The sequence below is a fragment of the Pholis gunnellus genome (genome assembly GCF_910591455.1).
Source record: "Pholis gunnellus genome assembly, chromosome: 9".
Lineage (NCBI taxonomy): Eukaryota > Metazoa > Chordata > Actinopteri > Perciformes > Pholidae > Pholis > Pholis gunnellus.
Window position 1 is genome coordinate 26,092,352 of NC_136535.1, and position 140,115 is coordinate 26,232,466.

General features: G+C 40.3%; 7 protein-coding genes across 10 annotated transcripts; 2 read left to right on the top strand and 5 right to left on the bottom strand.

The window, feature by feature from the left end:
- Positions 1–644: 644 nt before the first annotated feature.
- LOC306701381 (coatomer subunit delta-like) lies at positions 645–8,809 on the bottom strand. Of its 2 annotated transcripts, XR_013767236.1 has the most exons (11): positions 8,651–8,809; positions 6,763–7,026; positions 5,692–5,871; positions 5,360–5,565; positions 5,105–5,266; positions 4,233–4,398; positions 3,994–4,141; positions 2,916–3,024; positions 2,501–2,705; positions 1,596–1,969; positions 645–1,518 (listed from the first exon to the last, which is right to left on the bottom strand). XR_013767236.1 is itself a non-coding variant. In XM_079166679.1 (10 exons), the coding sequence occupies exons 1-10, from the start codon at positions 8,651–8,653 to the stop codon at positions 1,880–1,882; spliced, it is 1,533 nt and encodes a 510-aa protein (XP_079022805.1). In that variant the 5' UTR covers positions 8,654–8,809; the 3' UTR covers positions 645–1,879. The 2 variants fall into 2 exon arrangements, 1 of the variants encoding a protein (XP_079022805.1); XM_079166679.1 differs by having other exon boundaries at positions 645–1,969.
- Positions 8,810–11,053: 2,244 nt separating this feature from the next.
- LOC306700594 (porphobilinogen deaminase-like) lies at positions 11,054–21,533 on the top strand (the record flags this gene model as incomplete). Of its 2 annotated transcripts, none has more annotated exons than XM_079165655.1 (14): positions 11,054–11,195; positions 13,331–13,384; positions 14,123–14,195; positions 15,027–15,076; positions 15,298–15,353; positions 16,559–16,636; positions 17,081–17,158; positions 17,244–17,319; positions 17,960–18,073; positions 18,162–18,200; positions 18,291–18,410; positions 18,591–18,644; positions 19,320–19,406; positions 19,954–21,533. In XM_079165655.1, the coding sequence occupies 14 exons, from the start codon at positions 11,172–11,174 to the stop codon at positions 20,125–20,127; spliced, it is 1,077 nt and encodes a 358-aa protein (XP_079021781.1). In that variant the 3' UTR covers positions 20,128–21,533. The 2 variants fall into 2 exon arrangements, with proteins under 2 accessions (XP_079021781.1, XP_079021780.1); XM_079165654.1 differs by lacking the exon at positions 11,054–11,195 and adding an exon at positions 13,186–13,215.
- A 9,643-nt stretch (positions 21,534–31,176) lies between these two features.
- On the bottom strand, positions 31,177–58,670 carry ubash3bb (ubiquitin associated and SH3 domain containing Bb). The gene is made up of 13 exons (XM_079166742.1): positions 58,468–58,670; positions 39,072–39,125; positions 38,010–38,196; positions 36,726–36,924; positions 36,201–36,370; positions 35,915–36,123; positions 35,646–35,790; positions 34,320–34,638; positions 34,096–34,188; positions 33,855–33,999; positions 33,538–33,644; positions 33,305–33,414; positions 31,177–32,953 (listed from the first exon to the last, which is right to left on the bottom strand). The coding sequence occupies exons 1-13, from the start codon at positions 58,593–58,595 to the stop codon at positions 32,816–32,818; spliced, it is 2,004 nt and encodes a 667-aa protein (XP_079022868.1). The 5' UTR covers positions 58,596–58,670; the 3' UTR covers positions 31,177–32,815.
- A 634-nt stretch (positions 58,671–59,304) lies between these two features.
- On the bottom strand, positions 59,305–72,085 carry gkup (glucuronokinase with putative uridyl pyrophosphorylase). Its single transcript, XM_079166647.1, has 23 exons — positions 71,943–72,085; positions 69,604–69,710; positions 69,464–69,508; positions 68,694–68,847; positions 68,539–68,610; positions 68,314–68,402; positions 66,592–66,748; positions 65,753–65,830; positions 65,351–65,442; positions 65,061–65,166; positions 64,901–64,980; positions 64,751–64,819; positions 63,948–64,008; positions 63,829–63,845; positions 63,688–63,745; positions 62,984–63,076; positions 62,842–62,902; positions 62,642–62,755; positions 61,910–61,967; positions 61,752–61,820; positions 61,609–61,672; positions 60,830–60,901; positions 59,305–59,901 (listed from the first exon to the last, which is right to left on the bottom strand). Exons 1-23 carry the CDS (start codon positions 71,997–71,999, stop codon positions 59,818–59,820), a joined length of 1,857 nt encoding a protein of 618 aa, XP_079022773.1. The 5' UTR covers positions 72,000–72,085; the 3' UTR covers positions 59,305–59,817.
- A 432-nt stretch (positions 72,086–72,517) lies between these two features.
- usf1 (upstream transcription factor 1) lies at positions 72,518–81,080 on the bottom strand. Of its 2 annotated transcripts, none has more exons than XM_079165692.1 (11): positions 81,058–81,080; positions 80,079–80,123; positions 79,922–79,971; positions 79,119–79,231; positions 76,759–76,866; positions 76,126–76,282; positions 75,037–75,124; positions 74,853–74,911; positions 74,663–74,757; positions 74,310–74,438; positions 72,518–73,286 (listed from the first exon to the last, which is right to left on the bottom strand). In XM_079165692.1, exons 2-11 carry the CDS (start codon positions 80,084–80,086, stop codon positions 73,197–73,199), a joined length of 897 nt encoding a protein of 298 aa, XP_079021818.1. In that variant the 5' UTR covers positions 80,087–80,123; positions 81,058–81,080; the 3' UTR covers positions 72,518–73,196. The 2 variants fall into 2 exon arrangements, with proteins under 2 accessions (XP_079021818.1, XP_079021819.1); XM_079165693.1 differs by lacking the exon at positions 81,058–81,080 and adding an exon at positions 80,859–81,018.
- Positions 81,081–99,649: 18,569 nt separating this feature from the next.
- Positions 99,650–103,077, bottom strand: LOC306701410 (uncharacterized protein). Its single transcript, XM_079166707.1, has 5 exons — positions 102,981–103,077; positions 102,518–102,567; positions 101,504–101,573; positions 101,131–101,360; positions 99,650–99,849 (listed from the first exon to the last, which is right to left on the bottom strand). The coding sequence occupies exons 2-5, from the start codon at positions 102,552–102,554 to the stop codon at positions 99,728–99,730; spliced, it is 459 nt and encodes a 152-aa protein (XP_079022833.1). The 5' UTR covers positions 102,555–102,567; positions 102,981–103,077; the 3' UTR covers positions 99,650–99,727.
- Positions 103,078–112,366: 9,289 nt separating this feature from the next.
- LOC306701598 (alpha-2-macroglobulin-like) lies at positions 112,367–137,684 on the top strand (the record flags this gene model as incomplete). The annotated part of the gene is made up of 36 exons (XM_079166954.1): positions 112,367–112,446; positions 112,586–112,766; positions 113,163–113,319; positions 115,197–115,249; positions 115,780–115,800; positions 116,603–116,768; positions 116,852–116,936; positions 117,025–117,172; positions 117,628–117,745; positions 117,848–117,957; positions 118,039–118,206; positions 120,343–120,570; positions 121,036–121,099; positions 121,209–121,354; positions 121,851–122,000; positions 122,756–122,899; positions 122,996–123,089; positions 123,208–123,367; positions 124,354–124,579; positions 125,189–125,315; positions 125,404–125,525; positions 125,606–125,657; positions 126,391–126,474; positions 127,394–127,570; positions 127,775–127,850; positions 128,311–128,470; positions 129,540–129,614; positions 130,397–130,559; positions 130,646–130,833; positions 132,896–133,108; positions 133,782–133,894; positions 134,015–134,105; positions 134,803–134,871; positions 134,965–135,070; positions 135,175–135,216; positions 137,680–137,684. 36 exons carry the CDS (start codon positions 112,367–112,369, stop codon positions 137,682–137,684), a joined length of 4,362 nt encoding a protein of 1,453 aa, XP_079023080.1.
- Positions 137,685–140,115: the final 2,431 nt, after the last annotated feature.

Genomic DNA, 140,115 nt, shown 5'->3' on the forward strand with positions numbered 1-140,115 from the left:
TATTCTGTAGCGTTATGTACATTTATATTTTATTACTCCTTTATTTATATTGTAGAGCCTTAACTTGTGATTTTACTGGATAATCTAAACCTTTATTTGCTGTTAAACCTTCAGGTTGAACCGCTCACAGGTCTTTGGTAGATGTGACTGCAGGCACGAGGTCACAAGGATTTAGGATTTAAGAGGGTCACTAAAGGGTGGGAAACAGTTACTGAAGATCAGACGCGAGTCATGAAGCATGTAGAGAACGACCTGTGGCTCCATGTTTAGTCTGGCTTCAGTGACCCTCACAGTTAAAGCCAACGCACGAGGTCACCGAGCTTAAAGCTTTGCTTAGTCAGCAGATTTAACTCGAGTTCACACAGGAAGTTATTTTATAGTAAAAAAAATATATGGAGTTTGTATCCTCTATGTGAACCAGTCTCAGTGAAGTCCTGATCCTCTATGTGAACCAGCCGCTGGAGGGAAGGGAGGCACGGGAGAACCAGAACCAGGACTGAGAGGGGCAGACTGTCAGACCTGAAGAGACTCTGGTGCTCAGAGACACTACAGCTTTAGACCACAGGGGGCGACAGAGTCACCAGGAAATGAAAGGATGCTTCTAGTAACTTTAACAACATAAAAAACAAAAGTCAGACTTTTCAATAATACATTTTATTCCATTAAAGATTCATTTTTTTCTAATTGTACACTGGAATGTTAAGATTCCCCTTCAGTAATTTTGTTAAAAATGCTCAATCTAGTCATTTTCAACCCCACATCCACACACACAACCATTGGCTAAATTGAAATTTGGGGAGTACAAATGAAGGAAAAAAAAAAAGAAAAAGAACATGAAAACAAACTTTATATCTTGAATAATGTTGATGTTCTATGAGGGTGTAAGTAAAGGATGACTTGGGGGGGGGGGGGGCCTCTCTGCTTAACTTGGATCTGACAGGAAACAGGTCGTTAGTCTCTGATCTCAGATCTGTGTGTGTGTGTGTGTGTGTGTGTGTGTGTGTGTGTGTGTGTGTGTGTGTGTGTGTGTGTGTGTTTCCACCATCGCACCAAAAACACGTCCACTCTGATCTCAGATGTTAGAAATGCCTCGTGGGATGTCAGATTAAAGGCGTGGACGCTGTTCGAGGTGGAACACGGCGTCTCTTTGTAAACAGTGAGGAGCGGCAAAGACGGACATTCAACAGATGCTCAAATGTGTTTTACTGCAGCTGAGAAGTCCTCACAGTTACTGTCAAATATCAATATCCAGATTAGTGGGAAATTATACAGTAAAAATAGAAATGATAACCGCAGACAGCACACACACACAGGTTTGCAAATAATCATATTTTCCATAGTTTAACGATTAAAGAGCGACAGGCGTACAAGGATCCAGACGTTATGGAAAAACAAGGAAAGAAAAGCAAAGAACCCCCGTTAACCGAAGAACCGTCGCCTCCTGGGCGAGGAAGGATGCTCAGCTCGGTCCCTCTGTCCTCCCTCTCTACCTCCTACCTCCTCCCTCCTACCTCCTACCTCCTACCCCCCCCCCCCCCCCCCCCCCCCCCCCCCCCCCCCCCCCCCCCCCCCCCCCCCCCCCCCCCCCCCCCCACACACAGTCATCCTCTACACAGTTCTACATCAGTGTTGTGTGTTTCCTGTTGATTTAACTCTCTATATATAGAAGCTCCTCTCTCATACAAACATATAAATACACCAGCGCTGCTCTGCCCCCCCCGCAGGGAGAGGTCGGCGTCGTCCTGTCGATGGACTCAGTCTCTGATCGTTTACAGGAACGCAATCTGCAATCTTTCTCTGTCGCATACATTTGGACTTTTTTTTGTTGTTGGTGATTTTTTTTTGTAGTAGTTTTCTTTGATTTATTTATTTATTTTTTTTACAGGATTTCATATTTGTCGACAACAAAGGAGATTTCTGAGGAGAATCTAACGGGGCCGTCGCCGTCTACGTAAGTCGCCTTGGCAACCTGAGAGAAAAGAGAGAAGAGGAAATGAACATCACGTTTATCATCAAGAGTTCTGATTCATATTTCCTCTCTCATGCTGCGGCGGAGCTGCTACAACGCTAGCATAGCCTAGCATTAGCATTTATCTATCAAAGCTCATTCAGAAAACAGGACTTTTTGAAGTTGTTTGCTTTGTTGTCTTGCGTACAGACCTGACAAAACATGAATTCACACTTCTTACAAGTCATTATGTTGTTATTGCAGCTTCCTTATTATTTGTTTATTGCAAAGAAATCCCAGCACAGTTGTTCATGTTGTGTTCATACAGCTGTAGTAAACCCGTCTTAAGTAAGATAATATCTAATATCTGCCGATATAACTCAAATTCTTACTACTTGTTGTAAGAATGGACTAAATGCACCACAAAGACAATCAGCAGTGTTCATTTTTAAAATACAGCCGTTTCAGAACCAAAGTAAAGAAAATAAGATCTTCAGCTCCAGTTGTCCACGAGGACTCACAGAGACCTCGTCCTCTCAGTAAAAGCCTCACCTGGATGTCGCAGTAGTTGCGCTTGGACACAAAGGACACGTTGATGGGGAAGAAGTCGTTGGGCTGTCCGGCGATGCTGAACTCCAGGCTGCCCGTCTTGTTGTTGACGTCGATGACGGGTAAACACCACTCCAGGATGTTTCGCCTGCCGTCGTGTTTGTACTCTCCGTCCAGATCTCCGATCAGCGGAGCTCCCACACCGGACCTGCAGAGCAACGGGAAGACGCATATGAGCGCACATTTTAAACATACAGTTAACCCTCTGAACCCCAAGAAGGAGAGGAGAGGCTGGAAGTATACGATGTAAACAGTCCAAGGAAATATGACCCTAAACATTAAGTTTGGATTCATAAAGCCAGGAAGTGATGGTTTGACCATCAGAAGTTACAAGAGGATGCTGTCGTGATGTACTTACGGTACAGGGATGCTGATGACCACGTCGTTGAGCTCGAGGCTCTCCTCCTGCAGCTCGTATTCAATGTTCACATCACAGCCAGTACCACTCTCTGAAGGCCAGCAGTTTACTGAGGAAAACAACATACGATCGATCACACACACACAAACACTGACTAAATGGAAATAAACTAAATAAAGCAGAGAATGACCAGGGAGTCATGTGACCCGGAATAATTACAGTTTAACCATCATAGTGATCGTTACCGGCCCATTTTAAGTAGAAATATGAGCTTTGGAGATCGCCATTAATGCTTTCTAGTCGCTAGTCTGAGAGTGAAACGTGAACAACAAATCTGTTTAAATCGTCAGGAGGAGAGCTAGTAACGTTAGCGACTCGCAGCAACGTTAGCGACTCGCAGCAACGTTAGCTGTTAGCGACCCGCAGCAACGTTAGCGACTCGCAGCAACGTTAGCTGTTAGCGACTCGCAGCAACGTTAGCGACTCGCAGCAACGTTAGCGACCCGCAGCAACGTTAGCGACCCGCAGCAACGTTAGCGACTTGCAGCAACGTTAGCTGTTAGCGACTCGCAGCAACGTTAGCGACTTGCAGCAACGCTAGTGACTCGCAGCAACGTTAGCGACTCGCAGCAACGTTAGCGACGCTGACAGCTGTTAGTTACTGTACAGCGCTACGGAGGTTCCATTCAGTTACATTGTGGTGCGTTCAAGGTCCAATCAGTAAAAATTGAGTATTGTGTGAATGTAAATTATAATATCATGTCATGTGTTCAAATGTAATCTTGTAAAATGTAGTTTTGGGGAGAAACTTGTTGTTTTAAAGCAGATAAACAGATCAAATAGACTTTAGAGATGAACTATGAGCTGTTTAACTTCATAAAACTAGATTCAATGATAAATCAATAAAAATACAACATTTTATTTCCTAATCATTTGAATTGTGTGTTTTTATGCAAAGTACCACTATAGATGACTTAAAACCAGAGGAATGATATCGTGGATAATACATATTATTGTTGTTATTATTAGACATATCCTGGTTAAACGTGGTGGTTTTGGGACGTGTGGAGACTCTTACTGGTTAGCGGTATGAGGGCCTCGTCTGTGGTCTGTAGTCTCCACTTCAGAACACCGACGTCGTTGTTGAGGGGGAAGGACTTCTCCGGGTTCTTCAGGCCGATCACGGAGTCGGCTGTGAACAGCTTCTTGTCCACGTTGGGATGTGTCTGAGAGGAGAAGAAGAAGAAACACAAGAATCACTAAACCCGTCGTTACATCATCTACCAGAGGAGGTCTGGTGACGTGTGGGAGACCCACTTGCAGTTGCAGTCCTTTGTTGTCGTTGTTGTTGATGATGAGGCGGATGCGTCCGTTCTTGTCGTCGGAGACTCGGAGCGTCACCATCCCCAGAACCTCCATGTTCTGTAGGCCGCCGTCACGGCCGCAGGTCAGCGAGATCTTCTCCTCCACGCGAAGATGTACGCTGGAGAACAAACAAACACATCACATCAGGATTCAACCCTCTGAACCCAGAAAAAGAACAGAAGAAACTAAGAAAAAGCACCAAAACAGCGATATTTTATCAAAAACATTTTATTCTACACGTCTCATTATAAATGTCTCCTCTAATAAAGAGTTCACTTTAACCCGATTATGTAAAAACATTAAACTGTGAAACTATGAAGTCATGATTGATTCAGGGAGAGAGGAAAGAGGAGAGATCAGGTTTAGTGAAATAAAGATATTCTCACACTGAAGAGTTGATGTCCGACAACTTTCATACCAAAAACGTATTGAAGTGTATAGTAGGCTATTGGTGCATCTCTAATTATAATGTATTACAACTATGGGAATTATAATTCACTTACAAAAAACAGGATTTGTAATGTGTTATTAAGCATTATGAATATTCATGAGTGTCTATAACTATTCATTAAAACAGTCCTGCTCATGGTTATTAACTTTGAATTATTCATGTTCAGGGCGCATCGCGAGTCATAAATGTGGGTGTGGCTTATTGAACATTAACCCTCGATGACACAAAAAGTTTCTCTTCGTAGGTTTGTTCTCCTCGTTACTGAAACGAATGAGTATCTGAGCCGAGTACTCGGTTTCATCATCAGTATATCATCTGATCCTCATACGAAGGAATAAACAACATCCATGTTGAAGCATAGAGGGGTCTGTACCTCTCCACGTTGGCTGGTGGCGGCAGAGCTTTGGACACATCGGAGCCTCTCTTCCCGGTGCTGGGCATGATGGTCTCACCCTCAGACTTCAGCTTGTCCACGAAGTTGTCCACCTCTTTCCCTTTAGCGCCCAGTTTCAGAGCTTTACTGGATCCACTTGGTCTGCAAAAGAAAGACGATAATAAGAGCGTCGCCTCCTAAAACACTCCCACCCAAAGCTACAAAGGAATTCACACACACGCAGGAGATCTGTACCTGACTGCAGCCGAAGTGATCTTGGGCTTCTCTGGCTCGACGATGGAGTCTGTGATGATGGAGCTCGAGGAGACGCTGGTCATGCCGGCGCTGCCGAAGCCGCCGAACGCCGGCACCTTCTTCCCGGAGCGCTCGGCGTCCCTCCTGGCCTGCTGCAGCTCCTTGGCCTTCCTCCTCATCTCCGCCTTGGCCTCTCTCTCCTGGGTCTGTGGGGCAACAACGAAATGCATCATTTGCATGTTGGGAAGCTTTTTACAACAGTTCATGGGATGAAAGATATCTGTGAGATACACTTCTGCTCATCTGGAGATTCATTTATAGCGTGCGCTCACCTCTCTGACGGCCCTGAACACCTTCTCCTCGTGGGAGTCCATCTCTGTGAAGGTGCGGATCTGAGCCAGGTTCACGTTCTCTCTGTAGCCGAGAGCCACGATCTCATCGAAGGCGAAGATCAGGTCGAAGCAGTGCTCCGAGATCTCGCTCTCCTCCAGCACACGACAGTACTCCGGGATCTGGAGCACGGAAATATCAAGACCACTGAAGCAGAGCGAGTAATCGGTACATCACGCAGGGAATAAGTCCCAGAAAAGATCATTTCTACGGGACAGAAGAGGCTGAAGGTTTGACTCTGCTGAGAGGTTGTTGAAGCATCGGCTTCTTTTTGATGAACTTTATCAACAGTTTGTTTTCTAAACTTCTTTGTGGCAGAAACGCAGCCTTTTGATGAGACGTTTAAAGTTTTACATTTTTCAAACAACAGGATCGATACAGATGTTAAGCTCAGAGTAATTATAAGAACATGAGGACTCATTCTGATCCATCAATTAATTATAAAATATTTTAAAAAGCCAAAGAGGTGAAATAAGGAGACAGCAGCGCGGCTCCGTTACATGAAGAAAATCATTTAACTTTGAAGAAAGCTGAATACAGGATGTGGTCGTACGGTCGTCTCTGATGCTAACTTGACAAATAACAATAAATATTTGTATACAACATATATAAAAACATGACAGATAAATAATGTTCTTAACTCAACAGAACATCACTTTCAGGTATGAAATATAACAGTGAGACAGATCTTTGTGTGAACATCTGAATTTAAGGACTCATGAATGCTCAATTATCATCATCACTGTTCGTACAGCAGCAGCAGACGGTCATCCGCTGGGTTCCTCTGAAGCCTGAGATGTATTTACTGTCTGTCCTCCACCACTGAGACAAAGACCGTTAACACCGCGACACGCTGCAGACGAGAATAACTCAAAGAACTGTGCTGACCGGTGCCAACACGTGTACAGATGGGGAATCATTCAACCAACCCATTTCTTCACGCCACCATGTGACCGGCTATCTTCACGTCACACTTAACGAACAGACACAAACAGAGAGTCCGGCTTCCTCACCACGCGGGAGAAGAGTCGCAGCGTCTCCAGGTCCTCCAGGATGTTGCTGTTCTTGGTGGTGATGAGGACCATGTAGAGCTTCTCCAGCGGCTGGTACACGTAGCGAACGCTGTCCGTTTCCACGAAGGTGTGCTGCTTGCCCGTGTTCATCAGTTTGGGGAACGCGGCCAGAAGACCCTCGACACGCGTCCGGGTCATTTCCACAAACTGCCGCGATACGATGGCCTTGCCGGCCTTGGTGCACACCGCCGCTGCCAACAGCACCTGCAGGTGAGGAGGAAACTCGCCTGTTAAAGTGCTTACAAAGCTATGACTAGGTAGCATATTACACACATACACCAGTTGTTTTGAGCATGCAAATGTTACCAAATGGCAAAAAGTAAGTGACACTGCTAAAGGAAGTTAATGCACACATTACTGACAGTTTCCTCTTTTACTTCCTCTTTCAGGAAGCAGAATTCCCTCTGAAGTCTGCGTCTTTTTAGGGAGAGCAAGTCTTGCCAAGTTAAATCAGCATATTTAATATTGTCTGAGGAGAAAACGTTAAAGCAGATTCAACAAAGAAATACCCGGTCAGCTAGCGGTACAACTTGTTCTGTTGGTTCATGCTGCTTAAGGCGACCTGCTATGTTGAGTCCTGGTGGAAGAACACTAAGAGTACGTTAGCCGTCTGCCAACTAGCTAAATGACCTGAAATATGATCTAAATAATCGCTGCCACAGATAACATGTATGCTGAATCTGACATTGGTGAGAGGCGATTCAGAAGATATAATTACATCACGTCTGTGTGTGTGTGTGTGTGTGTGTGTGTGCTGAGAAACCAAACCAAAATCACCACAAATGTTAACGAGTGTTTGGTGAAGCGTTCTCATCGAGTGTGGACAGGTACGACACGTTTACATTTAGATAACCTGCACACAATGGTGTTTACTTTAACATGAGTGTGAATGAATGAATGAACTGTAATCACTCCACGTTGACGTATGGCTGAAGTTACAAATTAAAGAGATGGTCGATGGATCTGAACTTAATGATGACATTCATGAATATTATAAATTAGTTAATTAAAGGCAAGATTGTGAAAAATCACTTTTTCCTAAACTACCAGCAGAGGTTTCTCGTCTTATTGGTGATGAGTTTGTTCCAAAACTTTTGACTGATTATTAATCCAGAAACAGAGATATTCAGATTTTGGCCTTTAAAATGTCCCAAACTAAAATCTGTTATAAAAGCAGTTGCAGACACATTTTCTGTTGATCGACTCAACAATAAATCCCAGAGTGTCTTCAGGTTGTCAGACTGTTGATGTGAACATTTTTAGACCAACTTGTTTGGTCTGTTCTTGTGGGTTTAAGGTCGACAAAATAACTTCCTGGTTGGAGGCAAACGTTGTTGACATTCCTGAATACACGTTGTAGCAGCCGGTTGAATTTAATTATAACAAAAATGTATATTTCGGTGAGGTTTTGTTAAAACAACGGTAACAGACAATATGACAGCAGCTAACGTTAGCTCGGATTCGGCTAGTGACAGGAGCTAATGCTAACGTGTCAAGCTAAGTTAACGTCACCAATGTCTGCACACACAAAGCCGCCTACTCACCTGATATGTTTAACTCTGTGTAAAGACACAACGATTCACTCACTTGATTTAAGTAACTCGATGTAATGTCAGCGCTGTCAGCTCACTGAAAAGCTACGTGTTGGTTTCCCTGTTAGTTCGCTCTTGGGAGAAACAAGCTAGCCCATAGCTAGCTGCCAGGTTAGCTTAAAAGCTAGCCGACAGCTATCTTAGTAGGCTAACCTGGTTAGCCAGTGTTATGATAATTGCTAGGCCTCGATAAAAGCCACGGAATATCTTGATATTTGTGGGACTGTGTCACTCACCATTTTCGGTCTCTCTCTCTACGGTACGACGATCTTCCGTCTCTCGTGTTTTATCGATTTCGGGTGATTTTTCTTGTGTGTGATTGTTAGCCAGCTAGCTAGCGTCAAATAATATGGCAGCAGAGAGCAGAGCCACGTCTCCACCGGAAGAAGAGCAGCGGTAGACCCGCCCACCGTGGAAACCAGTGACGTGTGCACCAAAAACGTTGGGCCGATTGCGTAAATAAAGTTATTCTTCTTCTTCTTCTTTGAGGTTTATTGGCGGTTGGCAAACAATTAATTGGTGCATTACCGCCACCAAGTTATTGTTTGGTATGGAGTGTGAATCAGGATGTCTAGTACTTACAGTTTAGTAAAATAATAAAATAATAAAATAATAAAATAATAAAATAATAAAATAATAAAATAATAAAATAATGAAATAATAAAATATCAAAATAAAAAATAACAAAATAATAAAATAATAAAATATTTGAAATAAATCAATACAAATAATAGGTTTTCTTTAATGTATCAAACGTGTTAAAACTGATTGTGAGTGTTTTTTTTTAAATTATTTACGACACTAATAATCGTATCTGGTATTAATTAAACAGCACTTTGGTTGAGATAAACTTAAACCCTAAAGATATATTTTGAACATTTACACACTTCAACCAACGCTCATTCATAATTAATGGCAAACCAGTGAGAGATCACATGTATGCTTGAAGCAATAAGTAATAATGAGCTTTATGTTCGTCATCATTTAGGAATATATATCTTTTTATAGTAATTTCACTGATCACACAACACAAACTATCACTTTTATTTTATTTTTTTAAAACATCTAAACTTATCCTTAGTTTAACTTGTTTTCTGAGTAATTAATTTGTGTAAATAAACCTTAACGATCAACTATTGATCTGTTTGGTTACCGTTATCAAGATTACATATCAGTGCTACGACTTGTTTGTTTTAACTTAATTGACGGTTTGATTGGCAACATTCATAAATAAATAATCAGCAGACCTGATTGGTGCCCTGAGCTGAAACTTAGTAATAAAACCTTTGTTTAAATGTGTGCTTATCTTCTGCATATCCTCCCAAGCAAAGTTCTATAAATGTAATTATGCAAAAATGGGAAAAGGTGAGAAAGCATAAATGTAATTATCTTTAAGGATCATGATTGTACGTTTATTGCACTGTGTTTATTGTTATGCACCAATCACTGAGCCAAATATCTTGTATGTGCAGACCTACTATAAATAATAACGGCAATAAACCGTTTCCGACCACACTTTGCCCTTTCCAACACTCCATGTAAACACATTATTCACAGTGTTGCAGTAACTTTCTTTGGTCACCAGATGTCATTATTTACAGTGTGTATGAAGAGTTGAGCTCCACACAGTCGGCTCTGTTTATTCTGTGTGAACACCAGGTTTTAACTCCAAATATCCCAAAAAAACTCAACGTGTGAGAGACTGCCGTTTTCCCTTTGGGTGATATTTTCTCATGAAGCAGTGGATGGGTGTGGTACTTTGTTGACAGAAGTCCAAAGTTTATATAGTTTTTTATTGATTTTACACCAGCTTTTAAAGTCATTCCTCTAATGGACTGCATGTTCTTAGTCTTCAGGAAATTGTTCCACTTTGTCTCGAATGAAGATTTCAGGACTTCATTATATCCAATTTTAAAAAAACATCACACATTAAAACCACATTTTTTAATTCATCCTCCCTACATGGTAGGTTGACCATTTCTGCTTCTTTTGTTTTTAATGGCGTGAAACAGCTTTCGGGTGCATTACCACCACCCACTAATCTGGAGTGTTGACTAAGGATCTATCCACAACAATTTAATAAAATAATAAATAAAAAAATACATGACATTTTCCAATTATATTCATTAGTCTTGTACCGTTGATACTTTCCTACATTTGTCACTAGAATTTGTCTTTATTACTTCTATATATTTTCCTCTCCAATCTTTCGTAACCCATTTTTCAAAACTTGTTTTCCTCTTGTTGAATCAAACCTCTGACAGAATAAAACATGGCCCACAGTTTGTTCATCACACAATTCACACTATTCCAATAACAGAACTCTTAAGACCAGTATGAACATTCATTATAATCCTCTTTTCCATTTCATCCACAAGATCTTTAATTCCCAATTAAGGGTTTATTAAAAAAAAATAAAAAATACATCTTCCTTTACTTAAATTCGTGCTGCGCTATATATATATATATATATATATATATATATATATATATATATATATATATATATATATATATGTGTTTGATTGGTCCCTTAAATCCCTACTTTTATTAGGTTAGGCCTACTACCAAAGAGAGGAAGCTGAAAGACTGAACCAGGAAGTGACCGCCAGCGCAGTCTGATGACGTCACATGTTCATTCATAGAGGAGCTCCGTGAGAGCAGCGCCCTGACTACTCAAGGATTGCCTGTTTTTTTTAATGGTCTGTGGGTCAAAGCAATTCGTACACCATCGGTGGAGTGATCCGGATCACAGACATGTCGGGGGAATCAAGTTCTGCGGTAGGTGTTTTAACCTAAAAGTCTTTTTACCACACCACACGCATGAAGCACCTTGAGTGAGAGCGCCCATTTCCGCATTGCCCGTCATTTGGAGCGCCGTGATTGGTCAGTCCATCGCAGTTGGCTGTCAAACGTTGACAGATGAAGCTAGAAAAAGAAGTTAACCGGATTACGTAGTTTACCTGATCGGTTAATAAAGTACGACGGTAAACTATTAATCCCGTATTTTAGCTGATTCTATAGCACAATCCCAGTTTTACGACATGGACAGCAGCGTCACAGTAACTACCGGCAACAACCGTTGGTATTCAGTTACAGGCCCCGCCCCCTTTACGAGACTGGCGGTGGATCCTGAGTTTATGAAGTCTAATAGGAGACGTGACCGTCGATTATGACAGATTATTTCACCTAAACACAGCTTGAAGCCAGTTTGTTTTTCACAAGCTACACATCTTCTAAACACTAGGCCATAAAAACGGTATTTTCAAACAGACAAATCCGGAGGAAATTGACTTTATTCGAGACCTTTCTGTCTCAACAACGTACTCTCGCGAAATCTGGCAACTAACGTTCGCAAACACCCTAACTAACATTTTTTTGTTCTAAATATATTTGTTAGCCTTTTAAATATCAAAGGTTATATCTTCAAATAGAAGATATAAATGACTACAAAATATAACCTATTCTGCGTGTATCCGCCCGCACAACGTTGGCAGGTACTGTGATTAATACTATGAATGTTCAGTTGGGCCCAATGAAACACCTGAAGAGTCCACTTCAGTCGGGATGTGTTGTAGACAACAGGTGATGCAGCAGGTGAGGCACACGGTCTGCTGAGTTTATCTAAAACAGAAAGAGAGATAGAGAGATATATAGTGTATTATTACCACCAATCACTGAATTTAAACACGAATATCTGCAGACAACAATTAACACAATGTACATGATTCTAACTTAAATAACTCATGTAAATATAAATGTACTAAGAGTAAGTAAACTCACGTGTAACTCAGGGTTCTGCTGCAGGTAAAGACTTCACACCTGAACTCAATCTCTTATATAAAGGCTCTGATCCAGCTAGGCCCCGCCCACTTCCTGCTCTGACTCCAGACTCTTCATTTTGGATGAATCTGCTGATTATTTAACCAATTACCAAAACTTCAAATTATTCATTTTTCTTTCCACAAGAAAAGCAACAAATCTTCACATTTAAAAGAAATCATGAAATGTTTCTTCTTTTTACATCAAAGACTTCATCTTTAATTGATTATTAAACCGATCGTTTCAACATTTTAAAACTTCTTCATACGTTTTGTTTGTACGATGATTCATAAAACAACGAGTAACTACAGCTGTCGAACTAATAGTGATGTAAGAAGTTCAATATTTCATCTGAGGCGTGTAGGAGAAGTGTATATATATATATATAAGTATAAACAATATATCTAATTGTATAAGTAGTCACATCTATGTTAAACATACAAAACGCATATAAATGAACGAACTAAGTTGTGAAATAATATTTATTTAATTGGAGTTCATATTTAATTTAAGCAAGACGCCGTTTTTATATCTTTTATATCATAAAGACGCTTTTTATTTAATGTTCACCAATCCAACCACATTTAAAAGAGTTTTATTTTATTTTAGTTTCCACACAGTTGAATTTCTTCTTTGATTTCTTTTTTTTGAAGTTTGTATTTATCAGAAAACTCTTTGACCACACCTCAAACACAGGACGCCCCTCCCTGTGTTCATAACGGACTCCATGAAATGGTACACTTATCTTCTGCAACCAGAGATGACTTAGGGTGGAGGTCCTGGAGGAGGAGGAGGGGGGGGAGGAGGAGGAGGAGGAGGAGGAGGAGGAGGAGGAGGAGGAGGAGGGGGGGGGGGGGGGGGGTCCGGTAAAAAGACCACTGTTCAGTATGTTGAGGCTTTATGACCTCAGCGGACACGCTCGTCTCCACACGCTCAGTGAGGACACACGATGATGGAGGGACCGTACAAGTACACGAGGGTGAGAGGAGACAAGAGTCCGTGTGTTTGAGGCTCATTCACGGACGTCAGGGTGAACGTTTCCATCACAGTTTAAACTCTTCTGGGCTAAATTTTCTCCTTTCGTGTTCTTGCAGGACGGTAGCGGCGCGGTGAGTCGGGTCATCCGGGTCGGAACCCGCAAGAGTCAGGTACAGTACCGCGTCCTGAGTGTGCATGATGTCACGTTAACATAAATATCATCCAAACGTTTTCATCAATTAAGAAACAAATACAAAACTCTCTCTCAGTTCAACTTCTCCAGAACTACAGTAACTAAAGTACTATTTGATGGTGTTTTATTTTATTGTCATTACAGATTTAAATTTTAAATAATAATATTTCTTACTGTTTTTCTTCTATATATTTGCACTTTCATCTGTTTCTAATTCAAGAATTCGTTCCTTTATTGCCATTCTATCTGTTTTATATAACTTATATAACTAATATATGTATATATATATATATATATATATATATGTATATGTGGTATTTTCCTTTTTTGAACTTCTTGAACCTGTTTTATATGATCTTATTTCCACATCTTACTTACTTATAATTCTTATTCTGTAAATCTTTTAATCTGGAAAGCACTTTGTGCTTAATCCTAGAAAAGTGCTCTATAATAATATATAATAATAATAATATATAATAATATATAACAATGTCTAAAGATGAATTGTGTGCTGCAGCGTTGCTCCTTGCAGCAGTTACAGATGTCTGCAGAGATAACAGCTCTGACTCCACAGTGTCTTTATTTAAAGATAAGTGTTCCTCCTCCTCCTAAAGGTCTAAAGCTCTCAAGGTCTCAAGGTCTAAAGGTCTAAATGTCTAAAGGTCTAAAGGTCTAAAGGTCTGAAGGTCTGAAGGTCTGAGCTTCTCTTCCTCAGCTGGCTCGTATCCAGACGGACAGCGTGGTCGACAAGCTGAAGAAGCTGAACCCCGACATCAGCCTGGAAATAGGTGAGGATCACTTTCTAATAACCATCCCATAATCACACGGCACTCTTTCAGCCCCGATATTGATACCTGTGCTCTGAGTAACGGCCGACACAGAGTGTTGACACGGAGTACTGACACGGAGTACTGACACGGAGTACTGACACGGAGTACTGACACGGAGTACTGACACGGAGTACTGACACAGAGTACTGACACAGAGTACTGACACAGAGTACTGACACAGATTGTCAAACTGTTTTTAAAGGTGCTCTATAAATACAGTTATTATTATACATATGAATGTACTGAATTAATAAAATAATAACTTCTACACCAACAACTTGCTGAACTGATGTTTTCATGTATTCTGCAGGATTAACAGGATTACACTTCTGCGTTCTGAATCTCAAACCTTTTCTTTCTACTTATGAAGTACCTTCTGCAGCGTTCAGCATGCGTTCAATCGGGGCATTGGCACCTTGACCTTTGACCCTCTTGCTCATATATCTGCTGCGCAAAGGATTGTGGGTCAGATAGGAGACAGTAGAACTTCCTGGTGTGTTTGCATACTATATTGTGACATACGGGTCTGGTAGTATTATGGGTGTTGACTGAGTGGGCGTGTTCAAACTGTCCTTGATTGACATCTACACCTGTTAGGGTGGAACAGGTTACACCTTTATCATTGTTAGCCCATAACAGCTGGTGCCCCCCCCCCCCCCCCCCCCCCCCACACATTATTATTATTCCAAATATTAATAATATTATAATATATATATTGTTTTAGTAACCTGTGTCTTTAATATCGCTGGTTAATCGTGTCGTTTAACGTTTGTAACTTCTCTCTTTCAGTCGGGATGTCAACGATCGGAGACAAAATCCTGGACACGGCTTTATCGAAGGTGATTATTATTATTATCATCACTATTTACATTAGCTACAGGACATCGCAGACTGGTTACACACTCCTATTGCTCTCCAGAATATTAGTGTATCATTTCAGATTTAATGCTTAAATACATTTAAATGGAAGATACAATGTAAATCTGCTGCTTTTAAATGTCTTATTTTCATTGTAACGGATAACGTATAAAAATCACGTTTTCTCTTCTTTTAAACACAGATTGGAGAGAAGAGTTTGTTCACCAAAGAGTTGGAGAACGCTCTGGAGAGGAATGAGTGAGTGTTCCCGCCGTCGTTTCTCCAACCGTGTGACTGACCGGCTCACTCTGTGAAGACTTTAGCATCGTAGCTGTCAAACACCGAGGGATGAATTCAACCCTTGTTGAACCTCAGCTCCTATAATAAAGTGTGGAGACAAAATACAGTCACGCAATAACGTTCCGTCCGGTCGACAGGTCGACTGTTTTTATTAACGACAAGACTAGTTACCGAAGTAATATCGATACTTTCACAAAATCTTTATTAGCATAACGCTAGCTTCATGCTAATGGTATCAGGCTAAGTTGAAGTTGATCTGTAGTCGTTAAGTAGTAGTAGTAATAATAGTAGTAGTAGTAATAATAGTAGTAGTAGTAGTAATAATAATAGTAGTAATAGTAGTAGTAGTTAAGTAGTAATAATAGTAGTAGTAGTAGTAGTACTAGTAGTAGTAGTAATAATAGTAGTAGTAGTAATAATAATAGTAGTAATAGTAGTTGTAGTAGTAGTAATAGTAGTAGTAGTTAAGTAGTAATAATAGTAGTAGTAGTAGTAGTAGTAGTACTAGTAGTAGTAATAATAATAGTAATAGTAGTAATAATAATAGTAGTAGTAATAATAGTAGTTGTAGTAGTAGTAATGGTAGTAGTAGTTAAGTAGTAATAATAGTAGTAGTAATAGTAGTAATAGTAGTAGTAGTTAAGTAGTAGTAATAGTAGTTAAGCACTACTTAGCAGGTGTTCATTATCAGGAATTAATGGGCACCCTGCAGCCAATCAGAATCGAGTATTCACCCAGACCATGATATAAAAGATTTTACTTTGTGAGAGTGGAAAATAATATTAATATAAAATGTATGACAGTTTTTGAAGCAGAAATGTTTTTGTCCTCTTAGGACATCAGAGCAACTTTTATTTTTATTTTTTTTTAAAGGGAGACAAAAGAGTTACAAAAAACATGCGAGCTTTGAATAAAACCCAGTGATGAGTCTGTTAGAGGATCATTTCATGTCTTCATAAGAGCTTCCTCTGTGTGCCGCTCATGAAACCCTTTGATTCACAGCCTCAGAAGTAGCAGCTGGCTCCACAATGTTAAACATGCACAGCACTGAATGACTGTGTTATAAACATGAGACATGGAGGCAGCAAGTACTGAGTACTGAGTACTGTGTACTGTGTACTGAATACTGTGTACTGAGTACTGTGTTCCTCTGCGTCCCACAGGGTCGATCTGGTCGTCCACTCTCTGAAGGACCTTCCCACCACGCTGCCTTCAGGATTCACCATCGGGGCCGTGCTGAAGTAGGTGCTACTCTCACAACCAGTGTGTCTGTATGAACTCACCCTGTATCATGTAGTAGTGTACTTTAATAACTGTACGTTAGTGGAGCTGGAACACTTCCAATTTGAGTCAGAACAAGTCAGATATTACTTAAAAGTCCTTTCTGCCGGTGATCATAGTATCTAAGATAAGATAGAAGTTTATTATTCTTGTGTTTCATTAAAGATTACAGAAGAATAAGAAACAATAGAATACAAATACAAATATATATGAACAATAGAATCACAAGTATTAAGTGTATAAGAAGTAACACTGACAACAGTGTAAAATAGAATATAGTTAATAAAAAATCAACTAAAGCAGAAAAAGTGAGATTCAAAATATAAAGTGAAATGTGAAAATATAAAGTTGTGGTTTTCATTAGACCAGCTAAAACCAGTCCTTTGCTTCCTGTCTGCCTCTAGGAGAGAGAACCCCCATGATGCAGCGGTTTTACACCCCAAACATGAGGGGAAAACTCTGGAGACTCTGCCAGAAAACAGGTACAGCCCAACTAGTCCTGTTTTGTGTTTCCCCCTCATTTAAAAAAGTATTGATAACATCATGTCTTCCCTTTTATTTGTGTAGCGTGATTGGCACCAGTTCACTTCGCCGCGCTGCTCAGCTGAAGAAGAGATTCCCCCACCTGGTGTTCAAAGATATCGTATCCTTTCAGGAACCAATCTTGATGTTAAACATACAAAAAAACAGGCAATAAGCCAAAGCTTCATGTGTTAAAGCTGCATTCTCTCTAGTGTCCACCAGGGGGCGACTCCTCTGGTTGTATAGAAGTCTATGAGAAAATGACTCTACTTCTCTCTTGATTTATTACCTCAGTAAACATTGTAAACATGAGTTTATGGTCTCAATCTCTAGTTTCAAGTCTTCTTCAATACAGCATGATGTTCATTTAGTAAATGATGGTCCATTTAGAGTCAAACAGACCATAAAGCAGGGGATGCTTTAGGGGCGGGGCTACACAGTGATTGACAGGTCTCTACCAGAGACGTATACGGCGTCTCTACGTCACTCCTCAGTCCAGATATGGTCACTTCCTGTTGAAGCATCAATGGAGGGGCTAACAAGCTGGGAGCTTATATCCCGGACCTGTACGAACCTGTAGATATCTTTTTTTTGGATACCTGTTGATATCTAAAAGAAAAAGACTATTTGGGATTCTAGATTTAGCTGAAATCTATTGGAAAGATGCAGAATATCAATTATTTATATTTCACTGCTCAACAAACTGTACGTGCGAGCGAACCAGGATGGATATTTTGTTTTTCCTGAGCTGTCGTCTCTAGCGAGGGAACCTGAACACGCGTCTGAAGAAGCTGGACGAGAAGGACGACTTCGCCGCCATCATCCTGGCCGCTGCCGGCCTCCGGAGGATGGGCTGGGACAACCGGATCAGCCAGGTAAAACATCACCACCACCACCACCCGAAGTCCTCAAATCTGTGACGTCTTGTCTTCTAACAGTCAAACCGGTTGTTTCCACCTCTAGATCCTCGGGCCTGAAGACTGCATGTACGCCGTTGGACAGGTAAGAATGGACAAATAAGATGAAGAGGAGGCTAATCGACAATAACACAACACACTGTATTTATATTTAAATGTGTGTGTGTTCTGTCAGGGGGCTCTGGCGGTGGAGGTTCGGTCCAGAGATGCCGACATCCTGGAGATGGTGTCTGTCCTCCACGACCCAGAAACAGTGCTGCGCTGCATAGCTGAGAGAGCTTTCCTCAGACACCTGGTACACACACACACACACACACACACACACACACACACACACACACACACACACACACACACACACACACACACACACACACACACACACACACACACACACACCTGGTACAAACAAACACACTCTTTCACTTATTGTGTGCACATGTAAATCCTCATGTATTGAATTGATCGTTTGCAGGAGGGCGGGTGCAGCGTACCGGTGGCCGTACACACCGAATTGAAGAACTCCCAGGTAGCTGCAAACACACACACACACACACACACACACACATACACACACGTAATACATTTTGCATGCATACACTTGACCATTTGCTAAGCTCCGCCCCTATCTAGTTATTGCTGCTGCGAGATGTCTCAGGAACACCTGGTGGGAACAAACGTCCACCTGGCGTCGAGATCAAAGATTAGATTTGCTAATTAAATATGACAATGTCACACAAATGTCTTAATAGTATAAAATGATGATAACCTCTGGTTCTTTAAAGTGAAGTCAAAGCTTCATGTGTTAAAGCTGCATTCTCTCTAATGTCCACCAGGGGGCGACTCCTCTGGTTGTATAGAAGTCTATGAGAAAATGACTCTACTTCTCTCTTGATTTATTACCTCAGTAAACATTGTAAACATGAGTTTATGGTCTCAATCTCTAGTTTCAAGTCTTCTTCAATACAGCATGATGTTCATTTAGTAAATGATGGTCCATTTAGAGTCAAACAGACCATAAAGCAGGGGATGCTTTAGGGGCGGGGCTACACGGTGATTGACAGGTCTCTACCAGAGACGTATACGGCGTCTCTACGTCGCTCCTCCTCTGTCCAGCTTCAGTCCAGATAGTGTAGCTGTTGGACAGGCTGTTAATTTGTTCTAACATAATCCCGGTTTGACTGACGGTCATTTGTTGTTCCAGCTCTACCTGACGGGGGCGGTGTTCAGCCTGGACGGGTCCGACAGTCTGAAGGAAACCATGCAGACGAGCGTCGCTGCTGATGGCAAGGTGACGGCTGAGTGAGCAGTGTGTCGGTCACATTAATGACCATTGCCATTCATTTATTTAATTTATTCATTTTTTCTTTCTTTTAATTTTTTTTCCAAGACAAAAGACATTAGATTAACGGAACAACAACAGGACAACAAGAGCGTTGAATACAGGCTACTTATATTAGGCCATATTTCTGATGCACACACAAATATTTCTTGTTTTAAATAAATGTATTAAAAATCCACAAATGTATGTAATTAATAGAAAGAAAAAGTCATCACTCTGAAGGCACTCCCTAAAGTACTAACAAATCAGAGCAAAAACCATCACACTGGCACTTGAAATTTCTATCAAAAAGATATTTGATAGTTTGTTGCTTTTATTAATTTTGTTTCATTGTGGGCTTGATCCCCTTTAAAAAAACCTGTTTATTTGGGGTTTGATAGTCACCGGTGACCCCGGTGCTCCACAGGGAACCGTCACAGTGCCCCTACAGTTCCCACCCACCATCCTCTACTGTGATTACTTCATATTGACGTTGTGCGTTTTTGTGCACTCACAGAGCTCCGACGCGGTGGACGAGCGGGTCCAGCGGGTCGGCGTCACGGCCGATAAGATCTCGGGTGAAGCCCAGGACGGAGCCGAGCGGCTGGGGATCGACCTGGCCAACTTACTGCTGAGCAAAGGAGCCAAGGACATCCTGACGGTGGCCCGGCAGCTCAACGACGCCAGATAATCACCCGCCGGGTCCTCGAGGGCCGCCGGTCTCAGCCTTGTGTCCAGTAAAGCCTTTTTTTTTATGTTAGTTTTTGACGTTATGTGGAGAAGAAGAATGGCGATAGATAAATAGATTCTAAACACTACTTGGACCAAAGTTGTGTGCTGCCGTCATCAGTCTGATGCACTCGTGGACTTGGTTCCAGTCTGTTCTTCTTAGTACCTCATGGAACCAGCTCCATGTGGAGACCACTTTACTGGGAGAAACACTACGTGGCCTTCAGACATCCTCCAACACAGTCTCACGTCAACAGTTTGTTAAATAGTCACAAAATAAAATCTATTGGTTTTGTGTACAGGAACATGAAATGTCCTTTTTCTTCTTTTCATGTCCCTCAGAACGACTTTGTTTTTTGGGACATTACATTAAAAACAAAACCACCAACAGTTAGGTTGAGGCAACACAACCACCAACAGTTAGGTTGAGGCAACACAACCAACAACAGTTAGGTTGAGACAACACAACCACCAACAGTTAGGTTGAGGCAACAAAACCACCAACAGTTAGGTTGAGACAACACAACCACCAACAGTTAGGTTGAGGCAACACAACCACCAACAGTTAGGTTGAGACAACACAACCACCAACAGTTAGGTTGAGGCAACACAACCACCAACAGTTAGGTTGAGACAACACAACCACCAACAGTTAGGTTGAGACAACACAACCACCAACAGTTAGGTTGAGACAACACAACCACCAACAGTTAGGTTGAGACAACACAACCAACAACAGTTAGGTTGAGGCAACACAACCAACAACAGTTAGGTTGAGGCAACACAACCAACAACAGTTAGGTTGAGACAACACAACCACCAACAGTTAGGTTGAGGCAACACAACCACCAACAGTTAGGTTGAGGCAACACAACCAACAACAGTTAGGTTGAGACAACACAACCACCAACAGTTAGGTTGAGGCAACACAACCACCAACAGTTAGGTTGAGGCAACACAACCACCAACAGTTAGGTTGAGGCAACAAAACCAGTTATATAAATAATTACATTCAGGAAAACTGTCCCGAACAGTTTGGAAAACCACGACCATAAAACCACAGCGTGGTGTCAAACACCGGTCTTCTAGTTAAAGTCCTGTCTGTTGGATCCATCTCTCCTCTCGTCCTCTAATAATCATCTTTTTGGATATTATAAAGCACTTGCTCTGACTGTTGCTTAGTTAGTGGATGTATTTAATCACCAATAAGGATCCTAACTGACTTTCCATTGGCTTTATTTTTGTGCTGAGCGACACAAAAAAAAACAACAATCCCGAGTCCCTGTACACAAAACCAATAGATTGTATTTCACGACTGTGTTACTGGTCTGTGTCGTCAGCTCTTAAAGATCAATCTCTGGCTGATATCCTCATGGGGGGGGGGGGGGGGGGGGGTTCTTTCTGTCTTTCTTTTAAAGCATTTGAGCATAGTGTTCGCATAATAAACGGGATGCAGCTAAAATCCTGCATTTTAAATATTTCCTCCCATAACCAACGATGAAAACCCAGACCGAGACGTCTGATGGTACCAAAGATGAGTTTTGCGATCATGTGTGCACATGTCGTGGTTCTGAGCGGTGAAATGTAAATAAAAATGTTTATTCAGTCACGAGGTCTTGATCAGACCATAAAGCATAAATCTCAGATTGAGTCGTGTTTTATCTCGCTGGGCTCCTTCAAAATAAAAGTCCCTTCTCTACAAAGCTTTACTTCCTCATTTGGCTCGTGTTGAATGCAACAGTTTCAGCGGAGGTTTACTGTTTTTAAGAGTATGCTAGCTAACTCTCTTACAGAGAGAAGGAAAGTATTTCATATTTCCTACATGAAGAGAATCTAGGGGGAGCGTGTCCCAGCACGGGACTGGAGATGACATGTGGGATGTTTTGAAGTAGGGTCGTATGAGGTACTTCAGAACACTGTATATTCATCTCTTTACCTTTCTGACGGGGAACTGAAGCCGTTACCTATGATCTCTTCAAAGACACCAGACTCTATTGACAAAAACTAACTCTGCAGCAATTCCTGCATAGCTTTCAGTTTTCTGCTCAGATTTTAAACTCGCAGCAGCACGTTAAGCTCCAACTGTGAGCTTGTGATGTTTAGTTCAGTAGAATAATCGACTGTCTGAAAGGTAAAAGGCACCGCAGAGAACCTTCTCATCGGCTTTCATGAACTGAATTTAGGTTGAATTCTGTTCGAGATGTAAAGTATCAAACAAACATTTTAACTGGAAACATCACAGATTATTTCTTTTGTTTTACAGCTGTATTGTATGGAAGCCCATTCTTGCCAGCAAAAAAGAAAAAAAAGAAATCCACCCAAAAAAAGAACAAAGATTATGACGGGTTTTTTTTGTTTTTTTATTTTATTTAACCGGAAAAAAGAAAAAAAAAAAAAAAAAAGATCATGATGTTTTTTGTTTTTTATTTTATTTTATTTAACCGGAAAAAAGTAAAATAACAAAAAAAAAGGTCATAATCTTTTCTTTTTTGGGTGGATTTCTTTTTTTTTTTTTGCTGGCGGGAATGGGCTTCCATAGTATCGCCACACTCATCATTAAAGGCAATCAAAGTCTCATTCAACAAACAAAACAATAAAAACCGTATCTCGTAATTCTGACTTCTGTATCTCAATTATATCATCGTTTTCTTGTATTTTCTAGATAAAGACTTCTGTTATCTTATTTTGATTTAATATCATAATAACATTCATATCTCCTATTTGTGGCATCTTTATCTTTTAAGAATGAGATATGGATCTAGTACTTATGGTATAAATCTTATACCATAAGTCATAAGACCTTTCTTTTCATAATTATGTCGTAGATTCTTTTATACTTTTGAGATATGGATGTCCCAATTGTGAGATGCTAAAGTCATAATAAAAAAATGCATAAGTCATAATCATGTGACTATATACTTCAGTGGATGCAAATCTTTTGTTTTTATGAAATTAACAAAGAAATGAATGAAAAACATTTGCTGTAAGATGCTGTATTCATCACATTTTCAAACTTGTTGTCTTTGTTTTTATTAAAGTTTCATCTCATGAATGTTATTTCTGCCTTACATAACACAACGCCTGTTTTTTCTTCCTTCATTCTGTTCCACCATATTGTATTACTTTTATTTTATAGGTCTTTATTGTACATTATACTTAATTTAAACCTCCTGAGACAATGTGAGGCAGCGTTAGCCATATTTGTTTTTCAGCTTTAATGCCTGTATGAATTAACGTAGAATGTTTGATTCTTTTATCAAATTACTCATCAATCTGTCAACTTACAACTAAACTACTTAGTGAGGTTTAGACAAACTAGTTGGCTTTAGAGAAATGATCTTTGGAGATCTTCGGTTGGGTTAAATACCTCCAAAGTGAAATACCTACTGAAGTACGCAAGTTACGTGACAAATAAATCGGCTTCTCGTTTCACACGAGGAACGATCAGCGGTTTTTATTCATAAGATATTTCCAGGTGAAGGGAATATTACTGAACAGTTCAAGACCTACTTTAAAGCAAATTCAAAGGCTAACTCTGAGTCAACTTTTGAATTTTCAGTTCTTTCTAAATGTCTTACTTTCTTACTGAGGTAAATGTTCCGATAAGATTCAGGGGTACTGAAGCAATGGTGGGGCTTTTCCCACCTTTGTGCATTTTTATAATGTGCAACTAAACTAAACTTGATGGTGAACGGACAGTTGTGACCTGCAGATGGCACTAAAAAGGAAAGTTGCAGGGTGTCGCCAAAGTCAGTAGGATGCATCCTCTTGGGACCATGAATGTCATGAATGCAAACCTTCATGCCAACCAATTCAGTATTTGTTGAGAGATCTTCGTCACAGCCAAAAATAATGCAACACATTATTTTATTGTTCGACCAAATGACGAAATGGTTCAAGAGCTGGCGAGTTGCTAAGTCGATCTACTAAGATGGGACAAAACCAACTGCCGTCTCCTTGGGTCTAAACCGTAGAGCTCATCTTTATCGTGTCCCCTCATCCAGTCAAACTGCAGCCTCCCGTACTGGGTCTTCCCACAGGGATTCAAAGTGAAGAAGGTCTGTTGGGCGTTCAACGGGATCTCGCTGTGGAAGTGAAAGGACGAGGGGTCCATGGTGTCTTTCATATGAATCTTTTGCAGCACCCTATGGTGGTCTACTCCCTCGCCAGACCGCAGTGAGGGGATGCCGGACGTTGCAAGCCGTCCGGCATCGAAAGACTCGTCAGGAGACTCGACAGGAGGCTCTCTGGCGGCCGGTGCAGAAGCGAAACCTTGCAGAGGTCTGTGCAGGTTCTTCCTCCAATCAGACTTCAGCTCTACAGAAGTAGACTGGACGGTGGAGGGCGTAGAAGCAAGAGGATGATCAGTGATGGTGGAGCATTTTCCAAGGCGTGACGAGTTCTTGATGCCAACTCTGTACTTCCTGTAGAGCTCCAAGACTCTTCGATCAAGGGATAACGATGATTGGTTTCCGATGTCGATATATTTGGTGGAAGAGAGGAGGAAGTCTGTATCTCTGATCGGCGAGAACTCAGGAAGTCCAAGGTCTGGTTGGGTTTGAGGATCCTCTGGGGTTGGAAGGGAAGGCTTCGGGGGATGAGGAGTGAAGGTTTTGGGCTCTGTAGGTGGAGAAGAAGACTTCGGGGGACGAGGAGTTAACGTATTGGGCTCTCCAGGCGGAGAAGGAGACTTCGGGGGACGAGGAGTCAAGGTTATGGGCTCTCCAGACGGAGAAGGAGTCAAGGTTTTGGGCTCTCCAGACGGAGAAGGAGGCTTCGGGGGACGAGGAGTCAAGGTTTTGGGCTCTCCAGACGGAGAAGGAGTCAAGGTTTTGGGCTCTCCAGGCGAAGAAGGAGGCTTCGGGGGAAGAGGAGTCAAGGTTTTGGGCTCTCCAGACGGAGAAGGAGTCAAGGTTTTGGGCTCTCCAGACGGAGAAGGAGGCTTCGGGGGAGGAGGAGTCAAGGTTTTGGGCTCTGTAGGTAGTATGTATGAGGCTATCCTGGGTTCTGTGAGTGTGGAAAGGTACATGTAAGACAGTGAATGTACAATTTTAAGAGTAGTAATATAAATACGGTAAGAACCAATGGGCCTAAGGGAAGAACATTTGGGAATTTCTTTCCGAGACATCCCATCACCTGCTTGTACAAGTGTCCCAGATTGGATGCCTAAAGCTGTAGTGTCTCTGAGCACCAGGGTCCCTTTACAAAACCTCTCATTTTACTGCAGCAGGGTCTGACAGTCTGCCCCTCTCAGTCCTGGTTCTGGTTCTTCCCTCATACCGTACGACGGGTCTGGACTAAAACTCAGGTTTGTCTTATATCGCTTCTAACTTAATTAAGAACAATTCTGTTCCCACATGTGGTTCTTGCATGAGGCCCAATGTCTTCATACATTGAATGAATATATTTAGTGAGCTATGCAGTGTTGGTGACAGTAACCTTGCTTTGAGAGGACATCGTCTGCAGACACCGCAGGACTTCCCACTGGAGGCTGCGCTGAAGTCACAGAGAAAAGCAGAAAAAAGGTTCAAGTATTCAGAAGATATCTATCTCTGATGTTTGGTGTCTCATCTGCTCGTACCGGTGGTTATGACACCGGATGTTCCCCGTTCATCGAGATGTCGGAGTGGAGACGTGACGCCTTTACAAGGCTTCCATTCCACTTTATGCTGTCTCAGTTGTTTATTTTCATTTCCATGACAGGGCGGTCTAGAACAGGATGTATTGAAGGTTATTGTGAGGACTTGAATTGCGAACCAGTTTTAAAGGAGACACGTTACTTACATTAAGGTCTCTATTGTATTGTAGCAGATTTCTTCCCTCTGAGGCTCCTCGTTTATTTGTTCGTCACAAGATGTCTGCTGGTTCTGCAGACTGATCTTGTGCAGAACGTCGTAGGACTCCTTAAGGAGGGCAATTCTCTCCTCTTCATCCCTCTCATCGCTTGTCTTCTCCTCATCTTGAAAAAACCAAAAAAGTCCTGCCCTCAGGTCCTCCAGATCATTTGTTGTGTCCGTCTGGGGACTCTTTTTCTTTTTCAACAAGCTGCGGATCACAGAGTTTGGGACGTAGCCATCTGGAGCGATGGGCCAACTCTCCATGTTCACGTCGACGGTTTGAGATATGGTGTAATATTTATATATTATATATATATATATATATATATATATATATATCTTCAGCAGCTCCTGACGGCTTCACCCAAAACCTAGCTGGAACACGTCAAAGAAGATTATCACAATGAGAATAGCACTCTCATGTCTGTACAGTAAATGTGAAGCTACAGCCAGCAGATAGTTAGCTTAGCTTAGCATACAGATGGAAAGCCGATTCAACTTTTACAAAAACGGAAAAGCTAGGCGCAGTTTTGTTACATTTAGACAGAGACAGGAAGCTGTTTCCAGTCTTTGTGATATGCTAAGCTAACCGGTTGATTTACCAATCTGTACCACAGACTGTAAATAAGAAGTGGACGTAGTCGTCGTGACGTCACTCATTGGTCTGTGGACTGATGTTATGAAGCCTCAAGTTCGGCGATTTTGCCGTCGCCATGTTGTTTTTTGCAACCATTAAACAGGAAGTGACCATATTTGGACTGAGGAGGAGTAACGTAGAGACGCCGTATACGTCTCTGGTAGAGACGCCGCCCCTCAAGCGTACCCTGCTTTATGGTCTATTTGACTCGGCATTTTGCGTAGTTATTTTAACCCAAACGACATTTGAGTTAAAATCAGCTACTTGTTGTACACGTCGTCTCTCAACTACTAATCAGACTTTGACTTATAGAGAAGTTTACTGGATTTACCAAACAAACACAAACCTCTCATCTAACTATTGGAAAGAAAGCAAAAAGGCTTCCAAAGAAATGTAAAACCACTACCTGCCTCTTCTGCTCCACTTCCCTGTGAATATGAAACATTATCATCATCTATAATCCAGTAACTCACCAGGAGGACCTTCCTCTGCCTGCAGGGTTGTGTTTCCTGCTGAAAGAGGCAACAGTTCTGTGATCCATTCATATTTTAAATTTAAACATTTAAATTTGAATCTAAACTGATCTACAGAATGGAACTCACAGCAGGGTTACCGACCAAAAGGAGTTTGTACGCTCCAGGAAGTCGACTGCACAAAGAACTACAACGTGAAAGGAAATAAGTGAAATAAAACAAGTGTGACGCCTGAAATACAAAGTAAATATGACGAATGTGCCAAAAACTATTTGGAAATTATTTTCATTTAACGCGGTCGAGTCCATTGATCACAACATTCCGGTCTTCTGTTCTTTATTTAAAACTGTATTCTTGGTGTTTGTTGTAAATCGCACGCCTTCAACTACATGTTTGGACGTTAAATAATAAAGAAATAAGAAGAAGATTCATTGGTACACACATTTTAAACTGTTCACAAGTCATCAAGGATCACATGAAAAGCTCCTAAAATAAGTGAGTTTCTTCTGTTTGGTGACTGAAGGGAAACAGAAGATCCTCAGATTCATCTGAACACGACAGCAGGATTTCATTTGGAAGTTTAATACTTCATGAATCAGAGACTTTCATCTCATTTCTGACTCTCCAGATATTAAAATAAAGCAGCTCACTCTACCACATCTCTTCCTCAGAGACCCGAGCCGTCGTCATGACTGAAGTAAAGAGTCCTTCCTGCTCCAGCAGACGGGTCCACACAGCTGTAACTGATGAAGGTAATTATGGTTCTGTTGAGTCAGCAGTCATGCAGGGTCATAATCAGCGTTATTGATCACACCTGTGTTTCAACATGGCCGCTAATCACAGTTTATTGGCAGCACAAATCCTCAAAAGGACTTCAGTTTGGTTACAGACCATTTTATTATGATGGTTGTAATAAAAATCAGTCAAGTGATACAGTTGATGAAGAGACATTGACTCACTCAAAAGGTGCAGAATAAATCCACAGTGGAGACGGTCCAAGTGGTGAAAGCTTTGCTTGGATTCAGTTCAGATTTGCACAAATACAGATCTGCAGGAAGTCATCACCACTGGGTCCCTCCACAAACAGCCAATCAGATTCCTCCATTTGATTATGACGTTCTTTGACGTCGTTATGTTGGGTTTTGGTCGTTATGTTGGGTTTTGGGCGTAATGTTGGGTTTTGGTCGTTATCTTAGGTTTTGGGCGTTATCTTAGGTTTTGGTCGTTATGTTGGGTTTTGGTCGTTATCTTAGGTTTTGGTCGTTATGTTGGGTTTTGGTCGTTATCTTAGGTTTTGGTCGTCATCTTAGGTTTTGGTCGTTATCTTAGGTTTTGGGCGTTATATTAGGTTTTGGTCGTTATGTTGGGTTTTGGTCGTTATCTTAGGTTTTGGGCGTTATCTTAGGTTTTGGTCGTTATGTTGGGTTTTGGGCGTTATGTTGGGTTTTGGGCGTTATGTTGGGTTTTGGTCGTCATCTTAGGTTTTGGTCGTTATGTTGGGTTTTGGTCGTTATGTTGGGTTTTGGTCGTTATCTTAGGTTTTGGTCGTTATGTTGGGTTTTGGGCGTTATGTTGGGTTTTGGTCGTTATCTTAGGTTTTGGTCGTTATCTTAGGTTTTGGGCGTTATCTTAGGTTTTGGGCGTTATCTTAGGTTTTGGGCGTTATGTTGGGTTTTGGTCGTCATCTTAGGTTTTGGTCGTTATCTTAGGTTTTGGTCGTTATGTTGGGTTTTGGTCGTTATCTTAGGTTTTGGGCGTTATCTTAGGTTTTGGGCGTTATGTTGGGTTTTGGGCGTTATCTTAGGTTTTGGTCGTTATCTTGGGTTTTGGTCGTTATCTTAGGTTTTGGTCGTCATCTTAGGTTTTGGTCGTTATCTTAGGTTTTGGGCGTTATCTTAGGTTTTGGGTGTTATGTTGGGTTTTGGTCGTTATCTTAGGTTTTGGTCGTTATCTTGGGTTTTGGTCGTTATCTTAGGTTTTGGTCGTTATCTTGGGGTTTGGTCGTTATCTTAGGTTTTGGGCGTTATGTTGGGTTTTGGTCGTTATGTTGGGTTTTGGGCGTTATATTAGGTTTTGGTCGTTATGTTGGGTTTTGGTCGTTATCTTAGGTTTTGGTCGTTATCTTAGGTTTTGGTCGTTATGTTGGGTTTTGGGCGTTGTCTTTATTAAGAGTGTCAAGAGGTGACACAGAGGGTGGAGCTAAGTAGGACCTAAGGACATTTTAAGGCGACCAAAATGTTACATCAACTTCTCTTCACAGTGATTGATAAACAAACGTTCATTTTGTAGGTGACGTAAAACCAGATTATTGCTCTGATGATGTTCGTCATATTCACTGTTTACCTGCGTTTGCATCTGTCAATGTGTATTTGAATCAGAAGAAGCAGCTGCTGCTGCTGATTGGTGGAAACATCTCAGGAATGTTGTGAATGTTGTTTGACCGGATGATCTGCTGGTAAAATGTGCTTCACTGCAACTCTTCCAGAAAATAATGTCCTGCTTCTAATTTGTCAAACACAGTAATAAACTAAAGCAATGTTCATCTGGAAACACTCACAGAAGTAAACAAAAAGAAGGATGTAGAGTTTTATTGTATTTGTACTCTTTTACAGTTTTTGCAGCGTAGTTCAAACCAAACGGATAAATAGAAACCTTATGTTATTTATCACTGTGGAGAAAGAGGATGTTTTTATTTCAATCAGGACAAAAAACAAACGCACACCGTCATGTTGCTCTTTACCTCCTGAGTCCATTGAATATTCAACATGTGAACATATTGGAGCCGTTTTAACTCAATTCTTCACAAACACAACAGAAGATTCATTCACACATGAACACGTACATGAAGCCCAACAGACGCTCATCTTAAATTAAGAATCAACACAAACAGATTTAAAGTTAACGTCTGGACACATTGAATGAAACGTTGAGACGATAAATAAAGACGACGTGAACAACATGGATTCTTCCTCTGAGTCTGTTTGTTTTTTAATAAACTTGTGCCGCTCTGACATTTAATTCAGAAGAGAAAACTTTTCACACCTTCAACGTCAACCACGTTCTTTTCCTCGACCATACGGCGCCATTTCTATCTCAACGCAATCGCACAATAAAAACGTGTCAGATGAGCGTCCATAATAAATACCTTTAAATATCCATTTTGTGTCGTTACCCTCTTAATGAAACGCGAAACGGAAGCAGTAACAGTATACGCTCATGTTTCCCATTTTAATAAACTTAAAGTACTTTGAGTCCGTTGGCACCAGAGTCTCTTTAGTAAACCTCTCATGTTACTGCAGCAGGTCTGACAGTCTGCCCCTCTCAGTCCTGGTTCTGGTTCTCCCGGGCCTCCCTTCACCTCCAGTGGGTCCAGCCTCCTCCTCCCTCCGGAGCTCCGACTGCAGGTGAAGCCAGATCTGGGTCTGTCCACGGTGGACCAGGTCTCTGCTGGAGTCTGAGCTGAAGGAGGTTCTGGTGAACCTGCATGATTTCATCTGGTTTCACCAGAACCCGACCCGGTGGCTCCGATGACGAGCATCAAGTGATGCGGTCTTAAGAGGTCGTGGTCCTTTGTTCTGAAACTAAATCCTCTTTTGTAGGAACATGATGATGGAAAATCTTAAGGACGATTAAAACCTGACCTCAGAGAACGGAGTTAAAGTTTGAAACATACGTCTTTAAAAAACACCCGATGTCACAGACAGGACACATAAACACATAAACGTCTCCATAAAAGACTCCGACATGTTCAAGACAACGTTCAAAACATGCAACTTAAGTTTCTTCTTCTTCTTCTTCTTCTTCTTCTGCAGCTTGGAGTCAGTTCATCAGGAGACTTCACTTTGTTTCCAACACTCACTCAATAAAACTAAGCTGCACATCTGTATTTAATGCACCTGAGATAACGAGCACACCTTCTTGCATGCTTGTTAATATTTCTAACATCTGGAAGAAAGGTTTATAAATAAATAAAAAATACAACTGGAAGACTTTCTCTTAGTTTTTTTCTTTAAAACCTGATTATTTACAGCTACTCTGAACCTTTTGAACAACATTTAAACGAACAATGTGCTGGAAGCAGAATCAAGAAGCTGCTGTACGATTGTCCATATTGCAGTTTGTGCTGTTTTTTCTGTTTACGTCAAATGCAGAAGACAGAGACGTCATGAATTAATAACCACACGGTGACGGTAGCGTCTTGAAGACTTGACATGTGAGCGATCTGTGCAGGAGAGCAGCTCTGATGTGATGATGTCATCAGCACACAAACCATTTGGATCTTGTGGACTCAAATTATGCAAAACTTTCTGCAAAACAGTCACTTTTTCAAAGAATCCAAAAGTCCACGGCCAAGAAAACGACGGCTTTGTTATTAGATTCTTAATATTAGTCGCACAATAAAAACAACATTCAACTGTTAGGTGAATTTTAAGCAAACTTTTAAAATGTCGCAAAAAAAATAAATGTGAGTTTTGCGTGTTTCCGTAAACTGGTCGGGAGCGAATGAACTCAGCGACAGATACGTTGGTCAGAAGGAGGCGCTAGAGGCCACACGTGGCTGTGATCTGCCACAAAACAGAGTAGAAGAAGAAGTAGAGCCAATTAAAGGTTAACGAGGTCCAGGTGGAGAGTCCTCGTTAAAGGTCCAGAACGTCACAATAACGTCTCGCTTGTTCTGTGATTTAGTGCCATAATTACTGTACAATTACTGTAAAGTACTGTTAAGTACATAACAGTTGTATTAACGTCTGTATGAAGCAAACAACTGACTGTTAAATTAAATAAAGAAAGTTCAACTGAATAATATCTCAATATTTATTGTTGTAGTTTTCAAATTGAACTGGATGAATTATAAATAACACAGAATCTAATAATAAGGGCTTCATTTCAAAATAAATGACAGAAAGCTTTTTGTAAAAAGTGACTCTTAAACCGTCCTGCAGCTTTAAATCCAGTTCATTCAGGTGTGAAGTGATGTTATATTCTAAGATAAAGCAGTGAGCATGGACTTTACCTGTGGTCATTGAACCACTTTGTTTCTATTCTTCTGTTAACATGTTTATAAGTGAACTCTTGTGTCAGGATTCTGATCATATTCTTTATTATCTGTGAGTGGGAACGTTTGCTCTAAAGAGTTGTTCTTTGTCCCGTAGTGACGCTTTATTACCGCTTTAAATACTCGCCACGCTCTCTGAACATGTGAAGAATTAACCTGTAACAGTCCATTCTTGGTTAAAGACTCTGGTCTCTCTTTGGAGAACAGTGTGAAATAACTTCTCCTATTGTCCATGTTTCAAGCTGTTCAGAGGAAGACACGATATAAACACACATTTAGGAAGACGGCGTCATCAGAAACATCTGATCGACAATGTGAGTTCAATGTTCTACACGTCAGAATTCATTCTGCAAAGAGAAGTCTCTCGTTTCCGTTCAGCGTTTCTAATGTGAAACTTTATCAAAGAGCTTAAAGCCCGACGTGAACGCGGCTACGTGTGACGGTCTCATCCAGACTAACGTCGCCCGAAGCAGTTCCTCTAAACCCTCAGTTCACCAACCAACCAGCAGCCGGAGCTCCTCGTCTCCCGACAGGAAGCTTCCTCAGACCGTCACTCAAAGGGTCCAGTATTTTTTGGGGGGTCTCGCTGGTCTGAAACTGGTTCCAGCAGCCACAGTGTGTGATCAGGTCGAGCTCAGATCGCAACGTCATTCTTGCAGAAGCGTCTCCCTCCAGTCGAAGGAGTGGTTCGGTCCGTGTGTGAGGGGGAGGATGGGAGGGTCCACTAGCTGCCAGACCCCCGTGTCTCCCTGCTCCTCACAGGAGCAGAAGCCCAGGTAGGGGATCTGAGGACCAGGAGGAGGGATCAGGATTCAGTTTGACAGGAAAACGTTTCACTTTCTTTCTGCTATAGTTCCTTCATCAAACTGCTGTGAACCGTCCCTTTAAGGAACACTTCTGACTCTTATTATTACGATATATATTCACTCACCACACACCAAATCTAGAGCAGATTATTAGCTTAAAGCACATTTTATCTGGAGATACGAGTGGACATTTGAACGACTTGGCAACTTTCTTTAGTTGCACACCTAGCCTCAATGGGGGGGGGCTTAGGAAACCAGATGGAAGTGATGAGGGATGGATAGGAGAGTGGGATGTATAAAGATCCAGATGGATTTTAGAAGTGAACCGACCTTTCGGACCACTTGGATGAAGTCCTTGGCGCTCTGCGGGCCGCGGCCCTGCAGCTGCCTCGTGCAGGCCTCTAAGGACGACGCATGGGCTACGATCAGTACGTTGTTTCCTACGGAGGGACAGGAAAGGAGAGAGGAGAGAGGAGAGAGGAGAGAGGAGAGAGGAAGCAGCATCAGCAGTGGAACAATACAGTAAAACACAACAACCAGGAGCTCCGTGGAGCGTCTCTCACCAGAGTGTCTGCAGTGCGACAGGATGTCTTTGGTCACCTGGTAGCTCCGGCTCATGTAGCTCTCGTAGGGCTCGGACACCGTGAGCTTACTGACCGGGATCAGAGGTCTGCGTGCAGGAGAACACCACGTATTATTAATACTGGCTTATTTTACTACAAAGTGGAGGAACAGCTGCAGGACCAGAGGTTGTCTCCTGAGGTGAATGTTGGTACTTTATTGTGTATTTTGCGAGGACACCGTCACTAACTCCTGACGCCCCGAGACGACTGAGATTGGTTTTAAAAACAATACAAACACGCCCGAGTGTTTCAGTCACCTGTATGTCGTGTCCACACTGAAGTGGGCTGCAGCGAGGTCAGCAGGCGACATCCACGCCGGCAGCGAGCTCCCAGAAACCCACTTGGTCCACTCGAACAGCCCCGGTTCCACTCGCACCTTCAGCTTGCCGTCCTGCTGCAGACCTGTTTCACACAAACTCAAATCATCAGAGCTCATCGTAACAGTTTAATAAAATACATAAATAAATCTGATGTTTCCTGGAGGAGACTCTTTGATACCTTTCAGGATGTTCTGAGCGGTCTGAACACATCGCAGAGACGGAGAGCAGTACACGAAGTCGATGGTTGTGTTGCTCTCTAACAAGGCCTCACCTGAAAAAACACACACATTAAAACACACAACACACACACACACACACACACACACACACACACACACACACACACACAGTTCTCTTCACAGACAGAATGCTCTCCAGTCCTTCTGACTGCAGCAGACGTACCCACTAGTCGAGCCTGCGTGGATCCGAACACGGTGATGGGGGCGTCCATGTCGTAGTCCCTCTGCCCCCCCCACAGCGGCAAGCTGGGAGGCATGTTGAGGTTGGAGCGAACGTATCGACCTGCAGACGGACAGAAGCTGTGACGCGGTTCGTTCGAAGTAAAGTGAGAAGGAAATGTTTTTCGACTCTCACCTTTGCTGTCGGAGCAGAGGGAGAGCCAGTGTTTGCCGAAGACCACGTCCATCCTCTCACCGTGCCGACACACGAAGAGAGTCCGCTTGGGCTGCCGGGAGTGACCGCCGCTGATCCGCAGGACCTGCTGGACACAAAGAGACACAAAGAGAGTTCATTTCTATAATAATCATTTATTTGACAGATGACGATGACGAGGCTGGAAATGAGGAGAGAGAGAGAGAGAGACAGAGAGAGAGAGAGAGAGACAGAGAGAGAGAGAGAGAGAGAGAGAGACAGAGACAGAGAGAGAGAGAGAGACAGAGACAGAGACAGAGAGAGAGAGACAGAGAGAGAGAGAGAGAGAGAGAGAGAGAGACAGAGAGAGAGAGAGAGAGAGAGAGAGACAGAGAGAGAGAGAGAGAGAGAGACAGAGAGAGAGAGAGAGAGAGAGACAGAGACAGAGAGAGAGAGAGAGACAGAGACAGAGAGAGAGAGAGAAAGTCTCAAGGCTGGAATCAAACATGGGACGTTGTGTTGAGCTAATATAATAATATTAAAGTTACTGTGAGGAACTTCTATCTGGTCCTGAACCAGTCTCAGTGTAGTCCTGATCCTCTATATGAACCAGTCTCAGTGTAGTCCTGATCCTCTATCAGACCTCCATCAGTAAAGAGACCATCAGAGAGAAGATGGTCTGTTTCTATAGAGTTATTCTTGATGCTCGTCATCGGAGCCAGCAGAGACCGGTCCACCGTGGACAGACCCAGATCCAGAGCTCCGGAGGCAGGAGGAGAGCTCAGCTCCCGGCAGCAGCAGCGTCTCCTCCTCCTCCTCCTCTTCCTCCTCTTCCTCCTCCTCCAGGAGCAGAGCTTCTCCTCTCTGCTGGAGACCCAGGACGTATTACTGGACCCGCTGGAGGGAAGGGAGGCACGGGAGAACCAGGACCAGGACTGAGAGGAGCAGACTGTCAGACCTGCTGCAGTAACATGAGAGGTTTGGTGCTCAGAGACACTACAGCTTTAGTCCACAGGGGGCGACAGAGTCAACACAACATGAAAGTTCCACCTAGTTACTAGGTGGAACTTTCATGTTGTAGCTTTAAAAAACACAATTTTCAAAGACACAATATTACATGAATTTCATAACAACAACCTGCATCGGATGACAAATGAGACTGAGGGTGGGAGTGTCTCCAGGACTGGAGCTGTCGAGGCGTCGGCTGTCCAGCAGCCCGTCAAACATCCCCCTCTCCTTGCTGGTCTTGTCAGTGGGCCCACAGCTGAAGAAGGAATGGGAGCTGTGGTGGACGCAACGAGAACCAGATCATTAATTTGAAAAACTTTGGTTTGTAAGAGCAGATAAAAATATCCTTGTATGTGCAGAAACAAACTGTGAAATAAAGCGTTTGTGATCCCGCTCACCCGTGGAAGACCCAGGTGTCGGACTCGTCGCCGAGGCTGACGTAGTTCTCCGGCAGCAGGCCCGACAGCCCCGAGGCCAGCGAGGTCCCGTAGACCCAGCCCTCGCTGGTGCTGCTCTGGTCCACCGGGGACATGAAGACGAAGTCGCCGGGGACCAGCTCCAGCTCGTCCTCGTTCTGAGGCGCGTAGGGGTACATCACCCGCAGGGTCTGCAGACGCACGGAGATTTAATAAATGATAAGATCTCTGTGACTTTTAAACCATTGTTAGTGTGAATATCAGCCACCTCGTGGTTTGCAAAACGAATGTCCCGGGAGAACAGGACCGCCAGCCAATCACAGCCCAGCTTGACTTCGATGCCCTTGGCCAGTTTCTCCAGCGACGGGAGGTGATTGGTGGGGAAGTTGTAGGCCAGAGTTACGTGGAGCTGCTTCTTGTGAGGCTCCACGTGGACCTCTGGAGACGAGAGAGTGAGACAGGAAGTCACACCAACAAGAAAGGAGGGATGCTCCCAGAAACCCGGTTCTAAATGAGTAGTAACCCGGAGTATCGATGCGGTTCTGCTATCGGTACTTTAGAAGTTATGGATCTTTTCGATATTCTTGAAAATCTTTTCTGTCAGTTTCCAAAATACGCTTCTTTCATCTTCACGGAAAATAAAAGTGCTTTAATAACCCAACACGACCTCTATCCTGCCACTAGCCGGTCAACACACATTACACAGTGAATGCATTATGATGCCACACAGTGATAAAGAGAGAAGACATGCAGCACCCAGAGGCATTGTGGGTAAACGGTTCGTGGTTCCTACCCGCCTTCCTGGCCGCCTCTGTGGCGAAGTCGGCCGCAAACAGCTTGAGGACGTCGGCCACCTGCTCCTCCACGAAGAGGCCGATGAAGTTGGAGGACGTGTAGAGCTCCAGAGGCAGCGGGCTGGGGAACCGACCACGCCAGGACTGGACGGAGGCCTGGAGGGCCTCACACAGGGCTTCTACCTGGTGGTCTGCACACTGTGGAAACAAAACTACTTAGTTAGGTTAAGAAAACAAAACTACTTATTTAGGTTTAGACAACAACACTACTTATTTAGGTTTAGACAACAACACTACTTATTTAGGTTTAGACAACAACACTACTTATTTAGGTTTAGACAACAAAACTACTTATTTAGGTTTAGACAACAACACTACTTAGTTAGGTTTAGACAACAAAACTACTGAGTTAGGTTTAGACAACAACACTACTTAGTTAGGTTTAGACAACAACACTACTTATTTAGGTTTAGACAACAACACTACTTATTTAGGTTTAGACAACAACACTACTTATTTAGGTTTAGACAACAACACTACTTAGTTAGGTTTAGACAACAACACTACTTAGTTAGGTTTAGACAACAACACTACTTAGTTAGGTTTAGACAACAACACTACTTAGTTAGGTTTAGACAACAACACTACTTATTTAGGTTTAGACAACAACACTACTTATTTAGGTTTAGACAACAACACTACTTAGTTAGGTTTAGACAACAACACTACTTATTTAGGTTTAGACAACAACACTACTTAGTTAGGTTTAGACAACAACACTACTTAGTTAGGTTTAGACAACAGCACTACTTAGTTAGGTTTAGACAACAACACTACTTAGTTAGGTTTAGACAACAACACTACTTATTTAGGTTTAGACAACAACACTACTTATTTAGGTTTAGACAACAAAACTACTTATTTAGGTTTAGACAACAACACTACTTAGTTAGGTTTAGACAACAACACTACTTATTTAGGTTTAGACAACAACACTACTTATTTAGGTTTAGACAACAAAACTACTTATTTAGGTTTAGACAACAACACTACTTAGTTAGGTTTAGACAACAAAACTACTGAGTTAGGTTTAGACAACAACACTACTTAGTTAGGTTTAGACAACAACACTACTTAGTTAGGTTTAGACAACAAAACTACTTAGTTAGGTTTAGACAACAACACTACTGAGTTAGGTTTAGACAACAACACTACTGAGTTAGGTTGCAGCTCAGACGTCCTTCAACCGTAAACCATCATAGAGGTGAACGGCTCTAACTCACCATGAAGAACTGGCAGAGGGTGATGTGGGGGAAGATGTTGTGGGCTTTGTTCTTGCCACAAGTGACCCGGCTCTGCTGCCAGAAGTGTGAGAGCTGGTTCTGTAGAGGTCCGCTGGGTCGCAGGTAGAGGACGAACTCTCTGGGCAGAGGGTCGTCCAGGAACGGGTCGTCCACGTGGGAGAAGAGCCTGGAATCATGGACAGACCTGATTCACATCATGCCTTTCATTTCTCTATGTACAGATATCGTATTGTACAGATATATAAAGATAAGTACACGTTAGCTCGGCATCTCTAAAACAAATGTAAAAAACTTTTAAAACTTTTAAAAGGAAATTGTCATCACATTTAATAAAAGATGTTTAATTATATTCTTATAGTAAAAAAGAAAAAACAAGAAGCACACAAAAAAAGCAGAAAAAATGAACCAATCTGTAAACAACAATCCAAATAAATACATGAAAAACAATACAGACGAAAACCAATAAATATGTATATAATTCTTGATTTTTGGTTACTAGTAGGTTAGTGTTTATTTTATGTTCTTCTTGTTGTCATTTTATCTTTTGTTGTATTTTTCTTTAAATCATATTAGTTAGTAGTTTGTGTGTTTGTTGCTGTATCTCATGATGAAGGTCCGTTGTGTGAACCTGATGCTTCTTCACTTCTCCTGTCAGATTTCTACATTTACATTTTTTTAACTCTCTGGATTTTATAAAGTCTGATGTGTGTGCGAAAAATAAAATAATGACGTTGCACAGTTCTAATGAAATTCTGCCCAAATATAACCTTCACAGCCCTGAATGCAGATTATTTCAGCTGTAGAGCCAGTTCACCGATGTGGACACATTCTAGTCCAACAGCTGCTTTATTCATGGAATATTTCCTGAAACTCATAAACGCATTCATTATTTAAGGTGTTGTCACTGAGAGAGATGAGGCTGCTCAATAAATCATGAATTATCAACATGAAACGTAGACGTAGTGTTTACGAGCCTCCTACAGCAGGGGGCAGTATAACACACAGGTCCTTATACATGAATGTACCGTAAACACAACTCACCAGTCACATGCTGCTTGAACACTGCGACCTCCTGTTGACACCAGAGCCTTCAGTCTGTAACAGAGCACAACAGAATCCAGTTATGTCCTTTAAAAACACTCTTCCACAGTCTGAACTGTGAGCGAAGATTCTCATTGATCTTCTCTGGACAGAAGTTTGTTTCCAGCAGCAGATGGTAAATAAAAGAAGGACTGTTCATCCACAGAAACTCTGTCAACACTTTAGAGATACGAGACGAGGCATCTAAAGGAAAGACGGTTTCAAGTTAAAGGACAGAACTGAGTACAAACAATATCACCGGAGAAGGAAATCTGGTGAATTATTCATTTTATTCAGACTGAACATCTAAAGAGGAACTTAAGGACAGAAAAACATCACAATGTCAAATGGAAATGCATTTGTATCAGAGAAGACTGGTGGGATAGTCATTGTTTAAATAAATGTTTTGATTTGAAGAAAGCACAAAATATTCCTCACAACCCGTTAAAAAAGAGCAGCGTGGAGGTCTCTTTCAGCTCAGCTACACCTGGAGGCTGAAGGAGAAGGCACATCAGATTGTTCACATCAGAAACACAGAAATCTAATTAGCCGACACTCAGGAGGAGATAAGAGCTCGTACTCCGTCTCTGGGGAGGAAGCAGCTTCCTCAGCATCCTGTGGGATCGTGGGACGCATTAATGACTGCAGGCTCTCAGAGCATCAGGATGTGATTATTGTAGGTCGTTGAAGGTGGCTGCAGATATGTTTGGATTAAAAAAAATAAAAAATCTGCTTTAATTATGTATTTTATTGTTTTTCATTTGTTATTATTAAGACAAACGTTGTTGATGTGAACAAACCTTTTCAACCCCAAAATAGATTGATTGAAAAGCATGTTTTGTTCAAACAATCCCCCAAAATACACCGTTTATCACAGCCAGAAGCTGTAAAGACTTTCAACATTCTAATGGTCCTTGAACACATCATGGCTGAGGAACGCTTCTATCAGAAAGAAGCAGACAAATCGAAGATTAAAATTGTGATATTTCATCAAAAACATTTCATTCTACATGTCTCATTAAAAATTCCTCCCCAAATAAACCATTTACTTTAATCAGATTCTGTAAAAAACATTAAATTCTGAGTTCTTCAACGCAACTATGAAGCCATGATTGATTCTCCTGAGACCAACAGTCACGTGACAACAATTCTGTGAAACTTTGACTGAACTTCAGAGAGTAGAGGACGCTTTACTCGGCAGAGGTTGCCTTATTTTATTCTAAGTTGACGGTGGTGAATCACCTAGCAGGCAGAATAAAGTGTTGTTTTTTAACAGACCTGACTGCAGTGAATCTGTTAAACATACACATAGATCACATGCATCACATCAGCAGATATCTTTTAAAACATAATTGTATTGGAAGCTCAAAGTAAAACTGTTTTTTTCTAAAGCAGATTCACCACAGTGAGCTCAGTACGCTGCACTTCTGACCACAGCGGAGACGTCAGAGACGTCAGAGACGTCTCACTCGTGTGCTGGCGGCTGCTTTGCCGTGTCCCACAGGTGTAGACCTACATAGACCTACATACCATATAAATATGTGAGAGAGAGAGAGAACCAGAAAGAAGGACGAGAGAGAGCGAGAAGCTGAAGGAAGCTGGTAGAGGAAAGGCCAAAACCACTGAACCCAACAAACAGTAAATATTAACATAAAGAAACTAACATCTGGGTCACATTTAGAGTTAATGACCTTCTGATATCTGACTGAAAGGCTTTCACAACTATGAGAAAAGAACTGAGAAGGAGAAGTAGGTCCTGTGATGCACATGTCATTCATTTTGTCACTATATTAGTCAGTGTAGAGATTCTCTAAAATCCTATTTAAATATGTGTATATAACAAATATAGAGACAAAAATCCATAATGCTTAAAGGTTTATGGTATGTGTTTCAACCCTTAACAGTGTTATTACATGATGTAGATGCTCCCTAGAGCTACACAAACATCAATGAATTTCATCTATGAAATATACCGTTAGCTACAATGTTAGCATAGCCTAGCACCGATCGATCCAAACTCCATTCAGAAAACAAGCATTTTAAAAGTGATTTGCTCGTCGTCTTGCTAATAGACGTGACAAAGAATAAATTCAGACCTTTTATGAATCATCATCATTATGTCGTTATTTCAGCTTCATTTTGATCTGTTTAGCTTAAACTAGCTAGTTAGCTGCAGCTGATCTGTCTGGATTTTGGATGAGCACTCAGTTTATAAGATTTAGATGAAATGATGGAGTCAGAATGAGCCAATGCACCGTAGAGAAGAACATATTGTGACTTGAGGTAATCATTAGAATGTTTGTCATTGTAAATATGTAATGTCGTATCCCACATCCAGGAGGCACAAACGTTTTTCAGGTTGTCTGCACATCAAACCGTGATCACAGGAAACTCTTGCAGCTGACAGTGTGAAAATAGCTCCTATTGAAACCCGAAAGCACGGAGGCTTCACCAAACTGCAGAAATGTTAATCACTGCACAAGAGGCTGTCGGACAACTTTCAAAACGTTCACAAGAAAAACCTGAACAATCATCCAGGAAGTTACAGAAAAGCCTCAACGAGACTCTTCTGCTTCTGATTTCTGCAGCTCGAGTTCACGACAACACTTTCAGAAATATCAATATCAAGGCAGAAGGCATTGCTCAGTAAGATAAACACGAGTGAACAACACTTGACTGATTCTGAAGGACTTCTGGGAAGAAGCTCAATGAACAGATGAGTCACAACGAGATATTTGTGGCACGGCTCCCGTTAACGTCTGGTTTAAAGCAAAACACCGCATTCCACGGGAAAGACCCTCGCATGTGGTGGCAGCCGTGTCATAGCAGCATGAAAATCATCCAAAATAAAACAAAAATCACACATAGGGATGGCTGAAGAAGCAGAAATGTACAGTTTTGGATCAGCTAAGTCCAAAATCAAGAGCTTGAACAAGCAACTCCTGCTTGAAAAGCAAACAAATGTTGCTGAGCTGAAGTGAAATGAGCCAAAACTCAGCAAGAACTACTGTAATTAGTCTAAATCAGATTCTAAAGCTGCATAACTTGCCTCAATAAACAAATCAACAAAGGATCAATAGTGCAATACAACACATCTTCTGGTTCTTCACTCTGTGAATTGTTGCTGCTGATGATTTCCTTTAAGCTTTAGTAAAAAATGTGTAAAAATACAGAAAAACTACAAGGATGAGTCATTATACGTGGTTCTAATGTGATGGATTAAAGGGCTACTCAAGCAATTGGGTATTAAGGCAAATTAAAACAAGAATTATCAAAATCCTGACTTTTACTACTTAGTGGGGATCAAGCTTCAAAACTTTGAATCCTACAATTCCCATAATGCAACTCAACAGGGATGGGAATGAATGTTTCCTTTAGACGATCGCCAAAACTTCACCATTCATCTCAGCTAGAAGCACAAACGTTTGATTATTATCTTTCCAACGGTCCTTGAACACATCATGTGTGACAAGACTTCCATCAGAAAACGCAACCGAAAAAAAACTTAAAATTGTGAGATTCCACTGTTTTCCACTTTTTGTAAAAAACATTATCAAAGAAATTCAACTTTTTTCTTTCTTTTTAATGATTGATATCATCATAACTGTGTTATTCTCACTAAAGACATGTTCTAGTTCTCTCTACTTCTAGTCATGATGGTTCTGTTTCATAGAGGAGCAGGACCTTTATTTTGAAGTGAAAAACGAGACCACAGAGAGAAGAATGTGACGGGAGCAAAGAAACAACCTGAAACTGCTTTGAGTTCAGAGGGTTAAAGTTACCTTTTTCATTTTTGTACCTGTTTCTGAATCATGACTAAAAAAAACACAACAGCAAAAAAAAAAAGAAGATAAAACATGTGTATTTGGATTCAACCCACACTTCCTGTTTCTGCTTGTTGCCTGTCAGGGTTTCCATGGCTGTGGGTTGTTGTTTCATAAGGCGAGCTGAGTCAAACATGACGATTAGAGGCCAGCGGGGACGCCAGGACGATCCCATGTAAACACAGAGAGGAGCTGTTTTTAGGAACAAACTCATTTCAGTTTGAATCATGAAAGAAATGAAATGTGAGCCCCATCTGTTCAGAGAGCTGCCTCGCTAAAGCCTCAAAGGCCCGATACTCACCACTCCCTCAGCCTCCAAGATGACTTTCAACCTTCAGCACTGAGCTCATGATTGATGCAGCTGAGCTGAAGTCAACGGCTCGAAGCAGTTGCAGCATAAAATAAAGCTGTCAACAGAAAACATCTTTATCTCTTTTACTCTGGTTTGTCTCGTAAAGAGCCGACATATTTCAATAAGGCGTCTTTTGGAAAAGCCACCAGTGTCTTCTGCTACGTTTCTATTTCTACATTTCTAGTTTGTTAGAAGACTGATGGTCAAATCCAGTTTACAGCCACAAATTATGGACCAGAAACACCAGAAACTGACGAACATACAGGAAGCATCAAAGCAAATGTAGTTCTCTTTGAAGCTGTGTGTGTGTGTGTGAGATACAGCCCAATAGTCCTAAATATCGTTTCAAAAAGGTGGGCTACTCATAGAAATAGAATAAAAGTAGAGCGGACATTGAACTGGTTTCCGTGGTTATTTGATCAAAACAAAAGAAAATGGCAATTGGTGTCAGTTGCAATAGTTACAACACACGTCAGTGGGGCAGTAAAGTGTGTGTCGCAGCTCTCCGGGACAATTGGCTAGTTAGCTAAGTTGCTAGTTAGCTTGTCCTTCTCCGGAAGCAATGGGGAGTGAGGAGGAGGGACTTAGCGCTGCCACTGACCACCAGCATGCCATTCCGCTAATTCTTTGTAACCAGTGTAGCATTAAAGCATGGTGGCAAGCTAACTAGCCAGCTTTACACTAGTCAGCTAGCTAGCCTGCTAATTGCACAATGTTTGGATGCTATAGAGGCAATTTCTAAGCAAAAAAATTCAAAAACTCACCGGTTGTACATTATCATTTTGTTATAGTTTTGTACGGTTGCTCTTTCCAAACACGCCATCTGAATATGTCACAATAGAAATTGTGATGCCGTGTTTGGACATTTTGTGAACAAAAATATTAATCCACAAAAATAATTGGTTGATGAATAGATAATAAAAATAGTTTCATCCTTGTTTATCAAAATATTGGCTCCATGTATTTGTTAAATTCTGGTGTTTGCCGCTCCCTGAATCCCCACGATAGAACGCCTGCTCTACAGCTGTTTTTCACTGACAAAAACTCTTCGCCTGTGAGAATACAGAACAGTGTGGGTTGACTGAATAAAAGGACTTTGTAGGAAAACGTCCCTCAGTGATGATTTTTCCTCATCAGTAATGAAAAATATAGAAAAAAAAAACGTCAAACTAAATACAGGCTGTTGAGTGCTGTGCTGCTTGTCCTCAGCTTCACTCTGAGGTCACTTTTTGTCACCTAGATAACACATCCAGTCATTCCAATCGTCTTCAAAGCATTTTATTGTGAAAAATCCACCGTCTCTTTCTCGCCGACAGAGATGTGAAACCAAGTTTTCCAACCGTAGAGAGAGATCCTCTGTTAACTCGACTCTCAGAGAGAGACAGGAAGAGAAACAGACAAGGCAGCGAGCAACACGCCAACGCAACACAACACAACACTGCTCAGAACCTGCACATCATGCAGCGACGTGATAACCTCATAATTTTGCATGTTAAGAAAGTCTCAGTTGGTCATAGATTTGTTGTAGTATCATTTGTTTTTTGCGAGACATCGCTCAGTGAGCTACATCTCTCGTCTCGCACAATGTAAGTGTCCACCTCACCGCATTCTAATATATGGCTAATCTTTAAGTAAAGTAATGTGAGGATGGGGATTTTGGTATGTAATGCGATGTTTGAATGTATATAATGTGATTTCTGTGTCGGACCCCGAGTAAACTAGCTAAAAATAATATTATTAAAAATAATAAATGACATTCAGAGAAGCAGGATGTTCCCGTCACATTAACGTTAGGTTAGCCTACTTGTAGTTTTGCTAACGTGGTTTGCTAACCTTGTTAGCTAATACGATACATGAAACTCATCCACTTGTTACTTAACATTTATGGAAACATGTAACCTACAGTATGTCAAGAAATGTCACATTATCAATGAGCTACTTTGTCATTTGAGTTTTACAACAGTTCTCTAATAAACTTCTCATATTATTTGTGTTTTTAAACTAAATATACTGCTTAATATAATGGAAAGATCAATTCAATATCATGCCAACTGATAATAGTTGACAGTAATCCACACTGAATTATTGAGATAATTCATTAATAATCTAAATAATTCATATATTAAAAATACTCAACATTTTCTGGTATTTACTGCAAAGCTTTTCACACTCAACTGCTAGCTCTTCATCACGTCATATAAGTTGTATAAGTTGTAAAAAAAGAATCTATTGGTGAAACACTTTGACACTCAGTGGGTGATTTGTTAGGTTTTAACTGAGGGGGGAGGGGAACATTCATTATTTCCATTGATTATTCAATCAGACATCCTGCATCTATTATTTAGCAGAGCTTTATTTCTCTCATGACTCACCCCCTCCTATCAACTAAAGAACAACCTGGTGTTACCTTCACTTATTATTTCATGCCCACAACGTTAGTCATTCATTTTCCACACACACACTTAGTGGTTTAAAACCTCAAAATGTTCCAAATTCACCTGAAGAAATGACGGAATCAGAGATGTCTCATAAAGGCCTTAGGAATATAAAAGTCAAAAATATAGAATAGATTTCAATCATAGTACATTGTAATTAATAATGTCAGTCTCTTGTAGGACCGTACGGTGAAGCAGGTTGATGTCTCCTGCTTCATAGCAGCTGTCAGAGGGCTGCAGTTCATATGAAGGAACTAGTCAGCAGTTGTCGGGCCAGTTGTCTTTGCAGTGAGGATGGAAGATAATTCTCGAGGCTCTGATCCGTCCCTTCATTGTCTGACACCTGCTGAACCTTCATTAGTTTCGCCTGCTGCCATAGACTCACGCAACACATGTGGAAACCAGCTGCACTCACAACTCATAATGTTACAATTCAAATGTGGCTCGTGATGTAATTATCAGCTCATAATGTACACGACAAGTTGAGTCCTTTATTTAAAGCAACTGGACTTTGGTCTGTTTGGTGTAGAGGACAGATCAGTTCCAAGTTGTAGTGTTACTGTGAGGAACTTTTACCTGGTCCTGAACCAGTCTCAGTGTAGTCCTGGTCCTCTATCAGACCTCCATCAGTAAAGAGACCATCAGAGAGAAGATGGTCTGTTTCTATAGAGTTATTCTTGATGCTCGTCATCGGAGCCACCGGGTCGGATTCTGGTGAAACCAGATGAAATCATGCAGGTTCACCAGATCCTCCAGCAGAGACCGGTCCACCGCGGACAGACCCAGATCCGGCTTCACCTGCAGCCTTGGACCTGGCAGCAGCAACAGCGTCTCCTCCTCCTCCTCCTCCTCCTCCTCCTCCTCCTCCTCCTCCTCCTCCTCCTCCTCCAGGAGCAAAGCTTCAAAATCAACACTAAATAAAGTAACTTAAATATCCTGTGTGATTCTTACCATAATGGGTCTATACATTATTTACTTACGTTACTTTAATATTCACACGGACCACAAACGAGCCCCCCCGCCATGTAAGGAGGAAGCACACGCCGCCAACTCACGGGAAGCCTCGTTCAGCTGAGCTGAATCCTGTCACTGTGGGAAATCCCACGGCTTCATGCATCCTCACACTTCCTGTTTACAAAGAGCCACACACACACACAACGACCACACGCACGCACACACACACACACACATACTGTGGAGACTTGAGTACACAAACGGGCGTCTGAACACGTGAACAGAAACAGATTTGTGAAGCAAGTCACCTCAGTTCCAACAGAGATAAAAACCTACTGGTGCTCTGAGTCTCACTGTGTTTATGATGCAGTGATTCTAAAACATCACAAGGCTGCAAGAGTTTAATCACACACAGGTTTTGCCCTCTCTCACTATTTAATACAGTTATTTTTTATGCCTGAAGATCTATAAATGCCCAGCATTTAAGAGACAAGACTGACAAGTCCCAAGTGTTGTCTCAAGTCAAGACAGTCAGAGACCGACAAGTCTCAAGTCAAGACTAACAAGTTGGTCAAATTGGTTCAAACTAAGTGATTCTGGGGAAATAAGTGTTGACTTGCTGGGAATGAACAGCGTTTACGTTGGTTGATTCAGGAGATGAATTGATTCGTGGCCACTTTTTAAACAACATAATTATATTTTTTAGGGTTGGAGAAGGTATCGTGTCGAGCTAAAGTTGACTAACTTCTGAGGCTGCGTTCGCTCCAGATATCATTTGGTTGGTTGTTTGCTCCTAAAGCTGCTTCAGTGATTGTGTATTTTGTCCTGTATTTGTGTGTTTGTCCTCAGACTTTGTTTCTAAACTCAGACAGCATTGTGATGTGTGAGGCCGACGGGGATACAAACTTCCGTCACAATAATAGAACTAATAATCATTTTTTGTTGCTGTACATTGTTCCAGCCAGACAAAAGCACCCACATTCAAACACTTCAGCTCAGACCGGTTTCTTAAGACCAGCACCAACCCCATGAAGATATTTGTGGATTTAAGCTGCCGTTGGCTTAGATTTTGTGTCAATTTACCACAATTTGGACAATAAACTTAGTTTAATGGACTGCTGCCTTGTATAAAGTCTGTACTATTCACTCCACTAGACTTATACGACTATTGTTTTATAACTCAAACCAACAGCTCATTAACTACAGCTATCACTTTTAAACAATTTATTAATTAGCCGATTTATTTCATAATCCCGTATCTATTTAATATTGACCACTTTCTGGCTTAATCCAAAATAGACCCTAACCACGTCATGTTTATCAGTTTGAATTTGAACTGACACATTCTTAATGAAAACATTAACATTCTTATTTATTGCTGGGCTCTTCAAACCATAGTTTTTCTTCCTGATCGAGAAAGCTTGAACCACTTTTGTCCCCGCGGTGAAACGACTCGTCCTTCTCATTCAGGAAATGTTTGAAGAGCTAAAACTCTAATGTGCTGAGTAATAAAGAGGAGATTCGGGGGCTGAAAATGAACTCAGTGTTTAGAGCCTTTTGTTGGCGTTTGTCCTCCCAGCTCGTTAATACTAATTGGTCTTTTCTGGAGACAAAATATAGACTCAAGCCCACAGAGGGTCCAATTATACACACATATTCATGGATCAATTTAAAACTTGGCATCGTCCCACCAGACTCTTCTCTCTCTGGACCGACCATAGTCACATTTCTGTCACTGTGAGGTCTACTGCTTCACAAAATCAGTCAAAGAAATAGTCAGATTTGGAGCAACATGAGCATTCATTTGGAGTCATGTTTGTGTCCAGCTGATGAATTTGAGGCCAACATTCACTCTCCTTTTAACTCCATGTTGGGTCTCTACTAACTTCTGTGAAACATATCTGGTTCACAACGTTTCCTCATTCAACGGTTTGTACGATAGAAGAAGTTACTGCTCAGGAGTTTGTGCGTTTTCCTACAAAAAGTCCAGCAACACGTGTCAATATCTGCCTGTTACAGGCACAGTCTTTACAGGAAACAACTTAGTTAAGTTTAGGCAAGAAAACTACTTATTGAGGTTTAAGAAAAGATTGTGAAATACTTAGTTACGTTTAGAAAAAGATGGTGAAATACTAATTTATTTTTCTATTATTTATCACTTAATTTATTATATTTAAGTTGATAATTGCATTCTACTTTGTTGTCCTTGTTTTTATTTTTACATTCTTTTGTTTATTTGTATATTCTACGTATGTACGTTGAGAGTAATGTAAAAAACGGAGTCAAATCCCTTGTATGCGTACGCATACATGGCCAATAAAGCTGAATCGTGAAATTGCTGAATTGCTTTTGTCTGTTCTGTTGTAAATTGTGTTTTTTGTCAGACGATCATTTCTTTCCCCCTTTTCAATAATTTACATCTCACAAACCAAACCCCGATCATCTCTTTGACATAACGTCTCATTGTACGAGAGCAGAAGCATGACAGAGTGCTCGTATCAACTGGAGCGCTAAACACAATTATAGTCATTTAAACGCACATATGGAAGCTCAGGCGTGTCCTTTAAAATGCTAAATGTGTTCACTGAAAGACATTAAGGTCACGGCTGAACAGAAAATACAGAAGAGGCAACGAGGAGAGATCTACCGTCACAGACATGTGACTCAAACAAGATCCCACTCCGAGCTTCTCAAACGGTTGTAAAATTAAAACTCCATTTCAATCATAATACAAAATCCACAAGGTGGAATTTGACCTTTTTAAAAAAAAAATGTCATCATGTTGGTCATATCATGAAGTTTAGAGGTCAGACATGAAAAAGTCTTTATGATTATATCTATGATAATATCATATTATAAGTAAACACCTCGATCAGCCTGCTGCCCTCCAATCAATATACAATCATGAAATACTTAGTTAGGTTTAATTAACTTAGTTAGGTTTAATTAAAGATGATGAAATACTTAGTTAGGTTTAATTAAAGATGATGAAATACTTAGTTAGGTTTAGTAAAAGATGGTGAAATACTTAGTTAGGTTTAATTAACTTAGTTAGGTTTAATAAAGATGGTGAAATACTTAGTTAGGTTTAATTAAAGATGATGAAATACTTAGTTAGGTTTAATAAAGATGATGAAATACTTAGTTAGGTTTAATTAAAGATGATGAAATACTTAGTTAGGTTTAATTAAAGATGATGAAATACTTAGTTAGGTTTAATTAAAGATGGTGAAATACTTAGTTAGATTTAATTAAAGATGGTGAAATACTTAGTTAGGTTTAATTAAAGATGGTAAATATAAATCCATTCTTGTTTCATTAGGACCAGTCTCTGCTTCTAGATGTGGAATCAGATCTATTTCTTAAGCTTGTCCCTTTCCTCTTTAGACCAAAGTATTGATTTCTGAAGGACACGAGGAGAACTTAAAATCATCAATACCTTTTGTACATTACTGGATAACTGATTGGAGAGGATCACTTCTTCTCTGCAGTAATGTCTGCTGGTTGTACTCCCTCGACATATAAAGGTCTGACTGCATGAGCGCACGTCTTCATGGAAGGATGAGCTTCACATGCAGCTATAGATTAGATATCATGTGACGTAGAGGAGCTGAGCTTTATCTCCGTGTCAGGAAACGGATTCTTGTTGCGTTCTGTTTGTTCTGCAAGTCACGTTCTATCTGATAGGTAAAGATTCTTTATTTAAAGAGTGGAATATGCTATATTTTCATCTGTAGCTAACCTTGCTGTGATGCAAATTTGTATTTTTTTATTTTCATTTGAATTTCCATTTTTTTTTTATTACATTTTATTTCATTATTATTATTTAATGTTTTATTTATTTAATTTAATGTTTTAAATTTAACTTTCTTTTCCCCCCTATTATTATTATTTTTTGTGTACATATGTACATGTGTGTATATGTAGGAGTTCCGTTGTGTTAAAAATTTTGAAAATAACTCTGCACTGTCTGGTTCTATGAAACGCTCTGCGATATACATCCACATCCAATCGGGCCTCTAATTAAATGTCTCATCAAATCGTTGTGATCCGGTCGTGCAGCAGGAAGACGCTCCAACATGGAGGAGAACTCCTGCCGAGTCTCAGTGAGGTGGATGTGAGGGAGCTGGAGGACGCCGGCTGCTGGAGACGCTCCAGGAACCGTCATTTTGGCAAAAGTACTACGGCACAGATGGCTCGATCCCCACTGAACACACACACACACACACACACACACTGACAGGAGATGACACATAACACACCACACAAGTACAACATCCACATATGTGAATGAACACACACACACACACACACACAGTTCACATCAAAGTGGGCACGAGATTATCTGCAAAATCAAATCTACTTTAGTTCCTGATCCTTTAGACCCCGCAGGGCCCTAAAAAATAAAAACAGCAACTGTGTTCACAGATTAGTGGTGTGTGTTAAAGAGAGAGAGACAGAGAGAGAGAGAGAGACAGAGAGAGACAGAGAGAGAGAGACAGAGAGAGACAGAGAGAGAGAGAGAGAGAGACAGAGAGAGAGACAGACAGAGAGAGAGAGACAGACAGAGAGAGAGAGAGAGACAGACAGAGAGAGAGAGACAGAGACAGAGAGAGAGACAGACAGAGAGAGAGAGACAGACAGAGACAGAGAGAGAGACAGACAGAGAGAGAGAGACAGACAGAGACAGAGAGACAGACAGACAGAGAGAGACAGAGAGAGACAGATAGAGACCCTCCGACATTAACAGAAGAATCATTCCTCTTTTTCCAGCGTACAGCTAACGAGGTTTAGTTATAAGAGAAAAACTCTAAAACTGTCTTGTTTTGCACAAATATTGCAGAGTCAGCTGCTTGCTTTATGCATTTGAGCTGAAACAGTGAGACTTTTAAAATGAAATGTGCTGAAGAGCATAAAGAGTTTGTTTATGAGCGAAGGAGCAAGGCAGAGTCTGATAATGATGGTTTTAAGGGTGATGTTTTTAGAGGGAGTTGGACTGCGGCTGCAGAGAGCTGATGTTCGGAGTCAAGACGCAGAGACGAGTCAGAGTCAAAACAAAGACGAGTCAGAGTCAAAACAAAGACGAGTCAGAGTCGAGAAAACTGCTTTATAATATAACGTTTAATACTTTTCACAATATGGGACCTTTAAGCCGAATGAGAGTCCTACATGGCGGTCAGTTTCTGTGACAAACATGCAAACAGAGGCAGTGACTGCTGTCTACTCTCACAGAAAGTAAATGTTTGAATCTGGTTATTTATTTACCCGACGTGGGTTAATGTCAGACGTTCATGCTTAACCTTTAATGGCTGCTGGAGAGATGACCTCAGCACGAGGACAGCCACTACGGGCTTTTGCCGGACAAATGAGGATTTATTTGACGCCTCGTGTGCGACGCAGTGAGATTCTGCTATCACTGAGCACAGCAGACGATATTATGTGAAGATATTTGAAACAGAGATAGTTGTTGAGAATGAGCTGGAGGAGAACCAAAGGCTACTGGACTAAAGCATTCTGAACACTGATGTTCTATTACACATGACATCATGTAGACATTGAATTCATGCAACAGAAAAAAAGTGCTACGATGTTTGCTTCAGCAAGATATTTTACTTGTTATAGCGCCAAACAAAAGATTCTATATTTTGACGTGATAAACGACATTTTAGGACATCGACCCGTCAAACACAGAAGAGAATGGCTTCCATGTGGGATTCACGATGAGATGAGTTATGGGCTCGTTTTACGTTAATCTGAATATGAATGTCTGCATGTAAACGGGAATATTAGTAGAGTATTAATATTAATTGTCATTAGCAATGTAAACAGCTTAGTAGGAATATTGTCTTTTTCGGAATACGGGCAAAAAACGAAATATTTGGTGAATGTAAACGTCGTCAGTGTAGCATAACTAACCATTAGAAGCACGAGCAGCGACCCCTCACTGGCTTCCCACCCCAAAAACACGCCCATCCAGAATCAAGTGATGGGAAACGTACTCCACTGCACCTGTTTCTAGCTTTTTAACATTTCTACAACAGCCAAGTCTTGATGCAGCTGCACTGCAGATAATTACAAATGTAATTTTATTCCAAGGACTCACAAACTCAGAGGAATCCATCTAGAGGACAAACTTAGTCAGCACATAAACTACGTCTGAGCTGTTTTTGAATAACACATAATCTCTAAACTGTTTTACATCCTTATTATGTTGATAATCAAATGTCTGATGTGTGGCACCAAATTATTTAACATTTTACTGTGAGATGGTTTGAGTATATGCATTACATCATTACAATTTTGTAAGTAGATTGTCAATAAATAGCTTCTTTTGGTCAAGTAAACAGTCGTCGCCATGTTGAGAGCCGTGTTGAGTCAACAATTATGCTCTTACTTTCATATTGATCACTTTTATATATATATTTATATTGTTTCTGGTGAACATGTCGTGAGAGTATAAAGCCAAAGAAAAAGAAGCAGTGTGAGACTGATGGTGTTGTGTTCGGGGGGGTTTGCAGAAGTAGGACAGCTGTCAATCCTAACAGCCTCCAGGTCCACGTGAAGACCTGCTGCTGACTCAGCAACTGTAGGCCGACAGCTGTGAGGTGAGACTGGTACATGAAGACAACTTCACTAACATAACCAGCAAGTTAATATGTGTTTTAACCAACAACTCATTGAGTTTTCCTTCCACATGTATTTTTACACATATTTAAAGTGACAGTGATGAAGTTCTAACTGGTTGTGAACCTTAATGACGAGCATTAAGAATAACTATATAGAAATAGACCATCTTCTCTCTGATGGTCTATTTAGGATCAGGACTACACTGAGACTGGTTCATATAGAGGATCAGGACTAAACTGGTCTGGCTGCGGGACCCACCATCACCCCTTAATGACAAGCCGCGACCCAAATTTTCAACTTCTCAAATGTATTTAATGAAAAGATGGTGCAGTTTGAACCTGAGCTGAAAATGTCCTCTGCAGCCGTAGTGTAGGAGCTCTCTTGTGCAGAGAAATTGTTCCTGTAAGTCCCCGTCCCTCACATGTTTCACGTAAACGAGTAAAACAGCTTCATGCTTTCTTGTGCCAGAACCTCGCTGCACAAAACTCACTGAGGTTTTTGCCCTCTTTTGTCCTCAATGTAAGAAAATTCATATCTCATTTAGTCGGTGTCGTACTTGCGTTTCGCTCAATTAGCATATGAAAACAAACTTTGTGGGTGTTCTTCTATACTGTGAAATGGCGGGTGTATATTAGCATTACAAGGCAATAACGCCAAATACTGTTAAAGAGTGTGAATAACTCCACTGCATAAAATGTCCCCTTCAAAATAAAAGCACAGGATTATTTAATTTTTTTTGTTGAGAATCACTGATATATAGGATCAGGACTAAACTGAGACTGGTTCAGACTGGTTCCTCGCTGTCACTTTAAGGCACTGAAATAGTGAGATTTCAAGATAAATAACTACTGGAAATCATCAGCTTCAAACCCAAAGATGTTAGTAACCTACTAACCTCATCAATAGATATATATCACTCAAACATTCACGCTAACTGACTGATCCACTTTTACTCTGCTCACGTTGAATCTCTCCATCACTGCCTGAGGCCACCAGCTAATAGACACAAAGCCTCCGGTGGTCAAATAATGGATGAAATCATCCAGGAAGGAGACTCTGATAAAAACTGCATAAAACACAACAACACGCCTTTGATATAAAGGATGAAAATAACTATCAGAGGTTCTTCTTATAGAGGAGGTAGTTTGTAATGATAACTTGCTGCACTACCTTGAGTTTCTTCTATACGGTGAGATATCTAAGTGCAGACGACGAGACTTATAATCTGATAGCGCCGTCTGTTCGCCTGCTTTCTAAATGAACTGTGATATGATCAGCGAGCTGCAGTGGAAGTGAAGAACACTGATGCACCTCTCCTGTTTCAGGAAGCAGAACTAATGGCATTCATGTGACCTTGTTAAGAGGCTCCCTATTGATGGCAGACACATATATATATATATATATATATATATATATATATATATATATATATGTAATAATAGGTATGTCTTCTTCAAATAGTACCCCAGAAGAGCTGAGAGGGGGAAAACCTTCAGAATAAACTCACATTCATTTGCATTTCAGAGATGCTGGGCTGGGAAAAAAAAGAAAACAAGGGAACGACTCAATAATTCATGAGTTACCAACTCCACTGCTCTTTAGAGCTCCCATTTCGCAGACTTGAACCCACATATATATGTACACATTTTTTACTTTTCCTGCTTTAAAAATCAGCAAATATACAGCAGAGTTACACAGAAAAATGTCCCATGAAGACAGCTGTTAAGACGGGAGAGAAGACACTAAAACAGCAGGGAGAAAAGCGCGCATTAAATATGTCAAACATACATACGTGGTGCATTATAGTTCTCAATGTAACAGTATTCACTTTTATGATCGGAGCAACTGTGAAACAAAAACACAGGAAGTGAGTGGGCCTCCATTTTTATGGAACCTAAGAACTCAGCTGTACATCGACCGCAGATTAATGTCACAAGTTTTACTGACTCAGTAAAACTTGTGTTTCTAGTCTCTGATAATGTTACATTGTAAACAACCAATCAGTGTTTAAACCAACAGGAGGAGAGCTAGTAACGTTAGCAGCACCGCTAACGGCTAACCAACGGAGGTTCACTTCAGTTACATCATGATGCCTTCAGGCTCTGCTCAGTGAACATGAGTACTGGCTGAAGGTACATTATAACATTATCATGATGTGTTCACATGTAATCTGTAAAATGTAGTTTTGTTGATAAACTTCAATAAATCCAGTAGTTTGAAGGAGATGTTTTCACATGAATATAAAATAGATATTAGAGATGAATTATGAGCTGTTTGTGAACACTAGCTCTAAGCACATTATTATACATCAACAAACATAATAATGAAGAGATTTATTTATCAATAAAATACAATCTCTTTATTTCCTTATCATTTGAATTGTTTTTATGTAAATAAACACAATATATGAATACAACAAAGTAAAAATAAAAACATTTAGAATTTTAGATGGTTTAAAGTTACTTCAGAGCAGTCTGGATGCTATAACAACAAAGGGATCTGTATTTGATAATATGGATCAGTGATGATCAGTAATTAGTATCAGCGCAAAAAAATGTGATTGTGGATCTTTAAAAGTTATATTTGCTCCCTTTTTTCTTTTCTTTTGATCTGATCCGTGACATAAATCCATGACAGGATTCTAACCATCAGATTTAAGACCACATATCACAGAGTCCGCCTCTAGATCTCTAACACTTAAACACTGCATCGGTTCATCTGTGAAAAACACTGCAGTGCAGATTCAGTCCCAATTTTAGCTGCTTTAAAAGCGCTACAAGGCAGACTTTGTTCAGTGTTATGAAACATCTACTCTAGTGGGGGTTTAAGAGGAGAGGACTCAAACAGAGAACTTTAATTATTAAAAACCAAACTTCCATTCCACTATGAAGACACTGGGAGACTTTCAAAGAACTTTCACTTTCTCTAACTGATGACAAGACTGAGGGATAAAACCCTGGAGCTGCAGAAATTAACTTTAAAATGAAGTCAAACTTACAAAGTAGAAGTAAAAGGAGCGACCCCTCACTGGCTTCCCACCAACAAACATGGAGAATCCAGTCTACAGTAAATGTACAACATGTACCCGTCACTAGCTTTTAAACATTTCACCAGACATTAAGTTAGAATACTAACTTATGTTGAATATTTGTGATTAGTTTAAAAAAATAATGTGTCGTCAAGAGAAATATTCGGAGCGAGTCCTTTTTTTAATGATTCAAATAGCTGGATCTGGTATCGGACATTTAGATCTATGTATTTTCATTTTTATAAAGTTAGGAAAGCAATGTTTAGGTCAAGTCTGATTCATTGATTAAACGCTGAAATCAGATTCATACCCAAAGCTTTGGTATCATCAGTAAAAAGATATTACTGAATAAATTGCTCAATAAATTGTTACAGTTAAATGTCATTTATTTCACGCTTTCATTTTCCTTTTACTAATTTATTTTACATGTTAGGAAACAATCGAACCAAAAAACAATAACCTGACAAGAAATACTCCTTTAGCAGCAGAAACGGGACACCTGATGTTGGTCAGAAGATTTACTGGGTCAACCACTTTAGACAGAAAAAGAGTTAATCAGTGTCCGTATTGAGGCCGAGCACTCATGGCTGATATGAAAGAGGCTGTGGCTTCCCTGAGGGAGTGTGTTCTGGGCCATCGTCTGCTGTGTCTATTCAGCAAACCACAGCACACTTCCTCTAACACACACACACACACACACACACACACACTCATGACATCTGTTTGGGCGACAGAGGTGGAAAGACTTTAAGGTTAAATGTATAGTAGTGAGAGAAAATTGAAAGGTTCTGTGAGATTTCTCTCAGATTTCAGAAATATGGACAGAAATAGGTTTAAAGGTTTTAATAGTGTCTTAAAGCTGCATTCTCTCTAGTGTCCATCAGGGGGCGACTCCTCTGGTTGTATAGAAGTCTATGAGAAAATGACTCTACTTCTCTCTTGATTTATTACCTCAGTAAACATTGTAAACATGAGTTTATGGTCTCAATCTCTAGTTTCAAGTCTTCTTCAATACAGCATGATGTTCATTTAGTAAATGATGGTCCATTTAGAGTCAAACAGACCATAAAGCAGGGGATGCTGTGGTTGGTGAAATCCAGTATACAGTAATGTTTACTGGGAGAGACTGAGGCCGACGGGATGGATGTGAACTAACAGATCTGGGCCAAGTCATAGACAGTCTCTCCATTCATTAACAGCAGAGGACACAGGGTTAGCCGTATGACACACACACACACACACACACACACACACACACACACACACACACACACACACACACACACACACACAGTCAGAGTCATGACTTCATGACTCCTGACTACAGTTTTCTGAACATGACAGCTCCTCAAGAAAACGACTACAACACCACTTTAAATGACTTACATACTTACACATAAACATAAGAAAGAAAATAAATGGTTTAATCTTCATTAACGGTTCCAGTTTAAACCAAGTACAAAGAGTGAAAAAAGGGGGAAATGTTGTCTATTTTTAGCAAACTTTTCACTTGTTCTGTTAACTTTGCTAACTCGGTGTCGCAGAGCTTTGTTACAGTATTATACTGTTTTAATTGGGTTAAATTCTACTGTATTTGACTGTATTCTACTCTTTAGTTGTGTGTGGTTGTTTACAGTGAGTGGCTTCAGTTGAAACCAAGTACAAACAGTGAAAAAAGGTAAAACGTTGTTGGCTAACATTAAACTGGTTGTGTTAACTTCGGTAACTCCATCTCGTGCCACACATTTGAGCTCTGTTACAGTACTATCCTGTTTTTTATGTTTATTTTTTCTACTGTTTTTTACTTTATTCGACTGTATTCTACTCATTAATTGTGTGGTTGTTTACAGTGAGTGGCTCCAGTTTAATAAACCAAGCAAAACAGTGAAAAGTGTAAAACATTGTCAGCTATCTTTAGCTAACGTTACACTTGTTCAGTCAACTTCTGTAGCTAGCTGTGTGGAGCGATGCGTACGACCCCACAACAGAAACCGTTACTCAACGCTCACACACCGGCCATGTCCGCGTCATGGTCCCCGGATGACCTGCGCACATGCCTGTGAATCTCCACACACACACACACACACACACACATGCTCACACACACACACACATACTCACACACACGGCTACTTACGCCCTCGGTCTCGGGAAGCCCATGGATAACAGCACGTCCAGGTTGGAGCCCGATTTCACCGAACCCGACCGGTTCTGCCGGAGCCTCCGCGGGATGATTTTACTGTACAGGTCCTCTTTGGCAGCCATGGTCGACAGTCCGCGTCCGGCTAGTCCGAGAGCGTCGGCCGGGTCCGCATGAGTGGAGAGAGAGGGAGAGGTGAGGACGACTGAAGCCGAGCGGAGAGCAGCGCTTTGCGGCCAGAGAGGCAGGCAGAGTCCCGCTACTCCGCCCACCGGAGGAAGCAGCGAATCAGATCCGCTCACTGGATGTTTACAGCCGAGTACAGGACACTACATACGGGGGCTAAAGGGTCACAATGTGGGGCTTTATTTCAACAAGTCTGAACTATAGGTGTGTGTGTGTGTGTGTGCTTTTATTATTGACAAAATACATTATACTAAGAAATCAGGTTAAACATGTGCAGCACATGCAGAACGTTGGGTTGTAAAAAACATACACACAAATAATAATAAAAAAGATTAAAGGATAATTACTTTACAAAAATTAAACGATTAAAATAAACGTTATATATATATGTTTAATATATTATTAAAAATGTGTTTAATATATTAATACAAAATATGTATACAAATATAAATACATACCATTTTTTAATAATATATTTATGTATAGATACATAGATACAATCAGAGGTATTATGGGAAAAAGCTTGCGTAATTTTCCAATAGGGTTTTACTGTTTTGATGTTCAGTAAACTAAGAAAATACAAAGAGAAAGAGAAATGTGTGTAATATGTGTTAAACAGTATAAATGACAAAAACACTTGGCTCTATATACAGTTGCTTTTAATTTGTGTACAAAAATTACATTAATTATACAAAGATAATATCTATAGAGCCGGGATACAACAATGCATCACGTGTAGAAAATAAATGACTTCATTTTTACATTGTTTTGGTTGATAAAGTCATTTAGATTGCAGTCCTGGTTGATTTACAGTTTGTATTGAAGTATTTTTGTGTGTATAAAAATGGAGAAAAAACAGGATTATCCTCCAGTTCATAATACTGCAAATATATAAATATAGCAATACTTTCATCAGTGACCGGTAGACTCAATCACCATCGTGTTGCCTCCTTCAGCGATAGAATGTGACTAAACACACATTATTTAAAAAGAAAATCAAAAAGAACAAAGAAGGTGACATTCATCTGATCAATCTGATCATTTATCACACAAACTATCACCGAATAGTTTTTAACACCCCTGATTGTTTTGGATTCATGGCTTTTCATTAATATTCCTCACGGCTGATCACTGATCTATGAGGTGACGTCGCGCTGTGGCTCAGTGTCGGCCGCCGACGGGGTCGTACGGTGTGATGACACAGAAGACACAGCCGGCCTCCTGGAAGGCCTGTCTCATCTCCACCTGGTGGACCAACACAGAACACCTGACCTCAGAACCAACAACCAGGACGGGTTAATCACTGATACAGACAATAAATGAGAGAAGAAGGTGGTGATCCGGTCCAATGACACATTATGGAGCGTTATAACGGCTTGAGCCATAATGTAAACCCAACTATTCAGTCTCATTATATAGTATTTAAATGTACTTATTTATTATACCTTTACTGTTTGATTACTTATTTATTATGAGATTCATTACATTTATGTTCCTTATGTTCTTTTTCTTGTTTTGTTTCTGGTGCCTCTTGTTGTTGTTGGTCTCTCCACTTTGTTTCTGTAATATTGGTAAATTCTCCGCTGTTGGACGTATAAAGGATATTCTTATCTTCTTTATCTGACGCTTAACAAAGCGTTGGGAAATCCCTAAGTTGGGTCCTGTTGTAGCTTAATTCATATCATAAGATAAAAATGCCCCCCCCCCCTTCTAAATGCAGTCAGGAAATATGTTTCTGTCAAACCAAAAATCCTAAATGTCATCTTAAACTAAGATAAGAGAGGATTTCAAAATTAGGAAGTTTCTGTAATCGTGGACATTAAAATGCATTTTTAGGGTATTTTTATTTAACTGGTTAAACTCAAGTTTTGGTTTTGTCTTATTTATCATCTAGTTTCAAATTCTGCAAAAATGTTACAGATAACAGAACAGAAAACAAGTCGTCTGTGTTCATTAAACAGGTGGAAATATTCTAACTGCTTTGTTTTGCCAAAGTATCAGGTAGAGTTTCAAATGATGTTTGTTGTGGATTTAGCTGCACGGAAACACAAAGAGATATAAAGAGATAGAGTCGATCTTTCATTTAGGAGAGAACCTTAAATTTAAAATCGCTCATTTCTGATTTAACTAAGAAAATCAACACGAATACAAAAAGAAAACAAACCAGTCGTACCAGTCTGGCTTCGTCCAGACACAGACCCACCACGGCCCCCCCGCTGCCCGGTAACTTCACCGCTGAGCCAAACTGCAAAAGAGCAACAAAGAAGCTAACGAAGGCATGAACAGAAAACACACTCCTGCAGGTGGGAACGGACTGAAGAGGGAATACTGGTAGCAGGTTTGAGACCTTTACAGAGAGGTACTTCGCCATAGTCTGTGTATTACTACAGTAGATGGAGTATTTTAAAAGAATCAATATCAGTTTAACTGTGCGCTATATTTAGAATATTTTCACTGCTTATCTAAGCTCTCTGTAAAGCCGCCAGACTCCATTAAAACTGTGATTTAACCTCTCAGAACACCGGGGGTTGTTGTTAGTTTGTGTTGTTGTGTGACTTTGGTTAGTTTGCTCATTAACTCAAACTGACTAACCGATGATAGCGGCAGTAGAACAACAACCCCCGGTGTTCTGAGAGGTTAAATCACAGATTTTTTTTAAAGGAGTTTGGTGGCTTTGGCAAGATCATAGATGGATTCATCGGCTTCAGTTTCCCGCCTAAAATACAGACTGTAAAGCCGTCTCATGGAAAAGTAAACCAGTGAAAATATTCTAGATATAACATAAACTTAAACTGGCATTGATTGTTTTAGGTGTCTAAAATACATCCACAGCAGCACATTACTTTGCTGCAGTGCTGGAACTCCATCCACTGTAGTAAAACACTGACTCCGGAGAAGAACCTCATACAAACACACTTCAGAGGATTCCGAACTCTCCCTTTAAGAACCTACCTGCCTCGCCAGCTGAACCATCTTGAGGTTCCCAGGACCCAGACACTCGTCCGTGTAGACGGACCTGTGGGGAAACATGGTTCCTTCAGCTGTGAGTGTGATACGAGCGCCTCACAGCCACAGAAACACGCGTTAATGTTTACCTCCGCAGCTCAAAGTTCTGGTCCATCAGTTGTGCCAGGCGCCGCCAGTCTTTGTCCTGGAGAGCCGTCCTGAGGGGAGGACAGTTTCAAATCAGGGCTCAAACTTTAACATCTATTGTTGGCCATCAAACCATCCACTTCCTGGTTCTCAAACCAACCTGGCTTGATCGGTGAGCTCTGCAAACGTCTTCATGGCCTCGACTACCAGAGGTTCTCCTGTAGAGACACAGTCGTTCAACAAATTAACCAACATTTATGTATTTGTATGAGTCCTTAAAGGAACAGAAAGATGGAAATACACACAAGGTCAACCATGTTGTTTTTGTCTGTTTATGGGAAACTGAAATGTGTTGCTCTTCATATATCAGCAGCTGTTAAATAACGATTTGTGGCCGTACGAATAATGACATTGAATAAAGAACAAGACAAAGAGTCCACTTTGGTTAGTTCAGAGTCACCAAACGTTACACAATAAACTCAAACTAACTAACCGAAGGAGGCAGCGGTAGATCAGAAACCTCTGTGTTCTGTGAGATAAAAATCAGTTTTATTCAAAGGAGTCTGGTGGCTTTGGCGAGAGCATAGATAACGGCTTTAGTTCCCTGTTAGAAACATAGACTGTATAGATGTCTCATGGCAAAAAAAATCCTAATATAGCGTTCACTTAAACTGGTATAGATTCGTTTATGTCTACCTTTGTTTTAGGTGTCTAAAATACGTTCTTTTGACGTCCTCGTCCACAGTATTACATCACTTTGCTGCTGTGCTGATCTGTTTATCCAACTTGGAACTTATCCATCTTACTTACAACCGTCTGCTGAAGGTAATATTAATAAGTACCTCATACACCCCCCCCCCCCCCTATCTATCCCTTTACCCTGAGGACCCACCACTGAGCCAGCGCTGCCTGATGTTGCTGTGGATGCGTCCGGAGTCACTGGGGTCGCTCAGGTAAGCCAGCCAGAAGGGTGGCAGCCCACTCATGTCCATAGAAACATAGCTCCCTAGAAAGCACACACACGCACACACACACAATAAGGAAATGTATTTGTATCATCTAGCGTCTACAGACTAAAGTGGACTTCAGTACCGTAGCCCTGCTCCTCCATCAGCGTCTTGCTGAAGTCCATGTAGACTAAACCTTCATAGACCTGCAGAAGTAAAGAAGAAACAGTTTTATTTCCACTGGAGGTGTTTTAATCGTAGAAGAACGTAGAAGAGACGATTCGGACCTGAACAACTCGGTCCTGAAGACCAGCCGTGATGAAGAGCTCCTCGGTCTCCACGTTGAGGATGAAGTTAGCTCGGATTGACTTTGGGAGATCCTGGAGTAGAAGATATACAAATATGAAGACGTAGATATGTTTTCATATCTTTTAAGTTACTGTGATTTAGTACAGATGCCTGTTTATTCTATTAATATCTTGGAGCATTTCTTCATACTTGCTGGTTAATTAATGCAAACATCTGTTGAAAGATGTCAGATGTCAGATAAAGATCTGTATTAGTATTATATTATGTGTAGAATTAGATTCTTGTGGTGGCTGCAGTAAGTAGGTTTTCTAATCTAAAGGGAGTCTGGTGCTCACAGGACCAACAAACACCACATCAACAATTCATTGGAGTAAAAAAGAGTGGAAACACAAAAATTACAACAAAAAAAGTTGAAATATTACTAAAAAGTTTTACGTTTGACTCGCTTAAATAAAAAAATGTGCAATGAAAACATGTAAATGAATCACTGGCAGCGTGTGACTTCTTGTTTTATTACCCAATTAATTCAGTCACATATATATTTTTTCTGAACTTAATTTGGGCATTCTATATTGTCGACGTGTCATTTATTTGTAAACCACCTTGAATTGTATTTGATTTGTTTGAAAGGTAATAAAATAAATAAATAAAACTTGTTACGTGAGACGGGACGAATCCTTACGTCGTCTGTGATGTTGTAGAACTTCATCAGACACTTCAGCGTCGCTGAGACGATGGCGCTGTGAAGAGAAACGCACAAACTCGTAGATAATTTACATTCATGAAAGCTTCAACAGATCAGAGAACAAATAGAAACGTTTACCTGCTTCCAGCAAGACCCTGCATTTAAAAAACACAAATCATTTCACGGTTACACGACATTCTCTCATTGAACACGGAACACTTCGTCTCCTCCAGACCTGAACTTTACGGGTTCCTCACCACTTGACGAGGAATGTTGGTGTCGTACTTCAGTGTGAAGTTCTGCTTCGTCAAAGCGATGCTGCAGGAAAAAGACACAAGAGGAGTTTAGAAAATAGTGAAAGTGTTTTTAAAGCAAATCTTTCATTTTTCAGCTTCTTTTTTGTTCTTTGTTTTAAACCTGAGATTTAAACAAACATTGATGTGGAGTCTTGTTTCTGACTTTATTTGTATCGCACTTTTAAAAACAAATACAATGTAACGCAAAGTGCATCCAAAACTGACTTTGTGATGAATAAAACATCCAAAAATAACAAAATAATAAAGAAAAAAACACAGGAAGCTAAAATAAATATCATCAATCAGTGAGGAGACACCAGAGGAAGGATATGAAATAAATGAAGAGTACAATAAATAATTATAAAGATAAATAAATAAAGCCGATCGATCCAGACTCCATTCACAAAACAAACATTGTAAAAGTTGTTTGGTTGTCGTCGTGTTCACAAACCTGACAAAACATGAATTCAGACTTTTTACAAATCATCATCATTATGTAGTTATATCTTCATCGTTTTTATTTGTTTATTGTGATTAAATTACAGCAAAAATGTTTGTTTTGTGTTCACACAGCTGCAGTAAACCAGCTGACGAGTGTCTCGTTACACACAGTGAATACTCCTCCTGACGACGTCATGAACGAGACAAGACGGCGTTTAGTTTATTGGATATCTGGGATTTAAAAAACATGAACAAAGCAGCACCGGAGGTTATTTAACCCGAGAACATCGAGGGTCTTGTCGCGACCTCAGAACTTTTCTCACCCTTGTTTGGAGCAGAACTGGTAGAACTTCTTACAGGTGGCCTGCAGCAGCCTTAGACCTCCCAGGTACCTACAGAGGAGGAGGAGGAAGGTTTAGAAGAACCCCGAACGTGACCCGGTCTGCAGGGTTTTAACTGGTCCATGTGCTCACCCTTCTTTCCTGCTGATGCAGAACAGATCCTGCAAGCTTCCGAACTCGGTGGGGTCGTTGAGCGGATGAGGAACCAAAACCTGCAGAGTCACAGAACGTTCAGGTGACGTTTTGCACAATGTATTCTTAATAAAAAGGTGTTTCAGCTGGTGAGTGTTACCAAAGTCTGGCTCTCCACCAGAGTGACCTCGGCCCAGAAGTTACAGATGGACATGGCGATGGTTTTCCCGTTGAAGCCGTCTGAGGGGTTCCCCATTAATCCGACCCTGAGAGGAACCAATCAGTCTGTCAGCTTGTGTTTTCAACATTTAAAAACATTCTAACCACTTCATCTTTGGGTCCAGGTGTTCCTGAGATATCACGTTCACAAGAACGGACGGACGGACTGAAAACAACCCCGGTAATCTGAGCTCAGTTCACACGGAGTACTTTGTGTCGGTGTTTTCTTACCTGGCGAACGATCTGCATGTGATCGGTTTAGCCGGAGTGTCTTGTTGCTTGATGGAGTAGTGGGTGAGCCACCTGGTGTAGTCTGACAGGCCCTGTGACGTCAACAGGAAGCACGTTATTCGAGGAAATGTAAAGTAATAGAACTACTAAAAATACACTCATGAGCTGCAACAGAGAAACAGCATCAGTCGCCATCTTGATTTTTTGCAACCAGTGAACAGGAAGTGACCATACCTGGACTGAGGAGGAGTGACGTAGAGACCTGTCAATCACTGTGTAGCCCCGCCCCTAAAGCATCCCCTGTTTTATGGTCTGTTTGACTCTAAATGGACCATCATTTACTTTAATTTAAATTGCGTTGTGGGTAATGTCGGTGGATGAACTGGAGGTATGGATACAAACCACTTGTCCAATGAGCTGGAAGCCGGTAGGAAGCTTCATCCCGAACACATCGAGTCGCTTCTCGTTGATGAGCCACTCCTGAAGAGAACGGAGCCAAAAGCATCGTCACGTTATTAATTCATGATAATGAATGGATGTTATATGTAAAGTAATTATAGTGTAACTCTTGATCTAAGAGTTTTGTCACAATGAAAAGCAAAGTCAAAGCCACAAACTTATTTTGCAATCATGTACCGATTCAAATGAAATCACATGAGGGCAGAATCAGAATAAATCCTCCACATTGAACACAATGGTTTGTCGAAGAAGTTAAACAGCAGATGTAGTTGGTTTAGTTTGTAAAGGGAAGTTATGTAACATTAAAGTTACTGCAAGGAACTTCTATTTGGTGTTGATTCTGTCGCCCCCTGTGGACTAAAGTGGTAGTGTCTCTGAGCACCAGACTCTTTAGAAAACGGTCTGACAGTCTGCTCCTCTCAGTCCTGGTTCTGGTTCTCCTGTGCCTCCCTTCTCTCCAGCAGGTCCAGCAATACGTCCTGGGTCTCCAGCAGCGTGGTGTCGGTGTTGCCTCCCAGAGAGGAGAAGCTCTGAGAGGATCTGGGTCTGTCCACGGTGGACCGGTCTCTGCTGGAGTCTGAGTTGAAGGAGTTTCTGGTGAACCTGCATGAATAACTCTATAGAAACAGACCATCTTCTCTCTGATGGTCTCTTTACTGATGGAGGTCTGATAGAGGATCAGGACTAAACTGAGACTGGTTCAGGACCAGGTAAAAGTTCCTCAAAGTAACTTTAACGGTAATTAATCTGCTCACATAACACTTATTTCAGCACTTACGAACCCAGAATCGTCCGAAGGACCGGTCTGTTGCTTGAGGCTGCAGGTTGAGGAAGTCAGACAGGTGGGACAGAGTTTCTCTCTGGATGCAGTAAAACACAACGCTGGCCAGTCGGGATGATGTCAGTCCTTTCTGCGGTTTCTCCAAGAAGCGAGTTATCCTGATTCACAAAATTACAATAGATCACAATCACATTTGCAACACAGTTTTGAAGCCTCAAGTTCGGCCATCTTGGTTTTTTGCAACCAGTGAACAGGAAGTGACCATATCTGGACTGAGGAGGAGTGACGTAGAGACGCCGTATACGTCTCTGGTAGAGACCTGTCAATCACTGTAAAGCATCCCCTGCTTTATGGTCTGTTTGACTCTAAATGGACCATCATTTACTAAATGAACATCATGCTGTATTGAAGAAGACTTGAAACTAGAGATTGAGACCATAAACTCATGTTTACAATGTTTACTGAGGTAATAAATCAAGAGAGAAGTAGAGTCATTTTCTCATAGACTTCTATACAACCAGAGGAGTCGCCCCCTGGTGGACATTAGAGAGAATGCAGCTTTAACACATGAAGCTCTGACTTCACTTTACTGAACTGGAGGTTGCCGCCTGGTCGGGAAGAAGTAATAATATGCCGTATATATCTTTCTGTTAGATTAAAACAAAAATCTATAGGTATGGGGCAGTAGAGAGAATGCAGCTGTAAGACATGAAGCTTTGACTTCACATTTGTTGTCGCCTGCTTTTAAAACAAAACTTGAGAAAACACTGGACAGCGCCCGAGGTTTGATCCCGAGAAGGGAGAGAACCAAGTAATCAAATAGATTTGTGGAGCGAAGTAACCACTGAGCTAAACCAGTGCGTCTGTGATAACAGGAAGTAGACTTTATAAAGACTGCTGCTGTCTGCTGCGTCATCATGAACACAGAGGAGACTCTGCAGCACTCTCATGTTCATGAAGGCAGTTTCTCATGAACCCTGCTGCACTGGTTTAGCTCAGTGGTTACTTCGAAATCATTTCTCTTTCAGAGAATACGACTCTCCTCCTGTTCGCGGGATCGAACCTCGGGCGCTGTCCAGTGTTTTCTCTCCCTCTGCTCTGTGGTTCTGTTAAAGACTCTCATGAACACCAGAGACACTGAGGGAAGCCGTCTCTTTGTGGTTCATCCTCCAGAAACATTCTCCACCTCCAGTATTGATTCTGTTAAATAGTTTAAAGTAGACTTGAAGAACAGTTCCGAAGAAGAACATGTGAGTCTTAAAGTTTTGTTTTAAAAGCAGGCGACAACAAATGTGAGGCCAAAGCTTCATGTGTTAAAGCTGCATTCTCTCTAATGTCCACCAGGGGGCGACTCCTCTGGTTGTATAGAAGTCTATGAGAAAATGACTCTACTTCTCTCTTGATTTATTACCTCAGTAAACATTGTAAACATGAGTTTATGGTCTCAATCTCTAGTTTCAAGTCTTCTTCAATACAGCATGATGTTCATTTAGTAAATGATGGTCCATTTAGAGTCAAACAGACCATAAAGCAAAGGGAGAGAAAACACTTTTCATTTTCATTTTCTCATAGACTTCTATACAACCAGAGGAGTCGCCCCCTGGTGGACACTAGAGAGAATGCAGCTTGAACACATGAAGCTTTGACTTCACATTTCAGACCCGGGGGTTGCCTCCTGGTTACAGCTTGTGGTGCATTATGGGACTAAATGATAAAAGCTCACCTGTGGGTGTCCCTGCACACCTCCACGATGCCTCTGGAGCTGCTTTTCTCACTTTCCTCCAGCTCGTAGTAAATAATTAGCTCTCCAGGCTGCAGCACACACACACAGAAGGACGGGCTGCTCACGACTTCACAAAAACATTTATTAGACTTTAATCAATATCCTTTGCACACAACAAACTGTATGTTTTATGTCCACTAAAATCAACGCATTGTGGTAAATCACCTCTGACCTGAAGAAGCGGATAACTTGAGCGATGTCAAAGTTCTGGTCCGCACACAGCATGTCTCCTGCGATCTGCGTCGTATGACAGACATTCATTCAGTTTCTACTAGAATACTCCCGATGAAACGTAACCGAGCAGCGACTCATCATCGTACCACCACGATGTCGTCCTGCAGCTTGCGGCTGCGTATGACGAGCTCCAGGTCGGCCACGGCGCCGAGTCGGTCCTCCAACGTCGTGCTGCCGTCGTTCACCACGTTTTCCAACGGGAAGTCATTGGCTGTGGCCCAGCGCTCATAGTACTTATACCTAAAAATATATATACCTTATATTATATATATTATAGCTAAAAATATATATACCTTATATTATATATATTATACCTAAGAACGGAGCATTGATGAGTGAAGTTATGTGACTCACTTGTTCCCTCGATTAGTTCCCTCAAACTGCACCACAATCTCTCTTCTGTCTTTCAATTTGTTTTCGTAAGTTACTGAATCATTTCTTATACGTCAATTTGCGCATTTGAATTTACTTGCCCCAAGAACATTGTTATTTGTGTCCCTCAGAATTACATTTTTTGTGACTTGTTTTTGTTTAAACTGCACTCAAAACACCAAACTGTTCCCTCACATTGCTACTTTGTTCCCTTAATCTTCTGAATAATTTGTTCCCATAAGTGACTAATAGTGTTACTGGTACACTAGTTCTCTTTGTTCCCGTATTTGTGCCCTCAAATTTGTTCTGGTGCATTTTTACTTAACTTATTCCCTTAAATTATGTTTTTAAAACTTTAAATTGTTCCCCAATGATACACGTTTGTTCCCATTATGAGACTAACTTTGCCTCTTGCCATTTCATTTCTAATTGATGTTCTGTAGGATCACATCACGACACATTACAGTCAGAACTCAGAACTCACTTGTCTGCATTAGTGACCAGATACACTTCTGTGAACAGCTGTCGCCTGCAGAGAAATCAGAGACGGCATCAGAAGAAGTTGACTGTTTTTTAGAGTCAGAGGATGATCACTGATGAGATCTGTTCGTGTTTGTTACTCACATGTTGACCGTTTCCCACCAAAAGTCCAGGATCTTCTTTCCTCCGATTCCAGGAAGTAAAGCCTTCGGCACTCCGGCCAGGTGGCTGTATAAGCCGGTGTCATCATTCTGGGAGAGGAGAGGTAAAAAAAACAGCTAATAAACTAACAAACTAACAAACTAACAAACAAATAAACTAACAAACTAACAAACTAATAAACTAACAAACTAACAAACTAATAAACTAACAAACTAACAAACTAACAAACTAACAAGCTAACAAACTAACAAGCTAACAAGCTAACAAACTAACAAACTAACAAACTAACAAGCTAACAAGCTAACAAGCTAACAAGCTAACAAACTAACAAACTAACAAGCTAACAAAGTAACAAACTAACAAACAAACTAACAAAGTAACAAAGTAACAAAGTAACAATCTACACCGACACTGTAGATGCAACAACACGCTGTTAATGTTAATGTTAGTGTTAATGTTAGTTTCAGGCCTCACAGCGTTTCAGCTCGATGCTATTTTCCCACTGAAGGAGCAGGGTGAGCATGTTCATGTTTATAATTCCTCTGATGTGCGTTCATAGTTCATAGTTTACAGTAGTTAGACCTCTAGATGGTCGTGTGTACCTTCTAGTCTGTGAGGTAACACCGGTCCGGTGAATCATCATCTTTCTGCAATAAATAGCACGTTCACTCACTGGATGAACAGCGTCCTCTTTCACCTTAAAGGCGCTTTGTTCAGAGAAACGTGTGAATCAAACACACATTATGTATGCGAGTTACAAAGGTCACGATGGACCTTCACATCCAGAGCAGCTGATTCATAGTATAATGTCTTCGCCCATACTGTTATAATCTACTGTTTTACTGTTATTATGTCATCTGTTTATTGTTATTGTGTCATTTATCTGCCTTGTTTACATTGTTATTGCTTTTATTGTTTCTGTTTTCACCATGTAAAGTGTCTTTAAGTACCTTTTAAAGCACGACACAAATACAATGTAATATTATTACTATTATAATGGAATATTGCAAAAATAATTATATTTACGTGGAGTCTATTTGTAGAATAAGTACAGGCTTAAATGTTAAATTAGGGCTGTGCGTTAGAGATAGAACCTGCTATCCTAGTACATGATCACGATATACATCACAATATTAAAATAATTAAACGTTCATTAAAATAAATAGTAACTTATATGTAAAATAACCACATGGTGAAGCTTATGTTGTGTACTTATGTGTAAATTAAATACTTGATGAGTTAAAAGTATTTGATCTTCTCTGACTTTCTTACAAACTCTTCTTCTTCTGATTCCTCGAGGTTCACGACGTAAAGCGTCGACGTCACGTCGTGCCCGGTCCGATTACATTATCCAACACTTTAAACTCACTCAGGATAACAGGTGTTCCTGAACGCAACACGTCCCCGTCTACCGTTAGATAAGATAAATTAGGATAAATTAAGATAAAATAAGATAAAATAAGATTATCCTTTATTAGTCCCGCAGCGGGCAAATTTACAGGAGTACAGCGGTATAGTGGAGTATTTATATACGTATATATATATACGTATATAAATACATATATGTATATACATACAGTAAAGAGACATAGTAAAAAACAAGATCAAAACAAGTATTATAAATAAGTAATAAAACAGTAAAGAATATTAAATTAGTAAATAAAATCCACAATAACTAAAATATATATACAGACAGAATAATTGTTGTATTGCAATATTATATATACTTAGTTATTGTTAATTAAAGAACATTAGCTCCGTAATGTTTTGTGTTTCTTTCATGGTAAAGACACTTGATTAGGCCAATAACACGGCATGTATTTATAAATATGTGGTTTGTTTGGTTAAATCTTTGCACTTGTTTAGTTAGTTAATATTATTCTATTTTATGGTATATATTGTGCATTTTTTTATATTTAATATTTTTTACTGTGTTATATTTATTGTATATATTGTGCATTTGTATACTTTCATTCTTTCTTGAAGTTCCTGCTGCTGAACTCCCTCACAATGCTCGCCAGGGGGCGGTAGAGACCGCGAGCCACAGACAGAAAATGTAAATGTATATAAATACCAGTAATGTTGTTGGTACATGTATGCTGAACACATCAGTGGACTCATGATCCAGTAAATGTGTTAGCTGTTGGTCTAACAGCTGTAAACGCGACCTGACAGGTGAACCAGCACTAAGAACCACATTCTTTATGGTAGTCCGCACTACGGCTACCCGCTTACATAAAAAAGGCGAACTTTGCACCGCTTCAACTTATCTCCTCTTCTTCTTCTTCTTCTTCTTCTTCTGCGTCTTTAAACCTTCTTACCTTTATTTGAGTCTCTAACACGGTTCCGTGACCGGCTACCAGCAGAATGCAGATCATCGGTGACGTTTCACGTGGTCCTTAAGTTCCCTTTTAATCAATAGAAATCAATAAAAACAGAGAAGAGGTGCAGAGAAATACCTGCTGCAGCTTCTACCAGCGAACTACTGTACTTCCGCTTGGAACCTTCAAAATAAAAGACTCACTCAGGACCACTTCAGTGGCTCTGCTGCCAGTAACCACACAACACTAAACATCTGTGCAATATAAATACACTGTGCAATACTACATACTACAATGATTCTGTTTGTATATATAATATTTTAGTTATTGTGGATTTTTACTTATTTAATATTCTTTACTGTTGTATTACTTGTTTTGATCTTGATTTTACTATGTCTCTTGTTTGTACTATTCAGTATATATATATATATATATATATATATATATATATATATATATATATATATATATATATATATATATATGCAGGACTAATAAAGGATTATTATCTTATCTTATCTTATCTAGACAAATACTGTAAAATCTGTACTTATAATTAAGATGAAAAGAAACACTTATTTACATATTTTAACCAATTTACCAACTTTAATAAACACAGCTGAAAGTGGCTTATGACATACATACATTATTTGATTTTTTCTTTTTTCTTTATTATAAAGACATACATAGCCGACCCACAATGCAATGCTTTACCAAACCCCTGTTTGTTTGTTTGTTTATTTACATTGTTGCAATGTAACTATCGTCTCCAGGGAGGTTTCATGAAACGTACAAAAAAATAAAAATACAAAGCAAAAAAAAGAAGATCTGAACTGGATGAAGAACCTGCGATCAGCTGATCAGAGACAACAAGCCGAAGCATGAACACAATGTGTGTTTTGAGACATTAACATGAGTGCATTTGATACAGAGAAGAACTGCAGAGGTTAAGATGAAGATGAGACGTTGGTGTTTTAGAGCGAGCTGGAGGTTAATTAACAATCTTACAGTTTGTGGAACTCATTAATCTTCTTTCACTGAAGTTCCTATGATTGGGTTTTATTCACCGGGTAAATGGTTTTGTAAAAAGCTTAAAAGATGATATTCAAAGGTGTCATGAGGCAAAGAAGCTTGAATATTAATGACCCCCCCCTCTCTCTATTTCGTGTTTTCTCCGTCACAATTAAAGTATCTCAAAGTATTTCAAGTTCTCTTTTGGCCCGGTGCTGGTCTTCAGGTTCAGGTTCAGGTTCCTCACTGGGGTTCTGTGCTGGATGAGCCCACGATGCCGTGCTGTCGCAGCAGGTTCCTCAGGATCTGATTCTTGGACTTCCAGTCCTCCACCTGAGGAACAACACAGGAAACACACAAGTTAAGTTAAGTAGTACTAACGAATCTAGAGGTGTAGCGGATCGTTAAACAGATTAACGTTAACCATCACAGTGTAAATAAAGTTTTAACGTTAACCATCACAGTGTAAATAAAGTTTTAACGTTAACCATCAGGGTGTAAATAAAGTTTTAACGTTAACCATCAGGGTGTAAATAAAGTTTAACGTTAACCATCACAGTGTAAATAAAGTTTTAACGTTAACCATCACAGTGTAAATAAAGTTTTAACGTTAACCATCACAGTGTAAATAAAGTTTTAACATTAACATCACAGAGTAAATAAAGTTTTTCTGACTCAGTAGAACTTATGTTTCTAGTCTCTGATCTCTGATCATGTTTCATTGTAAACAACCAATCAGAGGAGAGCTAGTAACGTTAGCAGCACCGCTAACGGCTAACCAACGGAGGTTCACTTCAGTGACATCATGATGCCTTCAGGCTCTGCTCAGTGAACATGAGTACTGGCTGAAGCTGCATTATAACGTTATAATGATGTGTTCACATGTCATCTGTAAAATGTAGTTTTGGTGATAAACTTGAATAAATCCAGTAGTTTGAAGGAGATGTTTTCACATGAATATGAAACAGATATTAGAGATGAATTATGATGTTTAACTTCTAACACGAGCTCTAAACTCATTATTATACTTCATTAAACATAATAATGAAGAGATTTATTTTAATCTATATAAATACAATCTTTTATTTCATTATCATTTAAAGAATAGCCACTATAAATACTATAACAAAGTAAAAGTATAACATTTAGTATTTTTGATGGTTTACAGAGCGTTTCAATGATTTTTGGGATGGTGGATCGTTGTAGACCAGCTGCTCTAATCAAACAAAGGGATCATCTGTATCTGTTAATATGGATCATCAATGATCGGTTAATGGTATTGGACGTGCTGTAGAGTTTATAATATATTACAAATATATAAATGTAATGATCCCTAAACTCCAGCTGAGCCCTGACCTCCTGTTTGAGCAGCTGGTTGTCGATCCGGAGTCGATCCAAAGTGCTGATGTCGTCTCCCAGCTTCAGGTTGCTCTGTCGTAGCTCCTTGATGTACTCGCAGGCTTTGGACAAGATTCCTCCTTTACTCTGAAAAACACACAACACACAACACAACTCAGAAACTATAGAAAGGGACGAGTTTTCTTTCTCAATCACGACACATTGACACGCACAAAGTCAACAAAACTACAAACAACTCAAACTTTAAAATCAAATAAACAACAATGACAGTAAAGTTACATAACTAAAGAAACATTGACCGTTTACGTTCCTCTACTGGTTCGTTCTATGACGGTGAGGCCTGAACTCACCTGTCCCGTCTTGGTATAGTCGATGTTACAGTCGGGGATGACCTTCGACAGCTGCACGATCCAGTTGTTGATCTTGTCGCGACGCCGGCGCTCAACTGTTGGAACAATGACGACGTTGACTTTAATCTAAATCCTTCAAACCTGCTCTGATATTTTTATAAAAACACATCTACATCTTTACACTCCTGACCTTCGTTGTGCTGAGCTCGTCGTTTATCGTCTCTGGAGCCGCGAGGAGCTTCCTGCTTTCTAAAAGTAAAAAAAGATTTAAAACAAAGTTAGCTCCACTTCCCGGATATAAGGAAGATTCTTTTAAAAGAATGCAAACGTTGTAAAATGTTTGTTTATTTCTGATCAAGCGATGATGTCATTACGCGATGTATGGCTGAGTGCGAGGTGCGATTGTCCGTTGGTTGCACCCGGTCAGAACCTCCTGCGGTGACATCATCACATAGAGCTGCCCTGTCAAACAAAAGCTCACAGTCAGCTGATTGGAATACGTTTATTATAATAGTATAAGTACAAGTAATGAGCATTAGCGATTGACTATATATAGAGAATAGGAGCAGAACAGACATCACACTTCTCTGTGGTCATTTGACCGGTACAAAATGGAAACGTTGAAAAAACGTCGCAATTTGCCGGGAACACACGAATGGCTGGCTAGTTAGCTAGTTAGCTTGTCCTTCTCCAGCCCACTGTTTGTCTCAATGTCTGTAACAAGTGTAGCATTCAACAATGGTGGAATCAAGCAAGCTAGCTGACTAGCCTGCTGTATGCTAGTTAGCGAGCTAGCTAGCTAATACACTGGTTACAGTGCTTTCCTACACTGTTTCGATGAAGAATGAGACCCTGATCACACGAGATGCTTCGCTAGAAACTCGTCGTTAACAAAACTACTTGAAAACTGACTTCCTGTTTTGATGCTGGGAGATGTGGTTGGGCTAGCTAATCAAAGCTTCATGTGTTAAAGCTGCATTCTCTCTAATGTCCACCAGGGGGCGACTCCTCTGGTTGTATAGAAGTCTATGAGAAAATGACTCTACTTCTCTCTTGATTTATTACCTCAGTAAACATTGTAAACATGAGTTTATGGTCTCAATCTCTAGTTTCAAGTCTTCTTCAATACAGCATGATGTTCATTTAGTAAATGATGGTTCATTTAGAGTCAAACAGACCATAAAGCAGGGGATGCTTTAGGGGCGGGGCTACACAGTGATTGACAGGTCTCTACCAGAGACGTATACGGCGTCTCTACGTCACTCCTCCTCAGTCCACATATGGTCACTTCCTGTTCACCGTGGTTGTAAAAAACACCAACATGGCGACGTTGTCGCTGCTCTGACCATCTTGCTACATTAACTTAAAAGTGACTGTCCGTTCTACTCTGAACGTTTTTTCTGGTCGAGAGCATAACATCGTAATCTTCAGCCCGTGTGTTTCTGTGTCTCGGCAGTATTTACCGGAGGGTGTGGTCTGACCCAGCAGAGTGTCAGAGGCCTGCACCGTGGTCACCATGGTGCCGGTGGCGGCGTCGGCGATGGTGGCCGGGTAGTAGGTGTACTGGGTCTCAGCGCCGCCGCCGTCGCTCTCCAACCCGTCGGGCTGAGAGAACACAGCCTGACACCAAAGACAATGTTAACTCATTAACTCATTAACTTATTAACTCATTAACTTATTAACTCATTAACTTATTAACTTATTAACTCACTAACCCATTAACACATTGACTTATTAACACATTGACTTATTAACACATTAACTTATTAACACATTAACACATTAACTCATTATTTTCAACTGGGACAAAAGAAATGAGAACACAAATCTATCAGGATACTTTTTAAATCAACAGACCATCACAGAATATAACAATAACCGTAAATAACGAGCGACCACGTGACACAAATATGAACCGATGAAAACACTATTTATATGTTTTGGGTGTTAAGTGTTAAGGAATGTGAGTAAATATTAATCAGCCAAATCAAATAGTTTACAGGATGTTAAACCACCAAATGAACTGTGAAGAATGAAAAAGACGAGTTACAGAAGTTCTCCTCTCAGACCTCCATGACGCTTCCGGTGCTGCTCACCTGAGTGACGGTCTGACTGGTCGCTGGGAACCCGGTGACCAGGCTGACGGCTGCGTCCGTCTGCCCGTCCAGCTGTCCATCGGACACCTGGATCACTCGGTAGGTCACCTGGACGAGACGCGTTCACAGATTATCGTGTTTACACAACACGGCTGAGCTCTCGGACCGGACTTCTACTGTTCAGGTGTAAGTGGGTCACGAGCGCTGAGCCCGGAGGGGTAACGCGATACTGACACTGATCAAGATGTGAACCAGTTAATACATCAGTTTACAGGTCATTTATGTTGTTCAGCAGTTTTAATCTACAATATCAACCCAGGATCTAAAGGTGAGTCTGTGTGATGAACGTATTTATGTTTAATATGTCGTGATTTGACACTAACGAGGTCACACAGGTGACTATGATGAACTAATGATGTGACCTCTGGAGGTAACTGGTCCCCCAGGTCGTATAGAGCGGCTTCATAACACACCGACGTTCACAAGTCCAGAACAAAATACTACCTGTACGTTGTATAAATACTTCTTCCTACCTGTACGTCGTATAAATACTCCTTCCTACCTGTACGTCGTATAAATACTTCTTCCTACCTGTACGTCGTATAAATACTTCTTCATACCTGTACGTCGTATAAATACTTCTTCCTACCTGCACGTTGTATAAATACTCCTTCCTACCTGTACGTCGTATAAATACTTCTTCCTACCTGTACGTTGTATAAATACTCCTTCCTACCTGTACGTCGTATAAATACTCCTTCCTACCTGTACGTCGTATAAATACTTCTTCCTACCTGTACGTCGTATAAATACTCCTTCCTACCTGTACGTCGTATAAATACTCCTTCCTACCTGTACGTCGTATAAATACTCCTTCCTACCTGTACGTCGTATAAATACTCCTTCCTACCTGTACGTCGTATAAATACTCCTTCCTACCTGTACGTCGTATAAATACTCCTTCCTACCTGTACGTCGTATAAATACTCCTTCCTACCTGTACGTCGTATAAATACTCCTTCCTACCTGTACGTCGTATAAATACTTCTTCCTACCTGTACGTCGTATAAATACTCCTTCCTACCTGTACGTCGTATAAATACTCCTTCCTACCTGTACGTCGTATAAATACTCCTTCCTACCTGTACGTCGTATAAATACTTCTTCCTACCTGTACGTCGTATAAATACTCCTTCCTACCTGTACGTCGTATAAATACTTCTTCCTACCTGTACGTCGTATAAATACTTCTTCCTACCTGTACGTCGTATAAATACTCCTTCCTACCTGTACGTCGTATAAATACTTCTTCCTACCTGTACGTCGTATAAATACTTCTTCCTACCTGTACGTCGTATAAATACTACTTCCTACCTGTACGTCGTATAAATACTCCTTCCTACCTGTACGTCGTATAAATACTTCTTCCTACCTGTACGTCGTATAAATACTTCTTCATACCTGTACGTCGTATAAATACTTCTTCCTACCTGTACTTTGTATAAATACTCCTTCCTACCTGTACGTCGTATAAATACTCCTTCCTACCTGTACGTTGTATAAATACTTCTTCCTACCTGTACGTCGTATAAATACTCCTTCCTACCTGTACGTCGTATAAATACTCCTTCCTACCTGTACGTCGTATAAATACTTCTTCCTACCTGTACGTCGTATAAATACTTCTTCCTACCTGTACGTCGTATAAATACTCCTTCCTACCTGTACGTCGTATAAATACTTCTTCCTACCTGTACGTCGTATAAATACTTCTTCCTACCTGTACGTCGTATAAATACTTCTTCCTACCTGTACGTCGTATAAATACTCCTTCCTACCTGTACGTCGTATAAATACTTCTTCCTACCTGTACGTCGTATAAATACTTCTTCCTACCTGTACGTCGTATAAATACTTCTTCCTACCTGTACGTCGTATAAATACTTCTTCCTACCTGTACGTCGTATAAATACTTCTTCCTACCTGTACGTCGTATAAATACTTCTTCCTACCTGTACGTCGTATAAATACTTCTTCCTACCTGTACGTCGTATAAATACTTCTTCCTACCTGTACGTTGTATAAATACTTCTTCCTACCTGTACGTCGTATAAATACTTCTTCCTACCTGTACGTTGTATAAATACTTCTTCCTACCTGTACGTCGTATAAATACTCCTTCCTACCTGTACGTCGTATAAATACTTCTTCCTACCTGTACGTTGTATAAATACTTCTTCCTACCTGTACGTCGTATAAATACTTCTTCCTACCTGTACGTCGTATAAATACTTCTTCCTACCTGTACGTCGTATAAATACTTCTTCCTACCTGTACGTCGTATAAATACTTCTTCCTACCTGTCCGCCGGCTGCCTCCGTCTTGAACAGGTACTTGACGGGCTGATCGGTGAAGGTGGCGGCGGACTGGATGGTCGCGATGGCCGCCGGGTCCTCCGCCGTGGCTACAGAGCCTGAAGGAGCACGAAGTCACGTCAACTTTATAGTCGTTGAAAATAAAATCAGCTTTAAGGATATTAAAAACCCTATTGTTATTGTTTCCAGGTACAAACACAGCCGTGTGGGCTCATGGTTATAAAGGTCTTATTACATGAACTCATGCGGGATTTAAATGAGACTTCAGAGACATACACAATGTTAAAGCCCTGGACTGCAACAAATCAATGATTTTTCAACGTTCAAAGACAATTTAAGTTAATTTTGAAAGCCTATTTCAGCAACAAGGCAATTAAAATCGCTTTATTCCATTTATTTTATGGTTTTCTTTGTTATTCTTTTGTTGTAATCTTTAATAAAACTCTGGCACAAGAATGTCTTTCAGGATTAATAAAGTTCATCTTATTTTATCTTTCATAAAACATCAAATGCAAAATAAAAACAACATAAAAACATGTAAATACAATAAAAAAAACATTAATTTCAGAGCCAAGAGAATAAACAATAAAAAGAAGCTAAAATAGAATAAAAAAGGTAAAAAATACAAGAATATTAAAAAATATATCAAATAAAAGACAGACTGAAAATGGTCTGTTTGACTTATGAAAGAACAAAATATTAAATTAAATTGGTACATATTAAATAACTTTAAATAACAGTAAAGATAGTGACTTTAATTCAAATAAAACCAATAATAATATGTTTACCTTCCTCGTTGACAGTCACACTCTCATCTGGTTCAGGGCTTTTCTGTTGGCTGCACACATTAAAAACATATTACAGTTAAATTAAATAATAATAATGAAAAATAAATGGTATTAGTTAACAATGGCGCGTGCCGTTACCGTTGACGTCACCACTCACCTCTTCATGTCTGCCGACAGTCTTGCACGAGGAGACCGCCTCAGACTGAAGGAACAAGTTCATGAGTTTAAGACTTTAATCAACAACATCGAGCCGCGACATAGACGAGAACCTGAACGCCTGAAAACCGGCTTGTTTTGGTCGCTTTAGTCGTGAGGCTTCGTCGAGCTGAGTCAAGCGCGCGGACGTTACCACGGGTGGCAACGGAAACTGTCTGTGTGTGCCTTCAAAATAAAAGCATGACGTTTAGAGCGTATCTAACAACAGAAAGAGTCGCTGGGGCGTTCTAGTGTGTGATGGAAAAACAGTATTATGACATTTAACTGCTTTAAGTCAAATACAGTCTGGATCATTCACTTTTGTGCGCTTTGACTCAAAAAATCTTTACAGGAATTTGAACACGTACTTTTTAAAATACATTTTTACAGACTGGCTTTTATGTGATGTCGTCGCTTTCTGTTTTATTTTTATTTGTTGATTTTCCTTAATTATTTTACTGAATATATTTTACTTTTATTTGTTGATTTTACTTAATTATTTTACTGAATATATATATATATATATATATATATATATAATTTTATTTATTATTTTATTTGTATCGTATCGACTGTCTCACTGAGCTTTCCATTATTGATATTATTTCTTTGCTTTTGCTGCTTTGTCTGTGAAAGCACTTTGTAAGGTGCTATATAAATAAAGTAATTATTGTTATTTAAATGTGGTGATCCTCACCGGAAGTCACACGTCTAAATTTGTTCAGCTTGACCCGGATCCTACCTTTGCTCTGCTACATTACAGCGGTTTTCTTTTACAGATGTTCAACGAAGCACTTTCCCCATTTCCGCTAACTTTGTGAGCACAGTTTCCCGCCAAAAGCAAATACAAGCAAATCTCAAATTATATTAAAGGAGCTAAAATACACACAAAGTGCTGAATTACGTAGAATACGCTGCAGTATGAACAAAGATCTACTTACGCCGCAGTGGTCCCGCCCCCTGATATTTGTCAACAGAGCGCAGCGTCGGGTGTCGGCTTGTACGCATGCGCGACAGGAAATGCAATGATCCTGATTCCAGATTAGGTGATAACTCTCTGAAAACAGATTATAATCAAGCAAAGAAATCCGAATATCTGACCCACGGTCTGTGGTTGACACTGCCGCATTTTTTTGGTGGAGATGGGGCGTTCAGGAACACTCGGATTTAGCATAGAGTTTACGGGAGAATTAAAGAAAACTAAATATTGGATATAAAATTAATATTTTACTGCTGGTCATTGCTGCATTTTAATATATATTTATATAATACTTATATTTACTCATATTATCCAGTACTTGTGTACATAATATTTGGCTCAAATTCCTTGTATGTGCACGCAGACTTCCCCAAAATAAAGCTGACTCATATATATGTGCAATATAAAGCTATGGATTAAATTAGCTTTTCGACAATACATTTTCTTAAATATATTGCACAATATACTGTAATATAAACATTGATTTATTTCACATTTTACAACCAGTAAACCTCAATCTTGCGAGCTTGTTTATAAAACAAAAGAATGCAGGCCGAGAGGAGTCACGATCAGCTGGACGTCTGACGGTGTTTTAGTGTCACGCATTCTTCACAACATTCACTGTAACATCAGATTGTATGATTTAAATACAGCTGCAGAAGAAATATGAAACGTTAGTGACAACAAAACAAAACACTGGACTGCGCCCGGGGTTCGATCCGGCGAACGGGAGGAGAGTCGTATTCTCTGAAAGAGAAATGATTTCGAAGTAACCACTGAGCTAAACCAGTGCAGCAGCTTCAATGAGAAACTGCCTTCATGAACATGAGAGTGCTGCAGAGTCTCCTCTGTGCTCATGATGACGCAGCAGACAGCATCAGTCTTTCTATAGTCTACTTCCTGTTATCACAGACGAACTGGTTTAGCTCAGTGGTTACTTCGCTCTACAAATCTATTTGGTGACTTGATTCTCTCCCGTTCGCGGGATCAAACCTCGTGCGCTGTCCAGTGTTTTCTCAAGTTTTGTTTTAAAAGCAGAAGAACACATGAAGCTTTAACTTCACATTTGTTGTCACCTGCTTTTAAAACAAAACTTTAAGACTCACATGTTCTTCTTCAGACTAGAATAACAGGAAACAGAGAGGAACTGTTCTTCAAGTCTACTTTAAACTATTTAACATAAACAATACTGGAGGTGGAGAATGTTTCTGGAGGATGAACCACAAAGAGACGGCTTCCCTCAGTGTCTCTGGTGTTTTGAGAGTCTTGAACAGAACCACAGAGCAGAGGGAGAGAAAACACTGGACAGCGCCCGAGGTTCGATCCCGCGAACGGGAGGAGAGTCGTATTCTCTGAAAGAGAAATGATTTCGAAGTAACCACTGAGCTAAACCAGTGCAGCAGCTTTCATGAGAAACTGCCTTCATGAACATGAGAGTGCTGCAGAGTCTCCTCTGTGCTCATGATGACGCAGCAGACAGCAGCAGTCTTTATAAAGTCTACTTCCTGTTATCACAGACGCACTGGTTTAGCTCAGTGGTTACTTCGCTCCACAAATCTTTCAGATTACTTGGTTCTCTCCCTCCTTGGGATCAAACCTCGGGCGCTGTCCAGTGTTTTCTCAAGTTTTGTTTTAAAAGCAGGCGACAACAAATGTGAAGTCAAAGCTTCATGTCTTACAGCTGCATTCTCTCTACTGCCCCATACCTATCGATTTTTGCTTTAATCTAACAGAAAGATATATACGCCATATTATTACTTCTTCCCGACCAGGCGGCAACCTCCAGTTCAGTAAAGTGAATCGGGATCAAACCTCGGGCGCTGTCCAGTGTTTTCTCTCCCTCTGCTCTGTGGTTCTGTTAAAAACACTCATGAACACCAGAGACACTGAGGGAAGCCGTCTCCTTTTGGTTCATCCTCCATAAACCCATAAAGCATCCCCTGCTTTATGGTCTGTTTGACTCTAAATGGACCATCATTTACAAAATGAACATCATGCTGTATTGAAGAAGACTTGAAACTAGAGATTGAGACCATAAACTCATGTTTACAATGTTTACTGAGGTAATAAATCAAGAGAGAAGTAGAGTCATCTTCTCATAGACTTCTATACAACCAGAGGAGTCGCCCCCTGGTGGACATTAGAGAGAATGCAGCTTTAACACATGAAGCTTTGACTTCACATTTGTTGTCGCCTGCTTTTAAAATAAAACTTTAAGACTCACATGTTCTTCTTCAGACTAGAATAACAGGAACCAGAGAGGAACTGTTCTTCAAGTCTACTTTAAACTATTTAGCAGAATCGATACTGGAGGTGGAGAATGTTTCTGGAGGATGAACCACAAAGAGACGGCTTCCCTCAGTGTCTCTGGTGTTCATGAGAGTCTTGAAACCGAGAGTGCCCCAAAATGGGCTCTAGAGGGGGGGCGAAGAGTGTACACATGTAGTACAAATCACTTTTGAGAACGAATGAAATTATATTTTAAAATATTTAAAAAACGTACTTGACGAAGAGATTCTGATCAAATGGACCATGTAACCTATTTTAATCACTCAAAATATATATATATATACACAAAGTACTTCAAGGTACTACAAGTACTACCACAATTTCACCTATTTCTCACCAGGAGAAGGCGAGCAATGTTCTCCGTTATCGATCCCAGCCGCGATCTACGGCACTTTCACACACTTCATATCCAGCAGCACGAGGAGAACAAACTGCATCGAACTATCGCCTCCAAATTATTCTACTTTAAACCGTTAGAACGTTACTATTGATCTGCCACAGATATCAACTCAGCCCATCATCATAAACATTAAAACGCTCCGTACCTTTTAGATGTTTCCTGGATGAAAATCGAAAAAAAAAAAAAATGTATCCGTGCCGGCATTTTGCTGCGTCTCTCTGCTTGTTCTGTGAAAAAAACTGAGTCTCTGACGAGCTTCTATGACGAATGAGTAATAATTTCAGTTTTGGCCAATGGGTTTGACCCATGGGATCACAGTTTTTGATTATTTTATTGGCTTAAAATTCTGTAAACAACTCAAAGAACCAATCACTACACTGCGCAGACTCTGCTGAGTTCAAAACTGTGGGAATTGCACAAATCGGCTGATGACAGGCTGTGTTAGGTTCAAATACATCACGTAAAACTGAAATTCTGACGAAAATTAGCCATAGTTTACAAGTTTTCATATAGCCCAGGCTCTCAAAATGATGCCAAACTTCTGTATTAGATAGATTGAACACTATTAGTGATAAAAGAAGTGAAATATATAGATATATAGTATTTAAAAGTACAATAACACAGCGATATCGGCGCCTTCCAAAATCAGAATTGACGTTGGCTGACCTCAGCTGACCTGTACACCGGCATTGATTTCTCAGGCATACTTCACTCTATCAAAGCCAATTTTTTTTTTAAAAGGACTGCTGACATGTTGTGATATGATTTGGGAGAGTAAGGCCTGCCTGTGCATCATTTAAAATCAATAAAAGTGCTTTTTGGGCACAAAACAAAAAAATAACCTGAAAATTCTCAATTTGAGCTGTGTGTAACATTCGTTTCAGCATTTACCAGTAACATATACAATTATATGTACACATATTAACAAAGCTCACATTTATTTGTGTTATTTTGCCATTTCAATTATTCAAATAGACCTTGTAGTTAGCGAGATAAGCCCCTTTGCATAAGGGTAGGACATTTTCGAGCACAGGGCTAAAAATAGGCCTAGGGTTCAAGAGGTTATTAACAGACCCACAGAGCAGAGGGAGAGAAAACACTGGACAGCGCCCGAGGTTCGATCCCGCAAACGGGAGGAGAGTCGTATTCTCTGAAAGAGAAATGATTTCGAAGTAACCACTGAGCTAAACCAGTGCAGCAGCTTCAATGAGAAACTGCCTTCATGAACATGAGAGTGCTGCAGAGTCTCCTCTGTGCTCATGATGACGCAGCAGACAGCATCAGTCTTTCTATAGTCTACTTCCTGTTATCACAGACGAACTGGTTTAGCTCAGTGGTTACTTCGCTCTACAAATCTATTTGGTGACTTGATTCTCTCCCGTTCGCGGGATCAAACCTCGTGCGCTGTCCAGTGTTTTCTCAAGTTTTGTTTTAAAAGCAGAAGAACACATGAAGCTTTAACTTCACATTTGTTGTCACCTGCTTTTAAAACAAAACTTTAAGACTCACATGTTCTTCTTCAGACTAGAATAACAGGAAACAGAGAGGAACTGTTCTTCAAGTCTACTTTAAACTATTTAACATAAACAATACTGGAGGTGGAGAATGTTTCTGGAGGATGAACCACAAAGAGACGGCTTCCCTCAGTGTCTCTGGTGTTTTGAGAGTCTTGAACAGAACCACAGAGCAGAGGGAGAGAAAACACTGGACAGCGCCCGAGGTTCGATCCCGCGAACGGGAGGAGAGTCGTATTCTCTGAAAGAGAAATGATTTCGAAGTAACCACTGAGCTAAACCAGTGCAGCAGCTTTCATGAGAAACTGCCTTCATGAACATGAGAGTGCTGCAGAGTCTCCTCTGTGCTCATGATGACGCAGCAGACAGCAGCAGTCTTTATAAAGTCTACTTCCTGTTATCACAGACGCACTGGTTTAGCTCAGTGGTTACTTCGCTCCACAAATCTTTCAGATTACTTGGTTCTCTCCCTCCTTGGGATCAAACATCAGGCGCTGTCCAGTGTTTTCTCAAGTTTTGTTTTAAAAGCAGGCGACAACAAATGTGAAGTCAAAGCTTCATGTCTTACAGCTGCATTCTCTCTACTGCCCCATACCTATCGATTTTTGCTTTAATCTAACAGAAAGATATATACGCCATATTATTACTTCTTCCCGACCAGGCGGCAACCTCCAGTTCAGTAAAGTGAATCGGGATCAAACCTCGGGCGCTGTCCAGTGTTTTCTCTCCCTCTGCTCTGTGGTTCTGTTAAAAACACTCATGAACACCAGAGACACTGAGGGAAGCCGTCTCCTTTTGGTTCATCCTCCATAAACCCATAAAGCATCCCCTGCTTTATGGTCTGTTTGACTCTAAATGGACCATCATTTACAAAATGAACATCATGCTGTATTGAAGAAGACTTGAAACTAGAGATTGAGACCATAAACTCATGTTTACAATGTTTACTGAGGTAATAAATCAAGAGAGAAGTAGAGTCATCTTCTCATAGACTTCTATACAACCAGAGGAGTCGCCCCCTGGTGGACATTAGAGAGAATGCAGCTTTAACACATGAAGCTTTGACTTCACATTTGTTGTCGCCTGCTTTTAAAATAAAACTTTAAGACTCACATGTTCTTCTTCAGACTAGAATAACAGGAACCAGAGAGGAACTGTTCTTCAAGTCTACTTTAAACTATTTAGCAGAATCGATACTGGAGGTGGAGAATGTTTCTGGAGGATGAACCACAAAGAGACGGCTTCCCTCAGTGTCTCTGGTGTTCATGAGAGTCTTGAAACCGAGAGTGCCCCAAAATGGGCTCTAGAGGGGGGGCGAAGAGTGTACACATGTAGTACAAATCACTTTTGAGAACGAATGAAATTATATTTTAAAATATTTAAAAAACGTACTTGACGAAGAGATTCTGATCAAATGGACCATGTAACCTATTTTAATCACTCAAAATATATATATATATACACAAAGTACTTCAAGGTACTACAAGTACTACCACAATTTCACCTATTTCTCACCAGGAGAAGGCGAGCAATGTTCTCCGTTATCGATCCCAGCCGCGATCTACGGCACTTTCACACACTTCATATCCAGCAGCACGAGGAGAACAAACTGCATCGAACTATCGCCTCCAAATTATTCTACTTTAAACCGTTAGAACGTTACTATTGATCTGCCACAGATATCAACTCAGCCCATCATCATAAACATTAAAACGCTCCGTACCTTTTAGATGTTTCCTGGATGAAAATCGAAAAAAAAAAAAAATGTATCCGTGCCGGCATTTTGCTGCGTCTCTCTGCTTGTTCTGTGAAAAAAACTGAGTCTCTGACGAGCTTCTATGACGAATGAGTAATAATTTCAGTTTTGGCCAATGGGTTTGACCCATGGGATCACAGTTTTTGATTATTTTATTGGCTTAAAATTCTGTAAACAACTCAAAGAACCAATCACTACACTGCGCAGACTCTGCTGAGTTCAAAACTGTGGGAATTGCACAAATCGGCTGATGACAGGCTGTGTTAGGTTCAAATACATCACGTAAAACTGAAATTCTGACGAAAATTAGCCATAGTTTACAAGTTTTCATATAGCCCAGGCTCTCAAAATGATGCCAAACTTCTGTATTAGATAGATTGAACACTATTAGTGATAAAAGAAGTGAAATATATAGATATATAGTATTTAAAAGTACAATAACACAGCGATATCGGCGCCTTCCAAAATCAGAATTGACGTTGGCTGACCTCAGCTGACCTGTACACCGGCATTGATTTCTCAGGCATACTTCACTCTATCAAAGCCAATTTTTTTTTTAAAAGGACTGCTGACATGTTGTGATATGATTTGGGAGAGTAAGGCCTGCCTGTGCATCATTTAAAATCAATAAAAGTGCTTTTTGGGCACAAAACAAAAAAATAACCTGAAAATTCTCAATTTGAGCTGTGTGTAACATTCGTTTCAGCATTTACCAGTAACATATACAATTATATGTACACATATTAACAAAGCTCACATTTATTTGTGTTATTTTGCCATTTCAATTATTCAAATAGACCTTGTAGTTAGCGAGATAAGCCCCTTTGCATAAGGGTAGGACATTTTCGAGCACAGGGCTAAAAATAGGCCTAGGGTTCAAGAGGTTATTAACAGACCCACAGAGCAGAGGGAGAGAAAACACTGGACAGCGCCCGAGGTTCGATCCCGCAAACGGGAGGAGAGTCGTATTCTCTGAAAGAGAAATGATTTCGAAGTAACCACTGAGCTAAACCAGTGCAGCAGCTTTCATGAGAAACTGCCTTCATGAACATGAGAGTGCTGCAGAGTCTCCTCTGTGCTCATGATGACGCAGCAGACAGCAGCAGTCTTTATAAAGTCTACTTCCTGTTATCACAGACGCACTGGTTTAGCTCAGTGGTTACTTCGCTCCACAAATCTTTCAGATTACTTGGTTCTCTCCCTCCTTGGGATCAAACCTCGGGCGCTGTCCAGTGTTTTCTCAAGTTTTGTTTTAAAAGCAGGCGACAACAAATGTGAAGTCAAAGCTTCATGTCTTACAGCTGCATTCTCTCTACTGCCCCATACCTATCGATTTTTGTTTTAATCTAACAGAAAGATATATACGCCATATTATTACTTCTTCCCGACCAGGCGGCAACCTCCAGTTCAGTAAAGTGAATCGGGATCAAACCTCGGGCGCTGTCCAGTGTTTTCTCTCCCTCTGCTCTGTGGTTCTGTTAAAAACACTCATGAACACCAGAGACACTGAGGGAAGCCGTCTCCTTTTGGTTCATCCTCCATAAACCCATAAAGCATCCCCTGCTTTATGGTCTGTTTGACTCTAAATGGACCATCATTTACAAAATGAACATCATGCTGTATTGAAGAAGACTTGAAACTAGAGATTGAGACCATAAACTCATGTTTACAATGTTTACTGAGGTAATAAATCAAGAGAGAAGTAGAGTCATCTTCTCATAGACTTCTATACAACCAGAGGAGTCGCCCCCTGGTGGACATTAGAGAGAATGCAGCTTTAACACATGAAGCTTTGACTTCACATTTGTTGTCGCCTGCTTTTAAAATAAAACTTTAAGACTCACATGTTCTTCTTCAGACTAGAATAACAGGAACCAGAGAGGAACTGTTCTTCAAGTCTACTTTAAACTATTTAGCAGAATCGATACTGGAGGTGGAGAATGTTTCTGGAGGATGAACCACAAAGAGACGGCTTCCCTCAGTGTCTCTGGTGTTCATGAGAGTCTTGAAACCGAGAGTGCCCCAAAATGGGCTCTAGAGGGGGGGCGAAGAGTGTACACATGTAGTACAAATCACTTTTGAGAACGAATGAAATTATATTTTAAAATATTTAAAAAACGTACTTGACGAAGAGATTCTGATCAAATGGACCATGTAACCTATTTTAATCACTCAAAATATATATATATATACACAAAGTACTTCAAGGTACTACAAGTACTACCACAATTTCACCTATTTCTCACCAGGAGAAGGCGAGCAATGTTCTCCGTTATCGATCCCAGCCGCGATCTACGGCACTTTCACACACTTCATATCCAGCAGCACGAGGAGAACAAACTGCATCGAACTATCGCCTCCAAATTATTCTACTTTAAACCGTTAGAACGTTACTATTGATCTGCCACAGATATCAACTCAGCCCATCATCATAAACATTAAAACGCTCCGTACCTTTTAGATGTTTCCTGGATGAAAATCGAAAAAAAAAAAAAATGTATCCGTGCCGGCATTTTGCTGCGTCTCTCTGCTTGTTCTGTGAAAAAAACTGAGTCTCTGACGAGCTTCTATGACGAATGAGTAATAATTTCAGTTTTGGCCAATGGGTTTGACCCATGGGATCACAGTTTTTGATTATTTTATTGGCTTAAAATTCTGTAAACAACTCAAAGAACCAATCACTACACTGCGCAGACTCTGCTGAGTTCAAAACTGTGGGAATTGCACAAATCGGCTGATGACAGGCTGTGTTAGGTTCAAATACATCACGTAAAACTGAAATTCTGACGAAAATTAGCCATAGTTTACAAGTTTTCATATAGCCCAGGCTCTCAAAATGATGCCAAACTTCTGTATTAGATAGATTGAACACTATTAGTGATAAAAGAAGTGAAATATATAGATATATAGTATTTAAAAGTACAATAACACAGCGATATCGGCGCCTTCCAAAATCAGAATTGACGTTGGCTGACCTCAGCTGACCTGTACACCGGCATTGATTTCTCAGGCATACTTCACTCTATCAAAGCCAATTTTTTTTTTAAAAGGACTGCTGACATGTTGTGATATGATTTGGGAGAGTAAGGCCTGCCTGTGCATCATTTAAAATCAATAAAAGTGCTTTTTGGGCACAAAACAAAAAAATAACCTGAAAATTCTCAATTTGAGCTGTGTGTAACATTCGTTTCAGCATTTACCAGTAACATATACAATTATATGTACACATATTAACAAAGCTCACATTTATTTGTGTTATTTTGCCATTTCAATTATTCAAATAGACCTTGTAGTTAGCGAGATAAGCCCCTTTGCATAAGGGTAGGACATTTTCGAGCACAGGGCTAAAAATAGGCCTAGGGTTCAAGAGGTTATTAACAGACCCACAGAGCAGAGGGAGAGAAAACACTGGACAGCGCCCGAGGTTCGATCCCGCAAACGGGAGGAGAGTCGTATTCTCTGAAAGAGAAATGATTTCGAAGTAACCACTGAGCTAAACCAGTGCAGCAGCTTTCATGAGAAACTGCCTTCATGAACATGAGAGTGCTGCAGAGTCTCCTCTGTGCTCATGATGACGCAGCAGACAGCAGCAGTCTTTATAAAGTCTACTTCCTGTTATCACAGACGCACTGGTTTAGCTCAGTGGTTACTTCGCTCCACAAATCTTTCAGATTACTTGGTTCTCTCCCTCCTTGGGATCAAACCTCGGGCGCTGTCCAGTGTTTTCTCAAGTTTTGTTTTAAAAGCAGGCGACAACAAATGTGAAGTCAAAGCTTCATGTCTTACAGCTGCATTCTCTCTACTGCCCCATACCTATCGATTTTTGTTTTAATCTAACAGAAAGATATATACGCCATATTATTACTTCTTCCCGACCAGGCGGCAACCTCCAGTTCAGTAAAGTGAATCGGGATCAAACCTCGGGCGCTGTCCAGTGTTTTCTCTCCCTCTGCTCTGTGGTTCTGTTAAAAACACTCATGAACACCAGAGACACTGAGGGAAGCCGTCTCCTTTTGGTTCATCCTCCATAAACCCATAAAGCATCCCCTGCTTTATGGTCTGTTTGACTCTAAATGGACCATCATTTACAAAATGAACATCATGCTGTATTGAAGAAGACTTGAAACTAGAGATTGAGACCATAAACTCATGTTTACAATGTTTACTGAGGTAATAAATCAAGAGAGAAGTAGAGTCATCTTCTCATAGACTTCTATACAACCAGAGGAGTCGCCCCCTGGTGGACATTAGAGAGAATGCAGCTTTAACACATGAAGCTTTGACTTCACATTTGTTGTCGCCTGCTTTTAAAATAAAACTTTAAGACTCACATGTTCTTCTTCAGACTAGAATAACAGGAACCAGAGAGGAACTGTTCTTCAAGTCTACTTTAAACTATTTAGCAGAATCGATACTGGAGGTGGAGAATGTTTCTGGAGGATGAACCACAAAGAGACGGCTTCCCTCAGTGTCTCTGGTGTTCATGAGAGTCTTGAAACCGAGAGTGCCCCAAAATGGGCTCTAGAGGGGGGGCGAAGAGTGTACACATGTAGTACAAATCACTTTTGAGAACGAATGAAATTATATTTTAAAATATTTAAAAAACGTACTTGACGAAGAGATTCTGATCAAATGGACCATGTAACCTATTTTAATCACTCAAAATATATATATATATACACAAAGTACTTCAAGGTACTACAAGTACTACCACAATTTCACCTATTTCTCACCAGGAGAAGGCGAGCAATGTTCTCCGTTATCGATCCCAGCCGCGATCTACGGCACTTTCACACACTTCATATCCAGCAGCACGAGGAGAACAAACTGCATCGAACTATCGCCTCCAAATTATTCTACTTTAAACCGTTAGAACGTTACTATTGATCTGCCACAGATATCAACTCAGCCCATCATCATAAACATTAAAACGCTCCGTACCTTTTAGATGTTTCCTGGATGAAAATCGAAAAAAAAAAAAAATGTATCCGTGCCGGCATTTTGCTGCGTCTCTCTGCTTGTTCTGTGAAAAAAACTGAGTCTCTGACGAGCTTCTATGACGAATGAGTAATAATTTCAGTTTTGGCCAATGGGTTTGACCCATGGGATCACAGTTTTTGATTATTTTATTGGCTTAAAATTCTGTAAACAACTCAAAGAACCAATCACTACACTGCGCAGACTCTGCTGAGTTCAAAACTGTGGGAATTGCACAAATCGGCTGATGACAGGCTGTGTTAGGTTCAAATACATCACGTAAAACTGAAATTCTGACGAAAATTAGCCATAGTTTACAAGTTTTCATATAGCCCAGGCTCTCAAAATGATGCCAAACTTCTGTATTAGATAGATTGAACACTATTAGTGATAAAAGAAGTGAAATATATAGATATATAGTATTTAAAAGTACAATAACACAGCGATATCGGCGCCTTCCAAAATCAGAATTGACGTTGGCTGACCTCAGCTGACCTGTACACCGGCATTGATTTCTCAGGCATACTTCACTCTATCAAAGCCAATTTTTTTTTTAAAAGGACTGCTGACATGTTGTGATATGATTTGGGAGAGTAAGGCCTGCCTGTGCATCATTTAAAATCAATAAAAGTGCTTTTTGGGCACAAAACAAAAAAATAACCTGAAAATTCTCAATTTGAGCTGTGTGTAACATTCGTTTCAGCATTTACCAGTAACATATACAATTATATGTACACATATTAACAAAGCTCACATTTATTTGTGTTATTTTGCCATTTCAATTATTCAAATAGACCTTGTAGTTAGCGAGATAAGCCCCTTTGCATAAGGGTAGGACATTTTCGAGCACAGGGCTAAAAATAGGCCTAGGGTTCAAGAGGTTATTAACAGACCCACAGAGCAGAGGGAGAGAAAACACTGGACAGCGCCCGAGGTTCGATCCCGCGAACGGGAGGAGAGTCGTATTCTCTGAAAGAGAAATGATTTCGAAGTAACCACTGAGCTAAACCAGTGCAGCAGCTTTCATGAGAAACTGCCTTCATGAACATGAGAGTGCTGCAGAGTCTCCTCTGTGCTCATGATGACGCAGCAGACAGCAGCAGTCTTTATAAAGTCTACTTCCTGTTATCACAGACGCACTGGTTTAGCTCAGTGGTTACTTCGCTCCACAAATCTTTCAGATTACTTGGTTCTCTCCCTCCTTGGGATCAAACATCAGGCGCTGTCCAGTGTTTTCTCAAGTTTTGTTTTAAAAGCAGGCGACAACAAATGTGAAGTCAAAGCTTCATGTCTTACAGCTGCATTCTCTCTACTGCCCCATACCTATCGATTTTTGTTTTAATCTAACAGAAAGATATATACGCCATATTATTACTTCTTCCCGACCAGGCGGCAACCTCCAGTTCAGTAAAGTGAATCGGGATCAAACCTCGGGCGCTGTCCAGTGTTTTCTCTCCCTCTGCTCTGTGGTTCTGTTCAAGACTCTCATGAACACCAGAGACACTGAGGGAAGCCGTCTCCTTTTGGATCATCCTCTATAAACCCATAAAGCATCCCCTGCTTTATGGTCTGTTTGACTCTAAATGGACCATCATTTACAAAATGAACATCATGCTGTATTGAAGAAGACTTGAAGCTAGAGATTGAGACCATAAACTCATGTTTACAATGTTTACTGAGGTAATAAATCAAGAGAGAAGTAGAGTCATCTTCTCATAGACTTCTATACAACCAGAGGAGTCGCCCCCTGGTGGACACTAGAGAGAATGCAGCTTTAACACATGAAGCTTTGGCCTCACATTTGTTGTCACCTGCTTTTAAAACAAAACTTTAAGACTCACATGTTCTTCTTCAGACTAGAATAACAGGAAACAGAGAGGAACTGTTCTTCAAGTCTACTTTAAACTATTTAACATAAACAATACTGGAGGTGGAGAATGTTTCTGGAGGATGAACCACAAAGAGACGGCTTCCCTCAGTGTCTCTGGTGTTCATGAGAGTCTTGAACAGAACCACAGAGCAGAGGGAGAGAAAACACTGGACAGCGCCCGAGGTTCGATCCCGCGAACGGGAGGAGAGTCGTATTCTCTGAAAGAGAAATGATTTCGAAGTAACCACTGAGCTAAACCAGTGCAGCAGCTTCAATGAGAAACTGCCTTCATGAACATGAGAGTGCTGCAGAGTCTCCTCTGTGCTCATGATGACGCAGCAGACAGCAGCAGTCTTTATAAAGTCTACTTCCTGTTATCACAGACGCACTGGTTTAGCTCAGTGGTTACTTCGCTCTACAAATCTATTTGGTGACTTGATTCTCTCCCGTTCGCGGGATCAAACCTCGTGCGCTGTCCAGTGTTTTCTCAAGTTTTGTTTTAAAAGCAGAAGAACACATGAAGCTTTAACTTCACATTTGTTGTCACCTGCTTTTAAAACAAAACTTTAAGACTCACATGTTTTTCTTCAGACTAGAATAACAGGAAACAGAGAGGAACTGTTCTTCAAGTCTACTTTAAACTATTTAACATAAACAATACTGGAGGTGGAGAATGTTTCTGGAGGATGAACCACAAAGAGACGGCTTCCCTCAGTGTCTCTGGTGTTCATGAGAGTCTTGAAACCGAGAGTGCCCCAAAATGGGCTCTAGAGGGGGGGCGAAGAGTGTACACATGTAGTACAAATCACTTTTGAGAACGAATGAAATTATATTTTAAAATATTTCAAAAACGTACTTGACGAAGAGATTCTGATCAAATGGACCATGTAACCTATTTTAATCACTCAAAATATATATATATATACACAAAGTACTTCAAGGTACTACAAGTACTACCACAATTTCACCTATTTCTCACCAGGAGAAGGCGAGCAATGTTCTCCGTTATCGATCCCAGCCGCGATCTACGGCACTTTCACACACTTCATATCCAGCAGCACGAGGAGAACAAACTGCATCGAACTATCGCCTCCAAATTATTCTACTTTAAACCGTTAGAACGTTACTATTGATCTGCCACAGATATCAACTCAGCCCATCATCATAAACATTAAAACGCTCCGTACCTTTTAGATGTTTCCTGGATGAAAATCGAAAAAAAAAAAAAATGTATCCGTGCCGGCATTTTGCTGCGTCTCTCTGCTTGTTCTGTGAAAAAAACTGAGTCTCTGACGAGCTTCTATGACGAATGAGTAATAATTTCAGTTTTGGCCAATGGGTTTGACCCATGGGATCACAGTTTTTGATTATTTTATTGGCTTAAAATTCTGTAAACAACTCAAAGAACCAATCACTACACTGCGCAGACTCTGCTGAGTTCAAAACTGTGGGAATTGCACAAATCGGCCGATGACAGGCTTTGTTAGGTTCAAATACATCACGTAAAACTGAAATTCTGACGAAAATTAGCCATAGTTTACAAGTTTTCATATAGCCCAGGCTCTCAAAATGATGCCAAACTTCTGTATTAGATAGATTGAACACTATTAGTGATACAAGAAGTGAAATATATAGATATATAGTATTTAAAAGTACAATAACACAGCGATATCGGCGCCTTCCAAAATCAGAATTGACGTTGGCTGACCTCAGCTGACCTGTACACCGGCATTGATTTCTCAGGCATACTTCACTCTATCAAAGCCAATTTTTTTTTTAAAAGGACTGCTGACATGTTGTGATATGATTTGGGAGAGTAAGGCCTGCCTGTGCATCATTTAAAATCAATAAAAGTGCTTTTGGGGCACAAAAAAAAAAAATAACCTGAAAATTCTCAATTTGAGCTGTGTGTAACATTCGTTTCAGCATTTACCAGTAACATATACAATTATATGTACACATATTAACAAAGCTCACATTTATTTGTGTTATTTTGCCATTTCAATTATTCAAATAGACCTTGTAGTTAGCGAGATAAGCCCCTTTGCATAAGGGTAGGACATTTTCGAGCACAGGGCTAAAAATAGGCCTAGGGTTCAAGAGGTTTTAACAGACCCACAGAGCAGAGGGAGAGAAAACACTGGACAGCGCCCGAGGTTCGATCCCGCGAACGGGAGGAGAGTCGGATCCTCTGTGAAAGAGAAATGAATCGAAGTAACCACTGAGCTAAACCAGTGCAGCAGCTTTAATGTGAAACTGCCTTCATGAACATGAGAGTGCTGCAGAGTCTCCTCTGTGTTCATGATGACGCAGCAGACAGCAGCAGTCTTTATAAAGTCTACTTCCTGTTATCACAGATGCACTGGTTTAGCTCAGTGGTTACTTCGCTCCACAAATCTATTTGATTACTTGGTTCTTTCCCTCCTCGGGATCAAACCTCGGGCGCTGTCCAGTGTTTTCTCAAGTTTTGTTTTAAAAGCAGGCGACAACAAATGTGAAGTCAAAGCTTCATGTCTTACAGCTGCATTCTCTCTACTGCCCCATACCTATCGATTTTTGTTTTAATCTAACAGAAAGATATATACGCCATATTATTACTTCTTCCCGACCAGGCGGCAACCTCCAGTTCAGTAAAGTGAATCTGGATCAAACCTCGGGCGCTGTCCAGTGTTTTCTCTCCCACTGCTCTGTGGTTCTGTTAAAAACACTCATGAACACCAGAGACACTGAGGGAAGCCGTCTCCTTTTGGTTCATCCTCTATAAACCCATAAAGCATCCCCTGCTTTATGGTCTGTTTGACTCTAAATGGACCATCATTTACTAAATGAACATCATGCTGTATTGAAGAAGACTTGAAACTAGAGATTGAGACCATAAACTCATGTTTACAATGTTTACTGAGGTAATAAATCAAGAGAGAAGTAGAGTCATTTTCTCATAGACTTCTATACAATCAGAGGAGTCGCCCCCTGGTGGACACTAGAGAGAATGCAGCTGTAACACATGAAGCTTTGACTTCACATTTGTTGTCGCGTGCTTTTAAAACAAAACTTTAAGACTCACATGTTCTTCTTCAGACTAGAATAACAGGAACCAGAGAGGAACTGTTCTTCAAGTCTACTTTAAACTATTTAGCAGAATCGATACTGGAGGTGGAGAATGTTTCTGGAGGATGAACCACAAAGAGAAGGCTTCCCTCAGTGTCTCTGGTGTTCATGAGAGTCTTGAAACCGAGAGTGCCCCAAAATGGGCTCTAGAGGGGGGGCGAAGAGTGTACACATGTAGTACAAATCACTTTTGAGAACGAATGAAATTATATTTTAAAATATTTAAAAAACGTACTTGACGAAGAGATTCTGATCAAATGGACCATGTAACCTATTTTAATCACTCAAAAATATATAGATACACAAAGTACTTCAAGGTACTACAAGTACTACCACAATTTCACCTATTTCTCACCAGGAGAAGGCGAGCAATGTTCTCCGTTATCGATCCCAGCCGCGATCTACGGCACTTTCACACACTTCATATCCAGCAGCACGAGGAGAACACACTGCATCGAACTATCGCCTCCAAATTATTCTACTTTAAACCGTTAGAACGTTACTATTGATCTGCCACAGATATCAACTCAGCCCATCATCATAAACATTGAAACGCTCCGTACCTTTTAGATGTTTCCTGGATGAAAATCGAAAAAAAATAAAAATTAATCTGTGCCGGCATTTTGCTGCGTCTCTCTGCTTGTTCTGTGAAAAAAACTGAGTCTCTGACGAGCTTCTATGACGGATGAGTAATAATTTCAGTTTTGGCCAATGGGTTTGACCCATGGGGGCGGATCACAGTTTTCGATTATTTTATTGGCGTAAAATTCTGTAAACAACTCAAAGAACCAATCACTACACTGCGCAGACTCTGCTGAGTTCAAAACTGTGGGAATTGCGCAAATCGGCCGATCACAGGCTGTGTTAGGTTCAAATACATCACGTAAAACTGAAATTCTGACGAAAATTAGCCATAGTTTACAAGTTTTCATATAGCCCAGGCTCTCAAAATGATGCCAAACTTCTGTATTAGATAGATTGAACACAATTAGTGATAAAAGAAGTGAAATATATAGATACATAGTATTTAAAAGTACAATAACACAGCGATATCGGCGCCTTCCAAAATCAGAATTGACGTTGGCTGACCTCAGCTGACCTGTACACCGGCATTGATTTCTCAGGCATACTTCACTCTATCAAAGCCAATTTTTTTTTTAAAAGGACTGCTGACATGTTGTGATATGATTTGGGAGAGTAAGGCCTGCCTGTGCATCATTTAAAATCAATAAAAGTGCTTTTTGGGCACAAAAAAAAAAAAATAACCTGAAAATTCTCAATTTGAGCTGTGTGTAACATTCGTTTCAGCATTTACCAGTAACATATACAATTATATGTATTATTCTGTTAGATTAAAACAAAAATCTATAGGTATGGGGCAGTAGAGAGAATGCAGCTGTAAGACATGAAGCTTTGACTTCACATTTGTTGTCGCCTGCTTTTAAAACACAACTTGAGAAAACACTGGACAGCGCCCGAGGTTTGATCCCGAGGAGGGAGAGAACCAAGAAATCAAATAGATTTGTGGAGCGAAGTAGCCACTGAGCTAAACCAGTGCGTCTGTGATAACAGGAAGTAGACTTTATAAAGACTGCTGCTGTCTGCTGCGTCATCATGAACACAGAGGAGACTCTGCAGCACTCTCATGTTCATGAAGGCAGTTTCTCATGAAAGCTGCTGCACTGGTTTAGCTCAGTGGTTACTTCGATTCATTTCTCTTTCAGAGAATACGACTCTCCTCCCGTTCGCGGGATCGAACCTCGGGCGCTGTCCAGTGTTTTCTCTCCCTCTGCTCTGTGGTTCTGTTAAAGACTCTCATGAACACCAGAGACACTGAGGGAAGCCGTCTCTTTGTTTTGTTGCCTAAACCCAGTGGTGGGCCGTCAGGGCCTGCAAAGCCTTCTCTGCTGGCCTAAACAGAATCACAAAGTTAGAGCTATTTTATAATTTAATAATTTTTCTTAAATACACTACATGTATCATAATTTATACAAATATTTTTCCCATTACCTTATGTTCTCATTGCTCAGCTACTGTGTTCCTCAGCTGCTCTGCTTCAGTGCAGCTTGTTTTAAGTAGAGCTTTTATCCAATCAGAGTTCACCTCTGTGTCTCTAGGTAGAAGAGAGGCCCCAGGCCTGCAGACTCACCAGTGAATCCATGTGCAGGTTAAGTGAATGGAGACGATGTTGTTGATTGTCATAGTCTTCAACCAATCAGATCTTCAGTTTGACATGTTGGGCGTATTCTTTGACACGCCAGAGCGGCCTGCTGGCCCACAAGTACGTCAGCATTATGTGCAGCTCAGTTTGCAGGTGCAGCTCTGCAGTGAGGTGCAGCGTGCGCTATGATTGGTCAGTGGGCGAGCACGTGACTATTGTGAAACGAAACTTAACTTGCCAGCAGAGCTTAGTTGGAGTATAAGAGTTCAAATTGAAAGATATGGAAGAAATTATAACATTTTTAGGGTTTTGCTTGGTGTAGTTTATTCTTTTTTTTACCTAGCTTTGTTTTTTCAACACTCAACGGCTGAATAAGGAGGAGCCCTGGATCTATGCTAAAGCTCTGGGGATGACACACATACAATATTTAAATCACACTCACAGAATGTACAGAAATTTGAAAAAAAACAACAACCCATCTAAAAACAGTGCAAATGTACAACGGTTAAATGTAAATGAATATATTTATGTTGGTCATAACGTCCCAGAGTGACGCCTCATGTTGTCGAGCTGTCTGTCCCGAGGACCCTCCACAGAGTCAGAACCACCACCGGCCACAGGACGGTTGGAGGTCTGTGCAGCAGGAAGCCTGTGGAGCCTTTACAGCTCTTGATGCGCTCTGGACAGGAAGAGAGAGAGATTTTAAACTCGGCAGCATTTATTTTGCTGCACGCTGTTGCTCTGAAGAAATATGTGAAACAACGTTCAAATCACGTTCAGGCATCTTAGTTACTAGTTCAAAGCTAAAAAGCTGTATATCGGTAGTTAAACATAAAAATAAACAGACATATCTCTGTATAAAAGGGTCGCATGTAAAAAAAATCACACGCATGTGAAACGCGAATTAATGACAGTTTAACGTTAACCATCAGAGTGTAAATAAAGTTTAACGTTAACCATCAGAGTGTAAATAAAGTTTAACGTTAACCATCACAGTGTAAATAAAGTTTAACGTTAACCATCAGAGTGTAAATAAAGTTTAACGTTAACCATCAGAGTGTAAATAAAGTTTAACGTTAACCATCAGAGTGTAAATAAAGTTTAACGTTAACCATCACAGTGTAAATAAAGGTTTAACGTTAACCATCAGAGTGTAAATAAAGTTTTAACGTTTCTAGTCTCTGATCTCTGATCATGTTTCATTGTAAACAACCAATCAGAGGAGAGCTAGTAACGTTAGCAGCACCGCTAACGGCTAACCAACGGAGGTTCACTTCAGTGACATCATGATGCCTTCAGGCTCTGCTCAGTGAACATGAGTACTGGCTGAAGGTACATTACAACGTCATCATGATGTGTTCACATGGCATCTGTAAAATGTAGTTTTAGTGATAAACTTGAATGAATCCAGTAGTTTGAAAGAGATGTTTTCACATGAATATAAAACAGATATTAGAGATGAATTATGAGCTGTTTAACTTCCCAACACGAGCTCTAAGCACATTATTATACATCAACAAACATAATAATGAAGAGATTTATTTTAATCAATAAAAATACAATCTTTTATTTCCCTCATTTGAATTGTGTGTTTTTATGAAGAAAAAAACAGTTTTGATGGTTTACTGACTTCAGAACATTGAAATGATTTTTGGGACAATGGCAAAAAATAAAATAAATATTCTGGATCCTTGTAGACCAGCTGCTCTAATCAAACAACTATATGGATCATCAATGATCAGTAATTAGTATCAGCGGCAAAAAGACGTGATCGTGGGTCTTTAAAAGTTATATTTGCTCCCTCTTTTCTGTTTTACTGATCTGATCTGTGATACGATCCGAATCAATAAATATAATAAATAACCATTCACTAACTAAATGTGTCCACAATAGGGCTGCTAAACCTGCTGCTGGGCACACAATGCTGAGGAAAGACGTAATACTTGAAGGTAATACTCACTTTTTCCTTTTTGTATACTGTAGTCGATGGTGATTTGCTTCTCTTCCATCCTGTCCTTTCGCGTCAGTGTGCAGTTGTAAGTCATGGGTTTATTGTTGTACAGCACAAAATGGTTCGGGATTGTAATGTTGCAGTTCTTGGATTGGTTAGCCGGCAGGAACCCGTCTGAAGTCGAATACTTACAGGAGAAGGTCGGCGAGCCCTTACAATTTGGATAACGGCACTGCAACCTTCAGTAGATCAAAAATCGTATGGTTACTTTTATTTGCAAGGCACACTTTATTTAATGTCAAAGCCAAAAGCAAATGCAGAGCAAGTTGAGTTTACTGAATGTGAGAACTGGTACGATGTAATGAGGAGACTGGGCTTCAACCTGAGGCTGCTGTTGGAGGTGCATGCAGTCAAAATGCCGAAATCCCCCTGCTTCAAGCTCCAAGTGGAACCTGCAGACAGACGGTATCTTATAAAATCATGTCGTAGTTTCTCAGACGTGCATCACACAATTCCACTTCTCTCAGCACCACAGTGTCAGATAGTTTAGATAATTGTTTAAGATTCTATTTGAACCAGATGTTAAACGCACCCTCAATATCTCAAACCCAGTATTTTATAGTCAAACCCGAGAGCTGTCTCTTCCGGTGTCGGACTTTATTTCGGAAAAATTATGAACAGCAGTCCAAGGTGAGAGATAAATATATATATTTTTTATCCTGTTTGAATTGTGCCATTAATTACACAGATGATGTTTGTCAATTTAAAAGATCATTTTGCTCAGTTTGTCGTAGTAACATTTAGTTTCAGTGAACAACATCTTCCACACGTCACCAACACCAGCATGGCCGTTAGCTTAGCTTTGCTATCTTTTAAATTGACAAACATCACATGTGTAATTCATGGCACAATTCAACGGGATCAAACATATATTTTGGCTATCGTACATATTTTGCTTGCGGTCAACAGAGGGTTAATTACTCCTTTTAAAGAACCTTTAAAATATCAGAGCCGGACGACATCATGTTTTTTGATCAAATACTCTTCAATCAATGATAAAGCAACAACAACAACAACAACAACAACAGAAGCACACGGACAAGAGCACAACAAAAACAAACTCAATAGTGTAACAGTGATGTAATCCAATCTCTCAGATCCGATTACGGGCGGTTCTGCTGATTGATCAGCTCGTTAGAGGAGCAGCAGAACCCACTCAAATGTTGTTAGTGTCCTCCTGAATCTCAAAGCTACAAACTCAACCGCCCACAGCCGCTCACATCAACCGCTATAATCACACATCATGCACGATACCTCTGAAAAATAAACTAAATCTTATATATTCTTTTATCAGTTTAAATTCAAATCCACTTTCTCTGGTTTGCGGTGAGCTTACCTACGAGGAGGAAGAGAAGAGACAGAGAGATGTTCATCTTCCTGATCCAACTTTTGACAAAAAACAAAATGGTACAGTCAGAGTGTGGAAATAAAATATTATTATTATTACATTTGGTCCAAATGATGCAAAAGTCCTTTCATCATGACAAGAAAAACAAATGTAAACATGATTCAGTTCTGGCTGTTTAGTTGGTGGAGGTGGATTTAAGGAATAAAGTGTTCAGATTAATATGTATCATTATTGATCCTTCCCTTCCCAAGAGCAGTTTTACAAGCTAAAAAAAATCATTAAATGAGAGCAACCATTAGACTTTAATGGGAACAGGAAGCCAGTTTGAACCCAGCTGTCACACAACATGTAACAATGAAAGCAACCTTCAACTGATCCAACAGGTCTCATGCAGCGTGTTCAGTGAATAAACAAAGTGTGCGTGGAGTGTAAATGTATTTGAATGTCTTACCGTTGACTTGTTCTTTTCTCCTCCGTGACTGTGGACGATGGCAGTGATCATAGAGTCGGTGTGATGGGCAGGGCAGGATGAGGGAAGCAGCTGGAGCTGGAGGGTTAAAGTGCTGCTGCACCGCACGGTACACACTGTTGCTGGTCTGAGGTCTGTTGGGGATTGCTGATGTAAAACTATCATGTTTTTTTTTTTTGCAAGACACTTTCAGTCAGACATTAAAATGTTCAGTGTTCTGCAGAGGATAATTAGTGTCCAATGTGCATCTCTGGAACTGTATTTAAGAAGTAAACCAGTGAGCTAAACCAGTGAAGTCGGTCTAGTGGAAAAACTGGCTTTATGAACATGACACCTGCTGCTTTGGTGTTGAATGAATGAGTCTGTACATTCTTCATTAAAAGCTCTGTTTTTCTGTCTACTTCTCTGTTTTTAGAGCATAATAAATTGCTTTTCTCTGACTCATTTATTTCTCGTCCACAGACGAAGTCTTTGTGACGTCACTCATTGGTTTGTGGACTGATGATTTGAAGCCTTGTATTCCACCTTTTGGTCGTCGCCATCTTGTTTCTTTTGCAACCAGTGAACAGGAAGTGACCACATCTGGACTGAGGAGTATACGTCTCTGGTAGAGACCTGTCAATCACTGTGTAGCCCCGCCCCTAAAGCATCCCCTGCTTTATGGTCTGTGTGACTCTAAATGGACCATCATTTACTAAATGAACATCATGCTGTGTTGAAGAAGACTTGAAACTAGAGATTGAGACCATAAACTCATGTTTACAATGTTTACTGAGGTAATAAATCAAGAGAGAAGTAGAGTCATTTTCTCATAGACTTCTATACAACCAGAGGAGTCGCCCCCTGGTGGACACTAGAGAGAATGCAGCTTTAACACATGAAGCTTTGACTTCACTTTACCAAACTGGAGGTTGCCATCTGGTCTGGAAGAAGTAATAATATGCCGTATATATCTTTTTTTAGATTAAAAAAATATATAGGTATGGGGCTACACGACAATGAGTGATATCTACATGAATTATGAAGTAAAATCCACAAGCAAAGAGAAACAAAGGGAACAGAGCAAAGCTGACGAGACAAACACAACACAGGTGATACACAGAAAAACAAGAGGGGAAACCACAAAGACAGGAAGTCAAACAAATACAGAACACAGGAACTTCAAAATAAGACAGGAAACAGACTAAACAAAAACCCAAGATCATGACAACCTGCTATTTTGGTTCATATAGGTGAAGTGGGTAAAATCTATCTGTCATTGTAGAAAACTAATATCCATCATGCAAATTTTTACTCATATAATTTTCATCTTGTCACAACTGATTCTTTTAAATCTGTCTGAATTCACAATATCTACCCAACAATCATTTGGCTCATGCAAACTGCATGCTTTGTCAACCTTGCAACTGGAAATTAAGTGTGTTGCTAATCACGGGTGCATTAGGACTAATGTATATGGGGTTAGATTATGTTTTTCATTTCCTGGATCTCCTCCCCAAAGAGAAATTAGCAAAAACAGCCGCGCCTTGGAAAGTGGTGGTAAACTGTGAGGAAAAAGCTTCTCTGAAAAGAACAATGCTAATGGAACGGTACAAAAGAGACGTGGCCACAAACGGTGCCTTCTAGCGCAACAGATGCAAAAAAAAAAACAACAACCCATAAATAGTGGTGACGAGAAACACACTAACCTGGAGCTATCTGGAGATACATTAGATATCAATGCGCCAGGAAAAGCATTACTAAAGCAACGCTATAATGTTGCATTAAAAACACTGAAGAGCCCGAAACTTTAGGACCAGACGTCATCAATATAAAGTGCTAAACAGAACTGAGGTGAAACATGGTGAGGGCCAGAGGAACATCTCTTCTTAAACAAATATCATTTCCTCGTGCATGACGGTGGAATTGGCTTTTGCTTGTGCCGCTCATAAGAAAAAGAAAAATCTCCGGTAGAAACCGGTGATGGATTGATGGTCAAATCTGATCTGGGAGCGTCGAGACAACCAGAAAGGTTCTAGAAAGTTTTCTTAAAGTGCTTTCACAACCTGTTTGGTTCGTTTTAAAACAAACTCAGGTCCGTTTGCTCCGTAAGTCTTTTGGGCCGGTGGGGAGAAATTCAACAAGTTCTTCTCAAAATACCATGATACTGGGCTGGCAGTTTACAACCAAACCTTTCCCACATGTTCTTTGTCAAAGTCGCCGTGTGCCTCGTGCCTTTTGACCTCCAGCATGTCTTTGTATCCGTCCCGGTGTTTTTGTTGCTGTTACCTGTTCTGGATTTACCCGGACTTTCACGTTTGCCTGCCTCACAATCCCGTAAACCTATTGTCTGAGCTCATGGTTTCCATTGGGGTCATAAAAAGTCTTAAATTACATTTTCCAAGGTATTAAAAGTTTTAGCTTGTTTTCAATTTGTATATTTGTCCAGAGAGATTGTATACTAAAGTTTGTTTGTATTAAATAATTGTGTAGGTGCATAGTCCATAGACTTAAATGTTGTTTTACTTCTCAGTACGAACACTTGAATAGCCTTTATTTAAATCCTTATTTAGAGTCCTAAAAGTTGTAAAATGCACTAGTGCTGCAATCCACTGTACTGGGAAAAAGCTACCACCATCATTCAAGTCGGAAACTCGGTCAAGATTCATTTTATATAGACATTTGGATATCTTTCTGTCGCAAGCTCTTGTGGTGCAGAAGTTCGAGGTGGAGGTGTGAGGCGACACTTTTTACTCAAAAGTAGTCAGGGAGGTCATGATCAAAGCCTATCAATCAATTACAATTCGTCCAACTAATCTACCTGCGCAGAAAAACCTGCGACGATCATAACCAGTTCATATATGTTTTCCCCCGTTTGTGTTCTGATATTAATGGTTACCATCTTTTCATTGTTACTGGTGGAGTCCGCCTTTTCCAAACAAGATCCAAATGACCAACACATCCACAAGACACACAGGAAATGATGCATGCATTGTGTTTGTAATTTAATCTACTTGATGTAACACTCTCTGATCACTCTCCTACAGTCGCTGTCTTAATGCAAGCTCAACGCTTCCCATTGCTGCTGGCTCACCACTAAAGGGTTCAACTGGTGAACCATGCGGTGGATAAAAGGTTATCGGTAATATATTAGCAGTGGTATTGCTGAACTAGAAATGTGATACCTTGTTATGTTCAGTCATCTGTTGGGATGTTGCATGAGAAAGCTGTATCTTCGTGCATTTCAGGCTCATTACACTGGACACTAAGTCGAGTGTATGAAAACCTCCATCTTCTATTAAAGAAACACTACTAGACTAGTGACCCAGTCTCAACCACCAGTTGTGGAATTGACCAGAAGTTACTCAATGAGATGAAATCTATAAGGTTGTGCCCTTTACCCTGGCCCATGTGTTTAATCAGTCTCTATAAATAACTTTGAAGCCTCAAGGTCGATAGTACAACCACAGTCCCTTTCAGTAAACCTGAGTTGAAGGTTGTTTTTTTTGCACACGCCGTGATAACGCTTGAATTGTTTTGCAAAATTCTGTAGCAGAGAAAACTGGGAAATGGATTAAAATTTGACATTAAAAGCGTTATTTTCTCATCAACAACTATCATCTATGTAAAGACATAGTGGAGTAATGTGTCTCTCCCTCTGCGTGTGTTGTTACCAGAGCTTGTCCTCGCTTTGTTGACTCAGCTCAGCAGTCACCATGTTGAGAAGCAATCGAAATGCTTCCAATCTCATATGCAACAGATTAGAATAACTAATGAGTATGTAGTGGATATAGTGAGTTATTATATAATAGTATGTAATTCCATGGCAATCCATCCAACAGTCGCTGAGATGTTTCGTTACCATATTGTAGCCCTAGTTCCACAAACACAGGCGGGATAGGCACGTCCTAATTAGCCAGCTACGCTTGTGCACATTTTCAGTGGGCGAATGCAAGCTCGTGATTGGAGAAGAGTATTACCCATTGAGTCCAGTAGAAGGCGGAGTCTGTGTGAGTTAGAATGGTCTGGACCAGGTGGCAACCTTTGTCTTAAAACCGGCATTCTCTCTACTGACCAGCAGGGGGGCAACTCCTCTGGTTGTATAGAAGTCCATGAGAAAATGACTCTGTAATAGTCACACAGACCATAAAGCAGGGGATGCTTTAGGGGCGGGGCTACACAGTGATTGACAGGTCTCTACCAGAGACGTATACGGCGTCTCTACGTCACTCCTCCTCAGTTCAGATATGGTCACTTAACATCCATGGACTCAAGAATTGGTTTCCCTTTATTGAGGATGCACATGCAGCAATCACTACAACTGTGTGTGTGTGTGTGTGTGTGTGTGTGTGTGTGTGTGTGTGTGTGTTGTAGGACACAGTGGTGTCTCTTCAGGCTTTGGCTCTCTACTCCACTCTGGTGTTGAGTCCAGGAGGTTCAAGCATGGTGACTCTGGCACCATTTCTCAACACCAAGTGTGAGAAGTATGGACTTGTGTACTTGGGGAGTCCGGACTCCAAAGGACGGGAGGACACAAGCACACTTATTCTGCAATTGGAACAGCAGCGTACTTGATGACATCACCACCTCAGTATTTTTACAATCAAACTAAATATGACAACCCTGCTTTTTTCATTGTCATTTAAAATAAAATTAAAAAAGATATATATAATTGTATATATATATACATTCATTTATATATATATATTGATAAATATGTATACATAATTGTGTGTGTATTTGTCATATTTGGTTTGATTGTAAAAGTACGTTACAGTGAAGAACGAGACTAAACTCATTGTATAGATATATATATATATATATTATATATATGGATCAGATCCAGATTGCTGTATGCTTTGCAGACGAGGACAAACCGAGACGTCAATACCAGCGGCAAGTTTCAAAAAGACTTGCCGAGATCAGGCTGTTCTCGGCGGGTACCGTGAGCGCTGACCCCCCCCCCCCTCCGGTGCTGACGAGGTTTCACTAACAAGGACCACGCCAATAACAGTATGAGTTTCGGGAGGTTTATTGCATAACGGAATGATTGTTAGATTAGGAAGCGGAAGGGGTAAAGGGTTGAAGAGGGATGAAGGGATGTGGGGTAGGGATGAAGAGATGAAGGGATGTAGGGTAGGGGTCGAGGAAGAGGGATGAAGGGGTGTAAGGAAGAAGAACTGAGGAGGGTTTGTAGAAAGGAGGTTAGGTGATCGATGGGGGACCGTTGGTGTCTCGTTGGTGTCCGGTGGCTGGCAAGAACAGGGGGAACTGGTTTTTAGGTTGGATCATTTAAAAAAATCTAAATGTACTCTTGCTATTTTGCTCTTGCAAGATTACCGACACTATCTTTAAACGTTCTCTCTCTCTCAGAGGAACTCGATTCACAAACAGCCAAAATCCAGCCCGAGCTGAAGAACCAGTCGTTCATGAACACAAACCCTCTGAGCTGAAGAACCAGTCGTTCATGAACACACACCCTCTGAGCTGAAGAACCAGTCGTTCATGAACACACACCCTCTGAGCTGAAGAACCGGTCGTTCATGAACACAAACCCTCCGAGCTGAAGAACCAGTCGTTCATGAACACACACCCTCTGAGCTGAAGAACCGGTCGTTCATGAACACAAACCCTCCGAGCTGAAGAACCAGTCGTTCATGAACACAAACCCTCTGAGCTGAAGAACCAGTCGTTCATGAACACAAACCCTCTGAGCTGAAGAACCAGTCTCAGAGTCATGAGCTGGAACTGGATTAATATTAAAGAACTTTGATCTCATTTATAACACAGTGTGTAGGATCCACACTCAAAGCTAAGCTCCTCATGAATGAATATGAAGTCTTTACGGTTGAATCACGTAAAAACTACCGAGAGGAAGAACTCGTTCACTTCCTAATTCTTCCATTGACACAGTTCCACCGTGCAAAACATCACACATCACGAGTGTCACCGTAGTATTTATATCTTTACCGCAATCAAGTCCGAATGCTCCCAAACTGATCTGGACACTCAGTGGAGTTAGATAGGTGAACACAATTTATTGACACGTTTTTCTTTATGGCGTCATGATTATTACTGATAATGAAGATATGGAGTGATCGTACGAGAGCGGTCACCGGCTTTATTTACACACTTTATGTTGAGGTGATGAAGATGAAGATGAAGGTGTTGTGTTTTTTTTCCCACGTTGTTGATGATCAGCTTCTTTGACTTCATGACTCGTGTTAAAACTCAATACCTAACGGCTCGGTAACTGTTCTCTCTATCTGACTCGTGGTGAGACAGGATCTCACTATTAGGAACTCAGTGCGAACACACGAGAGATTGGTCTTCAGTTCACACAGATTTGTTTGCATCACAAAAGTAAAACCGAGCTGTCCGGAGTCAGCTCACTTCACAATAAGCTTGATCCCCCCCCCACAGGTTTTCTGCTCCGCTCTGAACTTTCACCTAGACAAGTTACACTGTGTCCCTCAGACAAGTCTCCTTCCCCACTCGTCTTCTCCTGATTTGGCCTCCGGCAGCAGGTCATAGTGAGCGGCTCCCGCTCTTCCCCTGCGTTAGAAATCTCGCCCGACTTGTTTATCAGCGTCACCCCCCCCTCGATCTCCACCCGGGCTCCAAGGCCGCTATACTAGACTCCCTGTCTCTTCCTAATCAACTTTGCATTACCTGCGTGTCAAACAATGGATACAAAGCTGAGGCGGCCAAAAGAGCACAAACCTTATAGATATGATTGACTTTACACAAATACATTTTTCTCCCACATTCCCCCCTTGAGTGACTCGAGTCGCTCATATGAGAAACATGTTTGAACCTCCGGCTGGTCTTCTGGTCCATGTACAGAGAACCACTCATGCATAAGGTGACAAGCACCTTCTTCAGAGGTTTGTTCTACCTTACTATACTGTATATGGGAACAACAATTATACGAACTAAATTATCACACATAAAATCAGACTACCATGACTAAATCAACTGAAATGACTGTTTCAATATCTACTTTTGTCACTTACGGTGACCGACAAAATACTGCAGAATAGGAAACATGAGACGAAATTTGATTTGAGTTTTGAGTTGGTTCATATCTTTAACAGTTGAAATGTGCTCATAGTTATGGCTCACTAGCACAAATAACACTGCTGGTTTGACTGTTTATGATGAAGAGAATGTATAAGTGCAAAGTAACGTGTGATATGAAGTGAAATTAAAAGTGTGAGAGGCATCCTTATTTGTGTAATGACGCCTCTCACATTTAATTCCTACAGTCTGGCTTCAGTTCACCATCTGTGTCTCCAAAATGTTCGTACGCATGGGTCAGAGTCTCCGTACAGGTCATCACATTCTACCGCCAAGTTGTTGTTGTTTATAGATAACATATGCGTAGGAAGTGGCGTACACAACGGTTATAAATGAGACCACTGGTCTTCTAATCACTACAAGAAGAGCCGCCCAAAAAGATCTTTCCGAGGGCCGTCTGTTATCTGGAGACAGGCCTACATACAACGCCTATATTTGATAAAAGTCTTTAGTTTTATTGTTGCCCAATTTTAAACAATAAGCACATTTCTCACTCACAAAATGTAAGGAGGTTGTGACATTAGATTTGCAAAAGAAATCATTCTATTTGGAACGACTCTTGAAGAGGAACAAGTTAAATCGTTTAGCAAATAGGATGGAATCCAAAATCCAGCCCGAGCTGAAGAACCGGTCGTTCATGAACACAAACCCTCTGAGCTGAAGAACCAGTCGTTCATGAACACACACCCTCTGAGCTGAAGAACCAGTCGTTCATGAACACAAACCCTCTGAGCTGAAGAACCCGTCTCAGAGTCATGAGCAGGAACCGGATTACTTCAAAGAACTGGTCTTCTCATCACGAGAAGGGCCGCCCAAAAAGATCTTGCCTAGAGCCGTTTGCTATCTAAAGCCTACATACAATATACAATTAATATAAAAAGTTACACACAACACATATATATTTACTTGTATAAATATAAATATATATATATATATATATATATATATATATATTTATATATAAATTTAATATAAATATATATATATATATATTTATATGCCAATGCCTGAGTCTTGTGCAAAAAAATAAGTTAGTCTTATTGTTGCCCAATTTTAAACAGAAAGCACATTTCTCATTGTGTTGTAACTCATTTTTATCAGTTCACAAATTTTTACTTCTTTGAAAAAAATTATACTTTTGTCCCTTATCGTCAGGTTAAGTTTGAGTGACAAAAATCAAACATCCCACGCTGGGTAAAGGGCAGTGTTGCAGAACTTACGGTAACGGGTCTGATTGATTGACGAGAATATGTGAAGACAGCCCTGTTCTCCTGGCATAAGGATGGATAATATAAACAAGCTCTACATTAATGTTTTTTATGCACTCTGGAACCTTATTTACATGTATAATCATAAATCATGATTTGTTATTATAGATTAAACTACACAGCAGTTTATAAAGTAATGAAATGAGCTCCATATTTACCAGCTGCAATATTAAAGTGGCAAGTTAGCACTAATGAGAAAAACTTAAGTTAGCATGACAAAGTAACATTAGCTTATATGAAAAAAGTCACTTCAGCATCTATTATGTATAAGATGTATATTAAAATTACATTTTCGGGGCAACATTTAGGCAAAAGGAGTGTCCCCAATGCAAAGTTTGTGCAACATCTTAAATTGAGAAAGTACAACAATATGACAAAATATTCTGTAGAAAAAAAGACATTTTCATTATTATAGGTGGAGTGGTGATCTGATTAAATCCTTAAAATTGCAGTCAGTCTTACGCTCCATGTTAAACAACACAAAGTCTATAAATGATTGACTCATGATGTCACGCTCCTGGAACAGAGCAGAGACTCAAGTGCAGAGACAGGCACTGGAGACGAGATGAGGTGGAAAGCAAGGTTCTTAATTAGGCACCAAGCAGTCATCCACAGGAACACAAAACAACTCCAATAGGGAGCGGACCAAAAATCCCAAATCCGTAGCCAGGCAAAGTCACAAATCATAGAAACAAACACGAGGACAAAATGCCGAAACATGAAGCACACACGAGGAAAAACACAGACGATCTGACAACCAGAACAGGGAAAGCAGGGGAGTGTATATGTGTGGGGTTGTCAGAGGGAAAAGCCAGGGGCAGGTGATTGAACACAGGTGAAGTGAATGAGAACAATCAGGAGACACACACACACATACACAGACACATGAGGCAAAGCCTAATCATGACTCATGGGATACCTGGAATACCGTTGAAGGGTTGCATGATGATGCGGGGGCGGGTGTGGAGCGGGGGCGGGTGTCTCTATTGAGGCTATTTAAAAGAAGCTGACTCGGCTTCCCCAGTATCATCTCAGTCAACCATGGGTCGCCCTGGGATTCAGATGTGGACGTGGACACTTTGTGTTTTCTTCAGCTGTGTGGGTCGAGCATTGGCAGGACCGTAAGTTTACCCGAAACTGTCTCAGAGAAATAATAAGCGTGTGGTTGACTTTATTGGACATGAATCTTTGCTGCCAGTTTTGGAGTTTCTTCCATATCAGATCCAATAAGATCTCTACTGTTTGTTTCTGTGGCTGTAGGCAGTACATGGTGGCCATTCCTGCGACTCTTGAAGCTGGGGCTGAGGCCAAATTCTGTGCAAGTCTCCTGCAGCCCAACGAGACTCTGGTCATGACCGTCACTCTGAAATCTTCAGAGGCGAATGCAATCCTCCTTACGCGGACGTCCAATACAGAATTTCATATGTGCACTCAATTTGAGGTGAGCTCTCAAGACTTGATTCATTTCCACAAAATTCCTTGAAAATGTGTTCAAAACCTTGATGGGACCAATATGTTGGTGTGGAAAACTATTTTGAGCGTGTATGGAAAAAGTTCCAAGTGCTTAAATATAACAAGTAACATTAATTTATATGAGAAAAAGTTCTGTTAGCACATAACACACTCAATTTAAGGTGAGCTCTCAAGATTTGATTAATTTGCTCATTTCCAAAACATTCATTGAAAATGTGTTGATTAAAATACAACATTAGAACCTCAATGGGATTACGCAACACAGATTTATAAACAATAGCATACACAAATATTCATGAATTATTTTTTCAGTATGAGAGAGTAAGAGGTTCTCACCGTGTTCGTCAAATATTTTTTGTCACAGGTTCCTTTAAGGCCGAATGAAGAAGTGCAGAATTTCGAGGTGGAGGTACGAGGCAACACTTTTTACTCAAAAGAAGTCCGGAAAGTCCTCATCAAAGTTTATCATCCAAAGACATTCGTCCAAACAGATAAACCAATCTACCTCCCTGGACAAACAGGTAACCTTGAGTTGATGATCTATGATGTTGTATACAATATGGTACCACACTGTAATATAGACAGATTTCCCCTTTAATAGGAATTGGGATGTGAGTGCAACACAGAGTAGAACATAATGCACCTTGCTTGTTTGGAGTTCAATAAATGCAGCAGTCATCCTTGCTTTCCTAAAACCTTTTGTATTTTATGTCAGCATGGAAAACTATTGTGAGCATATGTGAAAAAAGTCACGTTAGCATATGAAAAAGTTGCGTTAGCACTTCTGAGAATAAATTACATTCGCATATGATAAAGCAACATTAGCTTCTATGAAACGAGTTATGTTAGCATATATGTAAACAGTTATGTTTACATATATGCTAACATAACATTAGCACATGTGTAAAAAGGGGAAGTTAGCATATATAAATAAGTAACATTGGCATACATGAAAAAAGTGCCTTTAGCATATATGAAAACAGTCACAGTATGTATGTAAAAAGTTATGTTGGCATATATGAAATGTTAGCTGTTTTCTTGCTGCACCAGTTAAGAACAAAGATCCCCACAGTCCAGATATCAAATGAATTATGTTACACTTTTTGCAATATTAATTAAAAATAGTGTGTGAGCTATCTTACTATTAGATTGGTGCTTTTCTTCATCACCAGTTTCTGTACAAAATGATCCACCACCGATTTATTTTAAAATCCAAGGCTGTGAGCAGATTACGCTCCTCTCGTCTGTATCTGAGGTGACTTGTGTCCATGTGCTGTAGCACCTGGGTGTTAGAGGCAGACTGATTAAGAATGGTTAGAGTAGACGGGGATTTTCAACAAAACTACCTGTCAAACCTCTGCCCTTTTTACCAAAACCATGAGTCCAATCAACAAGATATGGGTACCATGAGAGAGACAAGACTCTGCCCAACGCGCTGATGTGGTTTTTATTTTTGTGGTGTTAAAAATGTGAGCTACAGAGCAATATACAAAACTGGGACCTGGTTTCTTTGAGAAATTAGTGGTGATATTTAACATGGAGTCTAATGGAGCAGTTGGTTGAAGTTCATGTCGCTCTGCGGCTCTTTGAGCCAAATCTGTAAGTCTGTTGGATTCCATAGACACATGTATGCGACGAGCACAACATGTTCTATCGTTTTGGCCAAAACTGATGTATAAAGAGTAAAAATTGTGGAACTGGGAGCAATTTGTTTGGAAACATCACAAAATACTTTTCATGCTCTGCTCCACTCTGACTGAGATGTCATCACTCTAGCGCTGAACATTCCATGCAATACACACCCATTATAAAATCTGAAACGGACCCAAAGTCTTCCTGAAACTTAATCTGTGACTTAATGAAAACTGTGCTAGCTATCAAAATGCCCATTTGACTAAATAAAGTCCAGCATTTTGTCTACGTTTTAAACTTCAAATCATTTTTCTAGGTTAAAGTATGGCAAGTCTATATGGGCCCAAAGTTAAGTGTTTTTAGCTCTATTGACGCCGAAACCCCATTCAAGTGAATGGAGCAATTTTCGGGAAACCGGCTGGGCGAATCTCTGAGAAAAGCAGTAGCACACCATTCCCGGTCAGGCCGCACATTTTGATATATTTTTTGTGTTGGCAACACTGCAAGACGCGCGGCAAACTTCTGCACTGAAGAATTAATAATAAACCCGCAGGATTATAGTCGGTGTGCTTTTGTGCCACAAAGCCACACTGAATAACGTAAAACCAATAGAAAATTATCTATGATTCTAGCTTTTACTAACTTGTGAATTCAACAGTAATAATATAATTTCTGAGCAGTTTTACTAGCCTGTTAGGATGTTTATCACTGTTGTAGAAGAGCTGCAAAAGCTTCATGTTGAATAATCTCTCTTTATTCCTCTCAGTGCATTTCAGAGTCATCACACTGGACTCCAAGTTGAGACCTGCCAATGGGCTGGTGAGAGTTTGCACAGTCTTTCTTTTCTTTAGATCTCATTCACGAAACCAGTGTTAGTGATACTGTTGGATAACGGTGCAGGTTTTAAAGTTATGTAATGAAGTGATCGACATCGATGTGCTGTGGGTCAATAGTACAACCACGGCCCCTTTAGGTAAACCTTCCAACATTTCAGCTGACTAATCCATCACCTTCTCACACTAGTTTATCATTTTTATGGTATTTTGAATCGGTAATAACAGTGAAGCTATACTGAAGATTAAATAGAACTGTGTTTCCATTAAAGAAAAAGAAAAGCTGAATGACAGAGACGCTGAGGAGTTTTTATGTTAATGTGTGTCCCACGTTTTATATTTGCAAATCATGAATAAAGAGCTGAAGTTGTGTTTGCAGTAAATCTGTGGATTGGGAAACACCACTGATTTCTTACTGAAACAAGTTTTTTTTACATTCAGCTGAATTCATAAGGACTCTGTATGATGCAAACCAGCTTTAACAAATCTCCATTTTTCTTCTCTTTTTTTTTGCAGTACAATATCATCGAAATTGTGGTAAGACTAATAGGAAAATATCCACAATTTAATACACAATACATAAGAATGAAAGTAAAACTAAATCAAACTTTGATTCATAAATGAAGACCTTAAAGCAAGATGGTCCAGTTCACTTATTTGTATTTTAGAAATTCCGCATGTTGATTTCCTGAAAACATGCTTTATAAACTGTGATGTCAACATGTGAGAGTAAAGTTCTACGAGGTGTTTGACACTTATTCTGATAATGATAAGTTGTAAAAATAAACACTACAGTGGAAGGATATTTCGGAATTTATTTTGTTTGTATTGTAATAGTTTTTATTCTTTCTGTTTTCACTATGTAAAGTGTCTGAGTACCATTTAAAGCGCTATACAAATAGAATGTATTATTATATTTCAAACTGACCAACTTGACAAGGCATTTATGAACGATGACTTTAAGTACAAAGCGTAAGCTTAAAAAATCATTCTTGACCTTGGAAACTTAATTTAATAATATATATATTTAATTCTGCAGGAATTTCTGTTTGTGTAACTGGGCACTAATATTAGGCTGCATTGATCGGGATCAGTTTGAGAGTAGTTTCAAATAGTTAAATAGTAGGAAAACAAAGAGTACACATGCTGTGCGTTCCAATACCTTTACTACCACACTATTTAGTATGTTAGAAGACGTAAAAGTGTGTGATTTGGAATGCAAAAATATAACTTCACAGCAAACTTGTGGCCTAGTTTCTTCTGCCATCTCGTTGAAGAAGAAATGAAGTCCTTATGTTTGTCATAAATACTTGTTCTTCACATTTTCTTTATTTGACAGGATGCTGACAACAACCGGATTGGACAGTGGCTGAATCAAACGTCCAACAGTAAGATATTGCAGCTTTCATACGACTTGAACTCTGAGGCCCGTGTAGGGATGTACAGAGTTATTGTGACGATCGGGTTGGAAAAAATAAGTCACAACTTCAAGGTGGAGAAATACGGTAAGTTCCTTTTTTTTATAACCTTCCATTTCAATCCATATTGTAATGAAGCAAGAATGCTAATAAACATATTTTGTCCCCAGTTTTGCCTAAATTTGACATAAAGATAAATGCATCCTCCGAAGTAAGTATCGATCAGGAGGAAATCAAAGCTGAAGTATGTGCGATGTAAGTAAGCGCTCTTTTGCCCGTTACACTCTTAAATAATTCCAAAACTGGTCCAGTTTGGTGAGTGAATGAATGTCCTTCTCATCAGGTACACATTCGGACAAGCTGTTCCAGGCAGTGTTGTAGTTGAGATGTGCCGACCTCTAAATAACTACTATAGAAGGCCTCCAATCATCCCTGGCAATCCGCCGGGACTCCCTGACGTGGTCGCCCCATGCCACAAGGAGACAAAGCAGGTACGGTTGCTATGGCGACAGTCTCATCTCTGCTAAAAAAAGGTGCATATAAGGGTTGACCCAGACGGCAGTCTTCAGCTCTTAAAAAGTCAAGTAAACGCTGAAGTTTCTTAAACCTCCATGGTTTAAATAAACTTCAGGTGGTTCCTCAGGTGTCGTTGCTGGGGCCCCTGGACATTTGTGTGAGAGTGTATTTATTTACATGTGTTTCGTATGCATACACAGAGAGTGAAGCATATCCTAAACTTTACATGTTAGTTAACGTTGGTAAAAAATGAACATTATGATGATTGTGCTTCTATAACTTTAGGGTTTGAACTGAAAAAGCGTAACAAATGGCCCGTTTAAAAGTTAATATTTATTAAGGAGTAACAAGGGTGTTAAATGGGGTAAGTTTGAAATGCTCTTTCATTTGATTTCATTGTATTTTATATTATTTCATTGCTCTTTTCTAGATGGACAACAAAGGCTGCGCCACGTTTATCTTCACAATGTCAACTTTCACAAAAGTTTCGCAAAAGGTGCTGCAAGATTACCTGCAGATCCGGGCCAAAGTGGAAGAGGAGGGCACAGGCAAGTCATATAATATTCTATATCATATTTATATGAAGAAAAGAGAGAATTACACTGCCGTGTTATGAAACAGTTGTTGTAACGTGGAGGCTTCTCGTACAGGTATTTCAAGCAAACGAGAGCAGAGAATAACGATTTCATATGTCGTTGGAAAGCTGTCTTTCACCGACACGCCCAAGATTTATGACGAAGGCTCAAACGTGGAGGGAAAAGTAAGAGCATGTGGCCTTCACATCTTTGTTGTGATTTTAGATTCGGTGCATTCTCGGTGATACGACTGTGCTTTCCAACAGATTCAAGCGGTTCATTACAACAACACGCCCATTCCCGACATGCCGCTTTACCTGTTCGAGGGTGAAACGTGGTCAACACGCCGGCTGCAGAATCTCACGACCAACAACGATGGAGTTGCCACTTTCTCATTCAGCACGGCTGAACTTAACGGGGACATCAAACTCCACGTAAGTAACAAGTAGCACGACACTGGTTTCTCAATAGGACGCAAGGTAAAAAATATGAATGGTAGTCAACAGCGAAAGAAATGTGTTATTGATCCTGTTTGAATTCGGCCATTAATTACACATATGTTTGTCAATCTCTTTTACCCGAAGACGCCCAAAAGGTCTCTGTTCTGTTCCGAGGCTCTGTTCCAAATGTCGTAGAATGGACTTTTCATACAAAAATATTATTAATGCTTCATACATGCTATATACCAAATTAACGAAGAGATTCTGTTCAACACTATCCTGCAAGCCAGTGTACACACTCCAAACACAATTCTCAAAATTGAAATAAGCAACTAAAAGAATGTCCACAATATCACTCTGTTTTTTCACCATTGCTGAGCCGACCACACACTCCGGTAGGCGCTAATAGGAAGAAGCTAAATGCTAACACGGAAAACCGAAATAGCAGACAACACGCCAATAACACACTGAATCCAAAGATATCTTCACTATTTATCTACGTGAAACCACCACAGAGCTGTGAGTAAACAAGCACCAGAACAACAAACCACTTCACCACTAATATTTCAAAAACTCCTTACCTTTGTGCTGTTTTGATGTAAACAAAGGCATATTTCCCCGGGTCCTACTGTTCTATCAACATCCTGTGGCGGCGCTGAACTGTTTCCTGAAGACATTGGGATCAATCTAACTTAGGGTAACTAACATTTGACCTATTTCAGTTTTGGCCAATGGGTTTGACCCATGGGGGCGGATCACGGTTTTCGATTATTTTATTGGCTTAAAATTCTGTCAAACAACTCAAAGATCGTATCATACACTACTCGCACTCTTCCGGGTTCAAATCTTAAGTCACATGCGCAAATCGGCCAATCACAGGCCTTGGTAAGGTTAAATTACATTCCGTAAAACTGAAATTCAGACATAAATGAGCCATGTTTTACAGGTTATTATAGGGCCCAGGCTCTCAAAATGATGCCAAACTGCTGTATTAGATAGATTGAACACTATTAGTGATAAAAGAAGTGATATATATATATATATATATATATATATATTAGTATATAAAACTGCTATAAGTGCTGCTTCCAAAATCAGAATTGACGTTGGCTGACCTCAGCTGACCTTGATTTCTCAGGCATACTTCACTTTATCAAAGCCAATTTTTTTTTTTTATTTTAAAGGACTGCTGACATGTTGTGATATGATTTGGGAGAGTTTAGGCCTGCTTCTGTATCAAATCAATAAAAGTGCTTTTTAGGCACAAAAAAAAGGCGAACCTGAACATTTTCAATTTGAGCTGTGTTTAACATTCGTCCAGCATTTACCAGTAACATATACAATGATATGTACACATCTTAACAAAGCTCCCCTCTATTTGTGTTATTATGCCATTTAAATTAATCAAATAGACCTTGTAGTTAGCGAGATAAGCCCCTTTGAGTAAGGGTAGGACATTTTCAAGCAGAGGGCTAAAAAAAGGCCTAGGGTTCAAGAGGTTAAAAGATAGATTTGCAAGTCAAGAAAGTCTCAGTTTGTCGTAACATTTAGTTTTGTGTGAAACCGCTCAGTGAACATCTTCTACTATGTACGTCCCCAACTAACATTGCCGTTAGCTTGGTTTGCCAGCTACCTAGCTAACCAAGTTATGTTCCAAATATAATGGTATTTTACCTGCTAAATAGCTAACTTAGCAATGTAACGTTATCTTACCTGCTAGCTAGATAACTTGGCTATTTTTATCAGCCGGAAAGAGTGAGACCTCATTGTTGGTGTGAGAAAATCCTGGTACTAAACACATCGTAGCTTCAAAAACAGACTTTACTTAAACCACTTTTTGGCATCTTTCTAATTACGGATTTTCACCGTCTTCTACTTCAAAAGCTTTATGACGTGCAACATTTTTAGATTGACAAAAATCATATGTGTAATTCATGAACAATTCAAACAGAATCAAATAATTATTTGCTTCTCACCATTGACTACCATTGATGTTTTTTCAGAAACTAGGTCCCATGGTGGTCAAACAGGAAGGGCTTGATTTATCTCTAAACCTTAACATTCACTTTGGCTGTTAAAACTTTCTTCTGCCTCCATGAGCTCCTTTATAGTTTCTTTTCTTCTATCTAGGTCAGCAGCTTGCCGACATATGGCTACCCCGGTTACAGAACACCGCACTATGAGGCTGGACATCACACCGTGTCGTTGGTCCGACCTTCAACTCCACACACTCAGACGGTCAGCTCCCTGACGGTGAAGCAGAATAATAACCCACTTCCATGTGACACAGAAGAAGAGTTCACCATCCAATACACTGTGGTAGGAGAAGCCCAGGGCTCCGTGGATGTGATGTATCTGGTGAGTGAAATATGAGCAATGACGGGGGGAAGATGGTTTTATAATGACTTTTTACATCAGATAACTGACATCTGGCTCAAAGAAAACACACGTAGTACCTTTAATACCGGGTTTCTGAACACATCTCTACCTTCCGATAACATAAAACACGAATGTCTCTCGCTAGAGCCAGTTTGTCCGTTCTGGGCTTCTGTAGAAACATGGCGGTGCAAAGATGGCCGGCTCCGTGGAAGACGACCTGCTCCCTTTGTAGATATAAATGGCTTTTTCTAAGCTAAATAAAACATAACGATTCTTAATTTCAGGTGATTAGACAACTGATTAAAACATAGTTACGAATATTGTTTTCCATTGCTGCCAATTAATCCCCCTAAATGTTACCCACTCGTTTGTCCTTTAATAACAGCAAACAGCTGTAATCTGCTGTTAAATTAGGTTTTTTCTACATTATTCATTGTTTGGCAGGCCTTATCCCGAGGAGTCATCATCATGCAAGGAGTTCAACGGGTCGTCGTGCAAAAAAATTCAGGTGAGCAAAGAATGAAATGAAATTACCCTTTAAAGCTAGCAAATACTTCTGTTTTATTGATGAATGGAGGTGATTGTGGTTCATATATGAGTTGGTTTGTTTGTTTCAGTGAATGCGGGCGAGGTGTCCTTTAACCTGTTAGTGTCTGCTCACATGGCACCGTACATCCAAGTTGTGGCGTACGCCGTCCTCCCCAGTGAGAATGTGATCGCCAACAATGCCGACTTCCCCGTCGAGAAATGCTTCGGTCACAAGGTCGGTGTGAGCTGAAGACGTCACCGTGCTAATTAAATAAATATCAAATATTATCTTGTAAAATGTAGTTTTGGTGATAAACTTGAATAAATGAAGTTGTTTGAAAGAGATGTTTTCACATGAATATAAAATTGATATTAGAGATGAATTATGAGCTGTTTAACTTCCATTATAGATGACAACAACAATAAAAAAAGATATAATTTAAAATATTTGACAGTTTACATTGACTTCAGGATAGTTGAAATTATTCCTCACAGTTGCCGTACCAGTGCTTTACCCTACAAGAAGCATTTATATTGACATTTTAGGAAAAACAAATAAACCGTGATATTTACTGTTACCATAGGTTTAGAAGGCGACACTTTTCTAGTAATGCGGGTTACGGTACCTCGGCGAGCACGGATGCCAAATCCTAGCGCTTGAATGCTGCCAAGAAGAGCAGTGAGTTTCATGATAACGCCTCATCCACCACTAACTGTCTTTTCTGTGTCAGGTGTCCCTGGAGTTCTCTCCGTCTTCGGCCGTCCCAGGAGAGGAGACCACCCTGCAGGTGACGGCCCAGCCAGACTCTCTGTGCGGCGTGAGCGCCATCGACCAGAGCGTCCTCATCAAGGAGCCGGGGAAAAGTCTGGACGCAGACAAGGTAGCTAACCACAAATCCATCTGCATTTACTCCGTTAACGTTTTCAGATGACACTGGTCTCTTTTAAGACCGGCCTAAAAACCTTTTTATTCAGGAAGGCGTTTCTGACCTTGTGCTAAATCACTGTCAGCTATTTCTTTTGTGTTTCTGTTCATTCACTGTTTTCTATTATGCTTATGCTTACTAGTTTTTTTTATTATAGTTTGTTTTAACTATGTTTTTACTATGTACTGGCTCTGTGGCACTCTGAGATTTTCTGAATGAAAAGTGCGTTACAAATAAAATGCATTATTATTATTATTATTATTATTATTATTAATCTGTCTTCCCTTTCTCCCCCTTATCAGTCGTCCATTATACATTTTGAAAATGGAAAAAGTTTAGATCACATATGTGACGATATGAAGAGTCTGAAAGATAACAATATTAATACATTACAAACAACAAAAGAAAATGTTATTGTGGTGTTTGTGCATGTGAGCGTAAGCATGGACTTGTTGGGGGATATTGGTTTATACACCTGCTTTAACTCATAAACAATAGTAATGCTACAAGTCTCTATGACTGAAACAACTATACATATAATATAACAGCTAATTAAAGAAATACATGAACAAAACGGCAATTAGATTTTCTTTTAGACAACTTTTGAAGATAGACATTTTTTTTTTTTGTTAGTTGGGAAAAGTCATTCCATAGTTTGGTTCCTCTAAATCTTATTGAAAATTGACCTCTGCCATGCCTTTTCTCTTCAGATATTTAACCTGTTGCCCGTCTCAAAAGTCTCCAACATTCCATATCTGGTTCAAGATTCTATCGAATGTCTGCACGTGAGACCGAGAAGATCCGTCGTGCCGTTCCCCAATGTGCTGACAGAGGACGCTCATACGACTTTCGCGGTACAAACATGAATGCACAATATCTTTATATTGTTTCTCTGTATGTTTTGTTGTTGCACATTTCAGTTGACGCCTGTATGTTGTTGTATTATCTAGAATGTGGGGTTGAAGATGGCAACAAACTTGCTAATCCGTGTGCCTTCGTGCCTCAAGTACAAAGGAAGACAATTCAACCGGGGCTACAACTATGGTGACTTATTTTGTTTTGTTATTTTGCTCTATTAAGTGTCACATTGCTGAATATTTACCAGCATTAAAAACCAGGTTTTTCAGTGCTTCTGATGGAATATGTTCTGTTTTATTTTCAGGTATTAATTACATGAATCCACGTCGTCTTGAACTCGTGCCCATGGCAATGGCTGCTCCAGGTCCTCCAGGTCCTGCAGCTTCCCCACCTGATAATTCACCAATAGAGACGATCCGCACTTTCTTCCCTGAGACCTGGATATGGGACCTGGTAGAAGTGGGGTGAGTTTTTTTTTTTTTTTTTTTTTTTTGCACCACAGTCCTTCTCTCAGACCTGATGGCTCTGAGGACACTCAGGAACATGTATTAGTTAGGCTTGGCTGCTATTTACTGGTTCACCAGGGTGCACAGCACCAGAGGTCAGTCTCTACCATAGACTATAAGAAGTGGATGCATGCATTGGTTTGTGGACTGCAGTTGTGAAGCCTTGAGTTCGGCATTTTGGCCGTCACCATCTTGGTTTTTTTGCAAGCACTTGACACGAGAAGGGTGGAGCTTAAGTACAACTGAACACAGACATATTTAGGCGACCAAAATATTCCAATTAACTTTGATAAGGGAAAAAAAAAAACTGTTAAAGAGTTAAATTGTAAGACAAAAACACCGCCAACTTCCAGACCGGACGACGCAGTGGTAGAGACTTGTCAATCACAAGGTAGTCCCGCCCTGCTACCTGCTAGCATATCCTGCTTTATAGAGATTGAGACCATAAACTCATGTTTACTGAGGTAAGCTGCATTCTCTCTAGTGTCCACCAGGGGGCGACTCCTCTGGTTGTATAGAAGTCTATGAGAAAATGACTCTACTTCTCTCTTGATTTATTACCTCAGTAAACATTGTAAACATGAGTTTATGGTCTCAATCTCTAGTTTCAAGTCTTCTTCAATACAGCATGATGTTCATTTAGTAAATGATGGTCCATTTAGAGTCAAACAGACCATACAGTAGGGTATGCTTTAGGGCGGGGCTACACAGTGATTGACAGGTCTCTACCAGAGACAGATACAGCGTCTCTACGTCACTCCTCCTCAGTCCACATATGGTCACTTCCTGTTCACTGGTTGCAAAAAAACATGATGGCGACATTTTTTACTTCTATTAGGCGTTAGTGGTCTGCTCACATTGTCGTTCTTTGACTAATCTGAATCATGGAAGTCTGATGTTGAAGTTGACAGAATGTCTCTGTGTGTGTGTGTCTGCTGTATCAGAGGCTCTGGAACGAAGGACGTGTCCCTCACCGTCCCAGACACCATCACCACCTGGGAGACGGAGGCCTTCTGTCTGTCCCCTCAGGGTTTCGGCTTGGCCCCCCGTAAAGAGATCACCGTCTTCCAGCCCTTCTTCCTGGAGCTCAGCCTGCCCTACTCCATCATCCGGGGGGAGCACTTTGAACTGAAGGCGACCATCTTCAACTACTTGAGCAGCTGCATCATGGTAACTGAGGTTTTCATGTGGACTTGAATGCTAACGTCAAGCATGCTAACGTACTCATCACAATGCTAACATGCCGATGTTTAGCAGCTGTAATGTTCACTGAGCTTATTCCTCGATTAGACAAGATCCATTATGGTACCAGGTTTGTTTCTTTGTTTCGTTTTCCGTTTTAGATTCTCAGTTCATCGCCATAATGCCGCCGCGGCAAGCAAATAAATGAACGTCTGAACTTTGTCAAGTTTACGACGTAGTTTCACAGGCTGCCATTTTTATAAAATCTGGGTCGGGTGAATAAAAAAATTAAGGCTATTTAATTGTATTACAATTTGTCTTCTCTCTTGACCAATCAGTGGTCTGAGGTGTTTTAAAGTTCTTCAAAGCTTCATGTGTTAAAGCTGCATTCTCTCTAGTGTCCACCAGGGGGCGACTCCTCTGGTTGTATAGAAGTCTATGAGAAAATGACTCTACTTCTCTCTTGATTTATTACATCAGTAAACATTGTAAACATGAGTTTATGGTCAAGTGTTGCATCATCATATTTTGGTTTGATACGCCGTCTCAATATAAATGTCCAGTTTTAAAATATACATTGTTGTCTCTCTTGACCAGGTCTCCGTGGCTCCGGCCCCCTCCTTAGACTACACCCTCACTCCCCTCTCCGGAGACAAGTACACTGCCTGTTTGTGCGGCAGTGAGCGCAGGACCGTGAGCTGGACCATGGCCCCCTCAGCCTTAGGTGAGTCAGGCTTTCATCCACACTGATGTTACAGGCTGTGGGATCCACCTCAGACTAAATGATTTGACACTCTTGGATCTTATTTTAGGCGTCGTGAACGTGACGGTGACCGCTGAGGCCGTGGCGTCCCACGCTTCTTGTGACAACCAGATTGTGAGCGTGCCGGAGAGAGGTCGCATCGACGTGGTCACACGGTCTCTCATCGTGAAGGTCGGTACTTTAAAACAAGATGACGAAGTTCTCACCCGTCTTATCGGATGGAAAGTCTCAATGATTTTGTTTCCTCTCAGGCTGAAGGAATTGAGATGTCAAAGACCTACAACTGGCTGCTCTGCCCGAAAGGTCAGTGCATTTAATGTAATTATTTAAAGTCACTGTGAGGAACTTTTACCTGGTCCTGAACCAGTCTCAGTGTAGTCCTGGTCCTCTATCAGACCTCCATCAGTAAAGAGACCATCAGAGAGAAGATGGTCTGTTTCTAGAGTTATTCTTGATGCTCGTCATTGGAGCCACCGGGTCGGATTCTGGTGAAACCAGATGAAGTCATGCAGGTTCACCAGTAACTCCTTCAGCTCAGAGACCAGTCCACCGTGGACAGACCCAGATCTTCCAGCAGAGACCGGTCCACCATGGACGGATCCAGCTCCGGAGGGAGGAGGAGAGCTCAGCTTCCGGCAGCTACAGCAGTGTCTCCTCCTCCTCCTCCAGGAGCAGAGCTTCTCCTCTCTGGGAGTCAACACCGACACCACGCTGCTGGAGACTCAGGACGTATTGCTGGACCCGCTGGAGGGAAGGGAGACCAGAACCAGGACTGAGAGGAGCAGACTGTCAGACCTGCTGCAGTAACATGAGAGGTTTTCTAAAGAGACTCTGGTGATCAGAGACACTACCACTTTAGTCCACAGGGGGCGACAGAGTCAACACAAGACGAAAGTTCCTCACAGTAGCTTTAAATACATTTTATCTAGCATCTTATTTCCAGTCATACCTGTTTCAGTTCATGATCCGCTAACCATCCGTTAAACCTGAATGATGTATTTGTTTTATTGCTGATCTGTTTGTTGTCTGTCCACAGGAGAGACTCTGACTGAGGAAGTAGACCTTCAGCTCCCCGGGGACGTGATTATTGGATCAGCCCGTGCTTCAGTATCAGTCCTGGGTAAACTAAAGAATCCACTTTGGTTGAGTTTTGCTGTTAACCAAACAAATCGTTACGCTTTCAAATGATCAACTTGAGCATTTAAAAAAAACAGCTTTGTGTTTTTATCAGAGCTAAACAGAAAACGCAATCCTATTTAATAATCTGGAGGAAATAATGCAAATATGACCATTTTAATGAAACAGTACCAAACTGAATGAAATGAAAAGTGCATTTATAATAAGCTTCATTCGGGCAAGATTACAACATCTTGTAAACCAGAGCTCAGGTCAGTCACATGTTCGGTCTTATGCCACGTTCAGTCGCCGGGGACCATTTGTGGTCATTCGCGTGATACGCGCCATAGAGGGGGTGTGGCTTATAGCCCTGGAAGTCGTTCAAATGTTCGCCATTTATTTCCGCCATCAACCATGGAAAAAATAAACACTATCTGCTTAGTACTTGTTGTGGAAGTCCCAGATATCCCGGGAAACTAAACACCGTCATGTCTGGTTCATAACATAGTCCGGAGGAGCTCCGTGGATTTTATCGAGTTGTATTCACTGTGTCTAGTGAGCCACACGTCGGCTGGTTTACTACAGTTGTATCAACACAAAACAAACTGATTTTGCTGTGATTGCAATACACAGCTGAAAAGGATGCTACGTAATGATGCCGTTTTGTAAAAAGTCTGAATTCATGTTTTGTTAGTTCTCTACGCAAGACGACAAGCAAATAACTTTTAAAATACTTGTTTTCTCAATGGAGCTCGGATCAATCGGTGCTAGGCTATGCTAACATTGTAGCAGCTCCAGCAACACTCATTATAATGTCATCTCCGCATAAATACGGCAGCGTCTTTTTCATACCATATGGTTTATACACATAGTTGCGTCCGGTCTCTACTAATATGAGGTATCGTTTTTGTGTGTGTGTGCAGGTGACATTCTGGGCCGAGCCCTGAACAACCTGGATGGGCTGCTGAGGATGCCGTACGGATGTGGGGAGCAGAACATGGCGCTCCTCGCCCCCAACATCTACATCCTCCAGTACCTGGAAAACACTCAGCAGCTCACCTCAGCCATCAACGACAAGGCCACCAAGTTCCTGACCAGCGGTGAGTCTAGCTAAAAACAAAACACATTTAAGACCTTTAATTATGGGAAATGTACCCACAGTCTGGTGCTGGATGCACCCTGGTGGTGACCTTTGGTTGCTTCCTTTCTTTCCCCCTTATTTCCTGTCATCAAAGCATACAAGACTTCTTACAGACATTTACTTTAAATCATGAACTCAATAAATATCAATGTGTGTGATGCAGGCTACCAGAGACAGCTGAACTACAAGCACCGTGATGGAGCTTACAGCACGTTTGGATCAGGAACAGGGAACACCTGGTGAGAACAGTGATGATGTCATACAGTTTAGCTTTTCAGGGCTTGACATGAACCCTCTGAACCCAGAAACCCGTCGGCGAGATTGAAAAGCATATTTTTCTTGAAGCAATCGTGGAAACTGCAGCGTTTATCAGAGCCAAAAACGACAACATGGCGACGGCCGTAATCCCAGATGGCGACTGCAAAATCGTTTAACTCGAAGTCCACGAACCAATGATTGACGTCGCCATGACCACGTCCACTTCTTATATACAGTCTGTGCTTTACTGTCGAGCCCTGCTTTCATACTGACAGAGTAGATGATGAGATTCCACTTCATCAGTTATTGTGATGAAATGTGACGTCACTCTTTCTTAAAACCCTGTTGTCCCTCGTGAGAAGTTCTTCAACGTGCTACATGAACACAAGCATGTACGTGATGTCTTATTTAATCGTTTTAATGTCTCAACTTCCTCCTCAGGCTGACTGCGTTTGTGGTGCGATCGTTTGCCAAAGCCCAGTCCTTCATCTACATCGACCCGATAAAGATGGAAGAGTCCGTGAATTGGCTGAAAGATAAACAACGAAATGACAGCGGATGTTTCGAAATGTCAGGAAAACTCTTCAACAACAGAATGAAGGTAAATAAAGTCACTCTGGAGTTTGTTTTAACATATGACTTTAAACATCTCAGTCATAACTTCTGTCATTTGAACAACTTGACTGAATTGAGACTCGTGTACCTGTTGGACCTGCAATTTCCTCATGACAATCATCTGTGAAACAGGGCACAGACACTATTTACTAACTGTGTTATCAGCAGTTGTGCAGCCAATTGTAAAATAATCACGGTTCAGATCGTATGACAGATCAGATCAGCACAAAAGAAAATATAATAAAGCAAATATAACTTTTAGATTCCTGATCACGTGTTTTTTTTGCTGCTTATACTAATTATTGATCATTGATGATCCATATTAACAGATACAGATCCCTTTGTTGTTTGATTACAGCAGCTGCTCTACAGAATATTAATTTTTTCTTTCGTCGTCCCAAAAATCATTTAAACCAACCTGAAGTCAGTAAACCATCGAATATTTCAGTAATTTATAGTATTTTCTTTTCTTTACTAAAACACATAATTCAAATGATTGGGAAATAAAAGATTGTATTTATATAGATTAAAATAAATCTCCATTATTAAGTATAATAATGTGTTTAGAGCTCGTGTTAGGAAGTTAAACATCATAATTCATCTCTAATATCTATTTTATATTCATATGAAAACATCTCCTTCAAACTACTGGATTTATTCAAATTTATCACCAAAACTACATTTTACAGATGACATGAGAACACATCATGATAACGTTATAATGTAGCTTCAGCCAGTACTCATGTTCACTGAGCAGAGCCTGAAGGCATCATGATGTCACTGAAGTGAACCTCCGTTGGTTAGCCGTTAGCGGTGCTGCTAACGTTACTAGCTCTCCTCTGATTGGTTGTTTACAATGAAACATTATCAGAGATCAGAGACTAGAAACACAAGTTCTACTGAGTCAGTGAAACTTTATTTACACTGTGATGGTTAACGTACGGATCACGGATCATCAGCGGTCCGTTACTCCTCTACTGGTTACCAGTGATCAAAGTCTCGTTGTTGGATGTTGCTGATGATCTTTGTGTCTGCATCATGTTTCCTCTCTGCAGGGCGGCGTGTCTGATGAAGTGACTCTCACTGCTTACATCACTGCTGCCTTCCTGGAGATGAATACGTCCGTAGAAGTGAGTAGAAACAACTAATGCACCACGAATAATATCACTTTAGATAAGAATTTTCCTTTGTTATGATTGTTACACAAACCAAGAACTTTACACAGACGAGAAAGAAATAGAAAGTTATGTTGATCAACGTTCTGTCCGGTTAGTTGGTTAACGTTACGTATTGTTTTAGAGTTGATGGGTTAAGTTGAACTGCTCTGACTGACTGTCATGTCATAAACTTAAATTTTAAAATAAACTAAAATTTAAACACAAAAAGTACAAATCAGTGAGGAAATAAACAAGTTCATCAAACGTAAATAAGATCAAACCCAACAAAATACCCAAAACTCACACACGTCTTCCACAGTTTGGTTCAATACCAATAACTACCACTAGGTGTTGCTGTACTATTTATATTAAAGTAAATAAAAAGAATAATAAATTATAAAAGCTCGCGAGAAACGGCTGTAATAAGTTATTATAGTTTTTGATATACTTTTTTGTAAATAAATGTCAATCTTAGTTGTTTTTTGTATTAATATTATAACATTATATATCATTTCAAACATTCACAGTCTGTCTGAGATTGTTTTTTATGCAGGCAGTCGTTTCTTGTAAAAATCTCCCAAGTAAAATAAGTTTTATTCTATCAACAGCAGGTCAATCAGATTCTTTTTGCTCTTCTTCCATTAACTGAAGTTCTTTGTCTAAAGTTTTGCTGATTATATGAATGCGTTAGAATGAACTCGTTGTGTGTGTGTGTGTGTAGAACAATAAAACAAGTTATTTATAATCTGTTCTAGAACCCTGAAGTGAAGAAGAGCCTGTTGTGCCTCAAAGGGTCCATGGGTGACCTCAGTAACACCTACATCACGGCTCTGATGGCGTACGTCTTCACCCTGGCAGGAGACACGGAGGCCAGAGGTCTCCTTCTGCAGCACCTGGACTCGGTCTCAATACAACAAGGTGAGAAGGGATCCTCCTGAAGGAAATCTCTGTCTTCATCACTGTGAATGGAGCTTCACCTTGTCTGTCTTTACGTCTGTTTTTAGGAGGTTTCCTCCACTGGTCTCAGACATCAACAGACACGTCGGCCTCTCTCTCCGTGGAGATCAGCTCCTACGTGCTGCTGGCTAAACTCAGCGCCTCTCCGACGACTGAAGACCTCGGCTACGCCACGCGCATCGTCAGGTGGCTGACGACCCAACAGAACTACTACGGAGGCTTCTCCTCCACGCAGGTAGGACAACAAAAAAACAGGAAGCGTAAAGTGCTGGACTGTGTTAAAACGAACAAAGTATTCTCTTCTGGAACAAACAAACTCTGGCTTAGCTGTGACCTGTAGAGAGGTGAAGTCCTGCCCCTTCAGGTGCACCACCATGGGACCTTATTTCAGAACAAATATAATAATAACTTTATTTATATAGCACCTTAAAAACAGAGTTTACAAAGTGCTTTGACAGACAAAGCAGCAAAAGAAAGGCAATAATGAGACAATCGATATGATAAAAATAAACTAAGAAATAAATAAAAAGTGAAATATATATTTTGTAAAATCAACAAATGAAACAGAAAATTAGTTTGAAATATGTACGGGAGACAAACTAGTAACTGAGCTATCTTACTTTTAGATTGGTGCTTATCATCACGTTTCTGTACATTTTAAAATCCAAGGCTGTGACCAGATTACTAGATACTGATAACTAATAATGAGCTGAAAGGGAGGTTTTCCACTCATTAAGTTTGCGATTCGTGCAGTTTTATGGCAGACAACAGAGGGAACTAGAACATTTCACAAGAAATGCCCGAAGACGTCGCAATATATATACACGCCAATATTACCGGTAGTGTCATTGAGGTTCAATTGAGATATCGCTTCTCTCTTTTCTGGGTTTTAGAGTCATACTCTAAGATTGATTCTTGTATTTGTGATGGACAGTCCACAAATGGCTCCCGTCATTTCTGTATTGAGATCACCAAAATATTATTAACAAAGAGGAAAGACTCTGCAGAACGCGTTGATATGATGTTATGTTTGTGGTGTTAAATATGTGAGCTACAGAGCAATATACAAAACTGGTACCGTATGCTTTCTTTGAGAAATTAGTGGTGATATTTAACATGGAGTCTAATGGAGCAGTTGGTTGAAGTTCATGTCGCTCTGCGGCTCTTTGAGCCAAATCTGTAAGTCTGTTGGATTCCATAGACACATGTATGCGACGAGCACAACATGTTCTATCGTTTTAGCCAAAACTGATGTATAAAGAGTAAAAATTGTGGAACTGGGAGCAATTTGTTTGGAAACATCACAAAATACTTTTCATGCTCTGCTCCACTCTGACTGAGATGTCATCACTCTAGCGCTGAACATTCCATGCAATACACACCCATCATAAAATGTGAAACGGACCCAAAATCTTCCTGAAACTTGATCTGTGACTTCATGAAAACTGTGCTAGCTATCAAAATGCCCATTTGACTAAAGTCCAGCGTTTTGTCTACGTTTTAAACTTCAAATCATTTTTCTAGGTTAAAGTATGGCAAGTCTATATGGGCCCAAAGTTAAGTGGTTTTACCTCTCTTGAAACCGAAATGGAAGTGAATGGAGCAATTTTGCTCAGTTTTTCATGATTTTCGGGAAAACCGCTAGGCGAATCTCTGAGATAAGTCATAGCACACCATGCCCGATCAGGCTGCATGTTTTGATGTATTTTTTATGCAGGTGTTGGCAACGCTATGTGAGGACAAGCGCGCCAAACTTTTGCATTGAAGAATTAATAATAAGCCCGCAGGATTATAGTCAGTATGCTTTTGCACAGGCAGCCTTTGTGCCATAAAGCCACACTGAATAATGATCCAGTTTGAATTTCCCCCTCCCTCTAACGGCCCCCGCCCAATCCTACGTTAGCAACCGTAATTAACAGCATTCCAACAACTAGGCGCAGGAGGCCTGTCAAGCTTTCAGCAGTGTGTACGTTAAATTTGACAGATATCCTCAAAGTTTAGATATGATATTTTTTCTCTAGAGGATTTAAACTGAAAAAGCTTCACACGCCTAGGCTTAGCAAAGGGTCAATTTGTGCCATGAATTACAAACTGAGATTTTCTTAACGTACAAAAGTATCTTTTAAATTGACAAACGTGTGATTTGTGGCACAATTTAAACGGGATTAAAATAAATGTTCAACAGTTAGAGACCTGAACTTGGTAAAAGTGAACTCCTACATATGAAAGCTTCTGCATGTAGAAATAAAAATACATTCAAGCACATAGAGTACATTGTTTTTTTGTGTGTGTTGTAGGACACAGTGGTGGCTCTTCAGGCTCTGGCGCTCTACTCCACGCTGGTGTTCAGTCCCGGTGGTTCGAGCACGGTGGCGGTCCAGTCTCCCAGCGGCCAGCTGACGTTTGATGTGAACCAGAACAACAAGCTGCTCTACCAGGAGAAGCTGCTGCAGGACGTGACAGGAAAGTTCAGTCTGGAGGTTCAGGGCAGTGCATGCGCTGTGATGCAGGTCAGTGGTTCACTGCAGGATGTGCGTGCACCCCCACATACACTGATAATACGACCTAATGTCAGCAGCCCAGTAGCTGGAAGGGCCATACCTCTAATTCACCTCCACCGGCACTATGCTTTGTGTCAAAGAAAGGGTGTAGTCTGACTATTTCAATTATTATTAAAGGATTTAGTTAAATACATTGGGAGATACTGAAACATATAGACATTGAGGAAATATATATATATATATATATATATATATATATATATATATATGTATATGTATATGTATATATATATATATATATATATATATATATATATATGTGTGTTCATATTCAATTTATCTGCATTTATTATTCCACCTAGAGGCAGCAGATCACATTGCACAACATGTTATTTTAATTTGTAAAGGAGGATAGTTAGCTTGACATTTGTTGTTACCATAGCAGCTAACAACACATCAATATATTCTTTTGTGTGGGTCTAATAACTACAAAATGTCTGTTCTGCTCCTACTTTATTTCTATGCTTGTAACACAGGAGAAAAGACAGATATACATTTTATTTTTTAGCAGTAGGTGATTTTTAAAAAGATTCTCAAGCCTGATGCATCATGAATTTGAACAATTTTGAGTAACAATCTTGTTTATGAATATTAATCCTCGCCTTGTGTACCTCTTTCTCAGATTTCGCATCACTATAACATCCCGACTCCCACTGCTGTCACCACTCTCAGTGTCGAGGTCACACCAGAGGCCACCTGCCCCAGCAAAAGACTCACTCTGAGGATCACGGTCCAGTAAGTAGTCAGCAAGCAGATCCACGTGAACTCAGTAACCGTTGGTAGTGATGCGTGGGAGAGATGTTTATAACTTTGTAGCAGATTAACATCACAGTTTTTATTCTGCTTGTATTATAGGTATATTGGAAATGAGATCAGTACAAACATGGTGATCCTGGATATCAAAATGCTCTCTGGGTTTGTCCCAGACCCTGAGTCTTTGAGTGCGGTGAGTTTATTACATTAACTTTCACCTTTAGGCTTCAGCCACACTGCTACGTTTTCCTTTTAAAACAAAAATGCTCTCTGTCCAGACCACAGACTGTATATGAGAAGTGGACGCAGTCGCTGTGACGTCACTCATTGCTTTGTGGATGTTTTAAGGGGCTCCAGTTTGCCATTTAGTCCGTCGCCATCTTGTTCTTTTTTGCATCCAGTGAACAGGAAGTGACCATATTAGGACTGAGGAGGAGTGACGTAGAGACGCCGTATACGTATAGACCTGTCAATCACTGTGTAGCCCCGCCCTAAAGCATCCCCTGCTTTATGGTCTGTTTGACTCTAAATGGACCATCATTTACTAAATGAACATCATGCTGTATTGAAGAAGACTTGAAACTAGAGACCATAAACTCATGTTTACTGAGGTAATAAATCAAGAGAGAAGTAGTCATTTTCTCCGTTTAGAGAGATTCACGCTTTGTTAGTTCTCTCAACAAGACAAGCAAATTACTTTTAAAATGCTTGTTTTCTGAATGGAGTTTAGATCAATCCTTGCTAGGCTATGCTAACATGCTAGCAGCTCCATCAACACTCAAAATAGCACCATCTACACTCAATGTAGTCGTGTGGATGTGGCCTTAGTAGAAATAGAAAGGTTTTCACCTGTTGTTGAAGCACCCGGCTGACTTGTCGTCTCATCGCAGCTCAAAGGCGCCCTGCTGGTGGATCGAGTGGAACACAACGGGGATCACATCCTGGTCTACATAACGGAGGTGAGGAGGAATTCACAGCCAGGAAACGAGACTCAACGCTCTCCAAGATTTTGTGACTCACGGCTTCGTCTTGTTTTTGTTCCTTCTCAACAGTTAGTGAAGGAGCTACCCATCAACTACAGATTGGAGCTCATTCAGGAGCTCCCTGTGCAGAACCTGAAGCCAGCCGTGGTCAAGATCTACGACTACTACCAGCCGAGTAAGACCTGAAGAACAGATATCACAATACTGATTCCTAGTCATACATGTGTTCACTGTGATAGACTGTTCATCAATCTCTTCTTCTTCTTTGTTTTCTCTCAGGTGACCAGGACGACACAGAATACATCCACCCCTGTGTTACAGGTAACAATCTGTCACAACATGCAGAAGCACTGCTGTGGGTTTTATATACAAAATGTCATTTAATAACCAAAAACATTTTCATTGCAACCTCAAAAAGTATGTTTAGTTTATTTATTTTTGCACAATTTAAACGATGAAAAAAATAAAATAAACAAATATAACAGAGGTAAATAATATAACAGTGCAGGAAGAGGCAAAAAAGGCAAACTGGGCTTATTTGAAGCCTCCATCTATTAGGGCCCAACCCTCTGATGTAGTCGGAGAGGACCTATTGTTCTTCTGATGTTTATTATTATTATGAGTCTTTCAAGGGGGAAAAGAGGTGCTTGGGCTACACGTCCATTCTTCAAAATGTGCACAAAAATCTGAATCCGTGAAAATAACAAGGAAATTTGGCCGTTGGACTAAGGTCAGACAAAATGGCTTGATAGCGCCCCCTATAGAGCAGCCTCAACATTGGGTTTCACCTAGCTGTATGAAATTTGGTAGGTATGTGGAACGTGATCGGACGTACAAAAATACCTCAAAGAAGGTATGCCCTAAACCCAACAAGAAGTCAGCTACTTTTAATTTTATGATGTTTTTTGACCATTTCAAGGCATCGTACTTCAACAAACTCCTCCTAGAGTTTTGACCCGATTGACTTCAGATGAGACCTTGGCAGTGAAAAGTTATCAAAGGATCAAAAAGTTATCGAACTATGTATCCGTGGCAGCAAAACACCATTCACCATAAAACAGGAAGTTGTTTTTACTCGGTGGTACATTGTCTAATCTGCTCCAAATTTCTCATATGTCATAAAATCCTGACCCTGAACATATGACAATTTAGATTCATAATCATAGCGCCACCTAGTGGCAACAGGAAGTTATGGGTTGAGTACTTTGACATCCTGCTCCTCACAGATTAATCATATCCCTCTCAAATGTTGTCAGAAAAGTCTTAAGACCTTGATAATGCTTCATTGTGGCAGCTTGACGAATTTCGATCCTTTGCCATGAACGAATAAACTGATGTAACTCCACTCCACAATTATGTGTCATAGCGCCACCTACTGGTAACAGGAAGTTAAAGTCTCTATACTATGACTTGCTTTTCTTAGTAGTAAAATCAGATCGACATGAAATTTGTGCCACACAAATGTAAAAAGTTCATAATGCCAGCCACAAATTTTTGGATGTTTCGTGGAATGCCGTGGCAACGCAGTCTTCACGGTGAAAATTATAGGTGCTTTTGAGGGCCTACAAATGCTCGAAACATAGCCAAACTTGCTACATAGATTTAAAGCCCAAATTGTAGTTATCTGTTATGATAATAAGGCTTTAGACTGGCAATTCGACTCAATAGCTCCCCTACAACATTTTGATGAAGCAACCCTTGAAGTACGTTTGACTTAGATGTACCAAATTTGGTAATCATGGAATGGCGTGGACGTGATGTGGCGGCCATTTGACATGGTTCGCCATCATACATCAAGCTGTTGGAACTCGACTTTGTCAAAAATTTCCCAAACTTGACATACTTAAGAATAGTCATGGCTTGTGGACTTCTGCATGCCAATATTAACTTCTAGTCATAGCGCCAACTACTGGCAACCACAGACGTATGCAGGATTCTATAATTACATCAGTCCAAACACTGAATTCATTAAAAGGGTTCGTGGGCACACCACCAAAAAAAAGACTTCTCTGATCTAAATATGTGCAAAGTAAGATGTTTGGAGAGGAAAATGAGATAACGCAGGTTTTCAAATCGCGCTTATATGTGGAGTTTTCATTAATGGTAACTTGAATTGTTTTTGTTTGTTTTGGAGCCAGACCGTAATGTAAAGTAATTTCATGCAACGTGAATTTTGTTCAATAAAATCAACCTGCACCCAACCTAATTCATGTTATAGATTATACAACATGGGATCCCCTTTTGACTTAAACTTATTTCTCTACAAGAGAGTTCCACATGGAACTATACATTCTGCCATTTCTCCTCGACTCTTCCCGCTTTGAGTCACTCAGCAGTGATTGTCAGAGCTACCTACAAAAACAAACTTTGACAGTCTGTCAAAGCACATTCACACACTTTAGTTTTTTGTCGAACTTTACAGGCTTACATTTATGATTGTATTTGGAGCTACACTCAAAACATTCGAGGCTTAAGACCTGGCAAAATGACCTGGCTATGCCATTGGTCCACGCAGGAAATACCGTTTAACTTGTGCACACAGTGTCTGATGGTCACAGAAATGCATGGCCGCATCCACCATAGTCCTGCCAGTACGTGCGTGAAGATGCGAGGGCCTGATCAATGCTGCTTGCAGCTTTAATATAATATTACAATTTCAGAGAACATAAAATTAATATGCATAAGATATCACTACTTATTGACAAGATGTTTTTACAAGATATGAAATAAATATATAATAGATTCTTATACATGATTGTTTGTTTATTTTTTATGTTTTTGCAGCTTGAAGTGAGAAGTAGAGTCAGTCATCGAGCGGTCGCTGATTCCAGTAAAAGATGAGTGTTGTGTTCCTGAACACCGCATCTACAAACAGTCAACACATATTTTTGTCCTTTTGCAGCTGTGTAACTATTGTATCAAGTGAAATGCATGACGGACAATAAAGTGATGTGAATGTGGCTCCTAAAACTGTGTCTTTTGTTGAACTTCTACTGTTTCATCTCATCCCAAAATGAAGAACTTTTATATTGTCCAATTACATCCTGGTATATCCCCATAAACACACAGAAATACAGCAAAAAACAGTAAAATGGAAAACAAATGTGTGAGTTACATGGTGTAATTATTCTTAAACCACTTTGATGCAGATAGAAAATTAAAAAAGAGATTTTCTAAAGGGACTATGGTGCTGGGAAGACTACCACTTTTGTCCACAGGGACCGCCAAAAACAAAAATACTTTAATACCCTGAAAATAAATAAAATAAAATAGATGAAAGCTGCAGTTTGTTAAGAGAAGAAAAATATTTCCTCATATTTCTGAAGCCATAAGGGCCCTTTTAATTGTTCTTTCTTTAATGAATAGAACTTGTCAGCTTTGTCAACATAATTAAGTGATACAGTTTTTAAAGGCTAGATGCTAACAAATACAGATTAAAGCAGAATATTTTGTTTGTTTTCAGAGCCTTCTGAAAGTCATATTTTTATTTTCATCTGCAGCTTTAACACTAATGTGTTAAAATATGCATATATTTAAAGATACATCTTGTGTAGTTTCATGTCTGCATAAGAAACCTTTTTCTGTGTTTTCTGTTGATGAAGCTGGTCGTCCTGTAGGTGGCGCTGTTTTCTCGTCATCACTCTTCACTCCAAACGGAACAAAACTTCACTAGTTTCCTGACAAATGAAGCTTTTAGTTGTGATCAACTAGACAAACATGGAACTTGTTTTTTAAGTTGAGGAAAGACATTTTTCTTTGTTTGAGAGGTTCTGGACATAACAGGAGCAGCTAAAGGTCACTCATTGAACTTCACATATAGAACAAAACACTAATAGAGATATAATGTCTTTGATGATTCACTATAATAAATTCTACATTCATTTTCACTGTTATAACTGAGTTTAGAACAGAAATGAATAAATTAATGGCATTTGTGTAATGACGCCTCTCACATTTAATTTCTACAGTCTGGCTTCAGTTCACCATCTGTGTCTCCAAAATGTTCGTACGTATGGGTACAGGTCATCACATTCTACCGCCAAGTTGTTTTTTATAGATAACATATGCGTGGGAAGTGGCGTACACAACGGTTATAAATGAGACCACTGGTCTTCTAATCACTACAAGAAGGGCCGCCCAAAAAGATCTTTTCCGAGGGCTGAAGTCTAGTTTTATTGTTGCCCAATTTTAAACAATAAGCACATTTCTCACTCACAAAATGTAAGGAGGTCGTGACATTAGGTTTGCAAAAGGAATCAGAACGACTGTTGAAGATCAACAAGTTAACTTGTATCGCAAGCAGGATGGAATCCGAAATCCACCCTCTGAGCTGAAGAACCAGACTCAGAGTCATGAGCTGGAACCGGATTACTTCAAAGAACTGGTCTGCTCATCACTACGAGAATGGACGCCCAAAAAGATCTTGCCTAGAGCCGTTTGCTATCTAAAGCCAGGCCTACATACAATTAATATAAGAAGTTACATACAACGCATATATATACAGTATGTGTTTCTATATATTTATATGCCAATGCCTGATTATTGTGCAAGTACAAAAAAAACAAGTTTAGTCTTATTGTTGCCCAATTTTAAACAGTAAGCCCATTTCTCACTGTGATGTAACTCATTTTTATCAGTTCACAAATGTTTACTTACTTGAAAAAAATTCTACTTTGTCCCTTTTAATCAGGTTAGGAGCTGTTTGCATGACAAAAATCAAACATCCCACGCTGGGTAAAGGGCACTGTTGCAGAACTCACGGTAACAGGTCTGATTGATTGACGAGAATATGTGAAGACAGCCCTGTTCTCCTGGCATTGTCACCAGGGGTTAAGGTGGGATTTGTTATGTTTTGTTTTATAAACAAGCTCTATATTAATGTATGTTTATGCACTCTGGAACCTTATTTATATGTATAATCATAAATCATGATTTGTTATTTTAGATTAAACTACACAGCAGTTTATAAAGTAATGAAATGAGCTCCATATTTACCAGCTGCAATATTAAAGTGGCAAGTTAGCACTAATGAGAAAAACTTAAGTTAGCATGACAAAGTAACATTAGCTTATATGAAAAAAGTCACTTTAGCATCTATTATGTATAAGATGTATATTAAAATTACATTTTCGGGGCAACATTTAGGCAAAAGGAGTGTCCCCAATGCAAAGATTGTGCAACATCTTAAATTGAGAAAGTACAACAATATGACAAAATATT

Coding starts and splice junctions, on each gene's coding strand:
- LOC306701381 (XM_079166679.1), bottom strand. Junction 5,872..6,762: donor TGCGACTCTTCTCCCGCGTG/GTGAGGAAGCCG, acceptor TCCGTGCTCCAG/ATCCCGGAGTACTGTCGTGT. Junction 1,970..2,500: donor GCAACTACTGCGACATCCAG/GTGAGGCTTTTA, acceptor CTTTTCTCTCAG/GTTGCCAAGGCGACTTACGT.
- ubash3bb (XM_079166742.1), bottom strand. CDS start 58,595: ATGGCTGCCAAAGAGGACCTGTACAGTAAAATCATCCCGCGGAGGCTC. Junction 33,415..33,537: donor GTCGCACTGCAGACACTCTG/GTGAGAGACGCT, acceptor GTCCCTCCGTAG/GAAACAACGTACTGATCGTA. Junction 32,954..33,304: donor TCATCCAAGTGGTCCGAAAG/GTCGGTTCACTT, acceptor CCTGGTCCTCAG/ATCCCCTACCTGGGCTTCTG.
- gkup (XM_079166647.1), bottom strand. CDS start 71,999: ATGATCTGCATTCTGCTGGTAGCCGGTCACGGAACCGTGTTAGAGACT. Junction 65,831..66,591: donor GGTCCTTCGGACGATTCTGG/GTTCGTAAGTGC, acceptor CGTTCTCTTCAG/GAGTGGCTCATCAACGAGAA. Junction 65,443..65,752: donor TCCAGCTCATTGGACAAGTG/GTTTGTATCCAT, acceptor TTGACGTCACAG/GGCCTGTCAGACTACACCAG.
- usf1 (XM_079165692.1), bottom strand. Junction 76,867..79,118: donor CGGAGGCAGCCGGCGGACAG/GTAGGAAGAAGT, acceptor CGTCTCGTCCAG/GTGACCTACCGAGTGATCCA. Junction 76,283..76,758: donor CCAGTCAGACCGTCACTCAG/GTGAGCAGCACC, acceptor CTTTGGTGTCAG/GCTGTGTTCTCTCAGCCCGA.
- LOC306701410 (XM_079166707.1), bottom strand. CDS start 102,554: ATGAACATCTCTCTGTCTCTTCTCTTCCTCCTCGTAG. Junction 101,574..102,517: donor TCTTCTCTTCCTCCTCGTAG/GTAAGCTCACCG, acceptor GTCTGTCTGCAG/GTTCCACTTGGAGCTTGAAG. Junction 99,850..101,130: donor CAGTATACAAAAAGGAAAAA/GTGAGTATTACC, acceptor CTTCCTGTCCAG/AGCGCATCAAGAGCTGTAAA.